Source organism: Thermobia domestica, chromosome 14, assembly GCF_964235325.1.
Source record: "Thermobia domestica chromosome 14, izTheDome1.hap1.1, whole genome shotgun sequence".
Taxonomy (NCBI): Eukaryota; Metazoa; Arthropoda; class Insecta; order Zygentoma; family Lepismatidae; genus Thermobia; species Thermobia domestica.
Genome location: NC_137467.1, coordinates 23,012,114 through 23,128,361, shown reverse-complemented (window position 1 = coordinate 23,128,361; position 116,248 = coordinate 23,012,114). Strand labels below are relative to the sequence as shown.

Sequence of the window (116,248 nt, the reverse complement as noted above, 5' to 3'; positions counted from 1 at the left end):
TTTTCCCAGGAAAATACAAAACACGTTTTCCCTCATTTTCCGTCTATAATATCTGTGCTCAAATCAATTCACTTTGGTCCACTTGTTTTTGCTTTTCGAAATTCAACTTTCAAAATTTTGGGTGACGCTTTTGCCCATTAAAACCATTTTTCCTCATAAAATTAGGAGTATTCATGGCTTTGGATTGATTATTTTAACAAAATAGAAATTGACCAATGCTTAAATCCACTTTATTTTAAATTATAATTTGTAACTGTTTCGGATATCTATTTTTAGATAGTGTCTAAAGAAGAATATGCTAGATATCCGAAACAGTTACAGATTATAATTTAACACTTTCCCTGGCGTCGGCGTGTTAACACGCCGGCGATATTCCAACCTTTCCCTGGCGTCGGCGTGTTTTCACGCTTTGAGATTGTGTTAGATTTAGTTGGGTCTGGCAACATTGCAAAACAGCAGACGTCGGTTGTGCGTACATAATACACTTCGTAAATGTTGTTACTTATGTGTAAGCGTTAAGTGTCTTACTTTGTGTGTGTGTGTAAGCAGACTGATTCATTGTTGAAGTAATGTAATCAGTTGATTTCCAATGGCTGCTCGACGCAAGATTATATGGAATAGAGGAGAGGGATGCTTAATAATATGTGATGTTGTTCCTCACCAAAATGTAAGAATCATATTCATTTATTTTGAAGTATCATGGTATAATACAATAAATACGTGCACAGACAGAAAAACCCAAAATTGTCTGCCAGGACACGGATGATTCACTGTATGCGCATTGCCAGGGAAAGTGTTAAAATAAAGTGGATTTAAGCTTTGGTCAGTGTCTATTTTGTTTAAAAAAATTAAGAAATTTTATTTATTTATTTATTTCATGTGTAGTATCTACCTACCAAATGTAATCAAAATTGAAGTATTACACTTGGGAAGTATTACGTGTAAGTTAGAATTGGATGACTGCAATTTTGATGTTAATACAAAAGAAATGATGCTTATGGAACTGTCATTTGACGCAATTGGAAATTACTGTGAAGAAAGCGTATAGTCAAATTTTCTTTATGATGAGAAAAAATATTTTTAATCTTTGAAGCCACAACCTACTTACTTTATAAGAAAAACAATATTGCAAGTACCGCATACAAAATTGTTTATAATATTAGTATCTCTTAAGGTATTTATAATACGCAAAACTTAATTCTTATCAAAATGTGACATCAGGCCATTTCTCCATGTGATCTTCACCTATTTTCTCGTCAGTAGAAGTCAGTAGTTTTTATTTAGTTGAAGCCAAAATGTATACAATAATACAGCAGATTCCCAACAAAAATTCAATTTGTTTAAGATATGGTTGTTAAGAAAGAATCAAAAAATCCTTTTTCATCGGGTACTAGGTTAAGCTTTCCGTTTGACAAAATTCAAGCAGGCTTTCCCTATAAAATGGAGGCGATCACTCTACACTCAATTTGCAGTAATGGTATATGCTTAAAGTATTATATGAAATATTTAATCTTGGTTTAACGTAATTTGACTGGAATGACGTCCATTATCATAAAAGTAAAAACATTTCGAATTACTAATTCTACTTACTGCTGAAAAAGCAAAGTTTGGGATGTGATATCATATAATTTACTAAGGTTATAAGGGATTTTAAGATGCTTAAATCAATACATAGCGCAAACTGCAATGAAAATGGAGATATCATTCGTTATGAACTATCATTTTGCCAGAAAGCAAAAGAACTTGAGTGGACTGACATACACCATTATGCAGTGACAAAGCTAAATTATGTGTACGGAAGTAAGTATTAATAATGGAAAACCAAACATAATTTTATAGTGGGACTTTAAATAACTGATTATGTTTAGGATAAGAAGTTTCGTAACCTTTATTTTTTGGGCATTTTTGGTCTGAAAATAAAAAATGTAATTGATTGTAGCATTCAAATTTAGTGTTTTGAAATACTGAAAAAAATATTGTGTGAATTTTTAGGTTTTGAACTGTTTCAATTTTAACATCAGAATCAGCAGAAACCAGACAGGAGAATATTCTCCTTGTGTAAAGAATGATTTCTCATGAAAATCAAACAATATCAAAGAGTTAATTTGTGCTTACGATAAAAGCAAGTTAAAAGTTGACATATAAATAGATTATTATGCTGTAACATTAAAATACTTTATTGTTAAATTCATACACGTATATTTAACACATCATAGGCATATGTCTTCAACTTGAATACAATATCAATTGTAATATTTTGAGAAATTGCTTTATGTTATTAGATGAATAACATTATAAAAGTGATACATAGTTTTGGTTGAATCAATTAATCTTTAAACCTTTATGAAATATTATCACTATGAAATATTCATTTTTATTCTACATTCTACGACTAACAATACATTTGAAGAAAAAAGGAATGTTTTTGTACTGTAGTTATATACATAGCAGAAAACAATAACGTATTTTCACAATTTCATCCTGTAAAAGGAAAGATATACCAGATTTGATAAATAATCATATAAATAGCACTTTTAACTTAAAGTGGAAATTGGCGTATTTTGCCCACATTCATATGAAAGGAAGCGCCGTAAAGAATAATATTCTCATAGGCATAGCAAGGCACTGACACGACAATTTATTTACTTGTAAATGAGTTAAAGTGACACAGCAAAATCATAAAATAATAACATAATCATGTAAAGTTACACTCCTTTTTCTCTTGCAAGAAGTATTGAAATTAGTCCAATTTCAAAATTATTCAGTTTTTCTCACAAAGTTAAATTTGTCATTTGAACCACTTGTTTTTAGGATGAAGAAATAAAAAAGAAATATTTGGCTAGAACTTAAATCATTGTAAACAGTTGGCAATAAGCCAAACATAGAGACGAAGTTTCAAATTTTAAAAGGTTTAAGCAGTAGACCTATTTAATCTATCGAAGCTTTCTAATTATTCGTAATCTGAAATCTAGTATGCATTTTGAATTAAAGCGGTTAAGGGAGCGTGGAAAAGTGTATTAATACACATTTAACATTAGAAACAAAAAGATAAATGTCGAAAATTAGAAGAATGTGGACACAACATGATATATATTTAAGGCATGGATTATAAAGAAACGTAATTAAATTTTGCATATAATTAAATAAATCAATTTAAGAAAATTACCATATCCAGAGCAGACAATTCCAAATGGTCTGGTTGTCACATCGTTTTATTTGTACAAGCTCAATAGCAATTGAATAGAGACAAATTTCTAGTAGCATGCACGAGTAGCATAAATTTTACCTTGAGGATGGTGGAAATGGAGCGTGCCATGAACTCTGCAAAATTCCATAAGCATTGGTAACTTATATTGGTTTACAATTGCTGTAGAGCCTACTGTAGTTCTCAAAACTTAATTGTTTAAATAGTCAGATGGCACACATCCCTCTCAACAGCATCCCAAATGTGTCAAACAAGATTGGCGTCGGAGTTTTTTGGGTGCACATGGGAAGCAACGTCAGTTTCGTGGAGTGCACATGGATCAGTTAGCCACAAACAATCCATCACTTAGGAGCAATGGGATGGAAATAGTGATGGGCAGTGGGCATATTCCCGGTGGGGAAGGAATTTTAAAAAATGGGAATATTCCCGGGTGTTTTTCCTGGCCTATAAGTTCCCGGGAAGGAATTTATTTGCATTTCTCTACTTTATCTTCCAAATTATAATAACCATATGACTATTTACTTTATTTTAATATATTATGATTTCCTTCTAGGTTTTAAATAATTTGGAGGTTAAAAAATTTAAAATTATTTGACGGTACTTTATATAACTAATAAATTGAGTTTTTTAAGTTCCATTTCCATTTGCACAAAAAAGTAAGGTAATTGTTTAGTATTGTGGGGCCAAAACTAGCAAAAAGTAGGATGATTTACGGAAGAAATGAGTTGATAGTGATATTCAAGTAGTCAAGAAAGTATCGTACACAAGTAGGATTAGTAGGGGATTTATACAAAACGGAAAGGTAAGTGGAAGTGATTTTTGTGAGAAAAGAAATGAAGTGTTGGTAACGTGGATAGAAAAGAACGTGCCATGCGGGGCTCTAACCCGCCTTCATTCGCTAACGCTCGCTCTGCAATGTTGACTGAATTTAATGTTGGTAACGTAATTTAACGTATCAAACCATTAAACAACCGCATCGGAAAAGAATATCGCAAAAAAAGTAGGTGCAGAAGCAGGCCCCCAATGCTAAAAACAGCCTAAATTAGCAAAGTAATAATTTACAAATGACGAAAAGGAACCATTTTGTAAAGTAATTTAGAATTGTGTAGAAATAGAGGTGAAGTACTATTAATAAACCCTGAACCACCATTAGTAATAGGCGTCGGTCTGTCTCCTCTCTCTGACTCGAATATCTGAAGGGGTACTCGGACTTCTTTTCCATGTCACTTAAAGTATGGAATTTCGAGAAATAGGTAGAATGAAAGGTCGTGTATGGCAATGTTACGTGCAAAAACATAAAGATAAGAAAATTTTATGAACATAAATCTGTATGGGCAAATGTTGATAAATTGGTGAGACATATATCTTCTAGCATTTACCCAATCTAATTGATTTATAACATTTATAAACTTAATGTTTTTATAATATCAGTAATAGAATCAAGTTGAGCAAATCCACTTTCATATAAATTTAAACTGTTTAGTGGTTTAAAAGTATTAGGTCTTACAATATAATTTTTTCACATATATTTAATTGATAGAACATATTGTAAATAAATATACATTTATGTGTACTCTCTAAATATTATAAAGTGTTAATAAAGTAAGATAGTACCGTTCAGAATATACATTTTAAAGAGTTCTCTGTGGACAACAGTAATAATATGCTGTGATATAAAAATTGATTCAATTGTGAAATCATAATATAGATAGGATGCAAGTTTCTTTCTGATTGTACATAAATTTCCGGATAAATTCCCATTTTGGGAATCTTCCCGGGAATATTCCCAGGAAATATTCCCGGAATTTTGCCCATCACTAGATGGAACAAAGTCTTGCTTCGGATATAATTCGCCAGCAGCGTGTTGAAGGAGAAGAATGAATATTTCTCCAGCAAGTTTTCCAAAGTTTTCTGGTTAGTGCCAAGTCAGATGTCTATACATGTATGCTAGACGTATTGATTTCTCACCTATGTAATCCCACCTGAACAGTCCCCATACGATGGTAACTAATACCACAGATTGACTGTACTGTGCTGGCAAAAAGCATTCGTTGCTCCATGTGGTTGGCGACTCGCTCGTACCTGGCCACAGTGAATTAACGGGTACCTCAGCTTATCTACTCAACCGGTATATCTTATGCTTTGAGTGTCCAATGACAATGTTCTTTTGACCACATCAGTCTTTGCACGTTATACTGGGTGTAGAGAAGAGTTACAGCAGTGGAACGCATGCTTTTGTAACGCGTGGCGCGAACATGGTTTTGGATAGTATGGCTGCTCACATGCCGTTGATGTGCAGCGTTTAGTTGAAGATTCAGAATTGTACTGTGGCCAATTGTACCATCCGATTTAACCGAAGGCAGTGGTTTTGTTCAAATGTATGTTCTGATGGTAAAGATTTAATACGGTGGCCTTTGGAAAGTCCATGGCATGCACAAGTTCACATGTGCAGTGGCCTATACCGCTGCCCCCGACAGTTTGACTACGATAAAATGCACTGTCTCTTTCTTACATATTCTGCAGTCCACTTTCCTCCATACAAAAATATGATGCTTGATGTTCTCGCTGTAATATATCACGCTCTCCTACATACTCACTGGGAGAACTAACTACAGCTCCATTTCCTCAGAATGGCAGCGGTTTCTAATTCAATTGTTGATGAGCTCTATTTAAAACGTTATGAAATCTCATTAAAATAAAAAATAAATCTCTTTCTAGCTGAAAGAGAGATAAAAGTACCAACTACGGAAACATATCGGTGATTAATGCAAGTGAATAAACGAGAGTTATCTTGGTAAAGTTATGAAAAACGAATAGTTTAGAACTAGCCATGGAAAATTAAAACCCGCAAAGCCTAAAAGGCTTCAGTTTTAGTCTATTTACATTGGCCACAGATGAGAACAGTTCTCTTTGTCGGACGTGTCTATTTCATTTTGGTAAACTGTCTGGTTAACTTTGATTGCTTTTGATATTCGAAGATATGAAAATGGTATTCGACTAGTTCGAGTAACGTTGCGAGTTCGAATTATGCAACATTTCTTATACATAAAGTTACGAGCTGCCATTTACAAATGAAAGCGTGTCTTCCTTTAATATACCTCAGTCTCTTAAAAATCTTGTTTTATAAACAAACAACCTCCCTGCTTACAGCTACCATATATATTTATGTGTATTAACCACACCTAAATTAAAATGGACATATCATATTTAAGGGATAAATTTGTACAGATATCCGACCCAGAATTCAAACTGTACATCCAAATAAAAACTAATGCCGTCTTCAGAAAAGGTTGGAAAACGTAGATATGTATTATGATTCATACAAATGTAGGAACTTGGCCTAATTTTAGATATCAACCACCTAACTAAAACATTTGTAAGTTTAGGATTATCTAATGTCTGTTGAACTACATTGATTCGTGTGAGGTAAATTCTTTAAAGGAGAAACAAACATGCGCGATATCAAGTAACACAGTGACTATTCCTTTAAATATATTTGTATAATTCAGTGCTACTTATTTGCTTTCTTTGATGTATTATAAACAAGAACACTAAATAATATTTGCTATTTTACAGATAAGTAATGATCTGACTAAAAACAGGTGAGAACATTGTGCTAATTTTATGTCTGGGAAGCGGAGCTTCACATCATAACCGTGTGAAATTTCGTGCTAAAATATTTCATTCAATATACAATTTGTTGTGATATGTTTACAACAAACATAAAGTATAATTCCTTGTCACAATATTAATAAATTTACTAGTAGTACACTACACCTAACTTCACGTATATGGAGCATTCTGTGTACAAGAAAATCATGTCCAGTTACCAAAGATGTGAGAAGGTGACATGAAATTTATATACTTCATGTATATAGTGTATGGAAATGTTTACATTGTGTTTTACATTGTAAGAGATACTTACAATTTCCAAACTTCAATTTTGTAACCTCTGAAAGGTGCTTAATTTGAGATCTTATATGAAAAATGCCCAAAAATGATAAAATAAAATGTCTTGATTCACCTTACTTTGAAATCAACAAATTACACAAAGTGTTATATATCACTATTCCAGAGTAGATAGAATGACTTACGGAAAGATCTATATACACAATACGACAAATAAAATATATGTTCACCTCTGGAATTTATAATTTGTACATTTACTAAAATGTTATATACACATGGCTGAAATTTCAGTTTCTTGTGAAAAAATAATACTTTCATTTTGTCAGTTCTGCTGCTTGAGATGGTTAATGTACATATATGTAAAAATATTTCCAGCAACATATATAGAAATAATTTTCTCAATTGGGAGATTCACAAGAAATCAAGATCAAGTGCCACTGGAAAATGAATTCGTCGGAAATAGTAGTTTTCTGAAATACATAAATACTTTATGGAAAGTTATGTAAATATAAGTTGATAAATTAATTTTCAAGTTATTAAATTTGTAAAACACCAATTTGGAGTTAATGTATTTCTTCCATAGGCAGATACTTACATCTGTGAATTTACCTATTTTTTATTTATGCAGCAAAATAATCAAATGTACTGTTTACATTTAAAGGATTGCGTGTTTTGTCACACGCAGCTCTTGAAAGAAAGATCACTACGTAATCGACATTCAGGAAACATTTTACCAAGTGTAATTAGAGATGCTGGCTTTTTCATATTTCTTTCAATTAAATAAATAACAAATTATTCCTAAGTAGTTCACATTCTGAATTTTCATTAGTCCTATTCCTTGATCATGTAATTAGTATATTACTTCAATCCTTTCGCTATAGGCGCTTTATCATTAGTTAATGCCCAGTAGGTAAAAAGGGGACGAATCAATATAAAGTATATTACTTCCACAACACTCATAACACTGGCTCCTAGGAAAAGAGATATCACTCCGCCATAATACACTGTAAGGAAAAGAAGCATTAATACTACTACACTTGTCTTGTAATGAAGTACTTACATACTATTTAATACTATTTTGTTTAAGACCAATAAATGCATATGATTTACGAAAATATGACACTCTTCTAGTAGTCATTTTGCGAGTGTGAATTGTGCAAAGTTTCTTATACATAAAGTTCAGGGATGCCACTTACCAATGAAAGCGTGTCTTTATTCGCAGTACCTCACTCTCTTAATGATATTGTGTTATATATAAAATACCACCTTAATTAGAACTTCCATATATTTACGAGTATTAACTGTACATAAATTAAATTAGAAGTACAATATTTCAGCGATAATTTTTTACATGGGCTAGAATGCAAGCTGAACACTCAAGCAGGAAATACTATCATTTTGAGATAGCTAAGGTTTTTTAAAAATTTTCTTCAAAGTTTATAAATATAAACAAATGACTGGAATATAATTCGAAATACTTCCTCATTTATGATCACAAGGACTCCCGCAATAAGAAACTAAGATCTTAAAAGATAGAAACAGGAACATAAGTTTTTATTTACTTATTTTCATTTGACCTAACTGAAACCAGTGCAAACTAAGTATCTATATATTCAAGTTTGGTTGAAAATATTCAATTTTAGAAATGTTAATAGATAAATACTATGAAATGGAAAATGGAAAATGATATTACTAAGGTATTATACCTAGTATGTGGGATTAGTCGTGCAGTATTTGTGAAGCTAAGTGCGTCTGTATATAGCTATCAGCAGCATTTAAACTACCAAATGTAGCTTGTTTCCCTTTGGTTGAGAAATGTATGGTAAATCTAAGGTTATGGCTAAAGTGAAATCACGTTCACTATCACTGAAGTCTTCTATTAGCAATAGCATAGGCATGTAAAAATACATATCTAAGAATAATAATAAAATAACTGTCTAATGTTAGCGTGCTAGGGGTTCCTGATTCTATTCCAGTTTGCGCTAAGTAAGCTTTATGTTAGAAAAATACTGTATGCATTGCTTTCCTCCGGAAACTTCTATTTTTAACATTCTTTTATTCCAGTATAATTTTTATTCTCATCATCTTTCACTTTAGTGTACACGGTGCGTCTGTGACAGAAAACTGAATGATTTAATTTAATTATCATGTTTAATCTCTGATAGTCGTTCAGTAAACAAGGAAAGCAAGTTACATTTCCAAAGTTGTGAGAAAAAGATATAAAATGTGTGGACGCCAAACCCATATCCTAAATGGAGATAAACGGTTTCCAAACGTCCCCAAAAAATAAAGTAAAACAGAAAAGAACTTAAAGATGAAAAGCAATTTTTATATTGATATTTTAAAATTGTAATAGTTAGATTATCTCCAAAATGAAGTTTCTGGCTACAGGTATGTCCCACCTTTATTCGTGTTAATAACAATATTTAAATATGAATTGTTTTAGCTCTAAAAGAAGCTTTAGGTACAGATCCCAAAGGTGAAATATGTGTAAAATTAACAAAAATGAAATTGATCCTTTGTGTGATATGTGGCGCATATACACTCATATTTTTTCTTTAGTCGTAGAAGTGAGGAAGAGATTGCTATCTTTAATACAAGACAACTGTCGTTACTCATTTTCATCAACTTATTTCTTTTGAGGATTAACTAATTGTTCCTTACTTTTTCAGCAAGTGTTATCATGAATTTTAATATATCCATAAAGGCGGATATATCAGCGGGTACTTTTGATAACAAGTATAAATGTTACATTATAGATTAGAATATTGTTAGACCAACATGAAGAAAATAATAAAATTAAATATATTTTCTTATTATAGAGTTGAATACATTGGATCTATAATTCATCGTGATATGACAGTCTTAATAAATGACATATTTCATATAACGCGTACAATCTCTTTCTCAGCACGAACACATAGTGTGTTTTTCTCTTTTATATCATAGTTTAATTAATTCACAGTGGTTGAGGACATCAAAGTTTGACCAATGTTTCTGTGCGAAGGTAATATTGCAATAATTCTATAATTTTTAATTAATTGTTATAAGCTTACTAGATTCAGTGCTTTGGTATTATACTTCATCAGTTAACATAGTTAATGCGTTTGACGATATATCTAACACAGTTTCTAACTGACTCACACAGTCTGCGTGCTTGTTACTACACGCGCATTCACTTTATATAGGATTCAGTGTGACTGAAGGCAGCAAATTAAAATGGGCCCCTGCCATTAGGAAATTAGCTTCTTGTGACGGTTACATCCTTTTTTGTGTGATATTCATTTATTTCTTCGAAATAAGTCAGTTGTCTAGCAAGCTTTGAAATAATGAAAAAAGTAAAAAAAAGTGGTTGTTATTCCGATCAAAGATGGAAACATTGATGAACATTGCTGCTATAGTTTATATTGCTGCCACATACGAACTTTCGTTTGAAAAATTGACCTATCGAACCTTGAGAAGTTAAAAGAAGTGATTAATAAGATATAGTTTGTGATGATATTATTATTTATACTGATACTATCGAAAAGCATAAAGATATATTAGAGTTAGTTTTGCAGAGACTCCGGCAATGGGGTATAACATTTTCTAAAAGAAACAACTAAACTATGTAAAAATAAAATATTTTTTTAGGATATGTTTTTTTTTCATGTGGATATAGGATGATCGATGAGAACCGAGTTCAGGCAATTAAAAATCTACCTAAACCTAAGAATCGACGTGCGTTGAGTAAAATGATTGGTTTCTTGTCCTATTATTTAAAATTTGTTAAGGATTATGGTGAATTATTGTGTCCTTTACATGCTTTAAAGTCAAATAAAACACCTTTTTGTTGGGGAAAGGAAAAAGATGAGATATTAGAGCAGATAAAGGAGGAAATTATTAATCATACTGTATTGAAAGTTACAGACTTCCCTAGTCCTTTTGCAATACATATCGATGGCAGCAGGGGAACTATTAGCTCTATATTAGTCAGTATAATGAGGAAGAGAGTCTTCGTCCTGTATATTTCTTTTCTAAGATGATTCGAACTAGTTACTGGTCCAAGAGTATTTTCGATCTCGAAATGAAGAGTTTAGTTTTCGCTTTAGATAAGTTTGATATTTATTTACAAAAGAAATTCACTATTTATACCGACAATGCTAGCCTATTGTGGATTTTAAGAAGTCATAAGAGATAAAAAGTATAGTTCTTTAATTGAGAAAATGAGTAAGTACTCTTTTGTTATAATTCAACTGCGCTCTTACAAAAACCATATCGCGGTTTATATGAGCCGTATGTATAATTATGTAGATCTTACTCCACCCAACAGTGAAATAGTAGAAATTAATACGATTAATGAACAGAAGGTCCATCTTTCTTTTGTAAATTTCTGGAGCCATTCTATCTTTAATAAACCACTTGCTGAACATCCTCAGTTAAAGGAGATAATTTTAGCATTAGGAAAAAAAAGAAAATAAGGATCCTTACATATTAAAAGAAGGAGTATTATTAAAAAGAACTAATAGTAAAAAATATGGTGTTTACGTGCAGTAATTCCCCATTCTTTGCAACATTCTGTTATTAAATACTGGCACGAGAAAATAGTGGGGGGATGTCACGGTGGAATCCAGAAAACGATATCTAAAGTAGCATCTTGGTTTACATAGGATAAAATGTATTCTGAAATTAGTGATTACGTAAGACGATGTAAAATTTGTCAGGAAAGCCAAGTAAATAATCGGAAACCCTATGGTACATATTGTTCAAAGGAGCCTCGATACTCAAATAATGTATTACATTTAGATTGCATGGGAGCTTTGCCAACTAGTAATGGATTTAAATATATTATGGTTTTGACAGATAGTTATAGTTGTTTTGTAATAATAGAACCTCTAATATCTATGAATTCCAAATTAATTTGTTCTAAGTTAACTAAGATCTTCCTTACCTAAGGATACCCATTTCCTCTTCTTCATGATAATACTTCATACTTCTCTAGTGAGTACTTCAAACAATATTTGTTTAGCTTAGGTATTAAGAATATCTGTACTTCACCTTATTCAATGTCTTCTAACAGTACCGAGCGTATGAATAAGACAATTAAGACAATTTATGTACTGCGAGCGTATATTAATAAGAATTATAAAAAATGGGCTAACTATCTTTATCAGATTAAATACACATTGAATATTACTGAAAATAGTGAAACTCAGAATACCCCAAATGATCTTTATCTTGGGAGAAAAATATTCAATCCATTAGATGTTAACTGGATTTTAGATTTGGTTATACTAAAGAAAGCCCAAAATAATGAAGAAATTATTGATACCATAGTAGATAACATCGAAAAAGCCTGGAAGCAAAGACAACTAGCTAATAATAAAAAAAACCATGTCCTAGTAATTTGCCTGTTGGTGAATTAGTTCTTGTAAAGAAAATGTTGAAGTCACCCTTGGATAAGAAATATTATGCCAAGTTTGATACTAAATTTTCTGTCCCTTTCAAGATTTTAAACCATGTAACTCAAATACTGTCTGGGTTGAATTAGTAAGTAATCCTGATGTAAAGTTAAAGCGGCATGTTCAATTTATAAAAAGGTACTCGCTTCCAAGAAATGTCAACAGTGTTAAAATATTAACCATAGTAACGATAATTCAAATAATGACTTCACTATAGAAAAAAGAGAAAAGAAAAAACTGTTTAGGTTTATTTCTGAGATAATAGAAAATATATATATATATATATATATATATATATATATATATATATATATATATATATATATATATTTGAGTGTACTCTATGTAATGTTTTAGTAAGAAATGTACTGTTCTGTATTTTTACAATTCTGCAGGTACAGAATTATGGATCCACTATATTTGTGTATTCGTCGGAGAAACCTGATTATCCTGAATCTTTTGCAAGGTCGAGGAAGGGAAATTTTGACAGCACTAAGGCGAATTATGTTTTCCACTCTTATTATCTTATTGGTTCTGCAAGTTATACTGTTGTGTATAAGGAGGAAGATCTCATCTTGTTGTGATCATCTACTTCTGGGACTTGAGTAGGACGTCCGGAATTTGGTACACATAGTAATATCTGGAAGTTTTGGACTACTCTTGGTGAGTCGAACTATCCTTATTTATGCATGCAGTGATTTGACATTTTCAGTGAATTATTATTCTTTTTTCATTTCGTAAAACCATTGTTAAGAAGCAAAACTTCCCACAGTGGAGGAATTTAATATGAAGCATAATGAAAAAAAGTAAAAATGTGATTGCGATTCCGATCAGAGATGTAAACACTGATAAAAATTGCTGCTATAGTTTATGGTGCTGCCACCTACGAACTTTCGTTTGAAAAATTGACCTATCGAACCTCGTAGTAAGACAAGGTGATTTACTTAGTTAACATGTAAAATTGTTTGGCAGTAAAATTGTTTCGAAATTGTGTCGTGAAGATGAGAAGTTAAAAGAAGTGTATTAGTGGTTTGTATAAGAAACCGGGATCATTGTGAGTGAGTGATTAGTATTCAATAATTCTAAATTTAAATACTTCTCCTATTGTTGGATAACGATAATGAGAGTATTCTTCACCCACTTGGTAATGGCCCCTACTCCTATTAGATTTAAAGTTCATCTAATTAATAGTATTAGATTTGGTAAAATATTTCGAAGTAATTTTTGAAACAATACGTAGCCTCTAAATTGAATCGAAATTATTGGAACTTTAATGAGTTGTTATATAAAAGCTCATTTTCGCCTTGCGCCATTAAACTGTGATTGCGGAGCAATTTGACAAAGAATCGGTTTGTTAGTTTATATATATTTATCGATGTTGTCAGTTGAATTATTTGTTATAATAAATTATATATCTCAGTTGAAACTAATTCCTTCTAATTTAAAACAAATTAATAACCCTTTCACCAACTCGCGCTATCCGTAAGCACTCGGAAATGCAGTGTACTTGTCGTTCCTTTGACATGATTGCTGTAGCTTCTATTTGTAATTATTATTCGGTTTTGCGTGTATATATGTATTCCATACTATCTTTGTCCCCAGGGGAGGTGACCACCCGCTGCTTTTCAGTGGACAAGCAGAGGAAGGAATACTTTTGTATCCTAACATTCTTTTAGAATATGTTTGGACTTGAAATGAACTCGTTTCAAGTTATCAAAATTTGAATCTTTTCTCCTTAAAAAGTACAGTTGATGCTGACTCAAAAGGTTTAAGCTGGATCTTCAAAACCATAAAAGATAAAGAAATACAGCATTATTATAGACAAAATGAGTGAGTTTCAGTTTGCTATGGTTCAACGGCATAGTGAGTTAAATTATTTTGCTAAGGAAATAAGTGGATTATATTACACTTTTAGCTATAATCCATCTTCACCAGAAATATAATAAATATGTGATGTTGATGGAAAGAATATGAGTACGTAGGTATATAATTTATAATTCTTTGGAACCTTACTGGTTTGAATATATCTGCACACAATTAGCAAAGACAGGATACCAAATTAAGCAATATTAATGCTTAAAAGAAACTAACAGAGCACAAAGATATATCATAAAGGATAAACAATTACTTATAGGTAGAAACTACAGGTAAAATGAATCGAAGTCTGACAGCAGTTGTTCTAAAAATGCTGCAATTCTGTATCTCCATGGCATTTAAGGATCGTGATCTCACTAGAGAGTGAAGATGACAATTGGTAAAATAGCACAAAAATATATGGCCAGACGCGTCTAAGGATTTTAGGAATTATATACAAAATTTGTCAATATAGAAAACAAACCTTTAAAGAAAAAAATTAGCAATATTTATTCGAAAACAGCTAAAGTACCTATTCGTACATATTGTAGTCTGATATTTAGAGCCTATTTCCAATTAATTCAGGCTTTAAATATGTTCTAATTGTAAGAGATGGCGCTAGTAGATATTCGTTTCTTGAGCCAGCAAGGCAGCCCAATTCCAGAATTATCATTAATAACGTTAAGAAATTATGGAAACACTATGGTTGGAAATATAATCTAGTTTCAGAATGTACTTCACATTATTTTTGGCCAATAACTCTGAAAGGTATCTTTATAGCCAAAATATTAAGTATATAACTACCAGTCTTTTTAATTCTAGTCTAAATCCAGTAGAGGAAACCAATGTAATAGAGAAAGGGCTTTTGAGATGTTATATTAATGAAAATCATAATCTAGATAAAGATAATCTAGAAAATCATATCTAGGCCGTGTGCCATTCTAGATAAAGTTCAATTTACTGCTAATAGTAAGAATATTAGTGAAATATACTTACATAGAATATCGTTTACGTTACTTGATAGTAACCTAATTTTCGAGTTAAGTATTTTAAAGATTAAGAGAATAAAGGACATATAGCAGAATTGACTTCTAATAATATAGAGAAAGCCTGGAAGAGAAAGTAGCAGGTGCGTAAAAGTAAGAAAATTCTATAAATTTTCTAAATAGTAGACAAGAAACTTGTAAGAAATATAAAGAATGTTTCTTTGCATAAGAAATACAACCCAAATTAAATGTTAAGTTTTCTGGTCCAGTTTGGGTGAAGTCAATAGATAATCCTAATATTAAAATTAAACGTCAAGCAACATATTTGAATAAATATTAAAAAAAAAGAAAACATTAATGCAGACGAAGCTAGCCTGAGCTTAGAGAAAATAATTTAGCAAGAAAACTAAAAGAATGTCGGCAAGATTTTAACATGGTGAACAATGAGTTACATCATAAATAACCATAATCATTTTGTGCATTTTAAATAAGAAGGACAAAGAAATGAAAATATGATCATGTTTCAGTAATTGTGTTTGTATAAGACTAATATTTGCAGTTTATACTCTACGGCTTTCATATGATTTCGGGATACTTTTCAATACTGTAAATCTTCATCATCGAAGAGCTTTGGATAAAAGAAGATGTGCCTTCATTTATATCTAACTTTATGACTGTTCTTTGGTTTATCAACATAATTTCCAAACATCAGTAATCGCCAAAGAGCTTCTAGAAGCGTCAGGAAACAGTGCATCGTCCACAATAGTGCATCGGATTGTGATTTAGAAGATAAGTTATCAGGACCTTTGTGCTGACAGACAATAACAAAGATAAAGAATGGAATCTGCTCGTGATGGTTTGGTCTTCTGGGGAGAATGAAGATAACTTCAATTATCACATACTTACTTGGCTTCATACGCAACTGAGAAGTCGAGACAACAGTCAATGTAATGACTGCAATTTGGTTCTGCTAAAGCTCCGAAGTTCAAATAAACACAACCATTTCACAAAATCATGGCATACATGTTTTTTGACTAAAAGGCAACTATCCTTGTGGGATTCTTATAAATATATCGAACAATTACAGCATTGAAAAATGTGCGACATGACATCAAAAATTGGTGCACCGTTGCCGGGATCTTCTAAACTATGAAAACACCCGTTCACAAACAGCTGCTCATTCTATTTAGACAAGGCAAAGACTTCGAAATCGATTCAGGACTGGCTGCATTCTCAGTTGGCAGATTACGACAGAGAGCATACGGAATTATATGCTAACACAAATGCATGGAGTTACATGATAGTTACGTTGAAATATAATTAAAATATGTACTGGAATATCAATCAGAATAAATTTCTTCTCTTATTGTTTCCTTGCTTTAAAAAATGCATTACATTTACCTTCTATGATATACAAGATGTCGGAAAAGTCTGTAATAAGTTAGGAACAACTAAACGGTTTGACGGCATATCTTAAGTTAGATCTAGTTAGGTGATCTATTTATATATATAGTACTATCATGGTGCCCGTCTAAAAGTCCGCTATCATTTATTCATATACGATTTTGTTGGAAAGAAAAGAGAATAATGTGAAATATCCTTTCGTAGTAGATTTTAAGCACAAATACAGCTTTGATGTTACTAATCTTAATGTATAAATATATATATATATATATATATATATATATATATATATATATATATATATATATATATATATATATATATATATATATATATACTGGTTTGGTATTTTTGTGTTTTATTAGTAATCTTGAATTTTCCAAAGCTACGGTGAATAATTTACAAGCTCTGATGTTATTTGCAACCTATCTCTGATCATTAGACTTCGGATTTTAGCATATTTGCATGTTTTTTTTTTCTGATGTGATATTCATATACGCCTTATCAGTCGGGAGACTAAACTTTTGATCTACCTGAAAAGACCAGGAGCGATCAGTTTGACCTTATGGCTTTGGACGGAAATGTAACGTAGAAAAGACGTGTTAAATTTCAGTTCATATCAAATATATTGTAATGTTATAAGAACTCAATACAAAATACTGAAAAAGTCAGTCCTGGGTTCTTGATGGGAATAATAGAGAGGACAAATAAGAAATGTAACTACAAACTTAGTTTCACCAACGAACCGTCTATATTTTTACTCAGAGTGAGATGAAATTAAAAAGTGAAGAAAAGAAAAAAACCATCACTTTCGGATATAGGTTATTTTTCAGTCACATTACGTGTGCTCTTAATCACAATTTTGAGGACAATGAGATAAGAAAAAGCAAGTAAACCTCGAAAAAACATCGGAAGAAATATATATGCTTTGCAATCATAAAAAGCATACTCACGCAGTAAACATATTCATTTCAAAAAGTCACTGATTACTAATCTTTTGCAGCACATACATTGCATGTGATAGTTTTCATTACCTTTGCAGACCACTTACCGCACACAGATTTTCTTTACAAATACAACACGGTTACGAAGTTTTGTTTCGGTTGCACTTCGAGTTTCTTGACACTGACTTCGCTTACGATTGGCTGCTGAAGTTGATGGAATCTGTGTTACTATTTGCTTTAGTTCTTTAGATTCAGAGCCTCTATCAGCTGTAATAAAAAACTGGTGCCTCTAAATATTTTTCCATCTTACCTTCTTGAAAATGATCCAATCATTGATCCCAGCTAGATCCAGGACATTACAAAAGACGTACATGGGCCAAAGACGACACGCGGTTCGAACTGAACACTTCCGAGACATTTGATCAACTACATCAACACCGCACTTGGTGTGATTGTAGAAATGGATTGTTTCAGGTCTCTTCTTAGCCCCTTCGGTTACTTTAACACTGCTGTGAAGAGTACTGAGAAACAACAATGTTCAGGACGTGAATGTCGACATGTTAACGGTCTTCGAACAAAAGGCACTGTTTACTCACTAAACCATGGTTGCATAATTTCAAGAAATGTAGTGTAATATCTCCTGCTTTTGAGAAAACCCAAATTATGTTCAGAAGAAAAATATAGTTTTATAAAAAAATTAATTTCTAAGAAAAATTATTACAAAATCTATTGAAAAATATACAAATGTATGCTATAAATAATAATAATAATAATAATAATAATAATAATAATAATAATAATAATAATAAAAACCAAACAAAGTAGGGAGATAACAAAAAGGAACTTCCAACTCACAGTGGGAAAATTCATCAATATTACTAGCCGTCAAATTAACTGCTTTTGGTGTTTCTAGGTATAACGTCATTTTATTCAAAAACAATTGCCAACACAAAGGAAAAATTTTAAAGAAAACATCACATGACGTATTCATGAAAGGTCAAAAAAATATGCACACAAAAAATGTTCCTCTCCCTAGATAAATTAAACCAAGCCTTCACAGAGGTCACTGTGACCGCTCTAGTCTTTCTGGTGTTTAACAAAAATTCGTTTCAGCATTCTTAGGATAAAATAGGTGAGATTTGTCGTTCATACTTGTGCATATTTAGGAGGTTATTGCATGTTTAAGTCGCTGCTGCATATAAATGTATATTCAAAGGAATGACAAAATTGATAACTTTTAACATCCAAAAGCTTTCGAGGTGGCTCAGTGGTACAGCTCTCACCTCAAGTCCACGGGGTCTAGGGTTCTATCCCATCTCGCACCAAATGAGTTTGTGGTGGACAAATACTGTGCGCTTGGGTTTTCTCGATGTTTTCCTGTTTCTTCTTACTTTCTCCATTTCAATATTTCATTCATTTTTTATCATCACCACCTCCTTTAGCCTAGCCGCCATACGCGAGGGAGGGAGATTTCATTTCATTTCATTTTACGTCTGTTCTACTACAAGATATTATTTTCATTTATGATCGTATTCCCGGTAGATAATTTTCATTTTTTGCTTTATGTGTAACGAGTTTGCATGTACAACAAATGTTAGGAATATTTGATTAGATGTTTTATCTTGGATATGAATCCATCTATATTATTCTGGTTATTGCTGATGTTGAAGGGCTCCCTCGCTGAAAAGAGAATAACAATCTATAGATATTCAACCAACTCACCGATAAAGCCGAAAAGGATTACTCAAACAAGAGAGAACGGTTCGGTTAAACTCAATATAGTTGGGTGTTTTAGGTAACTCAATCACAATCCAAGATCTCTGAAGTCAATATTTAAGCCTGAACTTAATTACTAAATTCCAGATAATTATAATAAACTGGAAATAATTATTAATTCTACTCAAAGTTAATTAAAGTAACTATTATATGATGCATTTTCTTTCAAAGCTAAAATGCAATAAAAGCAATATAACAAATTTTTATTTTCTTTCTGAAACTAAATATATAACCAAGCAAATAATACTGAAATTTTTTATTACTTTAACAAACGACACTAAATAACCATATTTGTATAACAAGAGTAACCAAGTGCATCATCTACCGAGCAGTTACGTAATTATTTCCACTTGATTAAATATTTCCTTGGTCTTTCTATAAATAAGTCAAATATTCTCTAAAGAAGCAAAGATTTAAATTCAAACAGCTCACCTAAATAACGACACTAGCTAATTCTGAACTAATCTGGTTTCAAATACACAAATACTTTTTTTAAAAGTTAACAGTCTAGTAGCTTTCATTTGGTTAACGCAGTAAAAAAAGTTAAACGACGATTCAATTAAGTACGGTATGCGTCAAAATACACAGTACTGAAACGTATACATCACGAACTCTTGGTTGCGTTCCCTATGGGGCATATCTCCAGGTGCATGTGTTCACAGTAGTGAAAAGGAAGTTGTGTTGTGCAGTTGTTGTTGGAAATGGGTCTCTTGACGGAGCAAAAATATTCATACTTGAGCATTATTTCCGTCCCTATGGAACAAGTCGTGGAGGTCGACCTATTCGACCCGTCCCATTCCTCCGATCTTACACCACTTAATGCCTATTTGAGGGAAATGTTAATGAAAAGTGTTTTCAACCGTGAAGATCCACCAAGAACTGTGAGTGCATTACATGTGCAAATCGTTTCTTTTTGCAGGAGTCTGTGGCAACATTTGTTTCAGGATATGTTTGAGAGTCTGCGTGAACGATATGAGCACGGTCCATAGCGAGGCGGTGCGCACTTTGCACACTTAAATTAAGCATACCATGGTAAATCAACGTGTGTATAGTGAGTGTGTGTGTATGTATGTAGTGTGTATGCTAGTTTCTTTTGAGGAGAAATAAATTCACAGACTACAAGAATGTAATTTTGTTTATCTTTTCATTTCAGTACTGTATACACAACAAAAGGACTACACAAGAATCAAGCTAAAGAAAAATTCAAGCTGCTCCTGAAACCAAAATAAAACAGAATGAACTGTTGAATATCTGTAACAAAACGGTATAAATATGAGGATAGGACAAGTCAATAATGATTTCGTGGTAGAATAAAGGAAAAGTGTTAAAGAGTTCATGAGTGTATCTTAAGTTTGGATGATCTTATGAGCAGGTTGTTGGAGATTATTAATATCGTTAATTAAACGTCCCTCAATTGTGTACGGAGACTAAGAAAGACAGAGTTAATAAAATTGATGAATACAGTGTAATGAAGGAGAAAGGAAGACGGGAGAACATCATAAAATAAATGCATCCAAGAGAGCATGCTTGATTGTCGCTTTTATTTGTTTTTATTTCGCTCTCGCTTAAATATAAAAGCTTATATTTGCTTAGCTCAAGCTGTAGTGCAGGCAACACAAGCTTCACTCGGGAGCCAATTTTCCGTGAATTTAAGGTAAAAAGGTCGTTTGATTTTTAGTTGTTATCAATAACCACTTTCTGATGACCTCTTAACTTTGGAAGCCAAGTTAGTGTTCGTTTTGGTTAGCGTCTTTGTAGTGTTCACCTCAAATAAATGACAAAATAGTATTTTCATAATCCCGTGTCATATTAGTGAATCGCATTATTGCATCTACAGAATTTGAAGATTATTATTGAAAAGGAGGATTTGCAAAACGAAGTAGGTGAGTCAGATTTTTCCTTCATAAAATTTGAACTTCCTAATTTTGTGCTTGCCATTTACCATCAATTGCAGGTGCATGTTACTTTCGTACAATGATACAATGATATAAATGCAACATAAATATATCTATATCAAAATTTGCTTGCTGCAAGCTTGTATATGGCTTGTTAGACGTACCTTTCGTTTGCATTTAACTTAATCAGGCTTGTCATTGATGAGTTTTACTCTTACTTGGCTTGCGTTTCAGATAATGTGGAGTTCGTTTGTGAAGACAAGCTTGCAGTAATTCGTGCCCTGATATAACTGACTAGCTTGCCACAAGCTTACATCAAGCAAATGTGCTTGTACATTAGAGTTTGCGGCAAGTCAATTGACCTTCATCGGCAAGTGTGGTGCAACCGTACAGCAAGTTTAAATTGCTGTCTGGGACACAATATTGGGCTTTGACAAATATATATATCCAAACAAGAGCATGCATTGTAATAAGATTTGCAATGTAAAGAAAATACGATGCACATATACGAGTCTGAGACAAACAAATGAGTAGCTCTTAAGTAAAACAGGAATTCAGTTGTGGACTTATGGATCCGTTTTGAACTTAGGGGACGAAATGAAGACATAACGTTTTTTTATCTATATGATTTTAAGTGTCGTTTTCATTTTTTACAATCTTTTACTTCCTTATGCTGAACTATTTAAGTGAGAAGTGGTGTTGATATACATGAACATAAGGTACTGCGAATCTAGGAAGGAATACTTTCAGAAACATCGTATATCTCTGTCTACTGGCAAGACATGATTAGTTTTTCAATGTGAATGATTATTTTAACTGAACATATAATTGACATTTATTTTGCTTTCTTTTAAAAAAAATCAAATTTTCTTTCTCGTAGAAAATAGAATTGGTGTGACTTTTAGTATCCATGCGGCATATTCTCTTGTGTCCTAACTTAAAGTTGAAATTAAGGAACAAGTCAGTATACATTTTATATAGACTTAAAATTTTAAATATTTATCACATTGTGTTTGAATGTTTATTTTGAAATCCAATTAGAGTGTTACTTACCATAGGAACTCACACGAATTCCATCATGTTGCTTGCGAAGAATACCATATAGCAGAAAACACTATATGAGTCATAAGCACTTTCATGCTATATAGGTCATAAGCTGTTTTCGTAAAAGACTTATTGTTTTAAGCGCTCAGCTAAGAAAATAAAAAAAATAGCTATTCGCCTCAGGAAAATGTATTAACACGTGCTGAAGTGTTGGTTCTCTTTCTGTTCTATTATATTCTAACATAAATTATCTTTACACAGTTATGAAGGGTAAACTAACATTGTTACTAAATGATTTTACTTTTTTTCTTGAGATCTCTAATCTTTTTGGAAACAAAAACAAGTTTCCGTCTCAATTCTTACACAAAGGAGGAATGGGATTATTCATGCTACTTGAAAATATGAGATTCTTTTAAAAATTGTTGCTTTCAACTTGCGTATTTCATTCTTTTAAATATAAATAGGGGCGTTGACCTCTGGAGCATGCGGTCCCGTGCTCAAACCCTGCTCCCCCAAGTAAACTTTGTAGTGGACAACTACCGTGGGTATTGTTTTTCTCGTGCTTCTCCCATTTTTTCTTTCCAGCGTTCTCATAATCACTGTCTCCTTTACCCTAGCGGGCAAAGTAGTGGGGCGTAAAACTAAAAGATTTCATTTTATTTTTAAATGTAAATCACTCCTAATTTTTTCATTGAAGATAAGTTATTCGTAAAAGGGCATGTTATGGATAGACCTCCATAGATAGTGAAACGATTAGGAAACTCGTAAAACAGGAGATTTACCGCTGCAGTATTTTTTGTAGTTATCCCATTTCTTTTTGTTTAATCTCTCCCTTTTTTATTCGTTCTACATTAGGAATACGGTTAATGAATAAAATTTAAAATGACAACGTAATTTGTATGTTTTGATTATCGCCGTGCTGACAACAAAATTACAATATGCATACTGTAATATAGTTTATCCTTTCCATCCGTAACTCAAACAAAAATGCTGGAAGGATGGACTAAACCTAAAGGGAACTTGTAAGGGCCTAGCATCATCTCTTTGAAGTCTTGAGAAGGTGGTGTAAGCTTCTGTAAACAAAGAATGTAGTCCTACCTGAAAGATTATATATTTGCATATAAAACTGTCATAAGTACTTATTTTGATTCACAAATATTTCAATACTCATCATTTTTCCCCTTTATTAATCTTCCCAATAGAATATTGCTTCGGACAGCAAATGAATATCATACAGAAATATATTCCTTCCAGGGAATTCAACATGCATGTTTATTCTTTTGGAACTTATAGTATGCCATGCCATCTTTAATTTAACGTATCTCAAGAAACCTATTATATCGAGCAATAATTTCCAGCTATTATTAGTTTCTTAAATTATTCTAATATGCTACATGATTAGAGTACATACCAAATATATCCAAATGATCTTTGCTGACAGTCAAAGTTCTTCTAAATTTACTTCCCTCAAAAGTGATCAGAAATCCCGCTGCATGTTGATACTCTTCCCATCCATATCTAACAAGAAAATATCATACAAATGTAAGGTTAACCCTGGTAAGAAAAGTTTCTCACACTTTTTAAAAGTAATGTAATTTGTTTAAAATTTATATTAAAACCTTTATGATCTGATGTTTGCAGACTTTTTTTTGAAACTAAATGAACCGACATATTTTCAAGATTTGATTTCTCTATGAAAACAAGGATTACTATGGAGCGAAAATTTCGAAAAAAAAAATATGTTAATCTTATTTCAGTAAGTATGCATTTTCATAATTCCCTGCACTGTCTGAAACATTTGGCAGTATACCTGCTTCAATTATGTTCGAGAAAACCAATCTAATTGAATCACTTGCTGGAAGTACTGACATTCTTGAGAACGAGATAAAAATATTTTTTTCTTAAAGTGCAGCATGAACAATGTTGTTTTTAAATTTTGATAGGTGGACCAGTATATTTTACTATGAAGTTTTAATAGCTTTAGGCTATCCCTATTACGGAGCTCCATTGCAAATCTGAATTTTGAAATTTAAGTGAAAATTACTATCTTTACTACTATTATCACTACCTTTGTCTTTGGTTTGTCCCTTCATATGTTTTCAGATCCAATATTAAGTCACAGTATTTATTATGTTCCAAATATGTTGGAAAGTACTGTTACACATATACATGGTGGCTCAAGGAAACGAGAAATTTAGAATCTTAGAGTTCGAAAGACTGCATTGCAGGCAGTGTACTTGACACTAGTGTACTTCTAGTTTCCCGAAGTTTCTAGGCAGGGGTTGGCCTGTCAGGTAACTCAATACTGCGAAAATTGTCAAACAAATTAAGTTGGTCTGATAAGAGTAATCTATATATGTAAAAGAGAACGTACAAATCCTTTGTTAGCTCATCACGCTAATACGGCTGAACCAATTTCTTTCATTTTTGGGGGGTTATTAAGATTTGGACCCTAGATGGTTTTTATCATATCACTTTAATTTTCAATTACCAGTGTCTTGAGATAATTGACCATTCAAGTGTCCATAACGTACAAATCCTTTGTTAGCTCATCATAGCTAAATCTAACCGTATTTATATGCAACCCACATGACCATGTCACTCGGCGGGTTAACATAAATGACAGGCGATATAATATTAACATTTACTGCAATCTTCTATGGTTTTTATCATATCACTTGAAAGCGAAAAAGTAAAAATTATCTAAGTAACAAAGTTTATTGCGTTCCGGGGTGACCCCAGCGAAGCAGGGTGAACGCTGCTAGTGTTCAATACAAGAGACCCTACAGTGACAATCACAGGGAGAGGGAGAAGGGTCACTTGCAAATCGGACTTAAATCTACTGTGTTAACTGGTTAATGGATGGTAGTGAGTTCAAAGTGTTCATAAATAATGTTCAAAGTTCAAAAATAAGTACCCATTAATATAGCGTCTAAGCAACCCAGGAGAAGGACAATGCCCTGGTATCTCTTCAAACAATAACACGAAATGTGAAACTATAAGGTGTCTATTTGAATGATTCAAAAGCAAGTCTCAGGGTAAAATTTCATGCGGCGTGGAACTGTGAGATAAATGAAAATGAAACATTTAAAGAAACGAAACATTAGGCCCCTCCCCCGTCCATAACGTAGAGATTGTTCTGATTTGTTGGCCAAAAGAGTGTTTGAATGTTATATTTTTTTGAAAGTTGACTTACCTAATAGACTGCCTTTTTATAATATACCATTCTTTCAAACAATTCGGCAAGCAGTTGCATTTCTCCACTACTTCTGATGAGTAAATTTTGCCTAGAATATGTAGAAAGCGTAAATTATAAAATGGTAAATGAACCGGTTAATATTAGCTGACCAGTAGCGATAAGCTTCTGAGTATTTCATTCAAATATTTGAAATATTAGAATGCACAGCCCTAGTTATACATAATTTATATGAAATCAAATTCTATATGAGGCCTTACTGAAGATAAATAACAAATAGCAACCAATCTAGAATTTGCGTATGCATTTACTATTACAATATTGAGGTTTTTAATCATTAACCGTAGTATACTGTAATATGATATATTATTACGTGAAATATAAATAGGTAACACGATGTTTAGATTGCCCACTCTTACGGATGGCATATGATCCATCACTCTTAAGGATAATATCATAGATTTTGTATATGATCAATATTTGGATGTTGTATTTGTGTTATATCAAATGGGAGATAACCATTAATGTGATTGAAAACTAAGTTTCTGTAGAGTGATAACAATTTTGTTGAATTGATTATAGTTGAATTGCAGTGGATTCTTATTTTCAGTCATAATTATAATAATTATATTTTTACTACGGTGATTTGTCTCGACCTTTGAGCTTAGAGACGGTTTATTACAGACAGTTATTACCATGAACCTGTTTACGATAATATTGAAGGGTAAATAAATCTGACGTGTAAACTGTTAACTGTGTAAGCTAAATTATATTTATTATGAAAAGAGCTACATACAAAATAATCTAATGAAATATTTCAGTTGCTATCCTATAGCAAGATGTACTTGACATGTTTGGCGTCACACTCGGAACGAGAAGTCTAGCAATCTACTCAAAATAAAACAACAACCATGCAATTAAAAAAAGTAAATATACAACTTAAATGTAACATTTCCTGTAAACATTATTACTTTTTCTCTCTGTTTTATGATGCTTAAGTAGTTGTAAGTGAGCGTTTATCAGGACATATCATTTATTTATTTAACAATCACCAGCTACAGCTCATACGCCACTTTATACTGGATATCTAAAAACAATAGTGGAAAGAATTTGGGAAAGTATCGGCCAGGACCGGTTTAGTAGGTACCATTCTGGTATGTACCTTTTATGAATCAAGGAAACCCTGGAAAACCAGAGTCAGGATGGTCTACATCGACCTGGAATCGAACCCACGACCATCCGAGTGCGAAGCCAATGCTCTATCATTTGAGATACTTGCATATATATGAGCCATTTATATATGTTCCTCTTCCGTAGAATAACTTCAAGGTAAGTAATAAATGTGCAACATAAGGTCTGAAATGATTCATAATATATATTTTTCAGTTGACAATAGTCCGCATGTCCATTCTAAATTTTAACATTGATTTACACATACTACGATTTTTCAAAGTATTGCGATTCAATCCGGGACACGCTATATTTCAATGTGGTTCGTCTTCTGAGACATAGGAACATCACAGTAACGAAATTGTAAAGAAAGGTTCTAAAAATTATCGCCAATTGTCGGGACATTAGGAAGACGTATTGAGTGCGTTAGTAATTGTAATATGAAAACAGATTAAAAGAAGAGTGAATTGTATTCACTGTGCATTATTATGTTGATTTATATGACTTTTAGAAGAATAGATACATGATAATGGTTATGTGTAGTTAGGCCCATCTAATAAGCCTAACGCTATATGCAGGATTCTTACAAAATTACTTTTTATCATTTTGCCTGACTTTTTCCTGATTTCCAGGTGCAAGACCAACCTCTTGACATTTAATAAGATAATGGTGTACTGATGATTAATGCCTGTAAAAGCTAAATAAATACTTGGGTCAGGGATTCTCAACCAGTGTGCTGCAAAAGATCAGCAACTTTCCGTCTGCTACACTATTCAGTAGCTAATAATATTACTCAAGTAAACTAGTATAAGTTAACTAAAAATGCTACTTGAGCTAGTGAAGATACTTCATGACATCTCCAAATAATATTACAGATTGAAGTTAAATTTCTTTAAAATATACATATTTAAAAGTAAAAAGATTTTAGAAATCACAGAAAAAATGATTCCAAAGGTTGCAATTTGGCCGATAATTAGTTTTTGGATCAGGAACTGCAAAATTTTTGAACGAACCCTAAATCGAAGTTTCCTATATTTCTTTTACGGAATAAGCATATCATACTGAGTTAAGTGAAAGTGTTGATTGTCTACACTATATGTAATTCTCGAGATATAAGGCGTACAAGAAATTTTTCGATTGGATGAAATATAATGGATTTTTCGGATCAGGGCCACAAAATTTTTGAACGGATCCTAAATCGAGTATTCTTATTTTTTATGGAATAAGCACACCATACTGAGTTAAGTGATAGTGTGAGCTTGGCTACAATATATGTAGTTCTCCAGATATAAGAGCTACAAGAAATTTTTAGCCTGCGTTATAATGGATCTTTTGATTCAAAACGAATTTAAATGATATTAAATAAGTAAGAACACTGCTTGAAAGCTTTTCACAATAACAATTACGATTACTTGTTTCAGTTACTTAGATGGACTGCATTAAAATTATGATCTCACTTTCAATTTCTTCTGATTCCAATCATTGTTTTTTCTTAAGTCATCTCTATTTTTCTAGTTCTTTTAACTTAGCCATTTTCCTCCGTTTAAGTACTATCTGAGATATCTCATTTTCTCTTTCTTTTCTTCCAAAGCTGAATTGTATCTTGTTCTCGCGCCTTTTACAGAAATTAAAGAGTTCTGGATCTGAAACATTCAGACATCTAAATCCACCTATGTAGGCCAAACAATCTACCAGTTGCCGTTGGGCTACTGAAGAAGCCTCTTGCAAATTTTTTACAAATAAACTTTTGTTAATAGAAAAGGCAGACTCTACACTTGCATTTCCATGTGAAATAATCCATGTCATTTTCACAATTATCCACAAGTGTTTGAACTTACTTTTGCCACTTATAACTTGTTAGGGGCACATAAATCAAAGGACAGAATATGTTTTGAAATTATACGCATACTGCTGAAACAAAAAGAAGAAAAAGAGAAGAACTAAATACAGAAGACTGTATATTGAATAGAACAACATGTATATAAGTTACTCTTGAAATGGTTCGTAATGATAGGTCAGGTATTATAGATTTAAAGTGTAATACTTAACAAAAAGTAGGCACTGTGTTTAGACCATATTTTATGTTTTATTATAAGCATATTAAAAGCATAACTGAACTGATTATAAAACACATCAAGAATTGTTTTGCTTCCACCAGAATTAAAATAATACGCCAATACTTTTTTAGAGAGCTAAACGAAAGATTCGAACGCTTTCTAGATTAGCTCTGCTTTAACATCATCGAGACGAAACGAGTGATGGAGTATTTCCAATCACTTCATCATCCTTATCCGAACAATTTTAGATTTATGCAAGAAAACCTCAGGATCAAGGCATAAAATGGCACGAGTAAGAGGATATCTAAGTTGACATTTGTCGAGTATTTTTTCATTATTGCCAATCAAACATTTCTGAAAATCACAGAATAAACTTCCCTTGTCTACGTTCGTTAAATCTTTAAGCTTCCCAATGCATTATTTTTCTGTCGCTAATCCAATATCTACGTTCCTTGGGGCTATCAGGTTACTTTTAACTTCTAGAATTTGCCCTCACTCTTCTTTATTGGACCTCGGCGTTTAAATCATAAATTCTAATAAAAGGACTATTTACAGTCTATTTCGGTGTAAAAAATAATTGACTAGTAGCAAATCACCTTGATTTACTTATGAGTACTTCTACTCTATTATGTTCTCAACAGAAAGAAATTCACAATTTACAACGTGAAGTATAACAAAACAAAATATCCTCATAAATATTTTTTTTAATATTACAAATAATATTGTATAAATAAAATTTACGCACTATAAATACAACTCCTAAAACGCAACGAAAACCATTTATATGTAGTGTTCATTTCAACAATTAATGAGTTATTTACTGACTTATCTTAAGAAGTAGGTAGAACGGACAATAGTTTAATTTCTTGAGACAAATCCACAACTTTTCCTGATTTCCAGGTTAAGCACCATTTTCCCCGAGTTTAAAATAACATTTGACATTCGTTTCATTTTACCTGACTTTTTCCTGTTTTCCCAGTTTTTCAGATATGTAAGAACCCTGTATATGTAAAGGTCTTGTTGAAATATCTACAACGTCACCTAGAAGGAATTTGATACATGTATCAATACCGCAGTCTTACTTGTAACCGATCAGTTACGTTTTATAGAAATTTATGATTCGGCTATGGTGGTGCAAGTTTGTTTGAGGTACACAAACTTAAATTCAGTCAAAGCGAAAAAGCAATCGTAAAGTGCATAAATAAAGTTACGGACGGAGATAGAATGTGGTAGAGGAAACCCTTGCACAGATTGGAGATTGTGCTTGGATGGAAATATGAGCTAAGTGATCAAAGTGGAGCTTTGTTTTCATTCGAAAGAGCAGCTAGGTGCTCAGAAGATTAAAGGTTGATGTGTGCTGTAAGGGTTAGTGCTCAACAGGATATATGTGCTCAGGTGTGTAAAGAAAGCTGACTGCTCAAATGAGCTTTGTGCTCAGAATTTTATATGGGGGTTTGGGCTCAAGAAGCTTAGTGCTCACAAGGAACAGACATGAACCTGTCATGCGGACATCCGAATCAATCGTAATCTATTCGATAATCATAAGAAAGATGGATTCATACACCAAGAAATGAGTTGCCATGGACAAGGAGTAAGTCCCTGGGGTTCATTTACCCTGTTACCATGAAGAAAATGGTAGACTCGCAGTGAAATAGCTATGGCATCAACACTGTTCATTCGAAAGTCATGGTTTGTAGTTCATTCTCTTCAGCATGAAACAAGCTTTCCAGAGATGCTATGTATTGAGCATACAATCCAAATATATCTCAAATAATAGGATAGGGGATAAGAAATGTGTATACCAAGCTTTGCATTGATAGACTGAATATATATGAGAGAAAGCTTGTATACCAATACACGCTTTCCTCTGACACCTATTCTATCTAGCAATACAAAATTTGGTATACCTACTCATTTCTTATATCCTATATTATTATTATTTGAGATGCATTTGGATTATACTCTTTTATCGGGAGGCACTCCACAGGCGTGCAAAGTTGATGGGAGGAATATCTGGAGAGAATTTTCCCATTATTTTCCCAAATTTCTCTGTTCAAGTACGTATATCTGCAATTCGTTTTTTTAACGAAGTATTACTGAATATATTGGCCGTATACGTAACTCCTTTGATCAGTTTCAAAATAATTTGGCAGACAATCTGGAAGGAAAAATTACTCATATTACTGACTCAACTACATTTTAGAGTAGTAATGATCAACTTCTTTTTCAGAACGATTTAATTATCTAGCGATTTCTCGACTAACGACCACAGACGGATTGACCACCGACTGATTTCCAACAGTTCACTGACTGATGACTGATTTCCAGCTGGTTTCGATTTGGGTCCTGCAATGCCTTTTATAGATGTTAAATGGTGTAGGGATTCTCACTTGGTTGCCACTTAACAATTACATGTGATTATTCTACTGTGGATAATGTTGTTGTAGCAGCTAGAACTGATATCATGTACACATAGTGAAATTATTATATATTTGAAGTAGAAGACTATATAATTGAAAAACCTTACTTATGGTAAAAGGATGCTGAGAACGTTTCAGATTTAGTTGCGAAGAAATGATATATAGGACCCGGGCTGTCCCTTCCCTCCCCAAACCTTTCCTCCTTCCCTTTTCCCGGATGGTGTGTTCGCCGAGGGACATCCTCCCTCAAGACGTGACGGGCTAAATGGCCTGAGATCCCGAGAGCCCAGAATTCTAAATCATACACAATATTTCCTAACCTATCAAACGTTTCTAGAACATTTTCTTCAGTAGATTCAAAAACGTCACAAAAAGATTGTTTTCTTCCGATCTTGAAACAACCTACTGTATCACACCCAGGCAGAGAATTAAGTCCTAATAATGCATTAACTTGCTTCGGATTAGGCAAGAGTAAACTCGATTAAGTTCTATTGACCTCCTGTTAGCTCAAGTTTTGGTCGCAAACACACTGTCCGATTGGAAGAACTGTAACCACCACAATAATTAACTAATACGACTTTTTCTGTTGTCAGAAAGATACTCAAAAGATTTATAACTCTGTTTTGAGAAGGACAAATCCCGTACTTTTTAAAAGAGAAGACGTAATTATTATCTCGACAATACTAGTTTCTTCTTGGAATTTATTGCAGAACTACAGAGTAAATATGTCTGTAGAAGAACATCAGATATATAAGTTTTAAAATAAAAAAAGCATTGAACAAGATAAACGTAGTTTATTTGCACCAAAGATAAAAACCATCTTCAATTATGTAGCAAAGCTCATAAACTTGAATTCACGAAATTGTATACTGTATTGCAGTTTAAAGCAGAACTTTCTCTATTACTACATTACTAACTATGTAGAGGAGTTAATCCTACATCAATGTCTAGCAATGTCTCACTGATTATGAGTTTTCGGCTTTCCGCCCTCAGTCTTTAATTTAAATGCAATAATGGTTTTTCCTTCCAACAATAGTAACTCGATTAAAATTATTGAACTCCTTATGTCGCCAATCTCTGACAATACAAATCAACAATCTTCCTCTATATACAATTAAGAAGCACCTCACTCAATATAAACCACTCCCATATAACACTCTCTAGCAGTCATTGATGATATGGCAGAGATACAATGTATGTAAAAAGATCCAAGTGTAAAGATGTGTTGAGACCTTTCAATTGAGTTCATGAAGAAGATGGATCGGTATCTAAGGAAATATGACGAAACTTACTTAATGCATTACAAGTACATCGATCATTCAATGAAGAACTCCATGGGAAAGAAAAGGCTAGTCGAACAAAGCCTGTTTGATATAAAATCACAGACTTCACAGATACAAGGAGACTAACCTTGAGATCTTTACTGTCTCATTACAGGACTAAAGATAATGAGACAGCTTACGTCGCTAATAAAGCATTATTGCGTGCACAGAAAATAAAGCAAAATTTAGTTGTGAGTTGGAGGAACGAATCAAAGTTTTCAGATATAAATGATGTTACACAACTTGCAAGTAGACACGAGGAAACTGATACAAAAAATATTTTAAATTGTTTACATGTATCGACCGACCTGTGCTTCTACCATCCACATCTATTCAACAGATTCTGACGTGTTTGTTCTGTTATTGTGGTGGTTACAGTTCCTTCCATCAGACAATGCGTTTGCGACCAGAACTTGAGCTAAATGGAGGTCAACATAACTTACTCGTGTTTACTCTTGCCAAATCCGAAGCAAGTTAAAGAATTATTAGGACTTCATTCTCTGCCTGGATGTGACACAGTATGTTGCTTCAAGAACAGAGGAAAACAGTCTTTTTGTAGCGTTTTTGAATATTCTGAAGAAAATGTTCTAGGCTGGCCAGAATGTTTTACATCTGAAAATGAACAATTGATAGAGAGGTTAATTAAATGCATGTACACGTATTTGAAAGATAAAGAATTTCAGACATTGGTAAGCTCCAGTTGGGACTGTTTACCAAAATAGAAGTTCAAAGTTAAAATTTGCCCAAACAAAGCCAACTTTACAAAGAAATCTTAAAAACTCCGTACCAAGTGATGGGTTGGCAATCCTCAACAACCGGATGTCCATGACACTTCCACGATTGAATGGGAAAGGAGGAGGAATGATTATCTTCCTACTATGAGTCATGTACTCTGCGTTCCGGAAACCATTTTAAAGTTGGTACCTTGCGGTTGCATTAAAAGACGATGTTTCGTCAATTGTATCAGTTGCAAGTGCTGTACTCAATAACTTTAATGTACAGAATTGTGCAAATATGGAGTCGAGGAAGAGCATTGTAACAACACTGAAAATGGCGATCAAATGCAACTGTCGGACTCAAATAGTGACTCATAAGTCGAATTTCTATTATTGTTTTCCTTTCTAAACAGTTGCGTAATATTAAAACGGATTTGGTTGAGTATTCCAAGTATTTTACTATTTTTTTCCCTTTACAACCCAGAATATTTACCAATTTTCATTTTCTAATTAGGGTGCTTATCTTTGTTAATGGTAATAAGGAAGTGGTCCATTACAATACAAAACTAAATTTTCCTATATTGGGTAATATATTTATCTGCATAATGATTTGTTAACATTTTGTACCTCACACCATTTTCATTGTTGATATTTGACTACATATATTTCAAAAAGACTAAATTGTGCTGACTTTATACTCAATTTGTAAATAAATAAAATCATCTTTTTAGCAAATATGTATAAATAATAGCCATGGGGAAAAATGAGACAGTTATTGAAGCCCATTCGCCCGTTTAGTCGGTATGCCCATTCAAGTTGAAAAAGTGATTTAAAGTTACGCCAGTTTTGATAGTTTACTTAATTTTTGAAGTAGAGAAACTATTTATTTGGTAAACATCTATTCCAAAGTATCTGCAGAAGCCAGAAATAATAAATGAGCCACCGCCATGAGAACTTTAGCCTATATAGAGCTAAAGAAACAGCGATGTCGGTGTTAGCATCCATCTTAGAAGTATGATATCATACACCGGTTCGTCCACACTTTGGGACAAAACATCCAGCAGTTCAAGATTCCATAGCTCATTACATATGCATCGCCACCAATCGTATAATTGCTTCATTCAAAATCCCCAGCTTTACTTTTGTATCACAATTATAAGAAGTTTATTGATATTCATTAAGCATCAAATCTTGCCTTTGATGATGTCAAAGAAAATTGAAAAATAATTGTTGCTCTCTTACTTTGATTGTTATGCATGATTGCCGTTATTATTTTTATGTCAGTATTGTTAGAGCCAATGTTTAAAACATGGAATATTTTAAAGAAGAAACCCAACCAATTAGGATGTAAAAAAAAGCAACTAAAACTTCATATTTAAACAAAATTACATTAACCCTTAAGCACTATGGACGAAAATAATCACGTAACTACGATGGAACGGTCTGTCAAACCGCATTGTTGTTTCACATTTTCTGAATAGTAGTTTAAATGCATATTTTTTTAGAATGCTATCCTACATATCTTAATTGCTTATAGAAAAATAAATAATAGTAATTTCACGATGTAAAAAAGCTTTATATTTTTTTAAAGCAATGAGTAAGAGAACATAGTCAAAATTTGAAACAATGCTTTCATTGTTATTCTAAAATTGTAATTGTTGAAATATTCAATTTTTTCTCCGTTCCTATGTAATCAAAATGACACTAATTTAAAACACTCTGGTCTTGTAGATGCACTGAATATAAAAAATACAGTAAAAACGGAGAACAAACATGGAATTTTAGCTTTTTAAAACTTACAAGAAAGTACTGTTATAGTGGTACTATTACATTTTTTGCGGTGCAAAGGTCATGAATAAAATTTATTTTTAGTTCCTGTATGATGGCGAAAGTAAAGAAAATACATTTAGCCGGTAAAGAAAGTACTGTACCGCACTAACTTTTCTGACAGTATGCACTTTCTTCAGGTAGGCACTTATATCTTTTTTTTTCTGCACTGCAAGGAAATCGATAACCCAAAGCGCTGACATGAATATTTTTTTCTTTTCGCTTACAACTCAGTGGACAGAAGACTATGTTTTCCCCTTCAACTCTTTGTGCGCGATGGTGGGAAACTCACTTTCAAGCTATAGTATGCTCTTTATTGAAAACCTCAGCTCTCATCGCAGATGTCCAATGAACAACATACGTTTTATGTGAGGCCTAACAAATTCTTTTGCCAATGTTTTCATGAAATCAATTCTTGTCATCACTGCGGACTTAGCGTAGATTTGATGCAAGACATGAGGATTAACACCACACGCAACATCCACCAACATAAAGAAAACTGTCAATAGCTATTGCCTTGTTCAACGACTTGATGTATAATCTGTACATTTTTTGTCTAGAGTATCCACTCCGGTTTACTCATCTTATAAAATATGATTATTTCAGGTTTTCCAGTCCCTGGGTAATTATTTGATATGTAGTGTAAGACCTGCCATACGGTAAGACTCAAAACTGCTAATAATCAGTAGATAACGAAAGACAACTGAACAGCACAATACTCATGTAACTACTATAGTACGTCTGTGAGACCGCTCGATCACTCCAGCGCCACGCACGGGGGATCAATTATAACATGAACTTCACAGTACGTAACCATTTGCTAGACAGGAAGGTAGGCGAAAATATCCAGTTGTAGTAGTGAGACTGTGGAAAATATAATGATACGAAAACTCGCAGCAGTCTGAAAGACGGTCCATAGTACTTACGGGTTAAAAGTGACTAATACACACATTTCGGATTTCGTGTTGTTTCTTTGTTTTAATTATGCTGTACCCTTTGAAAAGAAAACGTCGAATTTTGTAAAAATAGAACGAAGAATCCCACAAGTTTGTATAAAGATAACCAACAAAGTTCCGTCGCTTTTTCACTAATCACCTTAGCACATCAATATGTCACCTAAAAGTATTTGGAATATTAAAGTTAGTCCCCGTCAGGATCGGCCCCCTTCTGTCAACGTTTGGAAGGCCATAAATTCCAATGCGGTAGAACTTGTTGAGCCGTGAAGGGAAGAAGATATCATGGGCATGTTGCACATCTACTAGGGATAAGGTTTGACGTCCCCTAACGTGATTTCCCAAAGAATGGGAAAGTTGATAATTGGACGGTGCAAAGTAGTAATCGCCCCACTTGGCCTCACTTTTTGGCCCCTGGGTCCCTGCCTCAGGACCCATGGTCCCTGGCCCGGGGTCAATGACCTAGGGGTACCTAGGACCACCCCCTAAAATTTGGCAGGGGTACATAGGACCACCCCCAGGACCCATGGTCCCTGGCCAGTGTCAATGACCTAGGGGTACTTAGGACCTCCCCTCTAGATTTTGGCAGGGGTACATAGGACCACCCCTTAAATTTTGGAAATTGCCAAATCTAAAAATTTGGTGTGGTAGCCTAGGACCATAGTATGTACCTCTATCAGTATTGGGTGTCTATGTCGTTCCCTTTCATGGGTAAAAAATTGCCAAAAATTCAAATTTCGGGGGTTTTTGACCTAATTTATCCCCTTTGATGAGGTATTATTACCCTATATAGTTATATGGGCGTATACAGGGGTCCATTCCCTTTCATAACATATGGGTATATTAATGCACCCCTTGAAAAATTTGGGAGGGGTATCATGGCCCACCCCTTAAATTTTGAAAATTGCCAAATCTAAAAATTGTGTGTGGTAGCCTAGGACCATAGTATGTACCTCTATCAGTATTGGGTGTCTATATCGTTCCCTTTTATGGGTAAAAAATTGCCAAAAAGTCAAATTTCGGGGGTTTTTGACCTAATTTATCCCCTTGGATGAGGTGTTATTACCTTATATAGTTATATGGTCGTATACAGGGGTCCATTACCTTTCATAAGACATGGGTATATTAATGCACCCATTGAAAAAATTTGGGAGGGTTACCTTGGCCCACCCCTTAAATTTTGGAAATTGCCCAATTTAAACATTGGGTATAATAGTACAGGACCCTAATATGTATTATGATAAATTTGGATGGTCCACCTGGCCCACCCCTTAAATTTTGGAAATTGCCCAATTTAAACATTTGGTATAATAGTATAGGAACCTAATACATATTACTGTTACTTCGTTCCCTTTCAACGTGGGAGACCAGGGTTCGATTCCCGGAAGGCGCTCATGCGGTTCGGATTGTTATTCCTTTGATGAGATGGACTAACACTGTTGCAAATGAAATCTTTAGTTTACGTCCCACGATTAGGCTAAAGGAGACGGTGACTATGAGAAAGGAATGAAAGTGTGGGAGGAAAACTGGAGCATAATGTTGCTTACCACAAAATTACTTCGAACCAGGGACCTCATACAGCAGAGGTGAACGCTCTACCACTGAGCCACCACCTTCCTTACTGGTGCGAATGAAGTAGAGGTATTTGGTTTGAGCTAATGTGTTTGTTTGACGTCGGGGTGACCCTATTTCACTTTTGGGACCCCCACATGGACCATAATGAATGAGTTAGAGATGCTTTGCCCGGGATTGCATTACCTATTGAAATTTTTTGCTTATGTTTACTCAGGGGCAGGGATCACTCAGGACACATAAGATCACCTTGATCCACGTGACGAGGGGGCCTCGTTCCATTTGATGAGTATAAAAATATCAATTTCGGAAGGTTTTTTTTTTAACTTATCCTATTATTTTTCACGAGACATTTTCGTTATATAATAGAGTACAATGGTTTACTTTTTGGGAGTTATCGTTTCCTTTGGAGCTTATTACGTTATATGGAGACGTATTTAAATTATTTCCTTAAATTTGATAAGTACTTTGTGATCCATTTTGTTCCGCTTCAGGGGTGAACCTTGCAATCGTCCCGAGTTCGATTCTTGGAAATGTTGAATTTAATGTCCCACCGATGATGAGAAATGAGAAAACATCATAAACTTACTTGCTTGCGGATTGAAACAGAGATATCACACATCAGAAATAAGAGCTGAGTCACCATGGCCCATTGAGAAGTTCAGTTTGTTGATTAGTATGTCATGGTCCCGAGTTCGATTTTTGTGTTAGTTTAAGAAATGTTGAGTTTAACGTCCCCTTGAAACGATGATGAAAAATTATAGGAGGAAACATGAACTTACTTCGTTGTGGATTGAAGCGCTGAGCCGCCGTACTCCATTCAGTGCGAACAGTTTCGCGTATGAAAAGAAGACGAGCAGATTATGTTACATTACACATTTCAGTGCGAGCAGTTTATACTAGGTTTATGTTTCATATAGAAAGATAGAAGATCTGCGTTGTCATCTTTTTTACTTCGTGTGCAACTTTGACCTTGAAGAAAACCTTGTTGACTCAGTGCAAAGCATTGACGTATACACATAATCTTATTGTTTAGTTGGCTGTATTTAGAGATGAATCAGACATTTAAGGTTGCTGGTTCGAATCTAGTTGTGTTCGCTGTAACTAAGGGTCTGAGCGATACTTACCGAAATTTTTCCAGTGTTGCCAACACTATCAGAATGAATCGATTCATTTAGTCGGAGCAGTTTCGTGACGAAAACTGATTTTTGTTTTGCACACAAAAATTTTTCTGAAACAGAATTTTGTTTGTACATAATTTTTTTTTTCTGAAACAGAATTTTGTTTGTACATAAAAATTTTTCTGAAACAGTTTTTTGTTTTGTACACAAAAAAAAATTTCTGAAACAGAATTTTGTTTTCGTACACAAAAAATTTTTCTGAAAACATTTTTTTTTTCGTACACAAAAATTTTCTGAATCAGTTTTTTTTTCGTACACAAAAAATTTTCTGAAACAAAAATTTAGTTTGATTTTTTTTTCGTAAAACATTGATTTATTTTATCGGTAAACTGATTCAGAAAAAAGAAATTGAAATCGCAGTACAGGAAAAAGAATTTGATTTTAGGATGTGAAATAAAAACACAGAATTATGTTTTTGTACATTTATTTTTAGCATGTGAAATAGAATACAGAATTTCTTTTTTCTTCAAAGGAAGACGTGTCCGTGACGGGTACAAATTCTGTAAAGAGAAAATAAAACATATGAATATACATGGTAATATTTATTTTGTTTCCTGTGAAAGAAGAAAAACAGATTATTAACATCGAACTAACTGATCAAGAGAGAGTGAGGTGAGAAAAAGAAACGCAAATGTGACGTACCTGAATTCCTTTTTTTTCTCCACGGGTTTCTGCAAGGTGATGTCATCTGAGTTTTTGTCTTCGCTGTGGCCTTGTTGAAGCATGTCCCGTGTTGCGTTGATTCTTTGCCCCGTCTTTGGGAGGTGATGTTGGTGGGATTAGGGAAAAATATGGCTGTTATTCTGTTCTGGCTTTTTTATACCCATAGGGCAATGTCTCGTATGTGTCTGGTATTAATCGGCGTTTTTTATAGTTGAAACTGTACTTCTTTTCTTCAGGTTTTGTGACAAGATGATGATCGTGGGTTCTGTAAAATTGTGTGCGGCGTGCTAATGGAGATTTTTTCACTCGATTGATTTATGATCATTTGCTCCAGACTATTAAAATTTAACTTTTGACTTGCAGTATAATTGAGTGTGAATCCACGAATTTTGCATACATAACTGGTTGATTTCGTGTCGGGGTTGTAGATTTCCAAGGCGTACTCTTTTGGGCCACCAGACACGAATTTTTTAATGTATGCTTTTGGTCCAATTGATTCCAGTTCATTTGACATTGAACCAAGAAATACTTCTGGTTCTATTGTGGGCTGTGATGGTCGCTGCGTGAATATCACGGAATCTGTATCGAAATATAATACTCTTTCTTGCAGCAGTTCTAAATATTTGTAGAGTTCCAGACGAGCTTGACACGTTGTAAATGCTCCAAGGACAACATTAGCATTGTGATTTTGTACTGGAACATCATCTTCATACTGCCAATAAAGGTATAACAACGAATCGTTAACAGGTAAAATTTGGTTGACTTTTATGTCTGGAGCAGTTAATTTTTGATACAGTTCTTTGGGGTCGTTAATGATGGTCGTTTGGCTGAAATTGTCTCTTATAGCGAGTCGTCCCCAGAAGGCATTCAAACAGAGTTTTGCAAGACTACGACGTGCTGAATTTGTCATTATATTTGCTGCATCTAAAGTTATGCCTTCCCGTTGTTGTACCATTTGGATATACTGCTGCTTTTCTTCTTCGGTGACGCAATTGGCAGGCCATCCAGAAGCTTCCAGCTTAGATTTCAAAAATGTGTTAATGTATTCGCTGAATAATCCGCCAGTCTTGGTTTCTGGATCATATACGGTGATGTCGTAATCCCAAATTTCGTAAATTTCAATGACTTGATACCCAAGTTCAATGGCTTTTTGAATTTCATAGGACACCCATGTTCCTGTTAGGCTTCGTTCACTGTCCGAATGTGTACATTCAGAATCTTGATTTAATGCTGTGGCACAGGCAGCACAAAGTGGAAACAACAACTTCTTATTTGAACGAAATGGAAGTACTGGATGAAACACATTTCTGCTAGGCAAAATCTTCAACTTGACCAATCCGTTGACAGTTTGAATGTCGGGCATTTCTGGATCTCCCTGTAGATATATTCGTGGATGCCCTATTGGATACCGTCCACATTTATTCACATAAGGATACAGGGAGACGATATCCAAGAATTTTATTTCTTCGCCTTCATTTTCATTTGCGACGTGGTACAATTTAATGGCATTAACACGGCCACCATAGAAGCTGTCTCTTGGATTTAATGGTGTCTTATTAGTATAAGGATGTGTGCTTAAAGAAGAGGCCAATGCTGGATTGGATTTTAACACTTGACGAAATTCACATTCCCACATTTCATGTACTTTATATCCCATGGATCGTAATAACTTCATTTTACGCTGTGTTCTTTCGTAGCGATAGTTCATTGTTTCTTCGGAGTTCTCATAAATGGGTTGATCACGGCCTGTAGGGACACATAGAGGACAGCCGTGGAATCTGCACCCTTCAAATTCATACACGTGTTCCTCTTTAGTGTCAGGATCTTTGTAGTAACCGTCCAGATGAAAACCAGCAACATAAACTTCTTTTCCTCTCGCAGCATGTTGAATTGAATGACCCTCTTTTTCTTCCATGTAGGCAAGCCACTGCAAAGCAATCCGTGACTGATTGTTTCTGTGACGATATCCACGTGCAGGAAGAATGCTAATAGTATTAGGTTTTAAGAAATTTCGTCGAAATACTAAATTGCACGCACTCGCCAAAGTGATAGCCTCCAGGAAAGGATTGACGTGAGTTTCTTGTTCAAAAGTGGTCATGAAAGATATACAAGCCAATCGAAGTACGTTGACGTCCTGGACACAATAGTTTACCAATTCTTTTTGGAAAATAAACGTATCGTTCTGGTGTTCGTTGTACCATGTCATGAATTTTTCTCGTTCATCCACTTTCATTTCATCTGCACCATAATAATGGATGTCCGGTAATTTTCCCACATACGTTTGATTTGCAGCAGTATTAAAAAAGTGTGGAAAATATCCTTTGGTCGCTGGTAAATGAAATGCCTTGGATAATTTACTTAAAGCCATTGGCATGAAATTTAAGGAGTCAATAAACGATAAGTGATTCACTTTCATGCTTAAAATTTTTGCTCCGTTCAAGATCAAAGTAGGTTTCAATTCATGTTCTTCCACTAAAGATTTAAGAATAAAATGACCATCATATCCCTTACAGTTATGTGCCAAAGATACAATAAGTTTGATGTTGGGTCGTGGTTGACGTAAATACGCAAGAAAGGCATTGATCGGATCATCTTGAAAAATATGTTCCCGCTGTCCACAAACTTCACACGGATGATGTATATCCTCATCTTGAACACAGTTGTAACATACTTGTTGGGCCACCAGTAAATTGGGCTTATGAATGAACGTGTCTTCATCGAAGAAAGTATCCTGTGTGGCTTCGATATCATAGAAGACAATCATAGCTTTCTTGGCATGTAACACTGATGGAACTCCAGGTTTTAATTGAGTCGTATCAGGCTTCATGTAGCATTGATGGGTAGACGTAACGTGTTTATGGCACACATTACAAAAATAATCAGTACAATGATGTTGTCTTTCCCCTGTATGGACAAACGAATAAATGCGTAGACATTTGGCACACTGTTTCACCATCTTGCATATTGGTTGGCCCTTATGGTATGGTACAGTCAGATGATTTGTATAGCATGTTTCACCATAAAATTCACGATTGCATTCTGGGCACTGCTTCTCCGTATTGGTCTTACTGCATGGCGGTTTCTGCAAACATTTCTCACACATGGCCGAACAGTTCTTGACGTGTGCAATACGATGATCATATTTTTAATGGCATGCAGCACAATAGTACTTAGTAGAAAAAACCGACGTTAATGACGTGATGATGTCATAATGAGAATTGATGCACATTAAATTGATTGGAATTTTGTCTTCGCCACCAGGCCCTTCATACAGAATATCTTCTCCGGAAAAACTGGTGTATACGGTAAGTTTATAATTTGTCAAGTAGCGTTGCAATTGTCGTAATTCTTCCACGGATCCCCCATGCTCTAAATTCACTGAGGATCTGGACAAAAGTTCATGTACGGCTGGGAGAACAACACACTTTCTCTGGTTGTGATATTGTCTGTACAGTTTCTTATTTGTATTCTTATATTTCTTTAGTCCAATAGCAATCACAATTGCATAAGCCAAGCATTTCTTGTCGGTATTTTTTACACGTAAAATGCCTTTCTTGCGTTTTAATAATTCGTCGTTTGATAAAAGACCTCGACGCACCAATCCAAATCCACGGGGCACATCCACATGATGAAAATGGACAATGAACGGTTCGTTCATGAGAAAACTATCGTTACTTTGAAGGATGCGATCAAAGGAAGCCCATAAAGTCTCCAGTGTCAAATTACTTGCATGCCGGAAAGATAGATAAAACGGTTTGTTCTTCTCATCGTGGGATAAAATCGACAATCCAACCATCGATGATTCGTCGACGTTTTCCAATAAGTAATCCAACATCTGTTGAAAGGAGGTCTGAACCCACTCCACAATATCGGTGCCACTGGTCGGAGCATTAATTTGAATTTCCAGCATTCGTCCTTCAAGATTAAAACGCCGATAATGTCTATTGAATTCTCGCAAGACAGTAAAGCCAGAAGTAGCCATATTCAAATAGGGAAAAAGGTAAGGTAAGCAAAAAAGGAATAGGCAAAGAAAAACAAATATCTAAAACGAAAAGAGAAAAAAAAGCACGAATTAAAATTGAATTCAGAGATCACTACATTATCAAAATGACTACACGATCAATCCTAAAAGAATGATCATATCTCAAATAGTTCTACTACTGAAACGTTTTATTGTCGTCAAACCCGGACCAACATCAACATGTAAATGACCTAAGTTTCTGTAGTGATAAAAAGAATGAATGAAATTGTTTTTCTAACTGTGCTGAAAGAATCATTGTAGTAAGCATTTTTTCCTCTGACACTGAACTTTAAAACGTATGACAAACATGAAACGAAAACAAAATCTCATGCGCTTGCTTTTCTCGAGCTAAGGCAAGAAAGACTCGAATTCGTTTCTCGGCGGGAGATCAGATCCCACATTAAACTGTAGGTCCACGTCTCACGTTGTAGGGAACAAATTCGTGCGTAGTTTCTTTGTTTACTTTCAGAAACTGAGCTAAGTGGTTAGCGTTACGCACCTCTGGCCCGGGTTCAACACCCAGTATGCGATCAGATTCAACATTAAGCTGTATTCCTAGCCCCACTACTGAAGGGACGCTAAAACCAAAATCAACAAATTTCTCGTGCTTACTTCTAATGTGTGGGATGTGGCCCGGGTTCAACACCCAGTATGCGCTCAGATTCAACATTAAGCTGTATTCCTAGCACCCCACTACTGAAGGGACGCTAAACCAAAATCAACAAATTTCTTGTGCTTACTTCTAATGTGTGGGATTCCTAATTCGATCCCCGGTCAAGTTATTCTTCCATTTGCTAAATATTTCGTGTTAAAATAAAACAATGATAACAATGTTATCCTCATGCAAAAAACACTCCATTGATGTTAAGAAAACGCAGTCGATACTTACCTCAAATTCAAGGAACGGAGTAAAGTCACGCTGTCACTAGAGGTACACCTACGTTCATTCAAGATCTTCGTGGAAGTAGGATTTGAAAATGAAATTAAGAAATTTATTTAGGTCTAAAACGTGTTCAACTATAAAGTGACATCACTATCAGCCAATCAGAAACGAGGAAAATGAATCAATGACATCACGGAGAACCAATGAAAACACAGCTTTCATCATGAGCCGAAACGTGATGTAAGAAGCAATCTGATTGGTTGTGACATTATTCACGTTTTTTCTCCTTACACATCAATCGTTACGACATCTAGTATCGCAATTTTGATAATGACATCATACCGTTGACTCGTTAGTTTCTTACGACATTCAAATTAACACATCTAAAATGTGATTCATTTTCCTTAAACTTGATTGAAAAAATGTAACACTCATCGATATGTTACGAAACTGTCTTTGACATAAATGTAAAGTTGAGCTTTAAAAGTCCGTCAGCTGAGAAAAAATGCTGATGTAGTAAAAGCAGATTCTGCAATTTCACAATAACAAGCTTCTATGCGTAACAACAAGCAGAAATGTGTAGTAATGTAACATAATCTGTTCATGTTCTTTTCATACGCAAAACTGCTCGCACTGAATGGAGTACGGTGGCTCAGCGTTTTTTTTCTGATGTGTGAGTTCTCTGCTTCAATCCGCAAGCAAGTAAGTTTATGATGTTTTCTCATTTCTCATCATCGGTGGGACATTAAATTCAACATTTCCAAGAATCGAACTCGGGACGATTCCAAGGTATCCATGTTCACCCCTGAACCGGAACAAAATAGATCACAAAGTGCTTATCAAATTTAAGGGAATATTTAAATACGCCTCCATATAACGTAATAAGGCTCCAAAGGGAACGATAGCTCCCAAAATAAATCATTGTACTCTATTATACAACGAAAATGTCTCGTGAAAGATAATAGGATAAGTTAAAAAACGTCCAAATTTTAATATTTTATACTCATCAAAGAGTACGAGGTGCGATACTCCCCTCCCTTCCTCCCCAACTCCTGATGTAAATCAATGTGATCTTATGTGTCCTGAGTGATCTCTGCCCCCTGAGTAAACCTAAGCAAAACTTTCAATAGGTAATGCAATCCCGGGGCAAAACATCTCTAATTCATTCGCTATGGTCCATGTGTGGGGGTCCCAAAAGTGAAATAGGGTCTGCCCGACGTCAAACAAACACATTAGCTCAAACCAAATACCTCTACTTCATTCGCACCAGTAAGGAAGGTGGTGGCTCAGTGGTAGAGCGTTCACCTCTGCTGTATGGGGTCCCTGGTTCAAAGTAATTTTGTGGTAAGCAACATTATGCTCCAGTTTTCCTCCCACACTTTCATTCCTTTCTCATAGTCACCGTCTCCTTTAGCCTAATCGTGGGACGTAAACTAAAGATTTCATTTGCAACAGTGTTAGTCCATCTCATCAAAGGAATAACAATCCGAACCGCATGAGCGCCTTCCGGGAATCGAACCCTGGTCTCCCACGTTGAAAGGGAACGAAGTAACAGTAATATGTATTAGGTTCCTATACTATTATACCAAATGTTTAAATTGGGCAATTTCCAAAATTTAAGGGGTGGGCCAGGTGGACCATCCAAATTTATCATAATACATATTAGGGTCCTGTACTATTATACCCAATGTTTAAATTGGGCAATTTCCAAAATTTAAGGGGTGGGCCAAGGTAACCCTCCCAAATTTTTTCAATGGGTGCATTAATATACCCATGTCTTATGAAAGGTAATGGACCCCTGTATACGACCATATAACTATATAAGGTAATAACACCTCATCCAAGGGGATAAATTAGGTCAAAAACCCCCGAAATTTGACTTTTTGGCAATTTTTTACCCATAAAAGGGAACGACATAGACACCCAATACTGATAGAGGTACATACTATGGTCCTAGGCTACCACACACAATTTTTAGATTTGGCAATTTTCAAAATTTAAGGGGTGGGCCATGATACCCCTCCCAAATTTTTCAAGGGGTGCATTAATATACCCATATGTTATGAAAGGGAATGGACCCCTGTATACGCCCATATAACTATATAGGGTAATAATACCTCATCAAAGGGGATAAATTAGGTCAAAAACCCCCGAAATTTGAATTTTTGGCAATTTTTTACCCATGAAAGGGAACGACATAGACACCCAATACTGATAGAGGTACATACTATGGTCCTAGGCTACCACACCAAATTTTTAGATTTGGCAATTTCCAAAATTTAAGGGGTGGTCCTATGTACCCCTGCCAAAATCTAGAGGGGAGGTCCTAAGTACCCCTAGGTCATTGACACTGGCCAGGAACCATGGGTCCTGGGGGGTGGTCCTATGTACCCCTGCCAAATTTTAGGGGGTGGTCCTAGGTACCCCTAGGTCATTGACCCCGGGCCAGGGACCATGGGTTCTGAGGCAGGGACCCAGGGGCCAAAAAGTGAGGCCAAGTGGGGCGATTACTACTTGCAATGTCCGGGGAGTGTGGCAGATGGAATAGTGTTTCCTATCCAAGTCGTAGAATGGTGTCCCTGGTCATCCGAGTCATGTGGGACTTAACGTTGTCCTCTAACAGGAGGACTACTTTGCGATTCAGAAGTACTGGCTAAAGAATTTTGAGTTTTTCTTGAACATGACTCAACTACTGACAATAGACAGTTGCATATATGTGCTGACTAGTTCGAAGCAGTTTCTGATGTACGATGCCGTGGGCAGTCCACCAAACACACAAAGGATCCTCTTCTAGTGCAGTGCTGGCTTTGGCTGTTTTGGAACCGTTTCATAGGATGCTAAACAATGACGATAGCATCATGGAGCTTTGTACAGGATCATTTCTCATCACTTGTGAGCACCTTGTACAGAAGTTGTTGCTTCTGCAGATGATATGCAAGGAAACCCACGTGTCTTCTAGCTTTCTGGCCCGGAATCAAATAATGTTTGACCCATCAACACACGTTGTAGTACTTCCCAAGTTGGTGGCAGAGCTGCCGATTCACTCCGACTGAATTGTAGTCTCAGTTCCTCACTTGTGTGGCCACTGTCGCCTGGATTGCTGCCTAAAGATCTTCATTTTGTACATGTTTGTCTTTCGGCACGTGGGATGTCTTCGAGTGTTTTGCCAACGTCCTTAAACTTGTTAAACCACCGCTGCACTGTCCACGTACTAAGGAGACCCTCACCAAAGGATGACATATTTTCCGCCCCGTCACAGCGAGTATAACTCCGTTCGAACTCGTACACCATACACGTTCTTATGACCCTCTGTAGAGATACCATGTTTGTCTTTACGTAAGTTTACGGCGTAACTGATCTGCCACAACGAGGCATTATGTTGTATATTGACGTCCGCCTTATCTCCATTCGCATTGAACTCACGATGTGAGGGCCAATGGAACACAGGCCTCCACGAAAAGCAATGGAACTTTCTCGTTACCTTTGTAGTTTTATAGATAGTCAATAAATAATAAGGAACATTTGTTTTTAATATAGCTGCTTAACATCAGCAATTCTTAAAATAGAAAGCATATTTCTTCTATTTTGGAAACATAAGAGAAAGGTACATGAATAGATATTGCTAAAAATGTTATAATCATTGAACATTGCCCTGGGAAAGGGTAAATTCAAATGCGCTGTCTTTGAGAAGATCAACAAAAATCATTTTACAAACCGAAATATGAATACTGCATAAGATACATACCTGTATTTACATCAGATTGATACTTAACCCTTTAGCGCACAGCTTTGCATATATACGCAAAGTTTACTTTGACATTTAATTGCAGCATGTAGTTTCTAGTTCAGCAGTAGAAAAGGAGCTTTGCTTATCAGCTAAGATGTTCTTTCACTAATGAAGATCTAAATTTCCCGCTAAATGTCAGAGTAAGCCAGCATTCGTCTCTTTGTCTTACTTGCTGCACGCGGAGTTGCCATCTTGTCATGTTTGAACTTTCTTTGCTCGTTTAAGCAGACACGTTTTGAACGGTTGTTTTTTTCTATAATTAGATAGAAGTGTAATTAGTGCAAAAGTGCAAGCTCGCTGACATTCTGTTTTATTGGTTCTACCTGTTTTAGTGGACTTTGCAGATGTCAATGCACAACTTTTATAGACCGTATATGTAAAGGCCATAAAATGCCCCATAGATCAGATAGTATTTGCATTAATTGTTTTTAAAATAATCCCTTGTTTCCTACACAAAATCACTCGAAATGTTTAAAAAAATTAGTTTGATCGGGAAAAGTAGTGCGTTAAAGAGTTAAATGTGCTTTCAGCAACATTTTTATAATGACGGTACACAAGTCTTACAGAATTATTTGTGAAGATTAAATCTTTATTCCTTACTAAGATGAGATGCAAGTCACTTAAGTCTTATTTGAGGAACTTGCATGAAGAAGAAGAAGCCGTCTTATTAATATTTTCATGAAAATCATTTACAGAGCCCTATAACAATATCAACAAAATATTTATTCATGAAGTATGACAACAATGACCAGAGGTGCTTTTGAAAATTCATTCGGAGAGGAACTCACCAATTGAAGAACCCCTTACCAAATACCACTTATGTCATATTTTTAAAATTTACAGGAAACACAAAAAAACTTCATATATATTCAATGACTAAGATGGACTTTGCAAAAAAAAAAAAAAAAAAAAACCTAGTTTTTGAGCCATTACAGCAGTGAGACTTGAGTGAGTTTTGAAGTTCATTCAAGATTAATATGTGCATCTCACCCTCAATATCATAATAACATAAAAGGTTGAAAATTGAGAAAAACTGACGTATTAACTTTTTCAGAAAAAATTAGTTTTGTCATATTAAAAAAATTAATAATGAATCATTCGTTTGCGAACAAGCTGCCTCCTGAATAAATTTTATCATACGAGGGTAAGTCAACTGAAAACCATAAAAGTAGAAATAAAAATCCACATATGGCGTCAGTGAGCTGTAAGTTGGCATGCCTGTTTACGATAGTATGCCGGATGTCTCCTAGGTGGCAGCAGCCAGCAGATGCACAAACACCGGCGCAAGAACAGTTCCGAAATGGCAGCCCCATTAGCCACATGCACCAGCGAGGAGCAGCGTTCTGTGATTCGGTTTTTGCGAAGTGAAGGTGTGAAACCGATCGACATTTTTAGGCGAATGAAGGTTCAGTATGGAGATGCGTGTTTGTCACAGCCACAAATCTATGAATGGTGAAGAAAATTTGCAAATGGTGTTACGTCTGTGGCGGATTCTCCACGCCCCGGCCAGGCTCGACGCGTAGTGACTCCAGAGACCATTGCAGCCGTTGAAGCCATCGTTTTGGAAAACCGCCGTGTGACAATAGACGAAATTGCAGCATGTGTACACTGCGAGGAAGTTCCACTCTGATGAAGAGGTACGCAACGCGCTGAACGAGTGGTTGCGCCGTCGCCCAAAAGACTTTTTTTCTGCAGGTATTCAGGCTCTTCCGAAGCGCTGGCGGACTTGCATTGAACGAGGAGGGGACTATGTTGAAAAGTGATTTACTTCTGTACCCTGTGTGACCAATAAATAATATTTAAAGAAAATAATTATGATTTTCATTTGACTCTCCCTCGTACCAGCTTCTTCTGGCGGAGACCTGGTTGATTCAGATAGAAGCTCATATGTTTAGATTTCACGTTTAGTGGTAGGTGAACATCTCATATAACCTCGCTGCTGTAATGGTCGCTAAACTATAATCCAACCGATTCTATTTATTTATGAACAAAATCACCAGAAACAGTTTTGAGAAAATCGCCCGAAAAATTATTTTTTCCCAAGATTAAATACCCCTAATGAATTTTTTCACGACAAAATAATTGTTTGCTATTGTCAGGTTTTTAATGAAACTGTTGTTTATAAAATATGAATAAAATCGCAGGAGTCGTTTTCGAGAAAATTGTAAGAAAATAGTAACTCTTAAGGACAAGTTACATTTTAGTGGCGTTATTTATACCACAATATAAGGTTGTCATTGAAATAATAACGTAAGAAATTAAAGAAAATCGTTTGAGCAGTTTTGGAAAAGTTCAACTTTTTACATTCGTCTTTCATTAAGCTGTTCTTGTCTTGGAGAAGGGTAGAAAGTACGAAGGGAAAAGCCAAGAAAAAAACGTATCGAAAACTTACAGTTTAAAATGTATTAGGATATTGTTTGAGCTGTAAGTTTGCTAGGCGCCTGTACTTACATCAGGACGAATAATTGGGCGGACGGACATTCTAATACACTTTTTTTGACTTGTAAGAGGTATCAACGTGTAAAGGTACTGAAGTTTCGAATTAAACTATTCTTCACAATTAGGGTACTTTTTTCTAGGCCATAGTTTCGAACCTATATTATGAAAGATGTAATCTATGTAAATTATGATGTTATATTAAAAAACTGATATATTTGGAAAAGACAGGGGATATAATATTGAATAAATGATTTTGACCTACATATTATCTTTTTTCAACCAACGTCAATCTTTTTTCAAATTTAGAGAGCTAATCGTTTGTGTACTTAACGTGAACAAATTTACCTTCATCAAGCTGTTATGATTATACACAAAAATAAGTTTGAAAGGTTATCATGGATTTACTTTATCACCAAAATATAGTGACTAATTTTAACAGAAATACCTAAAAGCAAAACAGGACAGAAAGGTCGATAATGTCTGAATATTAAGCCACTCATCTTGCAAACTAGATATTTTTAAAGGTAAATTTTTATTCTGGAAGTGTTTGAATTTCTAATTTTGCCTAAACTTTGAAGAAAGTAAAGAAAGAGTATGTTATTATAAAAATGTAAAACAATCTCAAGCTTCTAATAAAAGTTACGTTTAAGTTAGTCTCAATAAACCTAAAAATTTGATCAATCAGGATTAGAAAACAATTGAGGACTTTAGTACTAAATTAATTTAGACGACATTCTAGCTACTGTAGAATATGGTCCTTATTATAATAAGTTCATGGCAAATAAAAAGATATTTTCTGACTTTTGAAAAACACTTTCTTGTTTTACCGGAAAAATACCACATATTTAATGATGAACTGTTTCTGTAGCTAAGCCGGATAGGCCAAATATTCCTATATAGTCTTTATCTATCAGATAACAAAGTTGATTTTTGATTTTCATGGTAACTAGATGTTTGAAATCCCAACTTGATTGACTAGACTAATTTTCAATTTCAGCTTGACAGAAACAGTATCTTGTTCCACGTAATTTCTGGTATTTGTGAGTACGATTTGAGGCCGATCCAGGGACTAAATTTTCATATCTAACTCTAATTGGTTATAATATTTCCCGCTACATATTACCACTTTGACTCTTTGTAGTTCAACAGTGAAACAAAAAAGGGTTCATTTACAAGTCCGATTTGACTAGAAAACCGAGAAAAGTATTAATATATTCTGGGACAATGAGTCCATGTATATGTATACATAAATATTTATAAATTTCTCTTACCGATTTTCCTCTGACACCTGCAAACAGACTCACGAAGATTTCTTAATTCCACCTATACAGTCAGCTTAGTTTAGATTTGCCCTGTACTGCTATGAAAAATCTCTTGAATATGATTTTTCGAAAAATAACATACTTATCCTAATCTGAAAAATACAAAGGTTATTGTCTCAATAATTGTACTTACTTTCCATTTTCTTGATACATAGTAATCCCTCTATGTTGCATCTGGTGTTCATTCTTTGAGAAGGACCTAAAATAAAAAAAAACACGTTTACTATAAATTGGTTTGTAGCTTAATATTTCAAATATACATATAACTATTTTATAATAAACTAATTAAAAAATAATGTCCTGTCGTTTATCATCGGACAGTAGATAAGTCTACATAAGGAAAACTTAAGAAATTAATATAATCTACCTAATGCTAGAGAGCAAAGTCTTACCTACTGGAGAGCTTAGTTCTCTTACTTTAATCTGTACTTCTATACTATTATAAAAAGTTAGCAGAAGTGGATCATCCCACAAACCATACTAAGGTAGGTAGAAACAAGAAATTTTAAATACAGAACTTCTCACATCATGAAAGTAAGATATAATTTTTTGAAATGTCCACTCTAGGTGAGTAGTGGGGTTCAAACTTTATCTCGAGCATAATGTATCTCACGAGCTACCGGAATTAGAGATCTGAACCTGAACATATGAACACTTAAATAAAATAAAAGGAAACTCTTGTTTTAGCGTTTCCAAAAAATATGTTTAAAAGGGAGGAAAGGTTCGCATTGATGAATGCCAAAATTTCCTTTTTATAAGTCAGAAAGTACCAAATATTTAGGTTTGCCCAAGTTGAAATTCGTATTTAGTATTTTAATTATGAATACGGACATACGTATTTCAATGTTTCTAATAACTCCTATGCAAATGAGAAAAATGAAAGATGTGCTTAGCGAGAGATGCAGCAATGGAATTTAATGATCCAAGACTAAAAGGTTATTGATATAATTAAATTTAGAACCTCAATTGTAGCGTCTTTTAGTGAATTTCCTTACGTTATGGGCGAAGGATAGCACAAACAATTTTTTCTGACACATACTTCCTAAATCCTAATGATGACGAATAATCTTATTCCGTGCGTTTGTTTATCGTTCAGTTGTGATCCGAATATAGTACTGATTGCGACGGTTACGTTTTGCGGAGACGATGTAATGATGGTCTAGTATTCCGTTACAAGTTTTGAGTAAACTACGTAGATCAAAGATAGTATAAGTGATAGCGAACGTTGGCAAATACGGTTTAATTCAGAAAGTTACAAATCTATCTCTGGAATAACTCAAAACTAAATCTGTCAATCGCAGATTATTATACTTCGGTTATTTTCATCATTATGACAAACATTGGTATTCTTTGGTTTACTTTATGAACAGGACTGGACGTCTTTTTTCATTTTAACTAAGATTTTCTACCAGAAAGTATGCTGAGGTGAAAAATCTAAAATTCGTGGAATACGTAAAGCCACATATAATAATAAACGTTTTCTTAGTGCAGATTCGAAAAGTTTCAGAACAAAGTTGCGGAATTTAGAAAGTAAGAACGATGTCTTTGTTAGTCCTCCTTAATGAGCTCTAGTTATGTAACTAAAACGGAAGCAGTTCAAAACTCCCACACTCAGATAATGTCAAAACATCCACAGAAACGGTCATAATTCCCACACAAATGTACAAATCTCCCAAATCCACAAATGGTCATAACTCCTACATCCAAAACTCCCGCACTCAAGAACTTGCCAAAACGACCACACAATTGGTAGTAATTCCCACACAGATGTAAATTCTTCCAAATGCACGAACGATCAAAACACCCTAGTACTTCTTTTTATTATTTTCAGCGTGTGAAACGAACAAGACGTGCAACCAGGATCATTTCCACTAGTGCATAAGACGGATTCAAAAATGTGATTGTGTACCAGAGTGTTAACTTCATGGTTTATTTTTTACGTACAATTATTTAAAAGTACACTTAGGTCAGTATTTTCTGATGATTCATGTGACTGTACCACTAACATGAATACTATATTTCACAGGAAATAAAATGTAAGATTATGCCTTTCGAACTGGGAAAATGTTTTGGAAGAAGTCGATTTTTAATGATTTGAATTTGGAAAAACAGCTTCCACTAAATAGAAAAGCGTAGGCGTTTTGTTATCCAGAGATATTGTTCGTAAAATGAAGGGAAAATTTATAATATATTTTGTTTGTTTAGCGATTGGCTCCCAAAACTTACAACATAGATTCATCAAGGAGAGGGATACGCAATGTTAATAAAGGTTTCCGACAAACAGAAATTACAATGAGTCAACTCTGTCTATTAATAGTAATAAACACAGATATTAACTGATTACTACTTCAAATTAAATCATATGAGGTTTTTAATATCATTTCCGACTAAAGGATAATTTAAAAATTACTGTGATAATATGTGTATATCTTAACAATAAGCGTTCCAACAACACTAACGATAAAAAAATAACAGTTTAACTATAGCTTTAATTACAGCAATGTTTCGGGTTACAAACCAGAAATGCCTCCTGATACAACAGTCAAACAAATTAGTAGGGATTAGGAAGTTTAATAGAAAGAGTATCAACTAAGCTAGCAAAAAGACTAGTTAATTAATGAAAACGAAAAGGTTCACGTAGGATCACGTTCTGTTGGATCACGTAGGGCATATGGTTGACTAATCCGTGTAATGCCAACACAAAGTTACAATTAAATCGTCGGTTTGAGAAACGTCATAAGTCAGTCATATGCCGAAAACGAGTTTATATGCAGCTTTGATTCTTGACGGATAACTACACAATCTGGTTATGATATGTCAGAAGCCACGCTAATAGGTAGTGCAATATCGAGCTGCAGCAAATGTCTCTGAGTTAATAAACGTCACAAATTATTGGCTTTCGGCATTATTGACATTATTGACATATGCCGTTTCTCAGATAAGCGATTCAAATATTAAACCAATACTCCTGACAATGCCTTCACATAAATATTTTCAGCTGAAACTATATAGAATAATTGAATTGTAATATATCTACACAAAATGTCACACTAATTAATCACCTATTTTACTTCTTGCTGCTTACGACTAAAAAAATCATTCCCGTATTTCAAGTAGATTTCATGGCTCCTAACCTGGTCATATATGACGAGGACCAGAAACCATGAAAAAATTTTGCCATAGGGCAATGCAATAGTTGGTTACGTAGATACATGTATACTCCAAGTACAAGAAGTGACACTAGTTCATTATTCCAACTAGACATATTTACCAAAAATATGAAAGAAAAATAACAACGTAATAACTTGAAATTGTGTCAGATCTAGGTAAAAATAATAATAAAACATTATTATTTATATTATTCGGAATATCATGCATTACACTGTCAAAATGTACAAGCAGTTTGTAGCAAGATATATCAGCACTCAATACCTATATTTCTGTTTTTAAACATCTTAAACGAGTTGCATCATATTTAACTTTTCTTTCTCGTGCAAGAAAATAGTTTACATTTACACAAGTGAGGTTTACATTTAACATAGTTTTCATAAGTCAATCGAAACGACAGATGTTCACTTCGTATAAGAGGATTTCTACGTAAAGAAGATGATTGACGTGAATAAATACAATTTAAATAATATAATAATAAACATTATATAGAGGTTCTTTCAGATGCGCAAATGTGGCGAGAATGTTCACACAAAATATACTAACTGGAGAATAAAATTACTACAAATTTGAGTGAAACTCCCCACCTGTTATATCTATCTATCTATCTATCTATCTATATGGAAGAACATATTGATAGGCACCCTTTAGCAAGACATTTAAATTATTACGCAGGATGGGTTGGGATTGATCACAGAAGAATATTTATGTAGTTTAGTTTAGGAAATGTACCTACGAATTCCAGGGGAAAGTTTTTTTTTCAGTATGTATCGCTGTATTGAACTGTATAAAAATTATGAATCTTATTTCTCAGTTTAATGGAAATTTAGACAATGTGATATGCCATTATATTTCCATGACCGACATGAATATATGAACCTAATGTGTATATTAGTTCTGTAATGTCCTATCTTGAGTACAAAACATACAAGTAGTCGGAGTGGTTGAATGATAGGGCACTCAACTCTGCTTGCGGGGAGGGGAGGCTGTGCCTAGATTACACATTCTGTCAATTCGGCTTGAGACAGAAAAAAAACGTGTTCATGTGTTTCCTCGTGATTTGCACCTTTCATCATTCTACTATTATCACGGTCGCCCTTACCCTCGGTGTATTACTGTAGGACGTTAAACCAAAAAAAATGTCATACATGTCCCAGCGTAATCAAATGAATTATATGTAACTAACAATAACATGTCACTTAGATTACAGTACATAAACCAACTTGGTTTTAGTTACTATATATATATATATATATATATATATATATATATATATATATATATATATATATATATATATATATATATATACTTTTTTATTATCAACTTCACTTCCCTGAAATGAAACATGTGTTTAGAATAATGCACATAATTTATAAACCTACAAAGGAATAGAAATATTGTACTCACTTCACTTCTTCTCAGGCTTCTAGGATAACAAAGATTTCTATCGTTGATGCTGTAATGTTGTGTGTGAAGAGTAGATTAAGAGATAATAAAGGTAATTAAAAGATTGAAATGTTCTCCCTCAAAAGGGTAAAGAAGACTAAAGAGGTATTTTTAAAAGTTTCGCCAATTTGTATACTTGCCTAATTCGTTATCACTATTTTGGTTAAAATAAATAGCAGGAAACGAAAGGAACATGCTAACTATTTGGAACTAACACAGTGTTACGTAGTATATGTTAAATAATTAACTACATGTTTTACGCCGGATAGTATACTGCCCTCGCTGTTCTGAAAATAAAATACTACATTTTATCCCATATCATTTCGCCAGTAGCTCCATTTCTGCTGACCACTTAAAACAGTAATACTCGATATCGTAGCGAAATGTATATGTTTTTGATGGAGTGTATAAAAAACATAGAGTGAAAGCAATGAAAATAAAGCAAGGAAAAATACAATGCGATGTAAGTTACATTGAGCTTTTCGAGATATCACTCAATGTATCACTTTCCTTGTAAGATGGCCTTGAGGGCGTAATCAGTAACAACATGAGCGTTCTCAGATAGATTTCCACTGAAGACATATGGTTTATTTTCTTTACAAGTGTTGAAATTTGTTTTTTATTATCCAGTCATACGAAAAAAGGAAATTGTGTAGAGATTCATTTCGCTTCAGTTATCACATTATCGCGAAGAAATATAATTTCTTGGAGTTCAAACCGTGGACAATAGGTTAGTGGATAACTTTTTTGTGTCTTTCTATAAACAATGTCCAGGGTGTTGTCGTCGCCAAAGCTCTACACTATAGATCTTAAAGTGGCAGGTTTCTGACGGAAAGAGTCTATTTATTATTATTATTATTATTATTATTATTATTATTATTATTATTATTATTATTATTATTATTATTATTATTATTATTATTATTATTAGAACGAAAAAAGAAGGAAAGCAAAAGCCACGTAGTCGAACATATTGGTAGGAACAGAAGATATACACTTATGTTAGATGCTTTCCACTTTACACATGAAAGTAATAATATTATTACATTTATGGTTTGACCTATACAACTATAATTTTACAACAACAAGAAGTGGAGTATAAATCTTTCTTAGCTGGTAGCAGTAATCATCTTTTCACCCTTCTCCTAGATAGGTTGAGTGGATTTTGATTGTATCGTCCCTTTCAGCAGTGAGACTATATGAAACAGGACTTACTGATTAACGTAGAATTCGAACCACATAAGCTCCTGGAGGGAATCAAACCTGGGTCTTCTTCTAGATATGACATCTTGAATGGGCTCTTTTTTGTGACTGGAGATGTAAGTTAGATCACTATTTGTAATTTCTGTCATTTCTTTAAATGATTTATGAATCTTGCATGTAACGTTCGACCTAATAATAACTTATTGGCGAAATCACGAGTAAAATTTAAAGACAAAGACAGAATGAGTTGGGTAGATACTTGACACAGATCGAACTGACGGAGCCAAATTAATTTTCGTATATCTCTTTAAGAAATAATTCAGTTTCTCTATCTTGCCCATTGTCCCTTGTAGAGTATTCCCCCATTGTTCCTCCTAGAGTATTCGATAAGAAAATACTCTGAAGATCTTGTGGTCCACGGATATTTTTTCACACGCGCCGAACAATTTGTATTTCTTGAGAAAGGGAAAACCCCAAGGAAACCCACGAGACCGGTGTTGTCCACGACAAACTCGCCCGTCGGGACTCTTGGAATCAGAGATGAGTTCTCTATCTCTGAGCCAATGTGCCTCTATGACTATGTCGGCATGGGAAAGAAGTATAGTAGTCACGTCATGTTTGTATGGTGACATTAAATCTTGGTTTAAACACCATTTCAGGTAGTGACATCAGAGAGGCATTTCTTCATGTTGGCAACCAGGTTAGGATATATTGCTGAATTCCCGCAAAAATGGTCAAGCAATTCATCATCGGAGCCTAAAGAAGTTTCTGGTCCCCGTCGCGTCCACGTACTTCCAATTCTTGAACCATAGCACTCCAAAGATGTTCTATGGGATCAGGGTCAGGAGGTGTAGGGGTACAAGTCTATGCAGATCTGTTGAGAAAAAATATCGAATTATTCCGTCCTCTGCCTTGATGCACAAAGAGCACTATTGTAGTGCAAAAAATGAATTCCTCCTGTTCCAGGAAATGTCTTTAAAGGAATGGCATTAGTATGTTCCCTAATAATTAAATATAGAAGCTCTCGTCATCCTTCGAGGAAGAGGCATGAGCTCTCCAGGACCCGCAGCTATCATATAACTCCAAACTTGAGCTGGAATTCGGGCAGAGTACGAAGTTTGAACTACATGCTCCAAGAGATATCGTGTTCTACGTAGACAGTAAAATATTACTCTTCGGAGTTGGTCGGAACACAATATCTTCAAGTCTGACAAGATGGTTAGGTCCCAGTATACTTGGGAATTATTCACATGGAACTCAGTCCATTCCAGACGCCTTGCCTTGTGCTCTTTGTTTAAAATAGTTTTCTTTGCGGGACGTGCTTAGTTGATTCCTCCAAACTTGAGTCGTTGTTTTATCTTTGGTGCGAAGACCCATATTCTACTTATTTATTCTCCAAAAAAGATCATTTGTTGCGCGGCCAATAATTCCATCTCGCTGAGCTGCGTGCAGTTCTACAGAACCCCGATTTCGTTCTATGTTCTTGAATGTCTTACTAGGAGTACGCTACAGAAACTTTCTGCAAAGTGAACTTGGGGAGAATGTATTTTGCATGGTTAGGCCTGTGTCTTTGTATTGCAGAAAAGAAATAAGTAAAGAAATAATATCACGGAATCAATATATTTTTATTTTATTATTTTTATAGTATATGCGCATGGTACTAAGTTGACCTTCATCCGTTGGTTTAGCTTAGCAACAGCAAATTTGGTTGCCTTTAAACATATCATCAAGTATTTTGTTTGTTTACGGTTATGGAGATATGAACCATAAATGCCTCAATGTATTATGGTTGCTTCATTCCATCGAATCGCCTTAGGCACCTATCCAGAATACTTTGTTCAGTCTGTAGTATTATGTTTGACTCTCACTAACCGCATAAATAAATATTATTGAATGTTACGCGTATATGGCAAAAGGAAACATTCACTGCCATTTCATAGCATAACCATATTCAAAACAACATTAAGGCAGATACACCATATTCCACACCTATGAATTAATATTACTGATAGGAATGCTCCCGTAATGCCAAAATTCAGAAATTGCAAAATTCAAGGGAAATATTGATACTAGTGAAGTATAGAGAAAACCTATCAGATTTAAGTTAAACTAAAATACGCATAAAATGCATGAATACATGATAAAATTGTATTATGTTTCTGTAGCTAAGTAGGAAATGTTTTCCTATGTGAGTGATTCAGTTTGGATGAAATTTGATCACAAAGAAACTGGGGTTTGCACATAATATGCAAAATATTGGGTTGTTCGTGGAGTAGAAGAGCTTCGAGTAAAAAAAAAGACAGTGAGTTAAGTACGCTACAGTGATGCCAGAAATGCATTCATATACCATAGAAAACTTAGAAACTAGCCCTAGCCCATGTGGTAAAATCACGGATTGCTATTGAGGGGCCCGTGTTCAAATCTCATTGTGGTCCTTTATTATATGTTTTTATAGTCGTTAGTCAACTACTACCTATCATTTTTTAACTTTTGCTCGTAATGTTCCTGTTTTCTTGAGTAAAAAAGTCGTGACACATATCCTTTCAGTCATACTGCTTACAAACTGGCACGTTTTCATTAATGTTCATTGAATATAATTGAAAAGAGCTCTAACTAGTGCAAAGTATTCTTGATATATCATGCTGTTCCCAGAACATTCTTGAAATGTATATGTTTTATGAAAGTGTCAATGAAAATCTCATTCAGCTAGCGGTCAATGTAACTTATTGAATGAATAAGTATTTTACAACATATGTAATTATCTAAGTAAAAGAATGTAAAAGGATGTGTCAATAGGTCTTCCAAACCCTAACCGTTTTACGCTTAAGAATGAAAACACTCCAAATAACATCTTAAACGTGACCACTTCGACACATTTTTTTAAAAACGAAAACACTCTCGAGAGTTGAATACTGGGTCTCTAAGTGGCAGTCTAAACGTCTATTAAGTTGCCCCTTTCAAATTTCGGCTCAAAACCAAAACTAGGCGTTTCTAATCATTGGCTATTGATTCTTTCCACAAGAAAAAAACATAAATAGAAGCTTTGCTTTGTATATACTTAAACAAAAACAAAATATTTGCTGAGCAAAACAATATATTAACACTTAAAAACTACATCGTGAAACAGTTTCGCCAACTAACACTTTGGCTTTACCAGACACTAAGAGATGTAGGATAAATGTACAATCTTATTTACAAACAAACGCTGAGACATTTTGCTTCTCATTCGCTCCCGGAAGCAGCCAATTCTCTTCAAGTATTCTGATTTGTATAATTCTATATCGAGGCATTCACACACAAAACTGACTATTTTAGCCCAACTAATCTAAACTAACAGTTAATTAGCATAAATAATTAAGTAATTATATAGATATATAAACACACACATATATATAAATAAATAAAAATATAATTACGTATACACTTATAAATGTATACACATACACACATATACGCACATAAATATACAAACACATATATACAATTACATATACACATATATACACGCACCTATACATAGATAAATAATATTGACTAATAAATACATAAACACATATAAAACAATCAGTATATATAAAATAACCCTAATAAATATGAGAATTCAAACCTTATACTTTAAGCTTTTGTATCAACCTGTTTCATTGTTGGTCGATGATCAGTCCTGAGTTTCAGCTCATTGCTTTAATAACTTCCACTTCTATAAACTGTGCCTCCTTCCATATCCTGACTTTGCTTCTATCTTCTTGGCCTAGAATTTTTACATCGTTCCAATTAACTGCATGTCCCATGTTCCTTACGTGTTTGTAGACCGCATTTTTGCACTTGTTTAACCTAATGTCATCCTTGTGTTTTTTTATAGTTCTCTTAGTTCCTTGCTAGTTTCCCCAATATAACAAACGTCACACTCACTGCACTGAATTTTATAGATCATTCTTCTTTTTCTCCATCAATACCCTTCCTCTTCTCTTCTCTTCTTCCTTCTCTTTTCTCTTATTACTTCGAATAGTCTCTTGCTATCTTTTCTATATGTTGAGATTACTTCCATCTTCTTAAGTATTGTTTTAATGATTTCTGTTTCTTCTCCCAAACTTTCAATCCCCCACTACATTTTTCTCCTTTCTTTTATTACAAATTCACTTTGCTTTGCTTCTCGGCTTCTTCCTTTTCTTTCTTCGTTTTTGTTCTCTCATCTCGTTGTGTACCTTGACCTCTTTCTATCGTATCCATTATTCTCTATCTGCTTATGGAATGACTGTATACTCTGTTTTCCCTTGTCTCCTCCACTGTTTATTTGCGTAATTCTATTTTCCATGTTAATGATGAAATTCCTCTTGGTTGAGTAATCTACATCACTTCTGGCGTGGCAATATTTTCCCGGCGTGCAGCATTTTTGATACGATTCTGTATATACCACTCCTTGTTTCCTCCTTATTCCCATACCAGGAAAACTATAACTTCTTCCTTTTCTACCTCAGGCTTCAATTGTATGCCTTTCTCTGTGTCCTCGATTTCTTTTACAAACTTTTCCAATTGCCCTACAGTTCATTCCAAATCCTTAACCAATCATCAACATGTCTAGCTAAAACACTAACTTGTCAGTTCCATTCATCATTGCTTTCTTCTCCCAGTCCTCCAGTCGTTCATAGTAATTTCAGCTAGCACCGGACTCATTCGGAACCCATACCGAGTCCCTCCTTGATCTTTATTAACTTATCACTTGTAACACAGTAACTGTTATCCCATATAGTCTTGAGGGGCTCCCTTAGATCTTCTCCCCTACAACCATTGATCTTCCTATCCTTCATGAATTCAGCAATAATTTTAACAATGTTAGTCCTTCTTAGACTTAGAAAGATAGCCTTCACGTCACCACTGAACATGATTGTTTTAGCTTTTCTCTGTCCCACTTTCTCCAACCTTCTTTTTAACTTCAATGAGTTTTTCACACTGCTTGATGCCTCCGTAACATTTCCACAACCTCTTTTAACATTTTCACAACCTCCAATGGTTCCAATATATTTCTCCGACAGCATCATACTGGTCTCATTTTTACCTCCTCCTTATGAACTTTTGGATAACCTTTCATTACCGGTATCCTACCTTTTTTATTAAGACCTGTTTGAAAACCTGCTATTGTTAATGATACAAAACTGTTTTCTTTAATTTCCTCACACAAAGAACTTTTACTTATCACTTCGTAAGTATCATCAGATATATCATTCAAGTTTTCTTTGTATCATTGCTTTTGCATCACAACGATGGCGTTACTTTTGTCCGCTTTTTTGAACAGATATGACTTTTCTCTTCTTTATATCCTTCAACACACCGTACGCGTACTTAGATATTTTCCTTTTAGCATCTTTATATTCCTTACCACAATCACCTTAGCCTTTGTTTTTATCTTATCACTTAACTCCTAGTACTGAAGTAGAACTATGGCTTGCTCTACCGAGTATATAACCTACTTAGTGTCCATTCTTTGTCCTTCAAACTTATAGCCCAAACTCAACACTTTCTTCCCATCATCTGACAATGTCAGATCACCTATTACTACCACTTTTTTTATCAATGTATTTCTCCTCCTTTGCATTCTACCCTAACCGCCTTGCTATTTTTTACCAATTATTCCTTCATTTTTTTTTATTAAAATTCGCTTCCCACACTTCCAACTATATCGCCAGTAACTATCAACAAACTATTACTAATGTCAGTACTTAACTTCACTATCTTTTATTCGTTCAAAGCTAAAAATGTTCTCTAATCCTAATTTCATCCTAATTCAGTTCATTTTCTATCTTCTTAGTGAATGTTTAGTACCTGCTTGATTAACACCTCACTCAATTTTTCTCAATCATTAAGCGTTATGGTGTAGCTTGTTCCACCAGGTCTGAGGTAGGCTATCACGACTATATGGGATAACAGTTACTGTATTATAAGTGATAAGTCAGTAAAGATAAAGGAGGTACTAAGCATTGGTTCCAGAATGAGTTCCGTGCCAGCAGAAATAATTATATATGTATTTCTTTAATTATTGTATTTCTTTGATAGTTTAGATTACTTGGGCTAAATGATCAGTTTTGTGTGTGAACGCCTCGGTATAGTATTATTCTATCAGAATATTTATATAGAATTTTCTGCTGCAAGGAGTCAATCATAATCAAGATGTCTCAGCTCTTGTTTGTGTATAAGAATGTACATCGGAGTTTTTCGGATTTTGTGATACATGCTGAAGCAGTTCCACTTTTCGTGGATGCATGCAAACACCTTGCAAATTTCAAAACTCGTGCAACATTGGATGTACATCCGGGAAACTGACAACGTTTTTTTCATAAAGGCTTGAAAAAATGGCTAATGGTTTGTGTTTTGCCTTCGCGTTCTTTCTGATGGGTGACGAGTTGGTGCCCAATTACGTTTCCGTGGGAGTGGGAGTGGGAGATCTTCACCTTCTTCTGTTCGTAAAAAGAGCTTGTGGGTACTTCGTGTAGAAAGAACTCTTCTATTTGGTGCCTAAATAAAGATAATCAACAATGTCTTTTGAAGGTGTTCTTAGCGCTGTTTGAGTAAGTCGATATTCGATCTAGGACGCTTTGAGAAATCGAAGATATACATTATTATCCTTATCATGGGCTTACTCGTTCTTCCATCAATTCTATATATATATATATATATATATATATATATATATATATATATATATATATATATATATATATATATAAAATTATGTCCAGTAAATACTCTTCCTCCATTCTTCCATTGTACCATGTCACAACGCATGGTCGTTTCACCATAATATGTGTTGTGAGTTTTTTTACCACCCACGGCATTCATCCTCTGGTTCAGCACCTTGCTTTGTTCAAAGTAAAGTCACCGGTCCATTATCGAACCTTTTTATAATAGATATCTGGCCATCGGATCGACTGGTTGGAAGTTCCTCTGATCCCTTTTTCATTTCTATGTCATTTTTCAATTTACAATATTCAGGAGTTCGACTTTTATGCATTGTACTTGTAGTCTGCCACTCAGCATCGGGATGCAAAATGTCAAACAGTATATCCTGCGTATTACACTGTTCTGGTACAACGGTGTGGCCCTCGTCACTATCATCATGAGATAAAACCAACTCTGATGTGTCTTCAGACAGAATCACATCTACAAATTTTGCCAGATCTTCACGATCTGAAAGACAAATAATATAAGAATATATATATAAATAAATTGCATTTCTTAAGTATATATATATATATATATATATATATATTTGTGAGATTGCCAGCTAGAATATACTCTTTGCATGATTAACATATGAGAACCCAGGATCACATTACGGAAAATTTGAGCACTTAATTACTTAACCAGAAGAGAGATCAGATTTATTTTCATTAAACTTTTAATATGTTTGGACTATTTGTGGTTAGAATTGCGCATACATTGCCAGCTTTTTGTAAAATGTAACAATTGAGATTTAACCTAAATGTTATTTAATTTTCTGACATCGACAATGGGAAAAATTTGAACTCCAAAATCTTGTTCAGAAGATGAAAGTTACGCGTGTGAAGAAGTCATTTACCTTAGAATACATTGCTTCTCTACTAGTATTTCCTCCCCCTATATAATGAATACAATTGACATGTTACTTCTTGTTCCCGACCAGACCTTAGAACAACCAAATATTATGTCTAATCGGCGTAATGCTCATCTATGAAAATCTGTTCCTAGTATCAACAGTACAAGGGTACAACACATATTAACGCTGAACAAAAAATCATATTTAAAAAATGGTCTCTTCTATGATGTTTCATTTTTAGAACATTTATGCATGTGTATGTTAGTTGGTATAGCTTTTAATAGCAACTTCCTCGAAATCTACAAGCTTAGCTTCTTTAAGAAGTAACTCGCTAAAACCTTTTCTAAATCACAAAATCGCATACATGATAATATATGTATTTTGAGCATCACTGAGTCCTGAAGTCTCCCAGAAGAGGCATATAGGACTTTCTTTCTCTAATTCACGCTACCAATATGATTTACGTATATGAGTCGATGGACTGTAAAAGTAGTATTTCTTGCTAAACATGAACAATCAAAACATTTACATAGGCCTACGTCAACACTGAACAATAATAGAAACAAGGTTACAAGCAATGTAAATAATTTTTCGCTTCCAGAAGCCTTCGCCATATTTGAGTAAACACAAAGGAAATGTAGCTGAGATCTGAACTCTAAACACAAGTCGACATATTGTTTCCAACATATTTAAATCTTTACAGACACGCACCAGTGTTGCGATCTCATTGAGAAAATAGCTAAAGTCATTTTTGCTACTCCTATGTTTATGTCTCCTACAGGAGATGCCGGGACTTCTTTGCTGAAAGTGACGTTAAACTCAAAATCAACTCAACCTATCTAAAAGAAGGGTGAAACAAAATTCATTACTGTTACCAGCTAACAAAGATTTATACTCCATTTCTTGTTGTTGTAAAACAATAGTTGTATATGTCAATCCATAAATGTAATAATGCTATTACGTTTATGTGTAAACCTAAAAAGCATCTGAAATAAAGTGTATCTCTTTTTTTCTGTTCCTATCAATAGCTTCGATTATGTGGCTAATAATAATAATAATAATAATAATAATAATAATAATAATAATAATAATAATAATAATAATAATAATAATAATAATAGGAATAGTAAGAATAAAAATACTAATAATATAGAAGCTGTTTTTGTCAGATACTTGCGACTTTAAGATCTACAGTGTAGAGCTTTGCCGATGAAAACATGCTGAACATTGTTTATAAAAAGACCGAAAAGCGTTATTCGCTAATTTACTGTCCACAGACTGAACTGCAAAAAATGATAATTCTTCGCCATAATGTTATTACCAACGTCAAATGTTGTTTTTCAACCCAATTCCCTTTTCTCGCATTCAAATACTTCTCCTGTAAAGAAAATATAACATAGGTCTTCAGCAGAAATCGACTTGAGGACTCCATGAACTTGAACCTACGTTGTTAGCGATTACGCCACTTGTTAAATCTTGTTTATTGAGAAGCAAGAAACACTTGATACATGAATATATTGATAATTCAAGAAATTTAATCAAAACATTAAAATAAAATGTTTAAAAGAAAAAAAGCTTGACATAATGAACACAGACAATTCATATATACATATGTGTTGCACCAGGCAAGCAAGTAACATTATCATTATTAGTTTTATCATGAATTATATTATCATTAGCTGATGTGACAAAGGTATGTTACAGACTTGTTGTCCTTTTGTTTTATTTTTTATATTACATGCGTGGACAAATACTCAGTAAAAACAGTTTAATAGTTCCCAAACGGTTTCTTTTCCGTACAAAAGAGAGAAGGCTGGTCTGATATTTAAAATGTTGTTAATATAATTCTATATGATACGGCCTATTAGTATGCACAAAAACATAATTGTCTGCATAGTGATACAAGTGACAGAATTGTCTTTAAAGTCGGAAAGTATTGACAATCAGACCACAGAATAAGGTTTGTAACAGTTAACCTAAGAGGTGAAAGACGAAAAATTTTACTAATTAAAATACAAAAATATGTCGAGATGATATGGTACGTTGTAACATGCATGAAACTTATGAGCTAGTGTATCGATGTTTTTGCAGTATGTCCATATATTACTGTTTCCAATACCTATGTTTTAAAGTTTTTCCAATGTTTCGTTTACATTATTGACTATGAAAACCCAGGTGATACATTGTTGGTGGGAAAGAAAAGAAGCGATGATGTTTTTCCATATATGCAGTCCAATTATTGTGTGGGTGCTTTAAGACCACATTAGGTATACTAGGAACCCACAAATGAACATGACGCCAGTAAAGATTGTTTACCGAGCCAGTTTCGATTGGATCTGTTGCTAGCAAGGCGTATATCATATCAACTACGACATCACGTAAATGACGAAATTTGTAGCTGCAAGGAAACTCGTGTACTGGCGCCTGAAGGTCAAAACAGTGGAAACAGACATTGATAACAGCTGCCGTGGTCGAAGTCTGGTGTTCACAGACAAGATTACAACTTCTGTGCATGGGAAGGGAGCGTGCCTGTGTTTCAATGAGTAGAAAACCTATTCCTCTTTTACAGGAGGGGAGGTAGAGTTGATTCTTGGGCACGAGTAAGATTTTGGAATGCCATAAGAAAAACAAAGCTTGGCTGGTTAACTGGTTACCTATTTTAACTAGCACTGGGAAAATCTGGAAATGTGAATTAAAATAGTAAAAAAACAGACGTTTTGAGAAATAAGATTCTAGTAAAAATGTTCATGTTTCGCTATCCATGACTGATAGCTAGACTTCGGATTTTATTTGCTGTAAGATGATAGGAATGTCCTATGGTTTGGTTGATATTATTGAACCATCACACACCAAGGATATTGAAACATTGAACTATGTCATAGTAGTTACTATATGGAGCATATATTCTGGATGAATACATAATATTTTGTTTCCTGTGATTGAGTTGCACTCCAGAAGCCTGCTGATACGAGGTTAGTAAACATTGTACACAATTCATGTCAGCTTTATTTGTAAACAATATTTGGAATAATCAATGTAACTTTATACCGTTATTTTGGAATTTTAGACAGAAACACCAGGAAGTAAACGTTCAGTCGCATACGTAAGTGGGGCAAGGGACAAAATGAATAGTAGACTTGATATTGGATCACCTTGTAAAACACAATTGTTGATGTTTATTGGGTTACTTAAACCACTATTAAATTTATTTTTGTCAATCTATGAGTATAAGTTCCTCGTACAAGAGAAATAAAGGACGACACAATACCATATTTCTCAAGGATTTTGAATAAATATTCATGGTTCATCCTATCAAAAGCTTGAGAGTAATACGTGCTTAAAAAGCAACGGGTAAAGGTGCAGTCGATTCGTGGTATGAAATAAAATCTCTAAGATTTGATAATGCCTTATAGATAGGATTGTTTTAACCAATTCCAAATTGATGTGAACTTAGGTGTTTCTCACTATTAGTCCAGTAAGACAGCGAGTTAAAATTTTTAAACCCTTACACAGAAGGAAAATAGGTCTTAAATCATTAACGCTAGAATTGCGAGAATGTTTAGGTACTAAAATTGTAACACCTGTGCGAAGAGATTCATCTAGAACCTGAGTCTGCCTATATTCATTGAAAGGTTTGTAAGAAATGGTGCGAATATATCGATAAAGTCTATATAGAGTTCTAGAGGTAGAGAATCAATCCCCTTAGATTTTCCACGATGTTCGGAAAGAATGGATAATTTAATCTCATGTATTTTAAATTGACTAGATATATATTCTTGATCCTGTTCCTGTAATACTGTATGCAGAGAGTTGAGAATTTCAGGAGTGTCCCTCCTGGCTTATAACTGTTTAGAATGATTTGTGATACAATGTATTACTTGCCCACCTACATACGAATGGCCTGTAGCATTTTAACCTGAGATGTAAATTTCTGGTTTCCACGCATGAGTTCTTTCTTGATTTATACAACTCTTGGAGTAGGCATATTGATGTGTTTTACTGCAGTCGGCAAACTTTGAATGTGGCGTTTGTGCATGACTAATATGTAGGCATTAATTTCTTGAATTTGACGTCGAAAGTTACTACCTTGAAGTTGTTGTTTCGTATAGTCTCTTAAAAAAAATGATGTAATATTGACACTGAGTACAATATAAAACATTCCTATTTCGACAATGTTGTTGAGTAACTACTTGGAACTTCCCTTTCACTCGCTTTTTCCAGAAATTCATAAGGCATCCTTTGTAATATTAACAATCGTGTAAATGGGCTGCCCATTCTTCGAAAATAAAATGGATGTAGTCAGGCTCCTGTAGGATAGAGGTATTCAAATACCCCAAACCACTTCGTTTCAACAATTTTGAGACGGGTATATCGATGGTCATTGTAACTGCCTGTGATCACTGAACCAGATGGGAATAATTTGTACACCTCGAATTGGCTGAAGAATGGTTTCACTGATATAGAGCCTTTCCTATCGAGAGGGGGGCGATCCAGATATGAAGAATGTATGAACTGGTTCATTAGGATGAAAATGGAGCAACACATTTACTAAGTCATAAGGTGCTATTAGTTGACGTAAAGCAAACGAATCATTAGAATCAGGATAAGCATCGATGGTGAAAGTGTACACTCCGCATCAAAAAAATGGCGACAGTTAACACCAAGCAGTCAGGCTACCCAACATGCACCTTCTTACCACATAATCATGTCAGGTAAAGAGACTCCTTCTCTCTTCTCCTTTCTTCTCTACCATAAAATAATTAGCTAATAACATGAGCGCAATTCTAATTTCAAACTGCACATGTATTAATTTCGATAAAATGAAATAAAACTGAGAAAAAGCAAGATTCATAAGTTGACTTAGGGAGAAACTGAAACACGCACAATAAAAAATGGAAAGTAATGGATTCTATTACACAGAGATTCAAAAATGAGACAAAAAGAGAGAGATAAGAGGAAAGACGAAGAAAAAGAAAAGGTATAAGAGATAAAACTGTGGAATTCAAACGTAGTTAAAAAAATAACCTAACATTATAAGGTTCTTTTTTTCAGAAATGCAACAGTAATATAGATATAACGTTTGTCTTTACATATTATCAGAACTATTCGAATATATAGAGGATGCTTTAAATATTCATTATCTCAGTTTGACAATTTGAAGTCAATTTCAAGTAGAACTGTAAATCTCCGAGACACATCTAGGATGACGTCAAAAGTTAACACATTCTTTGTTTCCGCCTGGTTCGATTGCAAATTCGGTAGTGTTCATTGGACGTACTGATCGAAAATACATTCTAATATACCCAGTAAATAGTGGTGGTCATATTTTACATTTCAGACTACTAATGCAAACCGAATAAAAATAAAACGAAAAGGATGAAAGAAAGAAAGAAAATTGAAGAGTGATATTTTGCTGCTAACTTCTATCAGATATACCATTTATTAAAAGTCCAAACTGTATCGTAATGAAAAGTTACAAATGTTCGAAAGGGACAATTTATGCTCCTCATAGATAAAGAATGCTTCAAATTTCAACGTGAATAAAACAGAATTAAAGGTAGAAAAAAAATCTTGTGTCGAACTAGTATAAATACAATTTTGTTTTCCAAAGAGGATATCATTTTGTAGTCTTTTGCAAAGATTTTTCTGTTCCGAACATACAGCGTTGATTTCATCTCTTCCGTATATAACGAAATTTGCACGGACAGAATGAACACGCTAAGAGCTCAAACTGATCATCGTGTCAGTCGCAGATGTTGGTAAGGCTATATACCACCCAGGGTCTAAGATTAAAATTCGTAGAGACCCGGTAATTCGACTGAGACTCGGTAACAAGAGGATAAGAAGTTTACTTATTCCTTTACGTTTAATCAGTATTTATGTCAGAGGTGACCAGGGCTGGAGATGTTATCCTCAGAGCACGAAAAACACGACGCCGAACTTCTCAGTTAATTAGATTCTCTAGACCAGAAATATCGGGCTCTTGCTCCGTTATCACTTTGGAATAGTAAATGCGTGTGTGCTTGAGAGAGAGAGAGTGTGCGAGAAGTGAAAGATGCAAACACAGAATAGGGAAACTTCTAGAAAGAGAGAGGGGGAACAAACACAAAATATGAAAAATAGTTATCATTGCAGTGTATGATGTAGAATGCATACACTGATTACTCGAAGTATCGCCAGTGATGCCTTGTAAGTTCTCCATCAAAAGATGAATTTCTGTTTGTAGCCATTATTTTATGCGAAAAAATCATAATACCTGATGGGGAATTGAACCAAGGTTTTCCACTTGGAAGTCTAGCAAGATAACACGACATGTCCGATTGCTTTAGCCAAACTTCGTTTTACAAATGGTGTAGTGTTTCTTTCTAAGAACGATAACACGAGAAATGTATACAGCAGATCAATGGTGTATTTGGAATGTGTTGGTCATTCCTTTGCCCTTTACCAACATTCGAAAATCTTTTCTATTATAATACAGGTGTTTGCTTCCACATTCTTATATATTGCTTGTCCAGTATGATAAGTCGATTCTTCAAAATCACTTTGTAAAAAATAAGTTTGGCGTGAACAGGATTTGAATATATGTTAGATAGCTGTAGTATCCATAAGGCCGTTACGTTACTCTTACACTATAATACCACGTGACATTAGAGACAAATATTACTTAGTTAGCGCTGATGTTTGGAACGAATCAAAGTGCACACTGAACTTCATTTATTCGACGGCCTAGAGATAATTTAGTGCACACTAATAAAGAAAAAAACATACAATCGAGGAAAAAATAGAGAAATGAAAGATATTTTACAGTAATTTCGCCGTGCAATTTCAAAAGTACTCAAATAATAATAATAATCATAATAATAATAATAATAATAATAATAATAAATGTTCATTCACAGTATAGTTGTATCTTATTATTATTATCATAATATTATTAGCAGCACTTACAGGCTTCGTTGGGTTAAATTGAGAAAATATAGTAATGTTCCGTTACTCATTCACTGTTTAGTATTACTAAAGAGCTCTTTCATATCGGTCATTTGCGATGAGTTTTATATATCCCCTTTTCACTTTTTGTTGTGAGGCACGGCATATGCAGTGTTATTTTTCATCTCAGCGATCCAGAAAACTATGAATTCGACACTGATATTGGTTAATTCGCTCATTTTTATATATCTCCTCCTAGTCCAAGTTGAGGTGATGAATTTGGATTTAAACAGCATTAGATGTGTCACTGTTAATCTCAGCGACTCCAAAATTATACATTCTCTACTAATACCAGCCATTTTTTGTTCTTTTTTAATATCGTTCCTATCTCTTACGTTACACCGTCAAAGTGATATGACAGAAATCATTCGAGGTTCCAACTTTATCTAGGTAGAAAATTTGATCGAGATTGGTTTGGTGGTTCAAGAGTCATTAAGTTTTATTTATTTTTATATATATCTCCCTGTCCCGTTCCCTTCCCTAAGTTCTCTCGTGAAAGTGAAATGATAAAACCATGTCAAGTCCGAAGCTGAATTATGTTAAAAATTTGATCAAGATTGATCTTTTGTTTCACGAGTTATCAAGTTTTATATATTCTTTTTAACTCCTCCCTCCCTCAACCCTAACATATATCGTCAAAGTAAAAAGATAAATACCATCTTAGGTCAAAACCTCATCTATGTTGAAAATTTAATCGAGATCGATTGGGTGGTTCAAGAGTGATGAAGTCACAAAGATTATATCTTTTGTTTTCATTTTTAATATATATATATATATATATATATATATATATATATATATATATATATATATATATCCTGCCCCTACGTTTCATCTTGTACCCGATATGATAAAAGTTGTCCCAGATCTTAAGGTTATCTCTCTTGAAAGCTTGATAAAGATCGGTCTGGTGGTTGAAGAGATTAAGAGCAACAAACATAGTTACTTTCAATTTTATAATATAGGTTGCAATAATAATAATAATAATAATAATAATAATAATAATAATAATAATAATAATAATTATTATTATTATTATTATTATTATTATTACACTAGCCAACAAATCTTAACTATTTTTCTGCCACATGAGAGAAAACACCTGATCTTAAAGGAACTTTGGCCGCTGAATTCGAATCTGAAATCCGCTTTTATCTATCACGCACAGTTTTCCCGTGACAGAGGAATTTTCGGGAAATTTCCCAAAAAATTTCCCTTTTTCTTCATTTTTGTACCTCTAGCTTGGGTACCCTTAGGCATATCAATATACAAATTATATTCTACGTTAGCTTGATTTATACTTAGTGTAACGCCCCCTTCCGCCTAGCCTCGTCCAATGGAAACCAAATTGAGAGTTTGTAAAATAAATAAATAATATATATATATATATATATATATATATATATATATATATATATATATATAAACTGTCAACCCGGGCTCAGATGACAAAGCCTGGCAGAGAGGGCTTGAGAGAGCGGGGCTGAGCCGTATCGCGAAAACCACTTCGATGCACAGGCAAAAATCACAAATCCAATATTTCTCTTTCAAAAGGCAAAAAGGTAAACACATCAACATAAACAAAGTAAACACCAACACAATGTTCCAGTTCGGAAAAATTAACAATTTTTATTGACAAACGTGGGAGGTGTATATGTGCTAAAACGTTAGGACAGAACATATACACTGCATTCAAACATGAAATAAATAACTATCAAAACAACTATTTTGACTGTCAGTTAATAATCCGACTAATTTCCAATCAACTAACTTTATCTTTGATTTCAATAGCAAATCTTCTTTATAATCTCTTTAATTTGTAAATATATTGTAGTATGAAGCATAAATTAACAATTAATAATCTTACTAAATCTTGAATTTTAGCAAACTACAAATCTCTTGTTCCTTTCTATCAAATATACTACTCAAATCCAATCGCATTCATGAAATCTTAATTAATGAAAATTATACTGAATCAGTCTTTTAACAATATTTTAAAGCTCTGATTAATTATAATTCAAAAATTGATTATTAATTATGTTCTTGTTCATGATAGCAAATCTTAAAGCCCTATTGACAACTTTAGAGAAAAATCGAGAAATATTCGTATTCTGAGAAAAATAATTAATTTCGTATCCGTATAAAAATATAGCAAAATAGCTGCAATGAAAATATATGAATTAAGTATTGGAAATACTGGATCCGGAAATGGTTCTGGTCTCAATCCGAGGTTTCCGTCAAAATAAAGAAAATGAATATCGCCACTTAAATAGAGAGGAATCTTCTTACAAGTGAAATGCAAAGGTCCGCGAGTTTAATCCCTTTTGGAATCAAAACTACACACAACCGCACCAAATCCACACTGTTAACGTGAAACAACTACTTTTTAAATATAAATCAGAGTAGCCACTCACCTATTTTCAGATTGCTTTGGAAATAATAGTGCTTAGGAACCACTACAGACTTCCTTCCTTCAGTGGAAACCTTGGCCTCTTTGACTGGATTAACGCCTAACAATGATAGCAATTCTTTGCTCAGTGCCAGATAGCTTTCTCTTAAAATTACCGTGATTCAAAGTAATTCAAGTAATAAATTACGTCTTTACAGAGTTTTACTATTGGACAATTCTTTCGAATTACTGGCTGAAACGAGGTCAAATCCAGCAATCGCTCTAGACTAATATCAGATTTGCCCAACACTATTAGTTTTCACTCTTTATAATTTTCTTTTTTTTTTAAAAAAAAAAAAAAGAAATATTTCAGAAAGAACGATGTGAGAAAACTGACGTAAAATATACGTTGAATTCACTCTCAGAGCTCGGAAACTAAAGTAATATGAGGGATTTATAATCACTATATATTCACTGCCCACTTTCCCTCTCCGACTCTGTAACTTTCTAACTCCACTAAAATCACCTTTTTGCTTTCCAAATTCTTCCGAAATCACTGAAAACTTATTCCAACTTGTGTAATAGAATATATCACTTAATTCAAAAAGAATGAATAACAATATTAACTTCTCTGGCACGGAACACCGAGTTGCCCACGTAGAAGTATTAAACTACATAGTCTACTGCCACACACAATCCAAGCACAGAACGCGTAACAGCAAACAACTCCACTTCTCCGGAAGACACCAAGATACCAGACAACGTAACCAAGTGTTACGCTGTCAGGTAGATATCGGCAAGTTAAGCCACGCCCCCCAAACGATCGCGCGCAAAGCTCGTTTTTTCTCCAGTTGTCAAGAGTATAAGTATTTACAGTCTATTCCTCCATACATTTTTCTTTTAAATTTTCTTGCACGTTTTCTTTTTTTTAAAAAAAAAAGAAATTTTTTAACAGTGAACTTATTATTTTAACAAATGATAAAACTTAACAATAATAATATAAATAGGAATATCAATGTATAATATATACAATTTTTCTCCTTGTACGCAACCATTCTTCGTTTTCCGAGAACTCGAAAGGATGGTATGGTACATTAGTAAACCCTGTAAGTTTCATCTGAGCCGCATCATTCTTCATTGATAAATAAATGTATTTCTATAAATATATGCTATGTGTACTGTCCATTTTACCATATACAATAGGTGCAGAAAAATCACAAATAACTTCCACGGGAATTACAATATAAGCAAGGTTTATATTTCATTGGATTTGTAATGAAACATACTTTACAATGATGTATACACCATGTCCGCCATTTTTATAAGAGGGAAATTCTAGAGGAATTTTTGGGAAATTCCCTAAAAAAGTAGATTTTTTGTCTCATGTCACTGTTCATATAGTGATACAGAAACGGGAATCGCACCAGAATGTAGATTTATATCAATTCAATAAATCAATAGCTCACTAGTAAACAAGGTTCTTATCCTAAAGGAACTTTGGTCGCTAAATTCGAAAGTGCAATCCGTTTTTCTCCATCGCCCACTGTTTTTTGCGTGACAAGGGGAGGGGACTGAGAAATTTCCTCAAAATATACGTTTTTCCAAATTTTCGTACCACTGGCCCTTGAAATATAAATACAAAAATGACACCATATAAAACTTTGATTTATACTTAAGAAACCTCGCAAGTTTCAGAGCAATCGCATTATTATTTCTAGAGAAATAAATATAGCTGCATGTATGTTGTTCGTACTACTTATTTTAAGACTTGATATTGCGTTCTTTGCACCGAAAGAAAAAAAAACACCATTTCATTTACCCATACAGGCACAAATATGAAAAATGAGAGTAAGAGGTCTGTGGTTTTCGACCACCTGGCATGTTATTGCATTGATACAACTGCAAAACAACACGTGTTTAGCTGATGCAATAAAGCTGCGTAAAATCGGACTCTACTGATAAATTGTCAGGTCCATGGCAAATAGATAAGGAAGTATTGTATAACTGCACGCATATTGTAGGTTTAGTTTTAATTTGGATTTACCTGTGACAAGTGGTCGTAAGTGCGTGTGCGTGTTTGTTTTCTTTCTCTGATATGAAGAGATCGTGGCGTGCGTGTATAAACTCACCGAACACTTTCTGTTACGTGTGTGGAAAATATACTGTGAAAAGTCAGCGCCGTGCATTAACAGAAACGTTAAAACAAGCTTATTATAGCTATTTTAGTTGATGGTAAGTTGAGAGGTAATTCCGGTAGAACTGCTAAAGGCACGGTCTGAGAGACGGAACAAGTTTCTTCGACCAAACCAATATCACTTACCGTAGAAATTGATGGTAGACCAGGTGCGGTGCTGGGCGTTATCGGTGCTGCGGTTAACCATAGAATTATCCGCCAAATCGATAAGCAACACTTGGCCCCATTATTATATGAGTAGGTGACTAATTCATTAGTACTCTCTAGTGTTTGTACACATGACATTTTTTTATTTAATTTTAGATGTAAGTTGTTACGTATAACGTTCGTTTCTACGGACAACACCTGGTCAATGGTTAACATAATTACCTTACGGATTCATTCATAAACGGCAATAGACGAGGGGTTTTGACTAAACCATGACAAAGTTGTTGCACAATGTATTAGTTCTTATGCTACTTATGACAGTAATTCGACGATAAACGTCACCAAACTATGAACAATAAAAAATATGCACTGAAAATGTTTATAAAGTTATAAAGTTTAAACTGAAATTAAGTCACACATTGTAACTTGAAGTTCTCATAAGAAAGTAGCAATGTAAACAATTACTCAAAACTGGAGCGACGTCAGAGACAATGTTACTCGCCTCGTTGCGAGTGCTGAGCTGTTACTATGGCCTGCTTACAAGGAAAGCGATACATAGAGTGATTTGTCGATAAAATCAAAGCACATTACATTGCATTGTATTTTTTGTTGATATGTTTCTCAAAATATGTAGTAAATTAAATGTTGTTAACAGTTTGCTATCAACGCATTGCAAGAATTGTCATATATTAAGGTAAATAACTTAATCGTTGTTTAAACATTATAAATTTATGCGTATTCATTATCAATCCAAAAATCATTGAAATATTAAAATATTTCTTGTAACATTAGAGCATACTTGCAGAAATATATTTCATATTTTGGACGTAAATTTTGATCTTTCCTAACAAATTTCATGTGATATTAATAATTGTAACTAAATTTTCTAATGAGATAGCTCTGCCAGAAATAAAAAAAAATGCTACAGAGGTCACGTTTGCATTTCATATGTGAACAAGCATCAGTACTGTTAGACTGGTCATTGTAAAGTAATACAGTAAAAGAGGAAAAAATTTAAAAAATACAATTACAAATAATAAAATATTGATAAGAAATATGTTATATATGTTATCAAAAAAGAAAGAGAGTGACTTACATAAATTCTTATAATTAATTTGTACCTGGGAAAAATCCTGGCTTCACTTCCGTAGAATTACATAAATCAACTTTCTTCTCAGCATAACATTGCAATTCACATGCATAGTTCTTGTAATACCTAAAAGCCCACAATCCCTCTGTCTCATCTACAAATTTACATTTCCTCAAACTAATTGGAACTGAAGCTTTAACTCTGTCCTCAACAATATCTTCGTAAAGTACAATATGTAATTCTACTTTAATAGAAATTTTTGGAGCAGATCCTTTGCGTGTTATATTTGAATTCCAAGGTAACCCTATTCCAGGAAATACAAAAATCTAGAAAAGAAAGAAAGCAAACTTTAAGTTTAAGAAGTAAGTCATACATTTATTGATTTTACATTTTAGGGAAAATTAAATGGTTTATTTAATATAAAACAACTAAGTATTTAATACAAGATGCTAAGTAGAACATGGATTGTTCCGTGCAGAGAGTAAAATCCGAGAAAAAATCTAGTTTGGAAATTTCTTATTAGTTTCTCTAGTTGTTGCTGCTTATAAATGTTTGATAAACGTCTTCAAGAATTTTAATACATTCCACTTTTATGCTGGTTTTTGATATGTTGCAAGTTCTTCGAAATTAACTCTTAAACGTTTTTGAGTTTCGTGAAGTAAATTTGGTACACCATCTTCAGATCTTACTTACAAAAAGTGGAGCAAATTAAAGTGGCTCGGTGAACAGAGTTCCAGGGTACAAAAAACTGCAAAAGAAAGGGAATACTTCACTCACCTGATTATAGCAGATGTTGAAAATGACGATTCATGACGTCCATATGAATGAAAGTGACCACAATTCCAGGTGATTGAAAATATTTCGGAATGTGTTTTGCTTTGTTCAAAACATATCTTGACTGACTCCATTTTCTGACTAATCGTTGCATTGCACGCTTTGCTGGCACTTTAGCACAATGAAATTTATGAGCAAACAACTGACCACACTCTTTCCACGAATTTGTATTCAAGTAACTTTCCACAAAAAAAGCCTATGCTGAAATGTGAGAACCATCTTCCCCTGTTCACTTATCAAGTAACACTAACACAGCCTGCATTAAGATACGAACCTCATGATGTGGCTCCATGCATACATTCACGGCCAATCGCACAAACTCGTCCGGGCCACTTTTAGTTTCCCTACCCTGTATAATTCTATTTGTCGGCGTTACTTGCGAATTGATTGGTTCAACATCTACCCTACTCTATTTTAAACGGTATTTAATTAGTTTGTTTAAAGCATAGTTTTAAACATTGCAAACTTAACACTTTCAATCCGATTGTAATTCCAGAACGACACGCTGTAAACTTACGTTAAATCCGAGCGTCGTTCGGGAACGACATGGCCATTTAAAATTTAAAATTCCAAATAAAAATTAATTCTTTATGCTGTTTCATTAGCGAAAGTAATTTTGGGTGTTTTGTGAATAATCTACTGGCAACCCTGGTCTAAAAATGCCTTTCATTCATCGTAGGGAGAAAAATAAAGCATTTGTTATCACTATCGCTCCACACACAAGCGCGATTCATCATTTGTGGGCTTGTAATATCATGGCAGTGGGTACTGTGATGCCCAAGAGAAAAGAAATGACACGTGCAACATTTGCTAAAAAAAAGTGAAGAAAGGAGAAACAATTGTAATGCAGCGGGACCATCTTCTGGCTATAAAGTGGCGAGATGTACGGGATGTTTATATCATTAGTACTGCTCATAACCATCAAATGATAGAGCAGCCCACCACAAGAGAACAGCATCAAAAGGTAAAGCCATGTGCTGTAGTTGATGATAACACTTACAAAATAGGTGTTGATACGTCAGATCAAATGCTGTCGTATTACCCCTTTGAAAGGAAATCTGTAAAATGGTAGAAAAAATATTCTTTCGCCTCTACTATCTGAGCATTGTAAATTCGTACATTTTACATAGAAAACTGGCAACGAGCAAAATTGCACTTCGGCAGTATTTGATTGATGTGGCAAATGGATTGGTTTCAAATGTAGGACTGGAAATCCAGAAGCAATCCCAGGCATCAACCGCAGGTAGACTTTCAGGCTAAGGGCACTTCCCATACTACTTACCTCCAAAGGCTGCAGATCCAAGCCAAAAGGACAGCGAAGGTGTAAAGTGTGTTCAGATCGCGAGAGATTGCTTACAGGGAAAGCCTGTGGAAAACAGATCACAACTTACTGTCCTAAGTGCGACGTTGCGTTTTGTATTGGAAGATGCTTTGAAGATTTTCACACAAAAGACAAATATTAGGATGATGGAATGTGGGGTGGTAAAAAATAATTTACTTTGTATATATTGAGCAAACTTTCAACAGTTGAGAAGTGTTTATAACTTTTAAGTGTACATATGTGTGTGGTCATTCAGTGTCTGATAAAGTGGAAAAAATTTCTATTAAATGGGCATGTTGCTGCGTGGGACACAAAACCTGCAAGTACATGATACTTTTTCTTCGGATAGATCGCTATTTTTACTTTCATGTCGCAAAGTTGCAAAAGTTTTGAATGAAAACTGAGGCAGATATGATTTTTTTTTAAATAACCTTTATTTTGTGCAGGACACAGGGCTTTAATAATTTAAATACCCCCTCGGATCGAAAGTGTTAATAGGAATGGAATTGGATCCTCCTCTCGTAGGGCAAATATTGTATTAAAAATAATACGTTAGTACAGAGGTGTAGAATTGAATAAAATGACTTGAAGGTGATAATACATTCTATAGGAAGAGAGAATGGAAGTAAATTAATTTATGTTGACAAATAACCTTAAGTTGAATTAATTTCCGCTGTATCATGTACGGAAAGTAAGATACAAATATTTTATGACATTATATTGTATTTTGTTATATTTGAAAAGTATAAAAAACAATACATGAATGAAAATATGCAAGTGATAACAATTTTGAAAAGTCTGTTATTTTATAGATTTGGCATAGGCAAGTCAATTTACCATGTATTTATGTATTAATTAATTTATATATCTATCTATCTATCTATGTATATCTTTCCATGTCTATCTATCTATCCATCTATGTATCTATCTATTGATACTACTTAATTGATAGTTTGTGATACACAGCGTTAGCACTAAATTTTCTTGAAATCAAAGGACACTTGTTCTTGGAATGAAAGATGCACCGTAAGGATGCAACAATTCGTGGAAAAAACAACGTGTTATTTGTAGTCACATTTTATATGGGATACAAGTTTTGTGAGGGCGATATAAAATAATAAAGCAGATGTGATGAAAGTAGACTAGAAAAGACAGTCCTGAGTATGCTTTCAGTAAGCATTTTCCTATACTCGCTGCTTGTCTGATTTTCAGTCTTGTGGGCTTTGTATATGTTTTCCATGTTTCCGCCTCCCTGCTCTCCATATCAGGGTCAAATTCAAATCACCGTACATAGTGTATTAATTTCGTCTTGGTCGTGTGAGTAATTAGAATTTGGGAACATTGCAGCATTTAAAGGAATTAATATATCAATGTAAGGTAAAAGTAAATTTACCATACAACATGCTGCAGTAAAACCTCACCTAAGAATCCAAATTAAGTCAATAAACTTTAAAGTGGTAATATGGGTGCGTTGATAATATTTTACCCATAGAAGGGAATAAGCATGATCATCGAAATTCACAATTTGGTCTGGAGAACATTTCGCAAATTGCATTTTTCACACTTCCAAAATTTAAGGAATTGTCCTATGTACTCCCAAACAAATTAGAAAAGATAAAACCTTTTCAAGATCGGCATAATAAGTAAAAAACCTCCACATTTTGTATTTTAAATTTTTTTACCCAAAATAGAGGATACACTATTTGAAGTTGACAGCAATATGTAATCGAGTCCTAGACAACATTTACAAAATTTTGCTTTCTGAAAATTCTCTCAAATTAAAGGGTAGGCAATGTCCCTCCCAAAATTTAAGAGGAGCGTATAAATGTATCTATGTCTCATAAAAGAAAATACGCTTCTCTTCTTTAATGTAGAATCATATAAAGTGTTAAAGCGTCATCAAAAGAAATACAATAGATAAATATTCAGCCACATGATAAAAACGTTACAATGCTCTAATATATAGCAGGGTCTTCATAGATATGTTAAACAGGAAACAACTAAACTTACAGAAATATACAGTTGTGACCAAGAGAAAACTGATCAAATTTTAGTTTTTGACAATTCCTAAATTTAATGGGTGGATCTATTTACCCTCCAAATTCTCAGACGGGAGCATCAATGTACTCCTCTCCTATAAAAGATAACAGACCCTTGCATCCAACCATATAACAACATGACGAGAAAAGGCTTGATCAAAGAAGAAAGGTTAGGTTAAAAACCTAGTACATAGTAAAGCGTATTGCTTATGTTTATATTTTGCTAATTTTAGCTATAGGAACTTAAAACCGTGACGTATGAAATTTACAAATATGTGTATCTGTGTCGCAAAGATCATTTAACAAATTTCTTTTTCAGACAATTCCTAAATATAAGGAATGGTCAAATGTACCCTTGTCAAAATTTAAGAGGGAAGCATCAATGTACGCATGTCTTAGAATGTGTGTCTTAGAATGAAAGAGAATGTGTGTCTGTACCCACGCATAGAATCATATAAGATAATACAACCTGATCAAAGAATTTAAAGTAGGTAAATAAACAAGCACGTGGCCTTATTAATGTTTGATATTTTTTAGCCATGAAAACGAACAATATGAACCATAATAATTTACATAGACATTTATTAAGATATCACAAAACATTTGAAAATTTTGGTTTTTCACGATTCTCAAATTTAAAATATGAATCAATACAAGCCTGCCAAATTTGAATGATGCTGTACCTTATTGCCCATTTCTTATAAAAGGAAATGGATACCTTAAACCACCCACATGCCTACATAACGTGATAAACCATCATAAAAGAGTTTAAATTAGGTTTGAACCTCAAAATGTTCAATTTATCAGAATGTTTTATCCACAAAAAAGGACAAGATGGACTACCTAAATAGATAGCGATACATATTAGGTTTTTAGAAAACATTTACTAAATTCTTGTTTTTCAGATTTCCAAATTTAAGGACAGGTTCTAGGTAACTCTCCGAAAATTCAAGAACGTAGCGTCCATGTGTCCATGTCTTATGTAAGACAAAAAAATCACTACTCCCCCATACCAATATGTAATACAATAAGTCTTCATTAAAAGGAATTAGTTAGGTCAAAAATCTCCGAAATTTATTTAAAAAAGCGAACGAGGTGGTCTCCCAAGTATTACAGAGGTTTAAAGAAAAGTCCAATGCTAATATACGGAATTTTTAAAATATGGCAATTTCCAAGATTTAGTGGGGATGGTCTTGCTAGGTACAACTACCAAAATTTACATGTTGGAGCAAGGTATCCCTCCTAAAATAAAAAAGGATAGTCGTAGGTACCCCTATGTAATTAACTCTCTGCGAGACCCGTAGGTGATTGACTCGAAGCAAGTTGCACCCTCAACTAGTCATAAACCACTCCCTCCTACTACTATCAAGATTATTTTTCACTGGTCTTATGGTCACGTTACTTTGAAGATTTCTAGTGTACTTTTATCAGGCAGCTCAAACATTCAGGCCTGAAAATGCTTTCTCTTTTAAGTGATATATGATTATCCTGAGTTTCTTTTTCACTCTTTGTCCTGTCGAAAAGTTCTGGTTCAACGTTTCAATTCTCTTAACCTCTTGTTTCCTCTTCTTTCACCGTGAATTGCTTTCTACCTAAGATGCATCTCGGGGTTGAAAACAAGATTTTTTGTAATACTTTTGTCCATTTCTATAAATCACATATTGACAGATGTTGACATCTGAAGAGTTACCAGTAACTGTATTGGACGTACTTCCTTCTGCTGAGGCTATTTTCTTACCCCATTGATTTGTGCTTCCCAAGTCTAAACTAACTAACTAACTCTGTGGTTTATGGAACCCGGAGGTTCAATGCCGCGTTCACAAAAGCTCTCCACAGACTTCTATCCTTAGCTAATTGCATCCAGTTTCTACTTTGTATTCCTATCTCTGCGAGATTCATGTTAATATTATCCTCCCATCTGCGCCTAGGTCTTCTTAATGGTCGTTTCCCGATGAGCCTTCCACTCAAGATTTTGAAAGCGTTTCTACTTTTTACCTGCCTATCTAAGCCTCCTAGACTTGACGACTCCAACATTGTTGGGTAAACCGTATTAATTATGTAGTTCCTCGTTATGAAGTTTCAGCCATTCCCCATTCCCGTTCCTCTTGGGTCCGAATATTCGTCTCAGGATCTCGTTCTCAAATACTTTCACTTTATGTTCTTCCCTCAGAGTAAGCGACCATGTTTCGCAACCATACAGTACAACAGGCATGATTATAGTTTTATGTATTTCAAGCTTCAAATTCTTCGACAGCATTCACGACGACAAGGGATTTTAAACCGAATAGTAACACGAATTCCCTGCTTTTAGTCGACATTTAATTTCTTCGTGAATATGACTTTCGTCTGTTAATATTGATCCTAGATATTTGAAAGTGCCCACTTTATCAAAAGTATTATTTAATATTTTAACGCATCCATAATTTGCTGTATTACGGTTCCGACGCAATTCCATGTATTTAGTTTTCTCTGCATTTACTTATAAACCCATGCCCCTGCAAGGATTTAACAAGATCTCTGCACTTCTTTTTATTGTTCTCCTATCATCCTCTATTAAATTTACATCATAGCATATACCATAACCTGGTGAATACCGTTCAACTCTAGGCCCTGGTTGTCATCTTTGATTTTCCTTACGGCTTATTCCAGCACAAAGTTAAATAATACTGGTGACAACGCATCTCCTTGTTTCAGACTATTTTCGACTTGAAAGCTCGTGGACAAAATTTTCCTACCTGGACTTTACTTTGGGATTCATTTAAACATATCTTAATTAATCTAATTAGTTCCCAGTGCACTTTTTCTATTTCGAATTGTTCTCATCGTGAGATAAGTCACACAAAGAAACTTTGATCGAAAGGAGGTCCTCAATAATGTCATCAGAATAAATTAACTCTCTCTATTCATCAGCTGAGTATTCGTTATGTGACATGAAACAAAGGAAAAACTTCTTTGTAATTGCCCAACATCAGGACACAGAAGTCATAAACACAAAGAAGCACCAGAGTCTACACACACAAATGTATGTACGCACAAACGCATACTCACAAATCCATTACGGGCTCTCCCGTGGCAAAGTGTTTGTCATGTTCGAACTGCATAGGGTGCCCGGAATCGATTCCCCGCGAGAGCTCTTTAGATCATATTTGACGTTATAGTGTAAGTTCAAAACTCATATAGCCTTGTGTCCGAAAAGGGAGATTTTATCCTCCAAACTACCAATCAACAAATAAACCTATAATACACTCAACATAGAAAAGAACACACGTACACATATAAATATAAACTTTTGCAATTACACCCTACAAGCGTGTACATTGATACCAAAAGACGCATTAGTAGACCGAACGTTTAGATTTTTTTAAAAAAATAAATAGTTTTGTGAAGCTGAAATATTACCTGAACTATATCAATAGATGCTTTGCTTTTTCTTTCTCTTCCAAAATTTGAGTGAACTTTAAAATCACGAAACAATACTTTTCGGGAAACAAAAAATTTTTCATAGGGGAAAATGTGTTAAAAATTTCTTTGTACAAATCAGGTCAAACTACAAACTAAATTATCCTCAAATTTTTAAGGAAAATTTATCAAACAAAAAATATTGTGGAACTAATTTTTTTGAAAGCAAAACATTTGATCAAACTGACAACATGTCGTGTCGCGTGTAAGAGAAATCAGTTGTCCTCATGAATACAATCTGTGGATATAACTCGGAATGTAGTGAACGGAGTCATTTACTCTAAGTATCATATATTTTGAGATTGAGGAACAGAAAACCAATAGTAATTTCTTCTTTATCTTAAAGGAACTTGATTCAAATAAAAAGTAGATATTTTAAGAATGTTAAAATTAGTATGACATTCCGGAGGATTCATTGATCGTGTAGGATGTATATATGCAGAAATCTTTGAACAAGTTTCTTTACACATTAACGATTATCATACCAGAACAATTATCTTTTTGGATATATAACTACCTTCATATGTTATACTGTTGGAACAGTAACAATCCTTATTCATAGTCATCAAGATGTTAATTCTGGCATCTGTTGGGAGTGAATCACATTGAATTCTGATTACAACACCCATTTAGATGGCCCTCATCCTCTCAGATGCATTGCCTCTCTCACTACATGTGTGTATTTGCATTGGCAGCCGATACAGCAGGTTAAAAGACTCCCAAGCAGCCATCCGATCAACGTTTCAGCCGCAACTCATCACAGGTTACAGCGAAGTAACTCAACTCTGTGTTAATCTTCTGCAACAATTTAATAATAATTGACAGCTCTCCAATACATTACTGAAAATGCGCTGGGATCTGAACAATTTTGGTGCAGTAAAATTTTAGCAATCACCACCGCAGCGACTCGTTGCGGAAGAGAACAAAAATGCAATTTCCAAATCCGTCGTGGAAGTAGATAATGTGAAGATTACATAGTACTGCCTAACAGTATTTCCGTAATGAACTGAGCAGCAGCTATATCAAACATGGGCTTATTATTCTATTTATTATAATTATAGATATAACTTTGTTAAAAGCAAAATACAATTATAAAGCATATTGTAGCTCTCGATAATACATGAAAAATTCAAGAAAAATAATTTCAAATCACAATAAGTACAATAAATTGACGGGTAATGTGGAGTAGATAACAAGTTCTGCATCTTAGTGTCCACGGTGTCGTAACTTATCACCCTTCCACGCATTGCAATGTTTGATAATAGGCCTTAGGTACGTTGATGTTTTTTTTATATATATTTCGTAGGCGTAGTGGGTACTTTGTAGTAGTCAGTTTTGGTAGTGTTTTCTAGAGATACTACAGCCATTCTAGAGTTTAGATTAGATTATATTTTTCGTTATTTGGTCATTAGTGTCTTGTATTTTTCAGATGTTTCGTTCAGACAATACGATTTCAAACACAAACAGTTTGTTTTCTTCATCAAGATAAGTATATTTTATTTCTTTATCATTAATTTCCACTCATTATCAAGGAATGTAATTACCAAACATTCAAACTCTTCTTCCTTGTTGTAACAAGTTTAATATATTTTGTTCTATCTATCTATCTTTCTCTCAACTGTTCATTAAAACAATTATTTGTGTAACCAATTGTCAATTCCTATCTTTCCTGACTTACATATCTAAAATATACATCTTAATATAAAGTTCACTCACGAGATATCCAGACTTATCTTAATCAAGTACACAATAGTGCACAGGTTCCTTTTCTGCCTAGTATTGTCTACCGAAAAGATAAAACTATGTAAAACAAGACCACTTAGAAGAACGTTGAACATTGCTTCATATTCGACAACACAAACTGCTTCGTCATGATAAAAGTTTCAAATATTTAAAGATAAAAGTAAGTTTTACTAGAATTGAAATGGGCGCAGTCCTCTCTGTAGCCTATTGAACCCCAAAGTTTGATGCGGCGTTCAAAAAAGCTTTCCATTGACAACTATCCGTAGCCAAGTTTATCCAGATTCAACTCTTTATTGTTAGTTTTGCGAGGTCCATCTTAATGTTGTTCTCCCATCTGCGCGTAGAGCATCCTAATGGTCGTTCTCCGACTGGATTTTCAGTAAAAACTTTGAAAGCTTTCATACCTTTTTCCATTCTCGCTACATGATCTTACGTTTTTCCATTCGTCTCAGGATCTTGCTCTAAAATACTTTCAGTCTAAGTTTTCCCTGATAGTAAGCTACCTTGATTCGCAACCACACAGTACAACAGCTAATATTATATTTTAGTAAGTTTAAGCTTTAGATTCCTCGACAGATTTCGCGACGACAAAAGATTTTCAAATGAATAATAACACGAATCCCTTGCTTTTAATTTACATTTAATTTCTTTCGGAATATGGTTTTGTTCTGTTAATATATTTCCTAAATACTTGAAAGTGTTCACTTTGTCGAATGTAGTATTTGATACTTTAATACATTCATTATTTTCAGTATTACGATCCCCACGAACTTCCATGTGTTTAGTTTTCTCTGCATTTGCTCCCAAACCCATGCCACTGGAAACGTTAAATAAGACCGCTGTATTTCTTTCTACTATTGTTCTATCATCCTGTATTACATTTACATTGTCGAAATACGGCATAGCCAGCTGTATACTATTCATCTCTAGGACTGATAGCGATATTTGATCTTCCTCATAGCGTACTCCAGATGAAAGTTGGATAATAACGCTGACAACATGTCACCTTGTTTCAGGCCATTCTCGATCTGAAAGCTCGTTAACCTGAATTTTAGTAAGCGGACTTTGGGGTTCATTTAGACATATCTTAAACTAACTAGCCTTTTCGGTATTCCAAATACTTTAAGAATGTTTTTAGAATATATATCTCAATAACAAACTCGTAGGCCTTTCCAAAACCAATAAATAATTGATGTACCGGGATACTGTATTCCCGTTTCTTTTCGATTATCTGCCGCATGTTAAATATTTAGTCGACATTTATCGATTTTGCCTAAATCCACAATGGTACTGTACAATAATTCCATCTGCATATGGAGTCAAACTTACTAATAGAAAATTTGAAAGTATTTTGTAGGGTGTTGATAGAAGAGAAATGCCTTAATAATTACTACAATTGCTTTTATCGTATTTTTGTGAATTCTTCTTTGTCCCAGATAAGGAGAATGTGTTTGTGTATCATGTTCCGAAATTTTTCCCCTCCAGCTAAAATTTATTCTTCCTAAGTTTGGTTCACATCCTGAGATTTGTGTTTCTTTATAACAATTTCTACTTCTGAACGGTAGGTACTGGGATATATGTCCTTCCGTGTGTTTTTCCCTTTTTCCATTAACATTAGTTTTTGCTTGTGTGTTAAGCAAAATGTCACAGAAGTTTTGCCATCTATTCAAGATGTTATCTGTACGAGTGAGAACTGTTGCGTCAACTTTCTTTAATATATAAGAGCGAGGTTGATAGCCTTTCTTGAATTCGTTGATGCCCTTATACATGTATCGAATGTTTTTGTTTTTAGTATTATCTTCAAGTTCATTAACTCTAACTTTGAAACAATTGGGTTTCTTTATTCTAAAATTTTGGAAGTTTCCTTCCTGATGTCAACAACATTTTGTGTAGTTTTCTCGTTCGGATTTTCTAGCCAAGGTAATTTTGCTAGGTTAGTATATTCCTGATTGAACTATTTTTCTTTTATTAAAGTTTGAAAGTTATCTCTAATTTCAACCCAAGTATCCTCAACACTAGTGCATTTCGAATTTCATAAATCTGAATAACATTTTGACACTTCCATTTGGTATTCTCCTCGCAATTGGCTGTCGTATAATTTATTTAAATGAAATATCTCGGTTTTTAGATGTTTTAGGTCTAGCCTGCAATACAAATACTTTTTATATTCCATGTTCCAAATCTCATGTCCATTTTACTATAAGGTCGTGCCAAGTTATCAGTCCTGGCCCGAGGCTTCTGTGAATGTTTCAGAACAAGTGTCCTTTTTTACAGGGTGAGGCTGTTAGCCCCATGTCAAGCAATAAAGTTTGAGGATCATCCTTGTTGTCTGTCCGCGACTGCTTGTTCAGTATATTCACAGCTAACGTCTATATCTAGAGACCTTTTTCTCGATCCGCAGCCTGAGGATGCCCCATGCCGATCAGATTCAAAGCAATGTGGTTAAGTAAGGTTCTTTTTATGCAAAACCATGATCTGCTAATTCTCATGTTCTGATTGATTAACGAAAAATGACTGCTGTACAAAACATGCTAACACCCAACTGAAGGGGCTTCATTCTCTTTACACACCAATAAAATAACGCAGGTCCTATAGTTGAACCGTTTATGCCGTAACGACATTAGAATAATTATGGTTTTAATATCTTATAATGAACAGCGTGTGAGCATTCTTTTGAAATAGTCTAGCAAAAATATCGCCAAATTTTAACCATTTCATGCGTGGATGTATGCACTATGTTTTTTGCTCTTTGTGATAGTTCAAAGTCGAAAAAACGGAAGTACGGAAGGTGCCGCCTCGGCATTGTTGAGCATTTTTATTTACGCCACCTTTTTGAATATGGCGAATTGGGCATCATTTTTGTTATGAAAAATTCATACTTGTTTTTCTAATTCACTTATTTCTCAGACAATTTCAATGACTTTTTGCACGTAAGTTAATATTGACTAAATATAGTTTTATACCACATTATTATCATCCTGATATAAGAAGTTAACAGTATTTCAACCTAAATTCTTGTAAAAAGTCGAGTTTTGTAGAAGCATAATCCAAAGAACATGCTAAAAAAGATATTGTCAAAATTGTCTAACACATTTGGTTTATATCTGGCACAAACATCAAAATATATAGAGTATCACTTAGTCCACTTAAGTTTCTCGGCTGTTTGACCTTTTTAAGTAACGTTCACATACTAATTATTTCCTATAAACTGAATTCAATATTAACTTTGTGTATAAATTATGAGCTACTACATCATTAAGAAAGCTCTATCCTTTTGCTAGATTGTTTTTTGTCATTTGTCAGTTAGGATAACAGTTAGCAACACTGCTACTTCCTAATGTTATCTTAAATAGAATGGACGCTGAAGAAAAGTTAACCTAATTTATAAAAAGGACAGTGTATTCTCATAGATGATGTAGTCGTTAAGTTACATTCAATATTAACATTAATATAAAACCTATGTGTAGAATTACTGAGATTTAGTGCTATTTCGTTAATACTTACTAAACATCACAACGAAAAATAGTGCTTTCATTGATAACTTGTCTTAAAGAAATACAGAAACTTATGCATACAGTAATACTTCACTATATTGGACTTTGAGTTAAACAAAGATAAGAAAATTAATCTTTGTAAAATTATGTTTATAAAATTAGTTATTTTTCAGTGAACTCTGCTCCAGCTGAGTTGAAATTTTGCAAACTGATAAGCTGATTGAATTGATATCGTTTATCTTGTTATTAATCCTCAGGATATTCGTCGTCGGTGAAATCTTCGTCTGGTTCTTCAGCTGTTAAATTCTTGAGTCGCGTTTTAGAACTTTGACAGTTTGCTTCACCAGAGCAGGCACAAAAAGCAGTACAACTTAGGTTGGAAGATGCGCTGTTATAATTGTATGAGCATAAAGGGGTTTTTCACACCCACAATTAATCATTTATAGAACTAGTGGCGGAGCCCCTTCTGTTGTAATAGCCACCTTTGCTGCTACGAGAACGTTAGCTGAGCTATCGTAACACCATTCAAAATTGTAAAGGATCAAGAGTAGGACCAGTTGGTTCCATTACATATCTCCATATTGTACATTGAAGGTGTGCTCGTTTCACACGTTCCGGAAAGGGTTCAGTTGTTGGTGGCAATGTTCTAAAAGGTGCAGCAAATACTGCTTTATGCTTTCCGGTAATAGTACCCCAAAAGAGAAACTTTACGTCTGCCATTGTATCGAAAGATTCTTTTACATATCATGATCCTATAAACCTTGTTGTCTCACTGATAATAGAATGCATATTGACATCTAGAAGTCCCAAAAGGTGTAACCCTTTGCACTCTTGATGCTTCTTGACTATGTTACCTTTACCAATTCCCTAAATGTTTCCTGCACTATCACATCTTGAGAGAGCGTGAGCTGCTAACAACTATGTCCTTGTCTCATAACTGTTGCTCCTATGTCAATTCCATAACAACATTTGCTTTCAAACTATAAAGATTATAAAAGTGAAGTAGTAAAAGAAATATGTCTGCACCATCACAAATCACTTTTCAGTTTTTGTAATTACTATCTAGTACTCTTTTCACAATACTCTGAACAATTAGTACATTAGCTTATTCATGTTTTATTCGGAGGTCAATTCGTTCCATCACAACACTGTTCTTAATTTCAAGAGGCGCTCCATGTTGACCAATTATGGCCAGTGTTTGCGAGTTCTTTTCAGAGAGTGGCCACTGTGCTACACATTTTCATATTATGTCTATGAGTTGAACTTTATTTTCGTACACTTGCAATACAACATTTTGTGGTGGGATTTTGCCATCAAATAGAGGCAATACTTTTTCTTACTTTCTCTGACGCCCTTTTGAACCTAGTCATACTTCGATTGATGACCTCGTCATATCGGTCAAAGAGCTCCTCCGTGGCTAAGCGGTTAGCGTACGCGCCTTTAGCGTGGGAGACCCGGGTTCGATTCCCGGCGGGAGCTCATGCGGTTCTGATTCCACGTTAATCAGTAGTTCCACGTCTCATATAGCTTCGCTGCTCAACGGGACGTTAAACTCAAAACCAACTCAACTCAATATCGGTCAATATGAGACAAACTCTTGAGTGCCTATGATGCTTCTCCAGATGCTCAGAAAATTTAACAAAATAATATCTAAAATTCCATTTGCTGGCATTGCAACTATCCACAAATATAGCACAACCATCAAGGAATACTTCATTCGTTGCAGAGTAACATCTTTATGAATATTCTACACCAAAAATGGTTTTCATCTTTGATTTGCTAGTACTTCTTATCTCTTTATTGTCTTTAACTAAAGCGGTTGGGTCATGCTAAAATATTATCTGATATCGAAGTCTCAATTTATCAACATGCTGGGTACTCGGGTGTACACAAGATTAGAATCAACTATTGGCTTACTTGAAACTTTATCATTTTTCTTCAAGTTAACCATAGTGACTACTCTCCTCTCTACCCTATTGTGGAAACGTTCTGGCCTTGATTCCTCAAAACTTTTGATCTGAGCTTCTTCAATTACAACAGTATTATTCACGTTAATGTCTTTTGATGAGGTTACTCCAGATACTATATTTATAATTTCTAATGGACCTCTTTCGGTTGCAGAGGACTTTTGAACTGTACAACCTTAAATCGTATTTTTCCTAGATCATTGTTATCCAGAATAATTCTTACTGGAGATTCCTCTTTGTGATACATTACAATCTTTTGTGAGTTGCAGGCGTCTTGTATATCTTCAATGTCCTCTCTATTAGGTTGAAAATGTGTAGACTAAGTGCCCATTTTCAAATGCTTTAGGTTTTAGAGTAAGACCGATTATACCTTCTGGGCCATGATCATATCACATAAATTTGAGTTGGCGACAGTGTTAAACGATGTGAACATGAAGTGTGTTCTATAGTATAAAATTTTCCTTTACAAAGGTTATTTGCTCTGCAGAATTTCAAAATATGTATTGAAGGTCTTACTGATTAACGAATCAAATTTGTATTTCCTGAAAAAGGAGCCACTAATGCGCAGGGCGCTATATTGTAAAAGGCTCGTATATCAAAATACCCAACAACGCGGAGCTGGCACACTTCGGATATCTATTCTATGTATTAAGGTCTTTCAAATTATGTTAAAAAAGTTTGGGCATGTCTTTACGCAAGGCGTACCTTAGATACTGCTATACTGAAAGATGCTAAAACTTGATGGATTATATATAGTTGTAGAAAAAAGGCTTAACCGGAGAGCGTCATAACCTCATTTTCAGCATTTCTGGACATAACCGCCTTTGCACACCAATCCGTGAATTAAATTTGTTCATTCGTTATTTCGCACTTACTTTCTTTACTTGTGTTCATGGAATATATTGGGCGTTTGGGAAGAAATTTCTTTGCCGAGTAATAATCTTTTATTGCTGGGCCATAAAAATCTCTGATTATTTAAAATGTATCGTTGGTGAAAAAATGAGTGGTGAACAATACGAATAAAGGGACAATGTTTAGAGATATATTCAATGTATGTAATAGTACTTATTAAATGAATCGCATATGATCGTATCAAGAGGCCTCATTCCTAGTAAATAATTGTCTAATATACAAATACCGTACATATTTTAATACATACATATAAATCATAATCATTATCATGTTATCCTGGCCCGCTAGGCCTTTTGTGATTTTTTTGATTTGTTATGAATACATCTTAAAGTGTATCATGGGAGAGCACAAAACACTTTGCAAATGAAAGCATCACTTCCACGTACCGACTGTGTAGTACGTACTTTCCGCTAAGATTTGGAGAGTAAATAAACGCTTCAAACACATTAGCCTTGAGTCACAATTTAAACATATATGATAGTATATGAGAATAGACTTGTGATTCACCTAAATTTCTGCAGTGGATACACCTTAAGTGCAAATAAATCATAGATGAATCAATGGTGAAAATACAGTAATGAAGTTAAGCTTACTTTATATGCATCATTTGTATAGCCAGGTAAGTAATACTACAAAGTCAATCGGCTTCTGTGTTCGACAGAGATATTTGAGATATATGTATTAAACCCTTATTGTACTGGGTTCTGTTTATAGTCCATGACGTGACCCTTCTCATTCGTTAAGAATAAGTGTTCATCACTAACTGCATTTGAACATTGATCGAGCCATATATATACTTCTACTAAGTAGATTGGAAATAAAACCTCGGTAGTGAGAGTTCAAAATAATGATGGTAAATTCAAAAATATCTTCGTTTTGCGTATTTCGGCTGCCTTGAAAAATCCAATTGTTTGGGGTCAGATTCCTAATGGTGCTAGCCACTACAAACCGTACGTAAATGCAAATTTTACAAAATTTCAAAACATTTTGGCCGCTATCAATTTCAGATGTGAAACCGTATCCTCTTAACCCCATTTCAGTACATGTAATCGGGAGCAATAATGAAGTCGAAATTATAATTTCTGGACTGTACGTAAGTAGTATAGGTGTAACTGAACCTAGTAGTTCTAACATTATTTTATGGAGCGTTTGTGTGTCATTTTTGACAACAAAATTCTTAGTGTTTAATTCGTAATTTGCGACGCTTCAATTCATAGGCAATCTACTAAAAATAATTTTTGAATATTTATCTATGGACAATGCTTGGTACGTTTTTACACCAAATTTAATAAGATAGAACATCTATTATTGTGTAAGCAGCAATTTACAACAAGACCAGGATCTCTAGTCGTATTAAGAGGAGGAGATAGAAGCATAGATAGAGTCGATCAAGCTTCTGGATACCATTATACGGATTATAAACACTTTAGACAATTAGTATAGAAATAGAGCTGATAAGGAAGTTTGAAGATATAAAACGTTTGCTTCTGATGTTACCACTGATGTGACTATCGATGATAAACTTACAACATTTGTAGCTTCTGTGATTACTTGCAATAAAATTGCAATATGATAGGATCTATAAACACCTACAATTAAAATGAAGGTGAAAGGCACTAAAACTGAAGTAGAACCAAACAAGCTGCAGTTGGTTTAACGGATACTTACTCGGCACCATCTCTCAAACTGTAGGGAACAGAGGATACGGTATGACACAATGAAGTTACATTGAGTGTACATCAGGTAAAAAAAAAAACCCTTGAAGATCCTAAATCTGTTGGAATTATTTTCAGCATTTCAGCTTTATTAGTTGAACTCTGTGAGTTTGGAAGTGTAGCAGGTAGATAATCGGTTTTTGCAAGATAGTAGACCGTTATCTTTGTCAACATTTGGGTAGAGAAACAGTTGGCCCCACAACATTTTCTGGATCAATTGGGAAGAATCTAAGCGGGTGTGAGAAACTGCCAGTGATAGATTTTCAACTAATAGATTGTGTAATTTCAGAAGTTGACAGAAATTCTTTGAGTAAAGACCAGAGATATCTTTTAGATATATGTCTGGCGGTCAAAAGTGGCATGTGTCCAAGTGATTTATCAATTCGTGCTCCCGGACCACTTTCACATTCCAGATTGCTCACTTGTGCAAATATAGTTCTCTAACTATACATAAGTGGAGCAAATCCCTCAAATGAGTTAAAAACAATAGTGACTTTCATTTTGAAATCTTACATGCCAGTGTGGTTTGAAATTAAATACAGCAATACCTTCATAAGTGGACCCATTCATGTATATAGAACAATTGAAACATTTCGATACTTGCCTGACAATTTGAAGCAAGTTGTTTTCCCCGTCATTGAAAGGAACTCGTTCCTTGCCCACCCCGAAAATATTTTAATAGCCATGATTTTTTGATGAGAGGAAGCACATTAGAGAACTAGGGCTTAGAAGAGTGTTGAAAGCCAGGATTCAAATTAGGACTCAATTCAAAGCCAGGATTAATCTGATTCAAAAGGAAAAACCATCAGAACCTTTCTTACTCCAACTGTACATTTTGGAGCCTCAGATCACATTGACATGATTGATTGGAGTGAAGCCAATTATTCTTTTCCACCTCTTCTTCGAAAAATTTCAAACGACAACAGAAACTCTTTCATTCAACGAGGAGAAATACAGGATGGGGATATCAAGAAGTTCCCCTGCCATACGCAAGGCCTGGAGCGATGTGTGAAGCTTGTTACAGAAGCTTCGCTCTATGTATGCGGATCCAAATGAAGAGATGGCTACATCAGAGCAACGTTGAAATCCAGATATTTGATGCCCAAGTCCAGAACAAAATCTGACTATAAAATCGCTTCAATTTTGTAAGTCTTTCAAAAAAGAAAAAAATGTAAATTTGTAAATATTGTAAATAGTACACACCTTTTATGGCTGAGTGGGTAGGAAGAGTGTGGGTGGAACTCGAAGTGCAGCCTCCTCCTCTGGGTTTTTGTTATATATAAAAACAAGCGAAAAGCTGCACATTTGTGCTAGATTTGAAAATTATATGTCATAACCTTGCAACTCTCTCATTAAAACATTAAACATTATAAAACATATTAGAACGCATGTTATTACATCAGCACTATAGGGCATTAAAATATCGCAGTTTATAATTTTTTATTTAAAAAAATACGAACAACAGACATTTTTCTTAAACTTTATGGGCTTTGCGCGATCGGAAGATATTCTATAAAATCATAAAACAACTGTTTTTATTATTAAATAAGGCATGTTGTGACGATTTATCATTACAGGGTAAAAAATACGAAAGTATTTTATTTTAATAAAGAGTAAGAGAAAATTAAGTTTTTCGTGTTTTTAAAAATTTTTCAGACGCTTTGCGCGATCGGAAGATATTAACCGACTTCGACACTTTTCATTTTATTTTTCAAGTCATCAACAGTCACAACTTTTCCCCGGGATAGCAACTCGGAAACTAAAAAAAAAAGTTTTCTTCGATCCACCCTAATGTAGGTGTAGAAAGGGTAACCACTTCGAATTCAATATTACATTACAGTTTAACAGTTTAAATATTGATAAACTTGATTTTGTTGCAGTTGGTTTCCAAACAGCATTACAAAAGTGCAATAAATTTAATAGACGCTAGCTCGTTTGAACAATAAAAAAAATATGCAGATGTTCTTGCAAAATGGATGAAATGAGTTTTTTCAGAGAAAACATCTGAATCTAAATTTTAATCAGTATAGTGTTCTAAAGCATATGCTGCGTGCACAAAATTCCAAGTTGTTACTCAGTTAAATATACATACATTTTACTTTGCACATTTTATTTTGTACCACCCTGTATATATATCAACAAACAGAAGTGAACAAAATCAAGTGGCGATTAACTACTGAACAAATAGTATTATCACCGTTTATTTTGATGAAGTAGTTTTAATGACTCAATTTGTACCATTGTTCTTATAGCTAGCGTGTTCTTATTGCCCCTATAAGCTACGTATATGGCATCAAGAATGAATGTAAAACAATTTTAAATTACAAAGAGAGTGAACTGGTTTGGAAGATTTTGCGGAAGTTTGACGGAAACAATATAGTATACAGAGTGATTTGAATTTAAACTAGGGAAGGAAAAGGAACCGATTCGAATTCAAATGAGTCAAAAATATTTTACCAGCGAACTAGAAAAAGGAGAAAGCAGTTCACTTAACCAGTAACTGTGGGAGAGAGCAATGCATACTAATTATTATCTCAGAGATCACATATTGACCTATGACGTCTCTCCGTACGCAATCAATAGTATTTCTAGAGAAGTAAGAGGGAAGTTTTTCAATATTTTCATACTTCCAATTTACTTCGAGACACTTATCAGATCCTTACAGCCACCTACGACGCACTAACGGTTTACTCCGGTTCACTTCCTATTTATTTCAATTTTGAAAACTCTCAATGATTTGAAGATCACGTGACTGAAAATCAATCAATTGTATCTAGTGTAATATTCGTAATTTAGGGTAGACGTTTTCCATTTAAAATGTGGCCCAGAACCACAAAGTTGTATCGACTCTTGCCTCTTTCCACTTGGTAGCGTAGAAGTCGAAAACAACCTTTATTAAAACTAATACAATCGTATCATAAGGGCTAAATTTGCTTTCTATCATATACGCTAGCTGCAAGCCATATTTTAGAAACAAAATAGCCTTAAATGTGATTTGAACTTTTGTATTTGATGAATCCATAATATAAAGCGTGCGGCAGCTATTTGAGAACACGTAGTATCAATGACACAGTATCCTGTATGTTATTGTAACCCATCCTTTTTCGTTGCAGCTAAAAATGGCAAACCCTATGCTAAACCAGGAAATGAACGTACTTGCAGTCATCGTCTTCTTGGCTGCATAACACGCCGATTCCAAGATCGCTGCCTTCCTGAACGTCCCTGGTCATTCGTTTTCAAAATTGGAAGAGAACCGGAAGACGCCAGTGGTGATATGGAAACCGTTTCCCACAGAAAATGACATTGTCAGTGCTCGTACAGGACCAGGACGCCCGAAGTCATAGCTTCCGTCCAAGCTGTTCTCAAAGGAGACCCAGGGAAGTCCATGAGGGCACTCGCATGAGGGAAGCAGGTTGAGGAGTCCACCATTCGACGTGTAGTGTATGAAGGCCAGCGTTATAACTTGTACCTGATGTGGAGAGGCCCGTTCATGTCCGCCAGGACCAGGGAGAATAGAGTGAACCTCGCCAGGCGCCTTTGGAACAAGCTGAAGCATTCCGAGCACACAGAAATGCTCTGGTTCTTCTCGAATGAGAAAATCTTAATCAAGGACCAGAAGGAGAACCGCAGAAATTATCGGTGGTTGTGTAAAACACCCGTCACGCACACCATGTTCCTGCCTCCGTGATGGTTATGGGGGTCGTGAGCAGTGAGGGCAACGTAATGTTTCCACATTTCTTTAGTCAAGCTGCCACTGATCTTTAGTCTTTAGGAGTCAACGCCGTTGCTTACACCGATGTGTTGAAAATGGTTGTGCAGTCCTGGATTACTTTTATAGCACGTCGCAGACCATATGTTTTTCAGCAGGACTCCGCTCCCGTCCATACGGCGTATTCAACCCAAGGATGGTTCCCCACGAATTTTCACGACCACGTCACCCCAAATATGTGGCCCCAGCTCCCCTGATGTCAACCCTTTGGAATTTATGTCTGGGGCGTGGTTAAGAGGGCATCTAATAAGCATCCAAACACCGTTTCTGCTCTCAAGGCAGCCATTGTAGATGCCATGACAAACATTCCCAGGACGCATCTCAATCTTGCCTGCCGACAGTTTCGACAACATCTAGACGCTATTGTTGCGTGAGATGGCGGTTTCATAGAACGATATCCTGTATTGGGTTGTCTTCACGTGTACATTATGTGCAATGGTCATTAAATGCTCTATCTTCCGCCTGTGTTCCTTTTCCCGCAGATGTTTTAATCTCAATTAGCTGCCGCACCCTCCATATCTTAATTTATGATTTCTGATATTTTGCGTTGGGCGTCTAGAATATTTATAAATGATTACTGACTATTAATGGGAATCTTTGATTCGTTATTATTTTACTGTTTCAAATTCATATAACATGTTTTTTGAGTACAATAAAATATATAAGGGTCAGCCCACCATACGCGAAGCTCTTATGCCACCTCTTCGGTTTTTTGAGAATCACTTAAGATATTTATACTCGGCAACCCACTACAAGCGGATGCCAAAACTCGATGCTTATTCCACATCTAAAAACCCATACGTGAAACTGAGATCTTGTCCCTTTAGTTGATGGGCACCTCCCATTGAATGTATACGTATGAGGAATAGAGATTAATTTAATATTTTATTGTGATTTTAGTTCGCATCTTGTATCGAGTCATTTCGAGATTATAACATATTAATCTGCAATATAGATAGGTTTTGTTAAACTGTGTTAAATAAATACCTAATATGATAATGACAAGTTTTTGAGTTGAGTTGATTTTAGTTTAGCGTCCCTTTCAGCAGCGAGGCTATATGAGACGTGGACCTACTGATTAACGTGGAATCCGAACCACATGAGCTCCCGCCGGGAAATGACAAGTTTTTAATACTGCCCTCTCAATATCTTAGTAACTTTATTCTTTCATAAACACATACTGTGAAACATATTGACTTGAGTTCTGAAGGTCTTTGCGTTAAACGTCAGAATAGTTCCGGATGCACTTGCATGAGTCTTAATGATTTTTATTTATTCCGGACGCTTTCTCTGTCATGGTAAACTGACGTGATACTTTTCTAGAAAAAAAGTATGGCTCTCGTATTAATCTCTGGAGAGGGTAATTACTCTTTTGATACCCATTTCTTTTCTTTTCTTTTGTGAATTCATATTGAGCATGATCTACATTTTTAAGCAATGTATTCTTTATTACTGTTGGTATGTGCGTTTGTTAGTCCACAAGTGTTTATTTGATAGAAATTGATAGAAAACATACGATTCTGGAAATCACGTTTTGTATATTAAGGAAAATAACATCAAAACCGCAATTAATTTTAACACTACTTTACTGCAGAGAAAACTTTTGTTTGTACATAATGTTCCTGCACTTGCTCCATTGGATAGGAAAAACTTTGGAAGCAAACTTATTGTGATGCTATAGCCGCAAATACACTGCTGATTAGATGTTTTCATTGGACTTGTGTTCTACATTCCTTTATGGTGCTATTTTAAAGGACAAGAGAGGTGGGAATCTGTGTCAAATTTGCATAATATAGCGGATGTGGAATGCATTCGAATCATAGGTCGTCTATAGTTGCAGTGGTAACACGAGTAACATGGACACGGGTTATATTATGCTGATACAAATATATTCAACTCAACAATCCCCGTCCTTTCGTGAGTATTGTTGTCTTCAAATGATTTTTGAAAAGATAAGTGTAGGCGGCACAAGTTGCTGTGATGCGTGGGGACATGAGGTTTCGCAGAATAGGACTACTCTTATCCACAATAATGTCAACATATTTTTTTGCAGAGGATGCTCTGCGAAACTTCTTTGTTGTCGGGAAAGGAGAATGTTGGCATTTATTCCTTGCCCAGTTAGTCTCTGGTAGAAAATGATACATTCAACTTTCATCCCATCTTACACTGTGAGCGAGAAAAATTCTCGCCTTTTTCTTCATAACGCTCAGCAGCTCGTGACATGTATCAATCAGACGGTCCTTAAGTTCTTTAGCATTTGAGGACCACATCTGGTGGCTACAGTTCTGTAGTACTATTCAACACGAATTATATGACCTTCTCAAAGAAAACTCATGTTTAGAAAGGAAGCAATTTCAGACAGGGTGACATTCCGGTTATGCTGAAGAAGCTGATTTGTTCCTACTCTGGACTCCCGGTAATTTCTTGTATGTAGAAATATCGCTGTAAGAGACAGTCTTTACCATATTCCATCTTCATTCTCTGGTGAATTTCAACCGGTTTCCAAGAACTGTGTCTGCAAATGTACAAACACCTAAAAGAAAATAAGTGTTTTAATGACACGTTGGCGATTTTCATTTGAACTTCCTTTGTATAGCAGGTAACGATCATACGTGGTTAGCAATTCATATTGTGCACTTTGAATTACTTAGGTAAGTAAACATTTGGTTTGCTAGTGCAATGAGTATTATGGTAATAAACTTGCTAAAATGTCTTCCACATTTGACCATTATAGCTATATATTAACTCATATACACAATGTACGAGAACACTTCTACCTTATTCTATTTTTTCAGACCTCCAAATAGGTCAGTACAGTTCTGCAATCATCCATTCAAATGGAATTTCTAACAGAGCACTCCCATAAACATAACTTGGAGGACATAATATAAGTTGATATTTTTACTTTCCTACCCACGTACTGATCAGTAACAACGCTGTTTCTGTACTGATTGCTCAACAACCTTAGCTAACTATACACAACACTATACACAAGACCTATGTTTGAATATTCTTCTAAAAATGACCTCACACGTCAGCGTTTATCATGAAGGTATCATTCCGCAAGCCACCCGTCGCACCCTCGCACCGTGTACAAAGTCCATCCATCCAGATGCATATATACATACGGTCATGTTCAAAATAGAACTAGTTGTGCTCCCTTACACCCTCATCATATGTTTTTATTGTTAATGAATTATGTGATATTTGTATCAGATAATCCACTCTCGGCAGGAAAATATGTGCTGCTGACTATATCCTCGAGAGGCTGTTTCAGAAAATGAAGGATCGTAATGCAATATTACTATTAGCAGGAGAAATACGACGTCACTCCGGCTTTACCTTTCAATAATAGTATAAGTGAATTGTATATGCCCCAAGAAATGTAATACAAAAGAAAAACATCGCGACTATTCTGCAGTGAAGAAAAACATGTACTATTCCCCTTCATAATTTAAATAAAATACAAAAATGAACAAATACATAAATACACGTGTATATCAATTATTTTTAAATCGCAGAGGAACTTTTACATACAAACGAAAACATGCATTCTACCACCACCAAATGACAACATTCTCGCGTATCCGTAAAAAGGCATACAAACTAATATAAAAGATTATGATGTGTTTATTATGACGATCTCTTTGTACACCTTGTTTCAAAAAGGTTGAGCGCATTCTTTATTGGTGTTTTGAGGCAAAAATTTTCTAAGTCCAGCTTCGGGTATCTTCGGGAAAAAGTAAGCCAGGTTCGAACCTCCAAGCCAGCCTTTGCAATCGGGAAAAAGTTTGCAGATTTGTTTTTCTTCTTTTAAATATAATAAGACTTGTTACCAAGTGTTTAAAAAAGCAACATTGATTGAAATACTTAATGATACAATATTTCGAAACTTTTTTTTTTTTAATGTCAGCACATGCTTGTTTGTCATTTAGCTCTCCATACGTAATGGAACATTTAAATACGTTAAAGAATCTTTCCATATGTAAAAGAATGCTCAAAGTTAAGAAATAGAACATAATTATCGCCTGAGTACTAAAATAAAAGTCAAAGTAGAACAGAAACAGCGTTTGTAATGGATATGCATGTCATAATTATCTTGAGATCCGTTATACATCGCTAGAAGCATAGCTCTAGAAGTTCTTGCGTTAGCTCATTGGTAAGCTGTCGGATTTCAAATCTTAAGGTTGAGAGTTCGAATCCCGTCTAGGTTAGTCCTTTTTTAAAATTATATTTTCCGCAATGCATGAAAAATTATATAAAATAATTACATTAGAATACATAAGTTGTGTATATATAACATAATCATTGCAGAACATAGTAATTATTATGTTTAAAATATAACATCTGAGATAATTTTCACAGTAGGTCGGTATTATATATGAGGATGTAAATACAACTTAAGAAACTCGTTCAATAGCAATAAATAAGTTATGTAGTGTATTTATTTGCATCTATTTGTCATACAGATGTAACTTCTCAATATTCTCATTACAGCATGTCATTTACATTCGTGAAATACAATATATTCCTACGGATATAGAAATTGTATAAACAGAGTATTCAAAGTCGTATCCTGCTTCAAGACACATAACTTTTCCCGATCCCCTTAACGTCACGGGAAGAAACACAAACTGTCTTTAGAACGGAATGTCGTTACTTAGAGTCTCATTCGAATACGTTGGATATGCTTTTGTATATTCATCTCTCTCTCTCTCTTTCGCTTTGTTTATGTGTGTGTGTGTTGCGGAATATCCCAAGTTGAATACAACATTTGCCAAGTATATGAGCATCATTGTCATCGAATACCAGAAATTGAAAGTCGTGTTTCTTCAGGTTGGGTTTGCGTGTTCATGTTAGCTCACTGGTAGAGTACGGACTTGCCAATAAAGAGGTCTTGAGTTCAAAGCCTACACCTAATAATCATTCTTTTGTTAGTAGGATTGCACAGAAATCGGATACAAGGAGTGGTTTACTTCTAGAAATATTTTCAGAAGCGTTTAGGTAGCCCTGAAAAGGGCTGTTTTCGGGAGTTAAGGCGGGGACATTAATATTGTGTCCAAGACCCTTCTGAATTTATTACACGCTCCATTCTTCTGGGCATGGAATCTATTACATGGGTGACAAATCTATCTCCTTCTCCTACCTCCAGCCATGCTTCGGAAACAGATGCCACAGGTCATCTTGAGTTCTTGGTGGATCTGCCTCAGGCCAACTTTCCCTTAGAGTACGCTTCACTTCTGCCCACATATTTTCCATGAGATTGAGGTCTACTCCACGAGCGGCCAGTCGATTAAATCAATCTCAGGATGCCCTGCGAACCATTCCTGAATCACACGGGAAGTATGTATTGGCGACTGGTATTGCTGGAACTGAATTACACCATCAGGCTGAAATACTCGTACAGATAGCACCATGATATTACTGATAATGTCTAAGTACTGAGCATTGTCCAGATGTCCTTCAATATTATGAAGCTGTCCTGCTCCGCGACTGGAAATCCAACCCCAACATAAAATAGATACATGGCAACTGCGATTGCAAGCAGCCACATATCCATGGTCATATCGGGTGCCTCTTGGACGATACACAAAACGGCGTCCCTCCTTTGATGTTGTGAATATGGGTTCATCTGAGAAAACTACGTTTTCCCAATTGAGACCCACATTCGCCTGTGCAAACGCGAGACGGTAAATTTTGTGGTCGTCTGAGAGTTATTCCTTCACGGCAGCAACACGGCCACGTAACCCAGCATGACGAAGCCTTCGCAGAGCTGTATGCTTTCTACCAGGAAAGAGAGAAACTTCCCTTAGCTGTCTAGACGTCCTTAGTGGGTCTAACCGGGCTTCGTTTACTAATCTCGCATCTTGGGCTTCGGTTGACACATGCGGACGACCAGGAGATCGTAAATTATCAGTCTGACCTGTAGCACCATATTTCCGAATCCATCGCCTTCCTGTTGAGGCCGGGACATCTACTCGCCTGCTAGCTGCAGTTGCAGAATAACCTTCCAACTCCCATAAAGTAATTACTGCTGTACGTCTATCCATAGTTACCAATGTTCTGAGTTGTGAGAAGGAAGCAATAGGTAAAAGCTAGTACCTGACGTGTGATTGGTTACTTGCACGACACGCCTATTGTGGGGAACAGCGTTGCCAGATCTAGCATAATTTGTATGTCTCTAGCATCTAGCATCTTGCTTTTAGCATCCTGCCCAAATCTAGCACAATTTCAGCAAGTTTATCAGAAAGCCGTAAAACCTGGAGATGAGAAAGAAGTTGGTCGTGGGAAGAAAAAGAACGGCAGAAATGTATCCTCTTCCATTGATTCATACAGTCGGTAAACCATACAGGCAGTCTTATTTTCCGAAGTAAGTTCGAAACGTCTTTGGGATTTTTTGTGGCTCCACCCAGGGTTTTCTAATCCTTTAACTCCGAGGCATGGGCGGAGCTATGGGGGCCTTTCTCCCCCCAACTTTTTGACAACTTCACCATCTTTATTTCTGACTTCATGATCATATTTGTTCCTGAAATGACAGTTCCGAGACCGACCAAAAATCTGCCGCCCCCCTCCCTAGCAGACGATTTCCAACTCCCCTTATGCTGCGAAGTAATTTTCTTTCAAAATATGTAAACAAAAACTTTGCATTTATTTATACGATATATGCGCCATTGAGTCTGGCAACGACTGCATTAATTTAGCTGAGTTAAAATTTTGGTGCGTGAAATATTGCATTCTTGCTCTCTGTGTATTTTAAGTTACGTTATCGTATCTCAACTTCGTTTTTTTAAACTCCTGAATTAGTAATTATGAGGATCTAGCTTAGTTTGACCGAATCTAGCATAAGTTCGATCAGGTTTTGGAATAATTCCGAGCTGTGAGTCTGGCAACGCTGGTGGCGAACGACTTGGTCAACGACTCGCGAAAGAAATCTGAAAATGGTGTGTCGTAATAATAATGTCAAAAACAGATTTTATAAAGGAATATTAATACATACGAAAAGCTGTTTAAAGAATGAATTGTTATACTGACTTTACACGTATAAAAACATATACCATATACCAAACAGATTGAGCGATATGATGATAGCTGTTTTGAGACAAACTCTTTCGAAGTCCAACTTCGGGTATCTTCGGAAAACAGTAAACTAAAGCTGCTGGTTCAAACCTTCAAAGCCAACCTTAGTAATCGGGAAACGATGTACAGATATGTTTTTCCTTCTGTTAAATATAATAAGACATGTTGAAATGGTATTAAGTGTAGAAAAAAGTAACATTGAAATACTTAATGATACAATATTTCGAGACTATGTATTCACCTCTCGTTTCGTCATTGTGATTTCCATACGGAAAAGAGCATTTACGTATGAGCTCAGTTATATTTCAGAAGCAGCTTCCGAAAAGCGGTCATGTTAGCTCAGTGGTACACCACCGAGCGTTTAAATCGTGAGTTCGATACCCGTTCAGGTGAAATTCTTTTATGATATTCTACTTTCCTCAATGCATGAAAATTATGTAAAATAGTAACATTACAATTCATCAGTTGTATATATCAGTTGAATATATATATTCATATCATCAGTTGTATATATCAGTTGAATATATATATTCATATCATTTCACGCCATAAGTAATTCTTATCTTTAAAATATAACATCTGAGGTATTGACAGAACGTCGGTGTGTTATGTGTGAATATTGAATACAAATTTAAAAAATCGTGTAATAGCAATAAATAAGTTATGTAATGTATTTATTTGCAGCTACTTTCATCGCAGATAACTTCTCAATATTCGCATTACAGCATTTAGGTAGAGCATATCGAAAATCGGATCGTGGTCCAAGACAAAAAACTACCTAGCAACAAACTGTCACGTAAGAAATTCGCGAATCGCAAAAGTAAAGTGAAGAGATTGAGAGCGGTAATTCCTTAATCGCTCTCTCTCAACTCTCTCTTATCTGCATTTATACACATAAAAGTGTATGTATGTATGTTCCAACATAACTCATGTATGCCTAGGGCAGGGTTTCTCAACCTGGGAGTCGCGGCCCCTAGGGGATCGCGAAGATAGGCGGAAGAGATAAATATAGTTAGAATCTAATACCAGAAATTATTTTTAAATATTATTTTTAATTTTGTTCTGATAGGAATACTTTTGTTTTCTATACACACTGTAAAGAACAATAAAAAATAAGTCTACTGAACATTTTCAAAGGGTGTAGAATTCGTGTTACTATTCGGTTCAAAGTCTTGTCGTCGCGATTTCTGTCGAGAAATTTGAAGCTTAAAATATACAAAACGATAATCATGCCTGTTGTTCTGTATGGTTGCGAAACATGGTCGCTTACTTTGAGGGAAGAACATAGACTGAAAGTATTTGAGAACAAGATCCTTAGACGAATATTCGGACCCAAGAGGAACTGGAATGGGGAATGGCGGATACTTCATAACGAGGAACTACATAATTTATACGGTTTACCCAACATTGTTAGGGTCGTCAAGTCTAGAAGGCTTAGGTGGGTAGGTCATATAGCTAGAATGGAAGAAAGTAGAAACGCTTTCAAAATCTTGACTGGAAGACCAATCGGAAAACGACCATTAGGAAGACCTAGGCGCAGATGGGAGGACAATATTAAGATGGATTTCGCTGAGATACGAATACAAAGTAGAAACTGGATCCAATTGGCTAAGGATAGAAGTCAGTGTAGAGCTTTTGTGAACGCGGCATTGAACCTCCGGGTTCCATAGGCCATAGAGTTAGTTAGTTAGTAGAGTTGTTTAAAAATGAATTTAAATCAAAGAGGTATGATATAAAACGAATGAGAACTGTATATAGAAATACTAGAAAAATACACATGCAACAAAACCTGCACATTGAAATACAATTAAAATTAAAACCTAATGAGACACCTAAGCATGGTGTAATTTCACTAGTTCAGCAATGTCCGGTTCAATCTTCGTGGCGAACATTATCAAGCCATTTTCAACTGATAAGCGATTTCTTATCTTTGTTTTAATGTTTACCATAAAAACACACTTTCGCACAAGTACGATATAGCAAATGGAATTATTACTTTTAAAGCAGCAATCCCCAGACCAGGATATTCTTCTCTCCTCATCAGGCAGAACTTGTCCAAGTCTTCGTTACAAAAAACCAGTTGCAAAGACTTGTCGCATGATCATTCTATTATTTGGTCAAGAAGTTGTGGGCTTAGATCGGATACGTTAATGGCCTCTTCAATGAAGGAGTTTAACACCCATCTTGAACCAGCACCTTCGTCGTTGGGAATATATATATTACAGTTACTGTATCCACTGTCAGTGCCGGGCGCCGAAAAAAGGGGCCACACATTTCGGAGGAAGTGTGTTACTCATGTTAGGAAAGTGCATGTGCACATGTGTAAAATAGAAGGAAAAACGTAATAAAATGTGCTCAAAATTAAGGAAAGGTAGGGTTTATTTTGAAAATGTTATTGAGTTTCGTGCCAACCATGGTGGCGCTTCGTAGCTAGTCTGTCGACGTCACTCATATATACGGTGACATCGTACTATACTCTCGCCCCGGGCGCTGATTTTCCATGGCACTGTTCACTATAAACAAAAAAATGGATTCTACTATTATAGAAATAGGTATGTTAAAAATCCCACACAAGCTTATTATAAAACAAATTATAAAAGGGTCGCTGGCAAGAGCGTGTGATAAAAGGGGATCGTGATAGGAATTAGATTGAGAACCATTGGCCTAGAGTAATTTTAACCACATTTCTTATAGTTTCGAAAAGAGTGCTGTCGGGTTACCTATAGTGAATGGGAGGGGGATACATATAAAAAATTGGTAGAAAATGATCGATATTAGATTCATAGTTTTCGGGGACGCTTAGATAAATAGTGAGACTTTCAATTTCGCTTAACTCCGATTAAGCTCTCATTAGTAGGGATGGGCACGAACGACTTTTCTTTGAAACTCGACTCGACTCGAAACAGACATCTTTGAGGTCTACTCTTGGACTCGGCGCGAAAAATATCTTCCAACTCGACTCGGATTAGAGTCAAGTGGAACCAAAACGAGCAAAATCCTGTGTGTAGTCCTACCTGGACAATACATAGACAATAATTATTCTATCATCAATTATACTAGTATTACTACAAATAATAATAATAATAATAATAATAATAATAATAATAATAATAATTATTATTATTATTATTATTATTATTATTATTATTATTATTATTATTATTATTATTATTATTATAATGACAACACCGTGTACAAACATAAACAATAGATAGTTAGTAAAGGAATACTAAAAGCTAGTTGACTGCCGACGTCGGTAGTCATGAACTCTACAAGGCAAAGACATCGTTCATTACTCTAAGCTGTAAGCTTCGGTGGACTACAGATGGTCAACTATTGACCTCTCGCCAGAAATTGGTGGCCCCGCAGCGACGATCCGTGGTGGCCCAAGTTCCATTTTGAAAACTTTACTACCAGCAGCAGAGACGCGATGAAACGCCAACGAACCACAAAATTACTCTCCCAAAATATATCAAAATGCCTATATGTGTGATTTGTTTATATTTAGATTAATCAAAAAACACAAAACAAATACCCGGGGTGGACGCAAACTATCAATATTACGATTACTAGGCACGTGCTCTTCTGACTTCCCCACGGAAACGATCATAAAAAGCTTGGTTGTTGAAGGATAAATCATTGACGTCTTAATTTTGCCAATCAGACAAACCCCTACATCTCGAGTTCTAGAAGGTGATACCGTGAACCGTTTCGGATTTATTGCTTCCTAGTGGAGTACTATCCATGAGCAAAATTTGAGCATAATAGCCGACATGCATCTTCGGTGCCTCTTCTCTTTAGTACAATTTTAACCAGAGATGGTATGGGTCAATGAAAATTTGATCCACGACCCACCATGACCCACTATCACCCACCACCCAAATGCCCCATTGGCCCACTCTGATCCATCAACCATCGTGATCCACTCTGACCCACCACCAACTATGAACCACTCTGAACCATTGTGACCAACTCCGACCCACCAAAACCCATCGACATCAACTCTGACCGATGGCCCACGTCCTCCTCTCCATTGGCTAAAGATGTTACACTTGTAATAAAACAAGACTGTGAAATTATCACTTATCGGAGTTTGAATTTCTACCGTTAATGGCTCAAGCACCTCTCTGTTACAATACTGGTGGGTCTGACCTTTACGATATATAATGGCAAAGTGTTTCTCATCTTCCAAATTAAAATGAATTTAAATTTATCATATATAATTATTTCTTTGTTGCCTTACAGACACATTTCAGTAGAAAATAGGGTGAAATTTGAAAGTTTCAAATCAAGGAAAAATAGACCAACGTAAAAAAAAAACAGAGAGAGAGAGAGAGAGGGAAACTAATTTTCTATATAATTAAGCATGCCGTACTAATTGAAAATGCCCATGTAATTAAGTTTAGAATACAAATTTTATGGCCATTTTTCTCTAACTTTATGGCTTGATTGCCTTATGCTCGGAACGCTCCATATATTAAACATCAGCTTCAGCAATTATAAATAGAAAGTAGTGGGTATAAAATTCAAAAAGAACTTTAATTTGCATTACTCAATTTGTTTCTCAACTAATATCAATCGTTTTCGATTATTTTTACAAATCAACCCACTACCAATTTCCAATATATAGAAAATGCACCCCCGTCACCCCGCTCATAAAAGATAATTTTAAAAAATGCCAGGACATATTCTCTTTATTTTTAATAAAGAGTTATATGCTGAATTTCAGCTCTCAGTTGAACGGCTTGTGAGATACTCAATTTTTCGCTCATGTGGTTCGGATTCCACGTTAATCAGTAGGTCCACGTCTCATATAGCCTCATATGCTAAAAGGGACGCTAAACAAAACTCAACTCAACTCAATTTTTCGCAAAAATTCGGACTTCTACTCCCCCTAAGGATATGTATTATAATGAAAGTGACATATTCCCACGTATGATAACTTCCCAGTTGGGATTGGAGCCTGATTATATACCAAACGTCAATTTGTTTGACTTTGCAATTTGACCGTGATGATTACGCAGACATAGTTACTTTCAATTTTTTATGATACATATCCTTATTTCATATGTTACAGATGATTCAAAAATACTTTTTCAAGCAGTTAGCTCCTCTAGAATCTCACAGGCTACATCCCAAAATCCAACTCCTACTATCCTATGACAATCCAAAAGTGACTGAACTGTTTTTATTAGGAACAAATGACAAAAGAAAAATGGAGATCTTGAAAGTAAAATGTAGATTAGCTCGGTGCCCCAATAACTACATATTTCTCCTCCTCTTCATCCCGAACTTAAAAATAAAACTTAATTCGAATATGCTTAATTAGTGAATTTATTACAGTTAAATTCCACTCACTACATGCTACAGCTACAACTATGTAACAAAAAATAACAACTGTGAAACATGTTCTGAATTACTATTAGATTTCTTACGCTATTATTAAACATATTAGAATAGTAAAAGAGGATTGTTCGTGAAATAGTATATTTGCTCTTGATTTATAACTTTTTCATACGGAAAAAACTAAAATATTATTCAAGTTTTAAACTTTGCACTCTGCAAATATGTTGCCCTCTAGGCAATGGGACTAATGTGAAATGTGGACTATTGTAGACTAATGGGAAATGCTGCACTGTTAGCGGCGCTGAAAACTTACGATTCGATTCTAATATCGAATGATTTCGATATCTTTATGTCGCTACGTAACCACCCTGGGTGCTAATGGGAGCTTAGTTGGACTTGAATTGAAAGTAGAATCATTCACCTAAGCGACCACGAAACTATGGATTCGATACTAATATCGACCCGTTTCTAGCATTTTTGATATGTATCCCGACAGTACTCGTTTTCCAGACTGTAAGAAATATAGTTAAAATTGCTCTAGATATATCAGAATTATGTTGAAATACACACATACATCCACTTTTATATTCTGTATAAATAGAGAGTGAGCGAGCGAGAGAGGGCGACTGAAGGCATCACCACTTCCACATTGCAAAAGCATATCTCAGGAATTGAATTGAAAATCTATGTAAAGACTTTCTGCTATGGCATGCTTCATAAGGACAATTCCAGTCTGCTCACGTGACCTTTGTGGTTCATGAATTTTTTGTGAGCGTTCCGACTTTGGATTATCTGTTTATACCTTCTGTTTATACATCGAATAACTTTTCAAGAATATACATGACATTCTGTATTATGAATGTTGAGAATTACCCTCTATATGACAAATAGCTGCAAATAAATACACTACATGATTTATTTATTGCTATTGAACGAGTTTCTTAAGTTGTATTTACATCCTCATATATAATACCGACCTACTGTGAAAATTATCTCAGATGTTATATTTTAAACATAATAATTACTATGTTCTGCAATGATTATGTTATATATACACAACTTATGTATTCTAATGTAATTATTTTATATAATTTTTCATGCATTGCGGAAAATATAATTTAAAAAAAGGATTAACCTAAACGGGATTCGAACTCAAAACCTTATGATTTGAAATCCGACAGCTTACACAAGGACTTCTAGAATTATGCTTCTAGCGATGTATAACGGATCTCAAGATAATTATGACATTCATATCCATTACAAACGCTGTTTCTGTTCTACTTTGACTTTTATTTTAGTACTCTGACGATAATTATGTTCTATTTCTTAACTTTGAGCATTCTTTTACATATGGAAAGATTCTTTAACGTATTTAAATGTTCCATTACGTATGGAGAGCTAAATGACAAACAAGCATGTGCTGACATTAAAAAAAAAAGGTTTCGAAATATTGTATCATTAAGTATTTCAATCAATGTTGCTTTTCTAAACACTTGGTAACAAGTCTTATTATATTTAAAAGAAGAAAAACAAATCTGCAAACTTTTTCCCGATTGCAAAGGCTGGCTTGGAGGTTCGAACCTGGCTTACTTTTTCCCGAAGATACCCGAAGCTGGACTTAGAAAATTATTGCCTCAAAACACCAGTAAAGAATGCGCTCAACCTTTTTGAGACAAGGTATGCAATATCAGTTCCTCATATTCCTCCTTGATTCACCCTATAACAAACGAGGTAATGAAAATGTATAGTATTAAATCTCCCGTCAGAAATACATGAGTGTAGATATTTTAATACCCTGCTTGTTTTACGTATAACTGGTGATGTGTCTCGGGCAAGACATTATCCAGTTAAGGCACAAAGAGGTTGCCTGAAAGGCACGTCCAGGTCGAAAAGATGTAACTTGTGCATGTTGGAAATAAAAAGTAGAATTTTTTCACTCCGGAAGACTGATCTTAGAAAGCTATTACATCTTTTCGAAGAAGTTTCTACATCTGAAGTCATACCCAGCAGCATTCGATTCAAAAACTAATTTCCATTTATAATTGATACGTGTCGACGCAAAAGTAATAATTAGAATAAAGCCAATTGCACCTTACTTCAATACGTTCTCAAATATACGATGACAGAACAATATTAAACACTATAAAATGTTTAGATTAGAATTTTCACCATGCGTGATTTCAAATTACAAAATCACAAATAGAGTTCTAACTGTACTATCTATGTGGTACTTCGGTTAATTATTTCTTCACATTCTTACTGGAACTTGTGTTTACACAATAACATAATTCTTTAGAGAATAAAAGATTTCGTTTCACTTTTGACATGCTGAATTATGACCTCATTATATAAACATAGTGAGACGACGGGATTCCTCTAAATAGAACAGAAGTATATTGAACTAACATATGACATATCCTCATTCGACGAATTGATTTTGGAGTAGGCTACACTTCAAAGTAGGCATTATTTGCAGAAAAATGATTACAGATTTCAAGGACAGTACATTGAGCAAGAACTCTTCTTTTCTATAAGTGCGTGATTCCATTTTGTTTCGATTATTTTGAAAATATAATATTAGTCAATATTGTGTTTCAATTTCTTGTACCTAATACATACTTCTCAAGGAGCTTCTACGCCCTTGTAGAAAAGCATACTAGGCAGATGTGAAATTCTCCTTTAGCCTAACCGGCATAATCGTGGGACGTAAAACTCAAAGATGTGAAATATTTTGTGTTATATAATAAATTCTACCTTATTCAATTAACGGGACGGTTTCAAATTATATTGAAGAAGTTGTTATTCGTTGGAAATAACCACGGATACTAGAATAATTCCCCGTTATTACATTGATTTAAGATTAACATATTTGTGCGGGTTACTTGAAGTTATTATACGTTGAAGTAGAACCAAATTCAGACATTAGGGTGTGATTTAGTTACTTTGAAAGACCATTCGATCGGGGCTATGTTGCAGAGGCGAGTTGCGAAACGAGCATGTATGAGAGAATACATTAAAGAAGGAGCCATTTATTTTACAGGTTAATGATTAAAGAAGAATCTAGTGCATCCGTTATTTTAGGCCGTTTCTGTGTCGTGGCTAAAAAGTTTATATAATACATAATCAATGTAACCGTCTTCAAAATCAACTTATTTTACTTCGAACTTTCAGAAATCTTACGCATATTAATAGGCTGATGATAATGTACCTGAATATACACTCTCATACATCTTACTTGGATTTTTTGCATTAGCAAATACAGATGAAGGGGTCGAATTGATCATTTGTATGTGAATGCAGTATTTTTTTCTACATTAACTAGAATTCAAATTTAAAGTTAGAGGTGAAATAAATATTATTGTAATATTCATAATAACATTTGCATCTTTTCAATATGATAGAATAAATGAATATCCACAGAAACTTTTATATTTCTGTGATGAAATGGTAAGTGCTGATTTGTGAACAATAACATTTTGCATATTGAAACTACAGGCTACCAAGTATGCATATCATATACTGTCGTTGTGAAACTTACCTGTAATAACCTCTAATATCTTTAATTGTAGTATTAATGTAATTTTGTTAACCTGTGGATCTGGAAGCCAGAATAATTTATAATTTCAGGAAATAATTTTCAAAAGGAACTAATATTTGCCAGTTTATCAATAGAATAAGACTCGGTTAGACATGTTTAATCAGAATATGATATTAATCTGAATATACTTACCTTATAATCTAAACTATTAATAAGAAATTCGAAAGTGATCGTGCTCTCGCTTGTTAACTCTACGGTATATATTGAAGCACTGCAATATAAATAAGCAGTAAGCATTACATAACTAATTTTCAGCACGGTACATAACAACAGTAAATATCATATACTATTATTTACATTGTTCTGTATCAAATATGAAGTAAATTAAATAATTATTTCCAAGTTATCGCTGAGTAGGAAAATTAGCTAACGAAATGCTTTCTCTTAACGTTATTAGAAACTGTAAATTGTGTGTTGAGCACAATTATACATTTTTATTGAACACAAATTCACTTATTCCAAATAAAAAAAGGAGATCGAAAATAATTAATTATGGAAATAATTTATTACAAAATATTGTTTACGACATCAAGGCACAAGCTCCACGTGATGTATCCTGATTGACACCAAAAGTGACAATTTTGTATAGTTAGATCATTGGATATTTTTGTGTTGAGAGTTTAGTATCATTTATCAGCCATTTAGTCAACTTTCATATTCATGTAGTTCACCTAGCCATTCGGTACTGAATTCCATTGCAGCACTTACGAGTAATTGTTGGCATTACAGGATAAGGATGAGTAGTGAACGTTCAACGTTATTACCTCTTTATGTGTAATTCAAATATTTAGTT

At 34.6% G+C, this 116,248-nt stretch overlaps 1 long non-coding RNA gene across 1 annotated transcript; it reads right to left on the bottom strand.

Annotated features, from left to right (window-relative positions):
• Nucleotides 1-25,664: 25,664 nt before the first annotated feature.
• LOC145670579 (uncharacterized) lies at nt 25,665-75,451 on the bottom strand. Its single transcript, XR_014128345.1, has 3 exons — nt 74,776-75,451; nt 52,121-52,186; nt 25,665-25,745 (listed from the first exon to the last, which is right to left on the bottom strand). It is a non-coding gene; the product is annotated as an uncharacterized LOC145670579 (long non-coding RNA).
• Nucleotides 75,452-116,248: the final 40,797 nt, after the last annotated feature.